General features: G+C 45.1%; 3 protein-coding genes across 3 annotated transcripts in view; 2 read left to right on the top strand and 1 right to left on the bottom strand.

The window, feature by feature from the left end:
- The window catches only part of PABPC1L (poly(A) binding protein cytoplasmic 1 like), a gene marked incomplete at both ends in the record, with an annotated part of 25,056 nt that extends 13,871 nt beyond the window's left edge, over nucleotides 1–11,185 (top strand). Inside the window, 6 exon segments of the mRNA XM_080716549.1 lie at nucleotides 1,190–1,280; nucleotides 2,329–2,466; nucleotides 6,251–6,357; nucleotides 8,259–8,352; nucleotides 10,361–10,491; nucleotides 11,117–11,185. Of these exon segments, the coding sequence (XP_080572675.1) occupies nucleotides 1,190–1,280; nucleotides 2,329–2,466; nucleotides 6,251–6,357; nucleotides 8,259–8,352; nucleotides 10,361–10,491; nucleotides 11,117–11,185 (630 nt within the window).
- A 4,080-nt stretch (nucleotides 11,186–15,265) lies between these two features.
- TOMM34 (translocase of outer mitochondrial membrane 34) lies at nucleotides 15,266–31,149 on the bottom strand (the record flags this gene model as incomplete). Its single annotated transcript, XM_080716501.1, has 7 exons — nucleotides 15,266–15,370; nucleotides 15,569–15,695; nucleotides 17,052–17,199; nucleotides 20,171–20,340; nucleotides 24,376–24,528; nucleotides 26,730–26,829; nucleotides 31,023–31,149. The coding sequence occupies 7 exons, from the start codon at nucleotides 31,147–31,149 to the stop codon at nucleotides 15,266–15,268; spliced, it is 930 nt and encodes a 309-aa protein (XP_080572627.1).
- Nucleotides 31,150–33,946: 2,797 nt separating this feature from the next.
- On the top strand, nucleotides 33,947–140,797 carry STK4 (serine/threonine kinase 4; the record flags this gene model as incomplete). The annotated part of the gene is made up of 11 exons (XM_080716768.1): nucleotides 33,947–33,981; nucleotides 42,017–42,097; nucleotides 52,177–52,305; nucleotides 56,887–57,001; nucleotides 64,369–64,533; nucleotides 73,403–73,570; nucleotides 77,229–77,366; nucleotides 80,024–80,152; nucleotides 81,204–81,390; nucleotides 101,295–101,452; nucleotides 140,639–140,797. 11 exons carry the CDS (start codon nucleotides 33,947–33,949, stop codon nucleotides 140,795–140,797), a joined length of 1,464 nt encoding a protein of 487 aa, XP_080572894.1.
- Nucleotides 140,798–143,503: the final 2,706 nt, after the last annotated feature.

Genomic DNA, 143,503 nt, shown 5'->3' with positions numbered 1-143,503 from the left:
TTTATTTATTTATTTATTTATTTATTTTAGCACTGGAAATTGAACCCAGAGGCATCCTACTACAGACCTAGGCCCCAGCCCCATTTTATTTTTATTATTTTATTTTATTTTTGGTGGTACTGGGGTTCCTGGAAGCCCTTCTACCTCCAGCTACACTCCCATGGGCTACACTCCCAGACCTGTTTTTATACTTTTTTATGTGGAAACAGGGTCTCTTAAGCCAGCGTGGCTGGCTTCGAACCTGCGCAATCCTCCTGTCTCTGCCTCCCAAGAGTGGGGATTACAAGCGTGCGCCACCACGCCCGGCTGCCCCATTTTATTTTTAATTTTGAGAAACAAGGTCTCACTAAGTTGCTGAGGGCCTCACCAGATTGTTGAAGCTGCCCTCAAACCCTCGATCCTCCTGTCTCGGTCTCCTAAGTACTGGGAGGACAGGGGTGAACCACCAGGCCCAGCTTATATGCGCCAATATCTATTATTACTCCCAGAGAGGCAGAGAACATGTGGCATTTCTCCACTCAGATGGTGTTTTTTGTTTGTTTTTGTGGCATGCCTTCAATGCCTCCTGCGCTGTAAGTGTTGTGAGGAACATGGTTTGGGAAGGGAAAAAAGATGGCAGAAAAAAGGCAGAAAGATGTAAGGCCCCGAAGGCTCCTGGGTTAGCAAGTCCCTGACTTTTTATAACTTGCTTGAGCAGGCGCAGATTGGAGTAAGATGTGCCACCGTTTTTATCTAGATGCTTGCACTAGGTCTGATAAGGACCAAGGATTGAAATTGGAGATCTTAGCCCGGTGCGGTGGCGCACGCTCGTCATCCCAGCACTTGGGAGGCTGAGACAGGAGGATCGCACAGGTTCGAAGCCAGCCTCGGCTACTTAGTGAGGCTCTCAGCAACTTAGTGAGACCCTGTTTCCAAACAAAATATAAAATAGGTGTGGGAGTTGGAATGTAGCCTGGAGGTAGAAAGCCCCTGGGTTCCATCCCCAGTACAGCAAAGGAAAAAAAAATATATTGGAGATCTGGCCCCAAAGGTTCAGGGTCAGGAGACTTGCTGAGAGGGCAGGAAGGAGCCTCCAGGGCAGCTCTGTGGCCTTCGCAGCTGTCCCTGGGCCTTCAGCACAGTGGTGCTCCTTCAGCGGCTCCCCTCCCCTGCCGCAAAGCCTCTTACTCCGAGCCCTCTTCTCCCACAGCCTCCAGCCCAGGCTGCATACTATGGCTCTGCCTCCGTGGCCCCCATCCAGCCCACCCCCAGGTGGACAGCCCAGCCACACAGACCTTCGTGTGAGTGACCCAGCCCTCCTCCCCTCTGCCCGGCCTGGGGGTGGGCCCTAGAGGCATCATGGAACCCGGGTCAGGCCTGGCTGTGCCATTACCCGGGGTGGCTCGCTTCACCCCCCCCCCCCCAGCCTGTTTCTTCTTGTCAGGGTGTTGGCTTGAGTGAGATGTGTGCGGAGCCCCGTTTGCGCAGTGGCCAGCCCACAAATGACAGGCGGGGTGGCAATGATTAGTCATCGTCAAAGGCTTCTCTGACTTGTGGCTGAAAATTCTTGCAAAGCCGAGAAAATGAAACTTCTCTGGCTATTTGCTCATAAATGGCCTTTTTTTTTCTTTTCTTTGTGGTACTGGGGATGGAACCCAGAGGCCTTCTACCTCTGAGCTACTCCCCCAGCTCTATTTTTTATTCTTTATTTTGAAACAGAGTCTCACTAAGTTGCGGAGGGCCTCATTAAGTAGCTGAGGCTTGCTATGAACCTGCGATCCTCCTGTCTCAGCCTCCCAAGTACTAGGATTACAAGTATGCAACACCACACCCAGTTCCACAAATGGCCCAAGAGTCGAGTTCGTATTCACTTACACTGTCTTGGAAGCCCGGTTTGTAACACATGCCTGTAATCTCAGTACTTGAGAGGCTGAGACAGGAGGATTGCAAGTTCAAGGCCAGCCTCAGCTACTTAGGTCCTGTTTCGAAATTAAAAAACAAAACAAAACTTGGGAGTAGCTCAGAGGTAGAATGTCCTTGAGTTCAATCCCCAGTACTCCCCTACACACACACACACACACACACACACACACACACACACACAGAGTCTTGGGGGGACTAAGGTGTGTGATCGTGGGACTTTTGCATCTTGGGGACCCTAGTAGACAGAGCTGGCTTCATCATTGCAAACTTTTCTACCCCTCCCTGGTGTTTTGGGACCACGGGAAGTCACTCACCTCCCTGCTGTGAGTTCCTAGTTCCTCTCCCCAAACCTAGAAACTTGAGGGCATGGCGTGCCACGCTGGTCATACCTGGCCCCCAACTTTCCATTTTTCTCTGCACCCCAAGCCATCTACCCTCCGGCTGCCTCCGTGGTCCGGCCACTAGGCATGCCTCGGCGCCCCCGGGCTCACATGGACACCTCCAGCAGTGTTGGGCAGGTCTCCGGCCACCTGCCTCACCCAGCGTCCCACACCCAGAGAGTGGGTGAGTATGGGCGGGGCCAGGAGGGAGCGGGGTGCGAGGAGGGTGGGGCAAGGTCTTGGCGCTGGCTTGGTCCTGGAGCCAGGCCAGCTCTGCAGTGAGCTGGCCCTCTTGGTGAGCGAGGCCGACTTGGGAGGCTGTGTCTGTAGTAGAAGTTAGCTTGGCCTTGAGCTCCTGGGACTCCCACACTTCGTCACCCTTTACCACCACCATCTCTGATCACTTGATCTTTCAAAAAGGGATAAAATAGTATGGCCACTTTGTTGTGAGGGTTAGTGAGAGCATACATTTGGGCCCCGAGCCTTAGGAAGCACTGTGGCCCACGGGCGAGGCTGTGGACTGCCATGGACAGGCAGGTGGGCACGGAGGTCCCTGGGTTCAGCAGGTGTCCCCATGGCTGCTAGCGCGGCACTGGGGACTCTGCATAAATCAGCTGGACTTGGTACTGTACGTACGTGGCTGTCAGGCCCTGACACCCAAGTTTCTTTTTTCTTTTTATCATAGTTAAGTATATATAATAAGAAATTTACTTCTTAACCTTTTTCTTTTTCCTTTTTTTTTTTTTTTTTTGTGGTACCGGGGATGGAACCCGGGTTATTCGACCTACACACCCAGCCCTCCCTATTTTTTATTCTTTTTTATTTTTTATTTTTTGGTGGTACTGGGAATGGAACCCTTCTACCTCCAGGCTACACTCCCAGACCTATTTTTATATTTTTATTTGGAAACAGGGTCTCTTAAGCCAGCAAGGGGCTTCGAACCTGCACGATCCTCCTGTCTCTGCTTCCCAAGCGCGGGGATGACAAGCGTGCGCCACCATGCCCGGCTTATTTATTTTGAAACAGCATCTCACTGAGTTTCAAAGGGCCTCACTAAGTAGCAGCTGAGGCTGTCCACTAACCACGATCCTCCTGTCTTAGCCTCCCAAATGCTGGGATTATAAGCTTGAGCCACCACGCTCAGCTTCCTTTTTTTTTCTTTTGGTGGTCCTGGGGATTGAACCTAGGGCTATTTTTCCCTAAGCTACATCCTCAACCCTATTTTGCTTTAGTTATTTTGAAACGAGATCTTGCAAAGTTACCAATACTGGCCTTGAATCTGTGATCCTCTTGTCTTAGCCGCCCAAGTATGGGGGTCACAGTTACCACTTTAGCCGTGTGTGTGTGTGTGTGTGTGTGTGTGTGTGTGTGTGTGTGTGTGTGTCTGTGTCTTGGTTACTGAGGATTGAGCCCAGGGGCATTCTACCCCTGAAATACACACCCAGCCCTTTCCAATCTTTGTCTTGAAACAGTATCTCCCTAGGTTGCTGAAAGTCTGGCCATGTTCCTGGGGCTGTCCCCAAACCTGCCATCCTCCTGTCTCAGCCTCCCAGGCACCAGGATAAGGGGTGTGTGCCACCATGCCCAGCTCACCACTTGACCATTTTCAGTTCAGTTCATTTACGCCGTTGTGCAGCCATTGGCCACCATCCAGCTCCTGAGTTCTTTTTTTCTTGCAGAATTAAAATTTGTACCCATTAAGCCATGGCTCCTTATTTCCCTCTCCCCACTGCCCCCGGGCCTTGGCAACCCCCATTCTACTTGTGAATGTAGCTATTCAGGTATCATTCAAGTGGCATCATTAGATTTATTTGTTCTTTTGGACCGGCTCATTCCACTGCGCAGTGTCTGCGGGGCTCTTTTATGCTGTAGCGTGTCTTAGAGCCCCCTCGCCTCTGCAGACACCACGCTTTGCTTATCTGTTTACCTGCCAGCGGACACTCGGGCTGTTGCTACCTGTTGGCTACTGCGAATAACGCTATTGTGCACCTGGTGTACAACTGTGTCTTTGAGACCCTGCTTTTACTTCTTTTGTGTATATATACCCAAAGTAGAATTGCTGGGTGATATGATAGTTCTATTAATTTTTTGAAAAATTTCATTCTTTTTCCTTTTTTTGGTAGTGTTGGTTGAACCCAGGGGTGTTTTACATCTGGGCTACAACCCCAGCCCTTTTTATCTGTATTTATTTATTTATTTATTTTTTGTGGTACTGGGGATAGAACCCAGGGGCATTCTACTGCTGAGCTATACCTAGAGCCCCCCCCCCCTTTTTTTTTTTTTTGCGGTACTGGGGATGGAACTCAGGGAGCATTCTACCTTCAAGCTACACACCCAGGCCTATTTTTTATTCTTTATTTTGAAGCAGGGCCTCACTAAGTAGCCAAGGCTGGCTTTGAACCTGCAATCCTCCTGTCTCAGCCTCCCAAGTACTAGGATTACAAGCGTGCACCACCATGCCCGGCTCTTTTTTGTTGTTGTTGGTACTGGGGTTCCTGGAAACCCTTCTACTTCTGGGCTACACTCCCAGACCTATTTTTATACAATTTTATTTGGAAACAGGGTCTCTTAAGCCAGCATGCGCGGCTGGCTTTGAACCTGCGCGATCCTCCTCTCTCCACCTCCCAAGCGCGGGGATTACAAGCGTGCGCCACCACGCCCGGCTGCCCAGCTCTTTTTTAATTTTTAATTTTTTAATTTTTAATTTTTAATTTTTTAATTTTTGTGGTACTGGGGTTGGAACCCAGGGGCCTTCTGCCTCTGGACTACACTCCCAGACATATTTTATATTTTATTTTATTTTTGTTTTTTTGCTGTACTGGGGATGAAACCCAGGGGCATTCTACTGCTGAGCTACTCCTCCAGCCCTATTTTTTTATCCATCCTTTCTTTCTTCTTTCTTTCTTCCTCTTCCTTTCTTTCTCTTTCTTTCTTTTTTTCTTTCTTTCTTTGTGGTACTGGGGTGGAACACAGGGGCTTTTATAACTCTAGGCTACACTCCCAGACCTATTTTATGATTTATTTGAAAAGCAGGGTCTCACTAAGTTGCTGAGAGCCCCACTCAGTAGCTGAGGCTGGCTTCGAACCTGTGTGATCCTCCTGTCTCAGCCACCCAAGTGTGGGGATTACAAGCGTGCACCACCACGCTGGGCTATTCTTTATTTTGAAACAGAGTCTTACTAAGTTGTGAAGAGCCTAAGTAGCTGAGGCTGGCCATAAACCCAAATCCTGTCTCAGCCTCCCAAATGCTGGGATTACAAGCATGTGCCACCACGCCCAGACTATATATCTATATCTATATATCTATATCTATATATCTATATATATATATAATTTTTTTTTTGGTGGTGGTGGTACTGGGGTTCCTGGAAGCCCTTCTACCTCTGGGCTACACTCCCAGACCTATTATATATTTTTATTTGGAAACAGGGTCTCTTAAGCCAGTGCGGCTGGCTTCCAACCTGTGTGATCCTCCTGTCTCCGCCTCCCAAGTGCAGGGATTACAAGCGTGCGCCACCACACCCGGCCAGCTTTTATATTTTATTTGGAAACAAGGCCTCACTAAATAGCTGAGGCTGGCTTTAAACCTGCACAATCCTCCTGTCTCAGCCTCCCAAGTACTGGGATTACAACTCTGTGCCACCACACCCAGTTTTCTTTTTTAGTTTTTTATGTTGAAACAGGGTCTCACTAAGTTGCTAAGGCTGGTCTTGAACCTGTGGTCCTCCTGTCTGTCTCCCAAGCACTGAGATTTTACTGTTTTTCTATAGTGGCTATACCTATTACATTCCTACTAACAGTGTACAAGTGTTTTAATTTCTTTGTCCTAACTAATACATATTATGCTTGGAATACATATGTGCACGTGTATATGCGTATGAATATACATACATACATACATACATATACATATACATACATACATATACATATATATATATATCTTAAATCCCATTTGTTTTTTTCAGTCAACATTGGTACCCAGACCACAGGATCCAGTGGAACGGGATGCTCTACGCCAGGCCAGCCTCTCCTGACATATAAATGTTCCTCGGCTGTACACAATGCTCATGGGGTAAGGCTGGCCCAGCTGCCCTTTAGTCTGGGATTTGGGAGTCCTAGCTCAGACCCTTGGCTAAGGTGTTGGCTCTCTGAGTCTTTTCTTGGCTTGTAAAGTTTCATTTACTAATGTGTGCAATCAATAAGAGATCACCTTTAAAAACAGAAGGGGGAGCTGGGCACGGGGGCACATGCCTGTAATTTTGGTTCTTGGGAGGCTGAGACAGGAGGATCGCAGGTTTGAAGGGAGCCTCCGCAACTTAGTAAGACTCTCAGAAACCTAGTAAGATCCTATTTCAAAATAAAAAAAAATAGGGTTGGAGTTGTATCTCAAAGATAGAATTCTCCCAAGTTCATCATTAGGACCACAGAAAAAGGGGAGGGGAAGGAGGATGAGGGTCATATTTTGTATACTTATTATGATTTTCTTTGCCTGGATTATTATCAAAATTAATTTGGATTTCTACAGTATTTCTGTTTAACAACAAGGAAAGGTGTTCTAAAAATATGCTGTTTTTTTTTTTTTCAATACTAGGGATGGAACCGAGGGATGCTCTACCCATGAGCTATATCCCCAGTCCTTATTATTATTATTTTTTTTAAATTCGAGACAGGGGCCGGGCGTGGTGGCGCACGCTTGTAATCCCCGTGCTTGGGAGGCTGAGACAGGAGGATCACACGGGTTCGAAGCCAGCCTCAGCTACTTAGTGAGGCTCTCAGCAACTTAGTGAGACCCTGTTTCCAAATAAAATATAAAAAAGGTCTGGGAGTGTAGCCCGGAGGTAGAAAGCCTCTGGGTTCCACTCCCAGTACCACCAAAATAAATAAATAAATAAATAAATAAATAAATAAAATAAATTTGAGACAGAGATTTGCTAAGTTCCCAAGGCCGACCTCAAACTTATGATCCTCCCTCCTGTCTGTCTCCCAAGTCTCTGAGATTTTAGGTGTAAATTGTGTTTCTCTACCCCCAAGAAAGGTGTCAAAATCAGCACTGTCATATCCTGCCTAGAATTCCAATGTGCCTTGTTTGAACTACTTTTTGCAAAATAAACCAGAGTAGTCTTTTTTTTTTTTTTTTTTTTTTGGTGGTACTGGGGGTGGAACCCAGAGGCTTTCTATCTCTGGGCTATATTCCCAGATCTATTTTATGTTTTATTTGGAAACAGGGTCTCACTAAGTTGCTAAGAGCCTCACTAAGTAGCTGAGGCTGGCTTCGAACCTGTGAGATCCTCCTGTCTCAGCCTCCCAAGCGCGAGGATTACAAGCGTGCGCCACCACGCCCGGCTAGAGTAGTCTTTAATAGCAAAAATGCTTTTAAAGTTCCAAAATGTGAAAGGGTAAGAAATAGCGGGGCGTGGTGGTGCATGCTTGCAATCCCAGCACCTGGGAGGCTGAGATAGGATCATGGTTCGTGGACAGCCTCAGCTACTTAGTGAGGCCCTTTGCAATTCAGTGAGACTGTGTTTCAAAAATAAAGAATAAAAAAAATAGCCGGGTGTGGTAGCACACACTTGTAATCCCCGCGCTTGGGAGGCTGAGACAGGAGGATCACATAGGTTCATAGCCAGCCTCAGCTACTTAGTGAGGCTCTCAGCAACTTAGAGGGCCATGTGCCCATAAAGCTGCCTGTTCGACAGGATGCCTCATTTGGCAGGTCCGTGATTAGTGACGCATGCTTTCATTTGGAATATTCATTAGGGGCTGTTAGGGGTCCCTAGCACATCTAAGCCAGAAGTGAGCAGTCTTCTGAGTCACAAGCTGTTTTTAGGGTCTGTCCCACCTGACCCCCTAGACCTTATCCCCTGCTCCCTTCTTCCTAGAGCTTCCTAGAGGCCTGTGTCTAGCTGACAGGTAAGCATTTCGGGGCCTTTCCCATCCCTGGGGTTAAGGATGCATCCCTGGCACTGTGCGCAGGTCCCAGAGCCCACTGTGCGGATCCCCGGCCAGGAGCCCCTGACCGCATCCTTGCTGGCCGCAGCGCCCCTGCACGAGCAGAAGCAGATGATTGGTGAGTGACAGGAGCTCCTGCACTGGGGCAGCAACAAGGGTCGGGAGCTGGCTGGCCTGATGGGAACACCCTGAGAGGTCAGGGTACCACCTCGTCACAGAGCTGCTGGGTGGCCTCCCCCAGGCTGCTACTACTCTGAGACCTTGTTCTCGTCTCCAAGAACTGGCCAGACTGATAGTCGACATTTTATTCAGTTCTGTTGTTCTATGACTCTGACCTAGATGGGAGACACCCTAGATGTAGGGAGATGAGGACCAGGGGGTAGAGCCAGGGGTGTGGTCTTGGGTTTCTGCTGGAGAATGGGAGAGAGGCGTTTCTGTTGTCAAATTTCATCTGTCTCCTGGTGCCCGCTGTAGGGAGGTGGGTCATTTGAGTCCTGAGTAAGTACAAACGGTTCCCACTGGACTCTGAATTCCCTGTGCAGTTCATCTGTGTTGAACCCATGACAGGCCCTGCTAAACGACGCCACTATGAGAGCTGGGAGTGGTGGCACATGTTGGTAATCCCAGTACTGGGGAGGCCGAGACAGAAGGATTGCAGGGTCAGGGTCGGCTTCAGTAATTTAGCAAGATCCTGTATCCAAATAAAAAAATAAAATAGCTCTGGGGGTGGGGTAGCTTGGAGGAAAAATGCCCCTGGGTTCAATCCCCAGGACCAAAAAAAAAAAAAAAAAAAAAAAAGGCACCATTGAGAATGAACAAACAGCCTTGCTTCCTGGCTGGGAGGTTCTTTATAGCCACCCAAACCCCCAGCCAGAGCCTGCACTGAAGGTCCTCAAGGCCACCATGCCATTGTTTACTTGGCTTATTTAAAATAGTAGGGTTTTAGCCAGGCGTGGTGGCGCACGCTTGTAATCCCTGCACTTGGGAGGCTGAGACAGGAGGATCGCACAAGTTCAAAGCCAGCCTCAGCTACTTAGTGAGGCTCTCAGCAACTTAGTGAGACTCTGTTTCCAAATTAAAAATATAAAATAGGTCTGGGAGTATAGCCCGGAGGTAGAAAGCCTCTGGGTTCCACCCCCAGTACCACCAAAAAAAAAAAAAAAAAAAAAAAAAAAAGTAGGGTTTTTCCAGTTCATATCCCATCTCACCAACAAAGAAAAATCTCTAATGGAGGTAGAAGGCTCTGTTAGCGGTTGTCTGTAAGGATAGGCACTATCCTTCTATGCCCAGGCAATGGCCTGGTCCTGGCTGGGTCGACACCAACAGTGGGCTGTGTCACTAGACATACCTCACGGTGGGGCGATTCTATCCTTTGCTTCCTAGCGCCTCGCCTCAAATGTCTCACGCTGCGCATTACCCTGCCCTGAATTTCATTGTGTCTAGTTAGAACTATAACAAGAGCAGTATTCAAAATTAACTTGTGTCAGACCTCGTACTAAAATGACTTCGCATATATTATCAGATTTAACTCTTTGAACTGACCCACAGGGTGATGTGTGCCTGGAATACCGGTGCTTGAGATGCTGAGATAGGAGAATCGCAGGTTCGAAGCCAGGCTCAGCAACTTAGACCCTGTTTCCAAATTAAAAATAAAGCCAGGCATGGAGGCACAAGCCTATAATCCCAGTACTTGAGAGCCTGAGACAGGAGGATCACAGGTTCGAGGAGACTCAGCAACCTAGTGAGGCTCTTTTTCAAAATAAAAATAGGGCTGGAGGTGTAGCTTGGAGGTAGAATGCTCTTGGGCTCAATCCCTAGCACAGCCGAAACAAAACAAATAATAGAGCGATGGTGTAGCTTAGAGATCGAATGTCCCTGGGTTCAGCACCACATCCCCACATAACACTTCCACCGCTATTACCAACCCAGGGTGGGATTTGCTGTTCGCACTTTAGAGTTGGGACGAGTTCCCCTCCCACTTGGTAAGGCAGCGTAACACACAACCTGGAAGGAGCAGTGGGGTGAGCAGGCAGATGTCCTCCCTGTCCCACTCCACGATACCACTCCTGGGATGCCGGGGTCTGAGCCAGGTGTGTGCATCAGCCATCAGGGGTTGTTCCACACAGGGGAGCGTCTCTACCCCCTTGTCCATGCTGTCCATGCCCAGCTGGCTGGCAAGATCACGGGCATGCTGCTGGAGATTGATAACTCGGAGCTGCTGCTCATGCTGGAGTCTCCAGAGTCGCTCCATGCCAAGGTAGGCGAAGCTTGGTCGGCAGGATAGCTAAGAACAAGGGCTGTCCCGGAAACATGAGGGCAGATGAAGTCCATCTTCTAGTCATCGTTACTGGAAGGGCCTGCTGAATGTTGGAGTAGGAGGGGCCTTAATTAAGGGTGTGCTATCTCAGCCCCTCCCTCCGCAGACCGGTTCCACGTAGCACCATATAGGGAACAATGTTCTGGCAGAGTATAAAGGTTAAGATTTAGGTGCACGCCTGTGATCCCAGTCCTTGGGAGGCTGAGACAGGAGGGTTGCAGGTTCGAAGCCAGCCTCAGCAATTCAGTGAGGCTGTCAGCAACTTAGTGAGACCGTTTCCAGATAAAAAGTAAAATAGGGCTGGGGGTGTAGCTTGCAGGTAGAATGCCCCTGGGTTCCATCTCCAGAACCACACAGACGAAAAAGAAGGTTAAAATGTTTCTGGTGTCCAGCAGGGCACCTCTATCTTGTGACCGTGGGGCTTGGGATCCTGCAAGCAGCAGTGGATGAGGGCGCCACACATCCTGCATCTATCAGGCTGGGGTGGGGGAGGTTGTGGCTCTCCTGGGGGCCCTGCGGGGCCAGCGTGCTAAGTCCCTCCCACTCCCGCTCGTGTGTCCCACAGATGGAAGAGGCGGTGGCGGTGTTACAGGCACACCGGGCGGTGGAGCAGCCGAAGGTGTGCCTGCACTGAGATCAGGTGGGTGGTGGGAGCAGCGGCGGCGGCAGCCGGCCCCGGAGAAGCTGTGGAGACCCGCAGAGGCTTTCAGAAGGCTTCTCAGAACCACCCTGTGTTGCCGTCTTTGTCGGAAGCACGGAGGGGCTGAGAGCGGCGTAAACGGCCCCGCCTGGCTCCATTCTGCGTGGCTCAAGGCCCGGCCTGGGCATCTACCTTAGAAACACTTTTTTTTTTCTTTTATCCCCAGAGAATGGAAATCATCGCTCCCATGGCTGTCGAGAGGACAGCATTTCCTGCTCTTGGCTCTAAAGCCCCGTGAACTCTAACTTATTTCTCGATTCTCTCTCTCTGTATGTGGCATGAAGGCTGCTTGTTTAGCTGGCCATTTACCTTTTGTTTTGTGTATTAAAAGTGCTGCAAAATCTCCCTTGCCTCCCAAGAGGCTTTCTGGTGGCAAGAGGGAGGCGAGGACAAAAGAGTAGACACGACGGGCTGGGGCTTTGGCTGTGAGAAACCAAACTCCAAAGAGCACCGAGGTCCACAGAGAGGGTGCCTGTACTCAACAGAACTGCCCAGAACCGAGCGGACTATACCGGTGATAGCCCCGAGCTGGAAACACCAGCCCTCCCAGAGTGGCAGGTGGTCACAGGGTATCATCACACAGTGGGCTGAGAAGATGGACTCAGCTACAGGCACCCACATCTGAAATGTGTGGTTTCTGGACCCCTGGCCTGAGCGGCTTGCAGGGGAGGCCAGAAGTGAGCAACTGGCCAGGTGTGGTAGCAGACATCTGTAATCCCAGTACTTTGGAGGTTGAGACAGGAGGATCGCAGCTTCAAAGTCAGCCTCAGCAATTTGACGAGACCCTGTTTCAAAATAATAAAATGGGCCGGGACCGATGCTCAGAGGTAGAATGCCCCTGGGTTTGATCCCTAGAGCCAAAAAGGAAAAACAAAGTAAGCGATGGTTTCCACATCTTGGGCTGGCTGAGGGTGTACAATCTAATTAAGAAACCTTATAGAAATGTGTTAGGGTGCTTTCAAAGGTCAGGGGTACCAGCCCCTCATCAAGTCTGTACAACGCAGCACACTGGTGCTGCTACAGTCAGCCGAGTCCTCGGGGCTGCACTGACTTTACCTCAGTTTCTTTGTTCTCCGCAATGTTCTTTCCTTTTTTATTTTTTTTTTTTTTGAGAGTCTTGCTATGTTATCCAAGCTGGCATTGAACTTGGGATGCTGCTGCTTCTGCTATCTCAAGCTTTCTCTGCTCCTCAAACCTCCATCCTTTTCTCCCCAAATGCTGAATGCTGGCGTTTCTTCAGGCCTGAGCCCCAGCCCCCCCTTTTTTGTGGTTATGGGGATGGAACCCAGGGGCGGTCTACCTCTGAGCTATACTCTCAGCCCTATTATTTTGAAACAGGGTCTCATTTAGTTGCAGAGGGCCTCGCTAAGTAGCTGAGGCTGTCGGCGAACTGCGATCCTCCTGTCTCAGCCTCCCAAGTCCTGGGATTTCGAGCCTGCGCCACCACGCCTACTTCCCCCAGCCCTTTTCTGCTCATTAGCTAACTTATTTTCAGTCTGTGGCTACTCTAGGGTATCTTCTTCAGCCCAGCCCACCCTTAGCTCCTGGGCCACACAGATCCCAGGTCCTGCTTGCCCTCACTCGTGGTATCTCATTGATAACTCCAACGAGCGTCTTAACCACCCTGGGGCTGGTCCCTCCCCTAGTTCTCTAGCTCTTGGTTCCAGTCTTTCAGTAAATGGCTCCACCCTCATTCAGTTGCAAAAGTGCAAACCTCCATTGCTCCTCTACTCCCTGGTGAAACCTGCCCCTCTACACCCACTCCCACCCCAGTCCAGCCTGTGGCTCCACCCTGCACCGGCGAGGGCTGCCTCGCCGTCTCCTGTTGTGCGATCCAGGGCCTTCCTCAGAACGCAGAGCTTGGCTCATCCTGCTGGGCGGAGTGGTGCACGCTTGTCACCCCAGTACCTGGGAGGCTGAGACAAGAGGATCTTGGGTTTGCAGCCAGCCTCAGGAACTTAGGGAGGCCCTCTGCAACTTAGTGAAACTGTTTCAAAATGGAGAGCAAGAGGGCTGGGGGTATGTACAGTGTGGAGGCAGAATGCCTCAATCCTCAGTCTCTGTCACACACACACCCACCCTTCAGTAGCTCCCCATTATGTTAGTGTAAGGGCAAAACCATACGATCTGGCTCCCACACAGGGGTGTGCAGGAGACCCTGCAATTCCATGTAATGACCTTCTCTTGGGGTTTGGAGTAGAATTCAATTACGGCCATGAAGAAAACCACACTGACAGCTGCACGTCCCTTTCCTAGAAATGCTAACCTTTGACAAGCAGAAATTGAATCCTGTCGCCTCTCTGGAGATGACAGGTGGTGACAGACCGGCCATGAGGGTAAGGAAGCCGATCGCACTACTCTTTGTGTTTGCTGGAATCTTTTAAGTAAACCTCCTCAGCTGCCAAAGCCATGGGCTGGCATTCTGGATACGCCAGAGCCTGAGAGCACAGTGCCAGTTGTCACCAGTGTCACTATCCCTGCCTCAGATGAGGTGAAGCCAGGCCTGGCCAGGAGGAGCAAGCCCAGGGCTGTGGCTTCCTGCCCTGGTAAGGCGCCCTGCCCCACCCCGCCCTGGGATTTGTCTGGCTCTGAACATGCACGTGAGCCTACAGGTCTGAGATGACTCAGACAGCGGAAGACTGCTCCCGAGCAGTTGCCCCTGCCCCCGGCACGGCTGATTTTGCTTTAGCACCTCTGTTGGAGAGCCAGGGTCAGTGTAAGCTTTGTTCTGCTTTGTACAGTCATCCAACATCTACTTCATTCAAGTGAGAACGACTTCACTAGACACAGCCAGGAAGGCAGGGGGCCCTAAACCTGCCAGATCCTAACGTGCTCAGCACGTCCCTGTGCGTGCCGTGAACACAGGCTGAGCCCCCAGGGCCTCCCCCATGCTGCTCGTCTCGTCTCCACTGTCTGCCCCTCCCTCTTCCCCTCTCGCTCACCTTCCACGGGAGGCAGGCAAGACGCTGCGGACGCCTTCGCGATGCTTCAGCGGGCTGCAGCTTTACCGGGGCGACTGGCTTAACGTCTGGCTTCCCACTAGACTGCCACTGTGCCTGCTCTGTCTCCCTGGCACCATATATAGTACCTGGCCTGCAGACCTAGTACACCTGCTCAGCAATGGATGAAAGCTCGAGAGCAGCAGCTCTGACCGTTATCACCACAAAGTTCCCGACGCAAAACTAAAAAATGTAAATCCAAGTGTGACCTTTAAGAAAGCCTTTAATGCAACAGCTTAAAACACATAGGTCAACAAAGTCAGAGTCAGTTCAAATAACTTCAACATATTACAAAGAACCACGAAGCCTGGAGGGGCCACTGCTGGGGGCGGGGGGAGCAAATTCCTGCTCGGCCTGGAGGACACTGACCTCAAGGGCTCCCCCAGCCCAGGAGGAGCGGCCACAACCACTGGGCACTCAAGACAGCTCAGGTGCCTCCACAGAGGGGACAGCAGCGCAGAGTCAGGGACAGAGCCGTCCAGGGGTCAGGGCTCTGCCCGCCCGCCAGAGGGGCTGGGCAAAAGGCACTGGGGCTCGGACACAACACTGTGTCAAGGACAGGGCGGGACCAGCCCTGGAGAACCAGCTCAGCAGGCCACTTTGGGAGTAGGTGGGCTGGGGTCTCGGCTCACCCGCCCGACCCTGCCAGGAGCTGTCTACCTGCAGGGCGGGTGAGCTCCGTGGGCAGCACTCGGGCTGCGGCACTCTGGGCAGGGGCACGGCATGCTCTGCTGACGAGGACCTGTTGCGGATACGCTAGCTGTCTGAGGCAGGGCTGGGGGCAAGGGCTCTAGCAAGGATCTTTCTGGTGAAACGATGTCTGTGCTTGACTACACTGGACTTAATTTGAGTAAGCAAAGCCCATGGGGGTGGAAGGCCACTGGCTCTCCGAGTGGCTAAGGAGGGTACTTCAGAGCTCCCTCTGGGGCATGCTGGGTTATGGGGCAGACACGGATGAGGAGCCCCTCACTTCTCTGGGAAGGTCAGGCAGAGGGTTCCTGCTGCCCTTTGGGTTTTATTGCAGGTTCTGGTTAACTTCCTGCTGTAACTTCTGCGCAGGGCCGTTCCTGGGCTCGATTTGTAGGAGGCTGCTGATGTCTGCCAGGCTGGATTTATAGTCCTAGTGGGGGAGAGAAGAGTGTGGGGAAGGGCTGGATGAGGGGAGGCGCAGCAATGTTCTCAAGCCCCAGGCTGTACCTGCCCTGGTTGCCCTGGGCCTGGAAGGCGAGCTGGCGGGCTCTGCCTCACCTCAAGCGCACCCCAAAGGCTGGCACCGGCGCAGACCGCTGAAGCTATGGCCTCTCAGCCAGACCTTTACCTTGAGTGCCTTGTGGGCTTGAGCCCGTCTGTAAAAGGCCTTCACGTTCTTGCCATCCAGCTTGAGGGCTTCTGTGCAGTCCTTCACTGCCTCCTTGTACTGTTTCAGGACCAGATAGCAGAGCGCTCTGAGGGAAAAGACCAGAGCAGGGCTCGGTCACTGCTGCTGCCCCCAAAGACAACCAGAAGTTGTGTACCAAGATGTTTTGGGGAATTTGTCAAAATGATCCTAAGGCTCAGCTGGAAGAATAAACATGGGAGACTAGCCAGGGATGCTCTGATTAAGATGATGAGGGAGCCAAGCGTGGTGGCGCACGTTAGTAATCCCCGCGCTTGGGAGGCTAAGACAGGAGGATCGCACAGGTTCAGAGCCAGCCTCAGCTACTGAGTGAGGCTCTCAGCAACTTAGTGAGACCCTGTTTCCGAATAAAGTATAAAATAGGTCTGGGAGTATAGACCGGTAGTAGAAAAGCCCTTGGGTTCCACCCCCAGTACCAAAAAAAAAAAAAAAAAAAAAAAAAAAAAAAAGCAGAAGGCCAGCTCTACAAGATGTTACAAAGCAAGAGAAATTCAGTGTGGCAGATGTATCTGTTTAAAAAACAGTATTTAAACAAAACAAAGCCTTCTAGATGTGATGAGAATCCAGGAGAATGGGTTAATGGGTGTGTCTGACGGCATAAAGAGCAAAGAAAACCCGGAGAGCGGAGTTAATGCGGGGCACCGGCCTCCCACGGCCACTGGTCTAACCTATGCGCCTGCACTGCATCTCCTTCTGTTCCAGGCCAGGAGCCGCCATTCCACTCCCTGGGTTTTGTTGTTGTTATTTTTGTGATACTGGGGATGGAACCCAGGGGCAATACTACCCCCAGCCCTATTTTCTTCTTCTTCTTCTTCTTCTTTTTTTGTACTGGGGATTGAACCCAGAGGCTTTCTACATCTAAGCTACATCCCCAGCCTGATTTTATATTTTATTTAGAAACAGGGCCTCACTACATTGCTAAGAGCCTCGCTAAGTTGCCAAGACTGGCTTTGAACCTCGATCCTCCTGTCTCAGCCTCTCAAGTACTGGGATTACAAGTGTGTGCCACCGTGCCTAGCTGAGAGTACCAATATTTTTAACAGGGAGGCTGAGAGTCTTGGAGAAGTCAAGGGGTGGCAAAAGGCAGAGACTGGCTCTAAGGCTGTGTTTGTACACAAGCACACGGCTCTGACTTATATATTGCACACTTATCCAGGGTGGTTAATGAAGCCAGGAAGATGAGTGAACGAAGCCCAGGCTGTCCCTTGGCACCCCTTAGTTACCCCTTTAACGGGGCAAATGCCGTCGGCAATGCTTGGCTCACAGGGTCTGATGAATGTGACTGTACATTTCGAGCTGTAACATGACTATATGCTAGAACTGAAGACCCCACCACAGTCAGGAGACTACGGAACACAACATCCAACGTTCCGAGCGCCCCGGGCCAGCACGGGGTAGAAGATACCTGTTGCTGTACGTGGCCGATTCCAGGTTACTAAACAAGAGGCTTTCACTGTACTTCTCAATAGCTTTCTTATGGTTGCCCTTCTTTACAAGCTCATTGCCTTCTTCCTTCAGAACTTTGGCTCTCTCCACATCCCCAGCAGAAGGCACTAGATACAAATTCAGAAGAGGAAAAAAAAAACACCAGGGAGCAGGTGCCAAGTGAGACCAATGAGATCTCTTCAGTATCGTCTCTTCCAAGATGCCTCCAACCCGCGCCCCCCAGACTGCCAGCACCGCTGCAAACCATCCTCCCTGATCGACGAATTCCCCCAATTAGTGGCTTGTGGGAAGTTAAGCAATTTTTAGTTCACAAGAGGCTGGAGACTCCTGTTAAAACATTAATAACATGTTTTAATGAGCCGGCGGCAGCTGGGACAGCTTGTGTGACTCCGATTCCTCACAATTACAGCAGGGCAACACCTGTGCTACTAAGGGCCACTCCCCGGATCCGAGAGGACAACACACAAGGGAGTAGCTATGAGCTTAAAGCAGGAAAGTAAGTATTAATAAGCAAGCAGCTAGTAGAGAAAGGGTGTAGCTTCCAGGCTTTCAGAATGGAGGAGAGCCCGCTTTCTTCTTTTGGCCTCAGCTGGCACATCCTCCCTCATGCACAGCTCTGCTCTGGCCATGGGGGGAGGGGTGAAACCTGAGCCGCTGGCCCTGGTGGTCAAGACCCTTTGCTGCTGGGTCCCTGTTAACTGTTTCAGCAGCCATTCAAAATCATCTGCATTTTAATCTTTAAAAACTATCTGTAGCTGGGCGTGGTGGTGCACGCGTAATTCCAGCGCTTGGGAGGCTGAGACAGGAGGATCACATAGATTCGAAGCCAGCCTCGGCTATTTAGTGATGCTCACAGCAACTTAGTGAGACCCTGTTTTAAAATAAAATATAAAAATAGGTCAGGGGTATAGCCCGGAGGTAGAGGCCCCTGGGTTCCATCTCCAGGACCATGAAAAACAAAAAAACTATCTGTATAAAATACTGAATTTATTTATTTATTGATTGATTGTACTGGGGATGGAACCCAGGGGCATTCTTCCTCCTAGCTACACCCCCAGCCCTATTTTTTTATCCTTTTTTTTTTTTTGAAACAGGGTCTCACTGAGTTTAGGAAGGCCTCACTAAGTAGCTGAGCCTGGCTGCAAACTGTGATCCTCCTGTCTCAGCCTCCCAAATGCTGGGATTACAAGCATGCACCAACTCGCCCGGTTTTAAAATACTGAATATTTATAGTAAGAGTAAAATTATAGAAATAAAAACACCAGAACTCATCTCTCTGCTTAAGAAACAACACTACTAGGATCTCTGAGTTATTGTGGGTCTGTCCCCAACTCAGTCCACTCCTGGAGGAAACTGTTAACCCAAACTCTGGAGAGCTGCTTTCCCTTTTTATTTTTTAAAAGTATAGTTTATACTATAGTCTCCACAAACCACTTGTTTAAGAACTACATAGAGAAGAATAAATAATTCTACACATCCCTTTAACCAGGCCCCTTCCCGACACCGTGTTCCTGAGTCCTGCAGGTGGCTGGTTCACTCATCCACAGTGCGGCCACACCGCAGCGGATCTGTCCATTATTTTTCTGTGTGTATGGTACTAGAGATAGAACCCAGGGACATTCTACCTGAGCTATAGCCTCAGACATATTTTATCTATTTTATTTTGAAACTGGATCTCACTAAGCTACCGAGGGCCTCACTAAGCTGCAGAGGGCCTCACTAAGTTGCTGAGGCTGGCTGCAAACCTGTGATCCTCCTGTCTCAGCCTACCACATATTGAGATTACAGGTTTGCACCATTGTGTCTGACTTGTCTGCTCTTTTATTTGTAGAGATTTAGGATATTTCTAGTTTTGCTTTTTCTCCTTTCTTTTTTTTGTGGCACTGAGAATTGAATCCAGAGGCACTCTACCTCTGAGCTATATCCCCAGCCCGATTTTATTTCTTATTTGAAAATAGGGTCTCACCAAGTTGCCAATGCTGGCTTTGAACCTACGATTCCCCTGTCTCAGGCTCCCAAGTACTAGGATTACAAGCATGTGCCACCATGCCCTAGTTTTATTTTTCTCTAGAATAAACATTCTGCTATGGTCATTTCCGCATGCCTTGTGCATGTGTGTGCGAATTTCTCTAGGAGACCCATGGGCTGCGAGGCACGCCTGGGCTCTGCAACACACTACTCCCTGCAATTATACCTTTTCCCATTGTTCGCCTCATGCACCGTGTCCCCCCACTGTCTCTGCTAAGGATTTTGTTCCTTCCCACCTGATTACCTTGCCCTTAAGATCCAGCCCAAGCCTCATCCCCATCTCCACACCTCCACCTCCTCTGTGAGCCTGACTCCAGCAGACACACTTAAGCCAGCTCCTAATCTGAACTTCCCAAACACTATAAACACTTCCCAAACACTCACCCCTCCTCCCTAAAACTTAAAATACTCGGTGGGCTGGTGGCGCATGCTCGTAACCCCAGTACTTGGGAGGCTGGAGACAGGAGGACTGCAAATTCACTGCCAACCTCAGCTACTTAGTGAGGACCTCCACAATGTACCAAGATCCTGTTTCAAAATAAAGAATTAAAAAATCAGCCAGGTGTGGTGGCGTATGCTTGTAATCCCAGCATTCAGCCCCGGCTACTCGAGGCCCTTTGCAACTCAGCAGAGAGCAGGGGCAGCAGTGAGCACTGGAGTCCAGCGGTCCTGCCCTGAAAGCTGGGCAGCCTTGCCGGAACTCTCCCAACTTCTCAGCTGTGCGAGCCAACAGATTCCCTTTAATGTTCTACCATGTTGAGTTTTCTATCACAAACACTCTAAGTGATGCATCCTAAATGCTGCCAGAAGAAGGGGAGCACAGACACACTGACCCAGGCTGGCTGCAGTGACACCATGGTCCGTAATCCTCACAGGTGGAAGGCGGGCTGTCTCATCACCTCCTGGACCAGCGCAGGAGACACTGAGAAGGCGGTTTGTTCTGACTTTGTTTCTAAGATTATGTTTTGTAACTCAGCTCCTGGAGGCCAACTTTTATAGGATGACTAAAACAAGGTCCTGAGCCTATCTGGGCAGCATGGTCCAGCTCACCTCTGCTCTTTGCAGTCGTGGTGTCTTTGGATTTGCTTGTGGCCGTCTCTTGGTGGTTCTCTGGAGGCAAGGAATTCCACCGCCTCTGGGCTGAGACAGGCACCATGGGGATAGAGGGCAGCTTCAGGCGCCACTCGGGCCCAAGGGAGTCCATGAGCGCTCGGGTCATCCTGGAAGGAAAGAGAGGCTTACAGGGAGGTTTCCAGCCAGTTCCAGAAGACAGCCCTCCTCTCATACACCCAAGGGAGGGAAGCCCTTTCAGAAGAGTCAGTGTCATTCTGCTCCTGGTCTGAACCAGCCTCTGACATGCGGCAGCAGAGGAATGGGAGTCTGCCACCCAGACACCTTCTCAGATCAGCCACTGCCACACGCCTTCCCTTGAACTTGGTCACACTATGTTAACTTTAAAGGGTGATCTGTTGTTTGATAAGGATGCTTAAGCTTTTCCCTCAAAAGATTACATATTCCCCAAGAAAGGATTTTCTTTTCTTTGCAGTACTGAGGGTTGAACCCAGGGACAGTCTACCTTTAGCTACACCCCCAGACTATTTTTTATTCTTTTATTTTTTATTTTATTTTTTTGCGGTACTGGGGATGGAACCCAGGGGAATTCTACCTCTGAACTACACCCCCAGCCCTATTTTTTTATTCTTTATTTGGAAACAGGGTCTCACTGTGTTGCAAAGGGCCTAAGTAGCTGAGACCCTCCTTGAACCACAATCCTCCTGACTCAGCCTCCCAAATGCTGGGATTATAAACATGGGTGCGCCATCACGCCTGGCTTTTTAAATTTTGAAACAAGGTCTCACTAAGTTGCAGAGTGCCTCACAAAGTAGCTGAGGCTGTCTGCGAACATGCAATCCTCCTGTCTCAGCCTCCCGAGTACTGGGACTACAAGTGTGCACCACCACACACTAGACAGGAATTTTTTTTTTTTTTTGGTGTTACTGGGGGTGGAACCCAGAGGCCTTCTACCTCCGGGCTACACTCCCAGACCTTTTTTTATATTTTATTTGGAAACAGGGTCTCACTAAGTTGCTGAAAGCCTCACTAAGTAGCTGAGGTTGGCTTCGAACCTGTGCCCTCCTGTCTCAGCCTCCCAAGCACGGGGATTACAAGCGTGCGCCACCATGCCCGGCTTAGACAGGAATTTTTTAAACTGTTTTGGCTGCATTATATTTCCCCAATGAATCTTGTACCAAGCTACACAAACACCTGACATCTGATAATGCTCAGTTTTTTTAAAAATGCAAATCCTAAGTTACTCTTTCATCTTAAATCCCTCCGTGATTGCCATTTCCCTTGGCCAACATGGCCTGTGAGATCTGGCCCCCTCCTTCCCTCCTCTCCACTTTTATTGTATACCACATTCCCTCCAGTTCTTTATGTTCATAATTTTTCCTCTACTTAGAACAAGTTCTTCTACTTCCAACTCCCACCTTCTCAGTCTAGCTAGACCCATCTCCAGCACGCAGTACCCCAAGGTCCAGTCAGTATGCACCAGCGGAGTGAGTACAGCCAAATCCATTCGTGCTATTACAAGCACAAGCCTTCACTGCATGGACAGGAAGAGAGACTGATACTACCACACACCCGTAACCTCCGCCTAGGCCCCACAGCTGTTTTCGCGGTTACTGCTGCAATTTCAAACCTGTTCCCTAGCCTGCCTCCCCCATCCCCTTCCTGGTAATAGGAGGCCTCTACCACCGAGCTATATCCCCATCCCTTGTTATTTTTTGTTTTGAGACAGAGTCTAGGTTACCAAGGCTGGACTCACACTTTTTCTCTCTGGCTCTGCTGCCCACAGAGCTGAGATTATAGACATGCACCACCATGGCAGGCCCGTTCTCTTTTTTCAGAGCAAACTTCTTCATACTCCAAATACAAATCTCCATGCGTGGGTGCTCAATCTGTCCCAATTCTCTCCTGCCACAGTAGAGATGACAGGGCCAGCCCTCCACCTCTGGGTTCCATTTCCTCTGTCTCTCAGACTCACCCAGGCAGCGTCTCTCTCTTACACCTGTACCTTTCTCTCTACAGACGCCAACCATCTGCAGTTAAGCCATTCAAACCTCGCTGCTCACTTAATAGCACCCTCGTGGGCACACCTCTACCACCGCAGCTATACTCCTCAGCTTCCTCTTCAGCCAGACGTCCCGAACTCACCGCCACCTGGCTTCTAGCCACGCCGAGTGGCCTCATGTTAAGCCCTCAGCCTACTTGCGCTTGTGGAACATCTGACATTAATGATGTCTCCATTCCTTCTCGAAATAGTCCTTCCCTTGGAACTCTCTACACCCCACAGCTCCTCTCTAAGTCCTTCAAATGCTAGAGTCTCTAGAGCGCCAGCCTCCCCTCTATCCACCGCTGCGGTATTCTTTTTCCTCCTGTAGCTCAATCGAACTCTGTGCTGATGATCCTCAAATCTCTGTGTCTTGCCGACGCTTCTCCTTTGCTCCTGACCCAGGTAAATACCAACCGCCTTCCTTCTATCGCAGTCTCCACATTTACCTTCAATGCAACATGCCAATGACGTTGATATCTTCCTTTCTTCCCTCTCACCGCCCCCTCCTCACTCTAAGCTTGCTGATGTCCTTCCTGTGGGCCCTGAATTGTCCCCCCACCCTCCCACCTCTCCCTTCCTACGCTGCTTCCTTCATGCCGTCCTGCAACATGGCATCAATGAGCTTTTCTCTAAAATACAGCTCATGTTGCTCCACAACTAAAGACTTTCTCAGGATGCCCCACGTGCTCAAGATTAAACCCAAGTCCTGGATAGCAGGTCCCGTGTGACCTGGCCTCCCAGCTCAGCCCAAGCTGAGCTCTCACCTGCAGCTCCTGTGGGCTGGAGGTCATCCTTCCTCACCTTGCATGCTGCCCTTCTGCTGGCCCCCGCCTGCACCTCTGCGGAGCATTCAGCCCTGCTTCACTTCCCTGAAAAGGCCTGGCTGGCTGGGTACCTCTCTGTCCCTACGCCTGGCGCTCCTCCTACCGCAGTACTTAACACACTGCACTAAGGTTGCCTTACTGACCCGTCTTCTCCCAGAGACCCGGAGCTCTATGAGGACAGGAAGGGGTACATCTCAGTCAGCAGCCCAGGTCCTAGTGCAAAGTCGTACATACCTGATAGATTTTGTTGAATGACAGAAATTAAAAGGAAGCAAAGAGAAAGAAAAAGGATGTTGACAAAAGTCAAGCAAGAGATAAAACACTAAACATATACTATGAAGTCAAAGGTTTTAGTTTAGTGTTTGGGTTTCTAGTAGCTGATGCAAAGACAGCAAACTTAATCAAATATACCTATGATGGTATCTATGAGATAAAAACCAATCATGCCTCAGGAAACCAGAAAGAAATTTCACCTGGGGGCCTAACGGAGGGGGTCACAGTATAATATCCTGAGCCACATCTGTTGTGGCTTGAATCTGGATGAACCCCAAACCTCATGCAACCACGTTCAGAGGTGAAATACATGAATCATGAGGGCTTAATACATCTGATGGATTAATTATTTGAATGGCTTTACTGGGTAGTGACTGTAGGCAGGTGGGCATGTTTGAAGGAGGTAGGTCACCGGGGGTTGGCCGAGGGCACTCTCTCTAGCCCTGGTTCCTTCCTCCTCCCCTCCGCTTCCCCGCTGTCAGGAGCTAAGCAGCTTTCTTCTGTCATGCCCAGAACACCAGGATGTTTCTGCCTTGCAGCCAGAAGACTATGGACTGAACCTCGGAAACCATGAGCCAATTGAAAACCTTTCCTCCTCCAAGTTGATCTTGTCAGGTGTTTTGGTTGCAGTGATGCAAAGTCAACAAAACACCACAGAAGTCATCTCCACAGGCTGAGCCCTGGTGGCCTGTGCATGCGTCTTGCTCTCTCAGTAGAGTTGGCTCTTTGAAGAGAAGTGAGTTTATTCTGGCTCCCCCCACGGACCTAGCATAATACCTTAAAGCAAGCTCAATACACATTACTGTGATGAACTTGCATACTTAGGAACAAATTAATCAGCCAATCTCTTAATTCTGAGTCCTTAAATACCTGCTCAATACAACAGCAGATTCTCCTTACATACTTTCCCCACATGCTCATTAGGAGCTTCTAATCTAGCTAGAGGGACCTTGCTGCCCAGAATGCAACCAAAGCAATGGCCCTGAGACAGTCAAGGAAGACAGGGATTTCCAGGAAGAAATCCTGTGGTGCATGGGGCTCACCTGTTGATGCCCTCTAGGGCTGACGTTACACTGTTATCAATCTGCAGTACAGTCTTGTAGTCGACATAGGCCAGGGAGTACTTCTCCAGGGCCTCATAGGCAGATGCTCGCCGTAGCAGGGGCTTTATGCTGAAGGGAACCAAAGCCAGTGCTCTAGAACAGAAAAAAAAAAAAATTATATATATACATTATATATATATATATATATATATATATATATATAATCTGCCTTCTGTGCCAGCAGGGGTCCTGCACAGTCTCTTCCTGAGGGACGCTCTGTAGCATTCAGTATACTGGAGGTAATCTTTGGTCTAGAGTCACTGCTAAAGTTGCCTAACCTTAAAACAGGGACTCTTCACCTTGAACTGAGGGAGGAAAAGAGGACAGAGAACCACTAATATTATGAAATTTGTGTGCACATAAATCATTTTTCATATTATCAATCCCCTCAAAACAAAGAACAAGCGCATCTAGATTTTACACTACCATGCATTTGTAGACTGTAGCCAGTGGAAGAAACAGACAAGCTTTGGAGTCAGCGGAGGCAGTGTCTGGATTCCACCCCTATCCCTAACCACTTGACCCATGTGATCCCTCTACTGTTCCCATCGTCCGCAACTCAATTCTGGTCTGGGAAGAACAATAAACACCCCACAGATGAGTTGTGAGCACTCAAAAAGGAAAATCGACCAAGAGAACGCTCATCTTTCTGCTCTCTCCTGCCTGCCACCTGGGCTCGAACGAAGGCAGTGTCACAGGATATCGAATCCAGGAACACATTCAGAGGGCATGTGCTAGTTAGCAATGATGACAGAAGGCAACATTATACTGGCTAAAAGCAGGGGTACGAAAAACTGTTCAGTGTCCTCTACAACTAGCCACAGACAGAGAACCATTTCCTCCTTTCTCTTTGCTCCCTTAGAGACAATTTATTCACCACTATCCTTTCTTATTTCTCTCTCTCCCTCTTAGCCACACCCACATCCACCAAAGAAAAACACCTGGGCAGGTGAGTCACTGAGCCGCAACTCTCTCTCATGTCAGCCCCGAGTCTCCCAAAGGCCTCAAGGCCTATACTTGCCCACCCGCTTCCCTTTCAACCCACAGATAAAACTCCCAAAACATGAGCCAGGCATGGTGGCGCACACTTCTAATCCCAGCGCTTGGGAGGCGGAGACAGGAGGATCATGCAAGTTCGAAGCCAGCCTCAGCTACTCAGTGAGGCTCTCAGCAACTTAGTGAGACCCTGTTTTCAAATAAAATATAAAATAGCTTCACAAAAGAAGAAATTCAAATGGCCAATAAATGCATGAAAAAATGCTCAACATCACTGGCAATCAGAGAGATGCAAATCAAAACTACCCTGAGATTTCACCTAACTCCAACTAGAATGGCCATCATTCAAAACACAAACAACAACAGATGCTGGCGAGGATGTGGAGAAGTGGGAACTCTAAGACATTGTTGGTGGGATTGCAAATTAGTGCAACCACTTTGGAAAACAGTATGGAGAATCCTCAGAAGAATGGGAACAAATCTACCATTTGAACCAGCAATACCACTGTTGGGTATCTACCCAAAAGAAAAGAAACCAAACTACCAAACTAATGCATGTGTATCTATGTTCATAGCTGCACAATTCACCATAGCCAAACTATGGAACCAGCCAAGATGTCCATCAACAGATGAATGGATTACAAAACTGTGGGATATGTACACAATGGAATTTTACTCAGCCATCAAAAAAAAACTCAATTACATCATTTTCAGGGAAATGGATGGAACTGGAGGACATTATGCTAAGTGAGATTAGTCAGGCACAAAAAATAAGAAATCAGATGCTTTCCCTAATATGTGAGAGTTAGGGAGAAAAGAGGAGCAAACAAGTCAACCTAAAGGAGGAGAAATGAGGGGGGAAGAGGAAAATCTCTAAAGCTCACAATGTACTTAAACATATCGAAGTCAATCACTAAGCCAAGCAAGGGAGGGAGGGACGGGGAGGGAATGGGGTGGGATTTGGGTAGGGGTTAAATCAGCGATGAGTACATGTTTGTACACACAAGTTTTTTACCCCAATAAGTTGTATGAATATAATGCACCAATAAAAAAAATAAATAAAATAAAATAAAATAAAATAGGCCTGGGAGTATAGCCTGGAGTAGAAAAGCCCCTGGGTTCCACCCCTAATACCACACACACACACCCCTCCCCAAACACGTCAGGGGCCATAGGACCACGCAGAGCCTCTCATTTCCAGTGACTGGTGGGATCCTGACAAAGAAGTGAGCTGGATAAGCCTAGCCTTCTTTCTTCCAAGACTTGCGAGCATCCCAAGGCAAGCCCAGGCCACTTACGAAGTGCAATCTTTGATGCAGTCCGTGCAGTTTCCATCCTTTAAGTGGCACGCTGCTCGGTTGGAGTAGAGAACGCTTTCCTCCTCGGGGTCTGGAGAACCTGCCAGGTGGTGGTAGGGACAGTGACAAGATCATCAGCTTGAGGACCGTGGCCTCGGGCCCCGGGGGGCCTTTCATGCCACACTCGGGCTTGGGGAATGGCAGCAGAGCTGACTGTGACCTGATCAGGTTCGTTCACCTGATGGGCTGACGTGTTCGACATTCTCACAGGAGAGCAGAGACAGAACGTTCTGCTAGACAGGAACCCAGCAGCTCCTCCTTCGTCCACTCCAGTACTGAACTTGGCACCAGGCAAAAGATAAACATGAGCTGGGCTTGTCATCCCAGCATTTGAAAGGCTAAGATCGGAGGATCTTAGTTTGCAGACAGCCTCAGCTACTTAGTGAGGCCCTTTGCAACTCAGTGAGACTCAGTTTCAAAGTAAAGAATAAAAAATAGGGCTGGAGGGTATTGCTCGGAGGTAGACTGCCCATGGGTTCCATCCCCAGTACTGGGGAAAAAAAAATCTGATTTCTGATTCAAAGAAATCCATGCTGTTTATAATTTCTGTAATTTGATTATAGAAAGCATGTAAGCCCAATAGAGAAAAAAAAAAAGAACACTGACAGGGAAGTGATAAGGGAGCTGGGTCTGCCAGGACAGCTGATTACTCAATCAGAAGGACTGAAGGACTCAAGCTACCCAGCGGGGAGGAGATACTGGTCCCCTCTCTAACGGTCATCTTTACTCACAGGAATCACAGACGTTCATGTCCCTCACTGGGGCCACAATAATGTTCATACTTAAACATAATTTTCAGCCATTTCATACCCACTGGCATAGGCCATATAAACAAACAACCCCCCCCCAAATAAAAACACTGAAAATTACTGTTGATCCAGTAACTCCATTCCTAGGTTTAACTCCAAAGAACCCCAAACAGGCTCTTTTGGAAAAATTTGAAACATACATAAGCCATAAAAAAATCAGTACCCACCACTATATTTAGCATGATTACATTCATTTCTAACCTCTTTTATTTTGACATGGCTAAAGTTCCACTCATCCTTATCACGTTGCTCCAGAGGCCAGCGCGATCCCAAAGCTGGTAAATTCTCCAGCACTGTCTACTTTTATTCTGCTTTCACAGGTAAGAAATAATGTCACGTTATTTCTAGAAGAGCATGTCCTAAGCATCATATTGCCCAAGCTTCTGCAGCCTGCTTCTTTCACTAAGTATTGTGATACCATGTGGATATTTGATATCTTTCATGCAGAACCAACAATAACAAACATAAAAAATTAATAGCCCATTTTTTCCTCTTATTTTTCTAGGCCCTGGGAAAGAAAGTACAGAGATAAGTAAAAGATACCCTTGCACCGGGCGTGATGGTGCACGCTTGTAATCCCCGCACTTGGGAGGCAGAGACAGGAGGATCGCGCAGGTTCGAAGCCAGCCGCGCTGGCGTAAGAGACCCTGTTTCAAAAATATAAAATAGGTCTGGGAGTGTAGCCCGGAGGTAGAAGGGCTTCCAGGTACCCCAGTACCACCAAAAAATAAATAAATAAATAAATAAATAAATAAATATGCCCTTGCATTTAGAGAGCAAGTACAAGTACTCAAAACCTGCTATTGGCCAAGCGTGGTCATTAATCCTCTAATCCCAGGCAAGGGATTACATGAGAGGCTGAGGCAGGAGGATCACAGTTTGAGCAACTTAGCAACACCCTGCCTTAAAAAAATGGCTGGGGACTTAGCTCGGTAGTTTCAATCCCCAGTACCATAAAAACAAACACCTGTAATCTATTTTAAGTCACCAGAGCATAATTGCTCTGTTGTTTCTGAGCAACAGTAGTGGTGTGCTGGAAAAGGTATCACAACCTACAATCCAGGGCTGGGGATATAGCTCAGTAGTAGAGTGCTTCCTAGCATGTGTGAGGCCCTCAGTCCAATCTTAGTGTTGCAAAAAAAAAAAAAGCTAAGGAAAACCTGCAATTCAGCCTGTGATCCCGTGCAAGTCATTCAACCCCTCTGCTTATGAGTGCTCTCCAGCCACACGAAGGTATCATTTCACAGACTTGCTACAAAGCTCTATTGCATCAGGGTGCTTCCTACGCTCCTTTCAAGATCATGAAAACTGGTCAGAGAAATCGGACATGTGTCCACAAATCACACAAAAAAAATCAGTAACTGGACTGGAACCAAACTCTGGTCCCTGCTAAGTTTTAAACAGCCGGCCAGTTCTTCTTGAGTCCCAGAATACGCCCACACAGAAGCATAACTTTTCCAGGCCGGCTGGGGTGATATGAAAGAAAAAGACAGAAACATCAGTATCTTGGATTTCTCAGCAACTTCCTCAAGTGAGACCAACACGAAGAGGTAAACCTAACGAGGTTTCTGCGGGCAGAGAGAGAAGTGGGCACGTAGCTTGAAACTGCAGAAAGTTGAACAGAAAAACCTGAAATCGAGTTGGGCGTGGGGGCACACGCTTGTAAACTCAGCATTTGGGAGGCTGAGACAGGAGGATCATGGTTCCAAGACAGCCTCAGCTACTTAGGGAGGCCCTCTGCAACTCAGTGAGACCCTGTCTCAAAATAAGAGAATAAAATATAGGGCTGGGGGGTGTACCTCAGAGGTAGAATGCCCTGGGTCTCACCCCCAGTACCGCCAAAAAAAAAAAAAAAAAAAAGCCTGAAATCTGGGGATTTGGGAACAATAGCTAATCTTTTTTTTCTCTCTCTCAGAACTGGGGATTGAACCCAGAGGCATTCTACTTCCAAGTTACACTCCCAGCCCTATTTTTATTCTTTATTTTGAAACAGGGTATACCAAGTTGCAGAGGGCCTCATTAATTAGCTGACGCTGGCCGCATACAAGTGGTCCTACTGTCTCTGCCTCCCAAGTCGAGGGATTACAAGCGTGCGCCACCACGTCCCAGCTTCTTAGCTAAATATTCTCTATTCAAATTCCATTTCTAACATGTTTTCACTGTGTTATCCTAGAGTAAGTAATTCTTCTGGATTCCTCATCTACAGGTGTCTTATCCACACATCATAATGAAGATAAACAAGACGTGTTCATACACTACAGCGTATGGTAAAGCAGTCAACAAAAGCTAGCCAAGAAAATAAGAGGAGGAAGGCAAAAAGATTTAGGTACTAGACAGTGACTTACAGAACATAAAAGCCAAGGCTTTTCTCAAAAGTCAAAGCAATGGGGGCTCCTAGATATTATCTACAAAAAGAGACTTCCACCAAACGTCCCTGTGTGGTTGAGCTGGAGGCTGGGAGATGTGGTAAGAATATGCTACTCTATTTAAATCTCTCCAGGGGCTTCCCATCAGGCAGTGAGATCCAAACTCCTTACCAGGGCTTACAACAGCTACACAATAGGTTCTGCCTACACTAACTTTGCCTTCTGAACGTACCTGGGCTTACTCTGCCCAGGGGCCTTTCTAATGGCTGTTCCCTCCACTTGGTGTGCTCAGCACCCAAAACTTTGTGCGCTGGGCTTTTCATTTAAACTTCAACTCAAATATACTTCCCTGGGAAGAAGTCCTCGACCTTCCGCTCTAAAGAAGAGCCCCAGTCAAGTTGGTTAAATCACCATTTTTTTTCCCCCCAGAGCTGTGGTTATTTCACGTCTTATTTATTAGCTTAAGAACCTCCCCAAGAAGGTTCAATCCTTAAAAGGCTCTGTCTTGATATAGTCGGTATATACCAGGTGCTCAACAATTACTTATTAAAATATGAAGCCGGGCGCGGTGGCGCACGCTTGTAATCCCAATACGTGGGAAGCTGGGACAGGAGGATCACAGGTTCGAGGGCAGCCTCACCAACTAGTGAGCCACTCATCGGCCTAGCGAGACGCAATTTTAAACTAAAAATAAAAATAAATAGGGCTGGGGGTTTAGCTCGGAGGTAGAACAGCCCTGGATTCAATCCGCAGTAGCTAACACACACACACACGTCGTAGGGAAAGAGGGCTCAGCTATATCCTCGGGGATCAGAATGAGGCCACAATTAACTAGGGATGGACACCAAGAAGGCAGTTATAAAGCAGTAGCAAAGAAAGGACCCAGGAAGTTTCTCGTCGGATGCCCCAGCCGGGAAGGGGCGGAGAACATGGTGGGAGGGCCTTGGGACTGCCGGCGGGGAGAAAGCAAGCCCAGAGGCCGGGGAAGAGCGAGGCCCGGGCGGTGATGGTGGGCGGCTGGAGGACGCAGGCTTGGAGGAGACATGGGCGGCTCGTACCTCGCGCCTGCAGCAGCCGCAGCGCGCGGCCGTAGAGCGCGGAGGCCTCGGCATACTGGCCGTTGCGGAAGCTCTGGTTGCCGGCAGCGCGGAGCTCCTCCACCGAGTCTGGGAGCTTGGGGGCCATCCCGGAGCCGGCGGGCAAATGCGAGCCGCTTCGTTTGCTCCCGGAGTCGCGCGGAAGAGCGTCCGGGCGGAAGCACCGGCCGCGTGCGCTTGGGTCCGCCCGCTGATCCGTCCTCCAGGGGGCGCGGCGCGCGTGCGCAGTGCAGAACCTCTGCGCGCCAGGGGGGCTGGAGCTGCGCGGGGCGCTCGGGATGCCCTACGCTAGGAGCGGTGGATGAGACCGTGAAGGAGGCCGGGTCCCTGTCCTCAGCGCACTTATGTTTTGGAGGGGCCCTACAGCCAACTAAATGATGAGCAAGCGAAGACGCTAATTTCATAATGTGATCAGTGATATAAGAAAAATAAAGCCGGGTCATGTCATAGAAAGCGACCGTCTGGAGCTTATTTTAGATGGGGGAGCGCAGAAAGGCCTCTCTGAGCGCGTGGGTTGAGAGCTAAGATTTGGGGAATGCTGTTCCAGACAAAGGAATAGCAAGTGTAGAGGCCTTAAGGTTAGAAAGTACCTGGCACCTCCTGGACTGTAGATACTGGTTTAGTAACGCACAGAGAGATTGAGGGATGATGACCTTTCATTGAAGGTTACTCTCCAGCCTCAGCTGATACCACTCTCTGTCCTGCGCAGTATGCCATTTTTAAACTCATGGCTAACTGCACATACTAAGTGCTCGCACACCCACTCAATCGTGTGTGTGTGTGTGTGTGTGTGTGTGTGTGTGTGTACAAGGTATTACTAGGGATTGAACCTAGGGTGTTCTATCTCTGAGCTACACCACCAGCTGGATTTTTTTTTTTTTTTTTTAAATTCTGAAACAGGACCTTGCTAAGTTGCCGAGGGCCTTGCTAAATTGTGGAGGCTGGTCTCAAACCTCAGACCTTTCTGTCTCAGCCTCCCTGATATTGGGATTACAAGCCTGGCAAGCTCTTTCTCTTTTGCTTGTTATCATCTTCTGGAATTCCTTTCCAAATGCTTTTCCTCTTACCTAACCCTGAATCAACTTACAATATTCAACTTAAAGATCTATTTCCTTTCCTTATCCCCTCCTTCCCATTAGTCCCTAGGTTTATCCCTAATTTATCAGTTTATAGTTTTCCTTAAAGACTATGAGGTCTCTAAAGCAGGAATATGTCTTCTTTATCTTTGTCTCTCCCATACCTAATAGGGTCTGGTGCCCGGCATGAATATTTGTGGCTCCACAAAATTCACATATTGAATTTTTTTCTAGCCCCCAAGGCGATGTTATTAGGTCAGACCTTTAGGAGGCAATTAGGTTGTGGAAGCAGAGCCCTCATGAATGGATTCAGTGTCCTTATAACAGAGCCCCTCTAATGGCTTCTACCACATGAGATTACAGTAAGAAAAAGCCACCTAAGGACCAGAAAGGGGTCCCTCACCACACATCACATCTGCTGGTGCCTTGATCTTGGGCTTCCTGGCTTGAACTGAGAAATAGACTTCTGTTGCTTATATGCTACCTATTTATGGTATTTTGAAATGGCATGCTAGAGTAAAACAATCTGAGGCAAAAATCATTCATAACTGTAAATTGATGAACTAAGATGCTATCTACACTTCTGTCCCAAAGTTTCCTGGGATAGAAAGTCGATATATAAAATATTGGTTGAAGCCGGGCGTGGTGGCGCACGCTTGTAATACCCGCGCTTGGGAGGCGGAGACAGGAGGATCGCGCAGGTTCGAAGCCAGCTGCGCTGGCGTAAGAGACCCTGTTTCAAAAATATAAAATAGGTCTGGGAGCGTAGCCCGGAGGTAGAAGGGCTTCCAGGAACCCCAGTACCACCACCAAAAAAAAAAAAAAAAAAAAAAAAAAAAAAATTGGTTGAGTCTGGCTCAACCAAGTGAAACGGAAGATATGTCCTGATTTGAACACATTTCTACTTGCCAGTATTCTCTCAACCAAGGGGAGCAGAGATAGTGTTTAAAGAGATTATCAGTTTAACTCTGGCAAGAGGTGTTTAAATGAAAAAAATATAATTACTTGTCCAATAATGCCTATATGCAGTAGTGTACTAAAAACGCTAGAGTTGTTACACCTATTCCCTCCTCAGTAGAACTGAATACATAGTAAATGTGGCCTTGATAAAGATGGTTAGCTTTGGAGATACGGAATCTTAATACTGAAGCCACCTGCCTGCTGCCAGGCATGGTGGCACACGAACTCTGATCCCAGCTACTTTGGGTGCAGAGAATGGCAGCATCCAAAGAGGATGGCAAATCAGAGCCAGCCTGGGAAATTTAGACCCTGCCCTCCCCCCAAAAAACAGTTGGGGGTGTAGCTCAGTGGTAGAGCACTCCTGAGTTCTCGCCCCAGTATCGGAAACAAACCAATACAATCCAAATGTCTGGCAGCTCCCGAATGGATAAATAACAACATGCAAACTATAAAGCCTGTGACTGCCTGAGGCTCGCTATTTAAATTTAAGTTTAAAGTGTTTCTTACTCACACTACGCACACGTGGCTAGAGGCTACCATTTTGGGCAGCAGACACAGATGTGACCAATAAGGAAAACCCGGAGGCGGAGGCGCGTTCCCAGCCCTGGGCCGAGGGCGCCAGGCGCACCCAAGCTTCCTGGGCTGGGCGGTTCCGGGTCCACGCCCCGCGGCGTCACGTGACCCGTAGCGTCGTCACGTGATGCCGGCCGCCCCTCTGCGGCCCCGCCCCTCGCGCGCCGCTTCCGGTAGGGGCGGAAAGCGGAAGTGTGGGAGGGTCTGAGGGGCGGGCTCGGGGAGGTCCGGGGAGGATGGATCTGTGAGCGGGTCTGGGCGGCCGCGGGCAGCGCCATGGAGACGGTGCAGCTGAGGAATCCGCCGCGCCGGTGAGGGGCCGCCGGCTAAGATAAAGGGCGCCGGGGCAGGGACAGGCGGGAACTGGCCGAGCGGGGACACCCGTGTGGGGGGCCCCGGGAGGGGAGGGTCCTGCGGGGCTGGCGACCCGGCTGATGGGGCACCTGCTAGGTGAGGGGGATGTCTGGCGGGTCCCGCAGAGCGAAGCAGCGGCGGAGAGGGATAAACGTGGGGCCGGTTAGAGGAGCACTCGCTGTGGAGGACTCTCCCGTGAACGTAGGGACGAGTTAGGGTCAGCACCTGCTGAGGCCCGGGGTCCCTCAAAGGAAGTCCTTCCCACCCCGGACTCGCGGAGGTTGAGGGGGGAGGCAGTGCTGAGGCTAGTTGAGAACCTGCGAGGGGTCTCTAAAGGCCATGATGGAGGGAGAACTAGCAGAGAGGTAGTTGGGTGGAATATCTAAGTCCTAAGTCCCACTTGAGGGGTGCAGTGGGAGGGAGGATCTGTCGGGAGAAAGAGCTTTGCCTCCGAAGCTGAAGTCGTGTGACGGAAAAGTCCGGGGTCTAGCACCGGAGAGGTTCTCGGAGGACGTTCTTGGCGCTGTCCTCAGTCAAGAATGATGGTGGCATCTTTATTACTGATGTCCAGAGTGTCTTCCTCGTTTTCTTCACCTCCTTTTCAGCTCTTCAAAACCCAACATCGGGAGGTAAATTAGGAAATAGGGTATTTTTAGGATGGGCAGGCTAAAGTCCAGAAGAGTTCAAACACACGGACCCGGGCAGATGGTACTTTTCAGGCTTCTCTTGTTTTCGTGACTCTCAGTTGCAGATCCTAGTGGTACCTGGAATTGTTGTGGGTTAAGATGAGAGAGATGGTTGATGTTAGAAAGCCTGAACTGGATTGGTTGCCTGTCCTGGAGCTCCCCTGTGGATCCCCGGTCTTGTGTCACTCTTGCCATATGTAGCCAAAAGTAGAGTGGAGAGTAAGGGGGTGCTGCTTCTGGGAGGTGCAGTGTAGTTAACTTCTGTTTCACAGAGAAGGCATCTGACTTCCTGCAGCAGAAGGAGCACTAAAGTAGGAAGTGTTCGGTGTGTGGGAGTGCTGGGCAGCTGAGGTGAAGGGAGGGCTTGTCAGCCTGGACCACACTCTTGGGGGTTGTTTGACGAGTACAAGACAGTGTAGGAAGGCAAATTGCTTATTGGGATGGGCTTATGATTCACCTAGTCTAGTGTGCTGAGACTGTAATGGCAGTAATTATTATACTTATAGGGCACCTATAGGGTGCCAGGCACCCTTCTCCGATGTTTCCTGTTGAACCGTATGGAATTGTTGATATTTGACTCTTTTTGAACTGTCAAAATGGTAGTTTGAGATGGTTTAACTTACTGACTCAGTGGATTCTTGCAGCAGTCATCTAAGGTGGATATCCCTATATCTAGGTTCTATAGATGATAAAACTGAGCCTCAGAGAGGCTAGTGATTTGCTGGACGTCTTCTCATAATAAGAGGCGGAGGTGGGATTTACTGTTAACAAGCTTTTACCTGCCCCGCTTGGATGCCCCTCTGGAAGTGCAGGGTTTCACAGGTCACCATGTACATTAGCAGATATTTTCTACAGCACTATAATGATGTAATTATGAATATACATAGGTCAGGGGTTTTTTTTTTCTCCCCCTGAAATACATTTTTTCTCCTTGGTCTCTTTCTCTTTGGCTTTGTTTAATTAAAAAAGAAGGCCAGGAGTTCGCGTTTTGTCTCTCCTTTTGCCTTGTGTTGTGTAATCTTGGGTAAAGGAATACACCTTTTTGCTTTTTGATGTGCATTCACGTCTCTTCTGTTTGTTTGTTGCAGTGCGGGGGATTGAACCCAGGGCTTCCCACGTGTTAGGCAAGCACTCTACCACTGAGTGTCAGCCCCGGTTCTTTGCGGTAATGGGGGTTCAGAGCAGGGTCACTCTGCCACGGAGCTACATCCCTGTCCCTTTTTAGTTTTCATGTTGAGATGGGGGTCTCACAAAGTTGCCAGGGCTGCCTCAAACTTGCTATTCTCATGTTTTAGCCTCCCAAGTACTGGGACTCCAGGCGTGCACCATTGTGCCCGGCCATCCCCTGCTCTTATTTATTTATTATTATTTTTGAGGTGTCTCACCAAGTTGTCCAGGCTGGCCTTGAACTTTTGATCCTCCTTAACCTCCTAATTAGCTGGGATTACAGGTGCTGGGCCCATTCTTAGATCTTTTGAATTAAAAAAGAAACTGTAATAAAAGTGGAACATTGCAGGGCCGAGGCTTTGAATGACCCGTGCTCTCTGCTCATCTTAATTAGTGGGTTGCCTAATTTTCAGCAGGTGAATTTATTATTGTTCGTATTAGTCTGGCAGGACTGTCATAACAGCATCACATCTGGATGATTTAAACAATAGGAAATTATTTTCTCACAGTCTGGAGGCTGTAAGTCTGGCATCAAAATGGGAAGGTTGTTTCTTTTGAGGCCTGTCTCTTTGGCTTGTGGATAACTGTCTTCTCTGTGTTTTCACAAGGTCTTTTCTCTGTACCTGTGTCCTGATCTTCTTTTCTTATAAGGATACCAGTGGTATTGGATTAGGGCCCACCCATCTAATCTCATTTTATCTTAATTACCTCTTTAAAATACAGTCACCTTCTGAGGTACTGGGAGTTAGTATTTCCAAAATATGAATTGGGTTGGCAGCCAGAAATTTTATCATTAAAAAATTTTCAGCTGGGCATGGTGGCCCATGCTTGTAATTCCCGTGATTGGGAGGCAGAGACAGGAGGATCTCGCAGGTTTGAAGCCAGCCTTGCTGGCTTAAGACCCTGTTTCCAAATTTAAAAAAAAACTAAAATAGGCCTGGGAGTGTAGCCTGGAGGTAGAAGGTGTCCAGGAACCCCAGTACCACCAAAAAAAAAAAAAAAATTTTTTTTTCAGTGGAGCATATTGGCGCACACTTGTAATTCCAGCATTTGGGAGGCTGAGACCAGAGGATCACAGTTCACGGACGGCCTTAGCTACTTATTGAGGCCCTTTGCAACTCAGTGAGATCCTGTTTCAAAATAAAGAATAGAAAATAGGGCTGCAGGTGTAGCTGAGAGGTAGAATGCCCTTGGGTTCCATCCCCAGTACCACACACACAAAAATCAGTTGGGCATGGTGGCACACACCTGTAATCCTAGTATTTGGGAAGGTGAGACAGGAGGATTGTGATTTTGAGGACAGCCTCAGTAAGTAGGGAGACTCTCATTAACCTAGCAAGGACATGTTTCAAAATAAAAATAAGGCCGGGCTTGGTGGCGCATGCTTGTAATCCCCGCGCTTGGGAGGTGGAGACAGGAGGATCGCGCAGGTTCAAAGCCAGCCGTGCTGGCTTAAGAGACCCTGTTTCCAAATAAAAATATAAAAAATAGGTCTGGAAGTGTAGCCCGGAGGTAGAAGGGCTTCCAGGAACCCCAGTACTACCAAAATAAATAAATAAATAAATAAATAAATAAATAAATAAGGACAGGAGAGTGTAGCTTGGAGATAGAATGCACCTGGATTCCATCTCTGGTACCACACAAACACACAGACAAAAATTCAGTTTATGTTTGTTGTAACTTCAAATTCTGTTTGAAAAGAGTATACATAAATAAAATGAGCCTTTCAGGCGTCTCGAGGTGGGAGAAAGAGGTTTGAGATTTAGCCAGACCTGTGAGTAACCACTTCATAAACATCATTATTTTTTTGTCTGGAGAGATAGATGTGTCTTTTCAGAGATTCAGATGTGTTTCCAACATCTCAGCACAGGAAGTGCTCTTTGTGTTCATGAGTTTGACGTTTGTTTATGACTAAGTGAATGATGATAGATTGGGATCTTACACGAGAGCTTTCAAAAGTGAGTTGCCGTGAGGCAGTGATGTGGTGGAAGGCACAGAATGCATTCTTGGGATGCTGGCCATCGTGTGGCCATCTGACTTAGGAGAGGAGCATCTGCCAGTATTTGGTTCATGGAGTTGGTATCAAGCAAGTGCTGAAACTGCTTAGGTCCTAGGGAAGTCCCAGCCCAGAGCTGTATTGTCAGTGTCAGGCTGTGTGTGTGTGTGTGTGTGTGTGTGTTACTGGGGATCAAACTCAGGGACATTCTGAGCTACACCTAAGCTCTTTTTTTATTTTTCATGTTGAAACAGATTCTTACTAAATTGCCAATGGCCTCACTAAATTGCTGAGGCTGGCCATGAACTGGTCATCCTCCTGTCTTAGCCTCCAAAGTACTAGGATTACAGGCCACCGCGTCTAGCTTCATATTGTTTTATTTTTATTATTTATTTATTTTTGTGGTGCTGGGGATGGAACCCAGAGGCTTTCTACCTCCGGGCTATACTCCCAGACCTATTTTGTATTTTATTTGGAAACAGGGTCTCACTAAGTAGCTGAGGCTGGCTTCAGAGAACCTGCGTAATCCTCCTGTCTCAGCCTCCCAAGTACTGGAATTACAAGCGTGTCCTGTCACACCCAGCCTTCATGTTGTTTTAAATAACCTCAGATCAAAAACAAACAAATTAAATTGTTTTAAAGCAATATCTGAGCAGTTGTGTGAGGTTTGTCTGTTAAAGTTTTATCAGAATCCTGCAACTGTCTCTTATGCCAGAGCAGTTTCCTTTGTTACTCTGTGGTCTCTATAGCAGCCCAAACAGTAAGTTTTGCTTTTTGTAAACCACAAGCATCAGCACTTCAAAGAGATGCATTTGATCTTTTATATAAGCTGTGTATAAAACTTTATACTTGATAAATGAGGTATTGTCCATTTGTCTGTTTGTTTATTTCTGGTACTGGGGGTTGAACCCAGGGCCTTGCATATGCTAGGCAAGCATTCTATCACTGAGCTGTGTCCCAGTTCTTTTTTTTTTTTTTTTTTTTTTTTGTGGTACTGGGGATGGAACCCAGAGGCATTCTACTCCTGAGCTGCTCCCCTAGCCCTCTTTTTTAGTCTTTATTTTTTGAAACAGAGTCTCACTGAGGCTGGCCATGAACTGTGATTCTCCTGTCTCAGCCTCCCAAATGCTAGGATTATAAGTGTGCACCGCCATACTTGGCTGTCCTAGCTTTTTTTTGTGTGTGTGGTCCTGGGGGTGGGACCCAGGGGCTTTCTACCTCTGGGCTATACTCCTAGACCTACTTTATACTTTATTTGGAAACAGGGTCTCAAAGTTGCTGAGAGCCCAAGTAGCTGAGGCTGGCTTTGAACCTGTGCAATCATCCACTCTCAGCCTCCCCAGCGCTGGGATTACAAGTGTGCTCCACCACTCCAGGCTGTCCCAGCTCTTTTTTTTTTTTTTGGTGGTGGTACTGGGGTTCCTGGAAGCCCTTCTTCCTCCGGGCTACACTCCCAGACCTATTTTATATTTTTGAAACAGGGTCTCTTACGCCAGCGCGGCTGGCTTCGAACCTGCGCGATCCTCCTGTCTCCGCCTCCCAAGTGCGGGGATTATAAGCGTGCGCCACCACGCCCGGCTTTGTCCCAGCTCTTTTTTAAAATAAGAAAAAATTTATCTTGAAACAGCATCTGGCTGAGTTTCGCAGGCTTACCTCAAACTTGCTGTCCTCCTGCCTCAGCCTCCCCAGTGGCTGGGATTATAGGCATGCTTGGTCTCTTCATTTTTTTTTATTTTTTATTTTTTGGTGGTACTGGGGTTCCTGGAAGCCCTTCTACCTCCGGGCTACACTCCCAGACCTATTTTTACATTTTTATTTGGAAACAGGGTCTCCTAAGCCAGCGCGCGCGGCTGGCTTCAAACCTGCGCAATCCTCCTGTCTCTGCCTCCCAAGCGCGGGGATTACAAGCGTGCGCCACCACGCCCGGCTCTTCATTTTTATTTTATTTTATATAGCTCTAGTTCAGAGCTTTACCAAAAAACCCTGGCATGTAAAATGTTCATTTGAATTTCTGGGTTCATGAAAATTTCAGTTTTGAAGTTTAAGAGGAGTTTCACTTCACCCATTAAGCTCTGAAGCTGGGAGTTTTTATTATATCATTGGAATTTAACTTTTAGGATCTTCTGAATTTGCAAAGGTCAGTGCGGTCATTGTGTTTTGTTGATCTTCCAGATAAGGCAGGAGGATTTTTAGCAGTTCTCTGTTTCTCTAGTTTAGTGCCTGATATTTATAAAATTCTCAGGATTGTCCTTTGGAGGTCAGTGTTTACATACCCTTGATGTGTGGGTGTTTTAATCTGATTTTTCTGTTTTCTACAGGAAGTTATACATTTGTGTGTGCATGTTTGTATATGTGTATTTTTAAATTCGAGGCTGTTCTGTAAGAATTGTTATTGTGTACCTAGTTTAAACTCTTTATAAGAACTCTCCAGTGTGACTACTTCCATATTTCACCATTTCCTGAGCTCTCTTTTCTTTGTTGTCCTTTGTAATTTCAGGAAGCCATTGTGTAGACAACACACACACATACACACACACACACACTACTTAAGCTCTTTCTTTACGCCTGTTAAGATTTTTTGGAAGACTCAGCTTTTAAAATATTGTTAATTTCTAACCTCCCGTATTTGTCATCATTGTCTAGCATAGTCGGTAAAATCTAAACAGCCTGGAAATTATGAATAGAAATGTACCTTTGGTTTTGGGGATTAGTCAAAGGCACAGGGCTGTTTTACAGGAAGGTCTTTGTGGGACCGAAACTCCCAACTGGCAAGCTCTTTTTCACTTTTGCTTAGGTCTAAATGTGAATTTCCTACTTTCTGTGATACCTGTGAAATGACGTGTCTTGACAAAAATTACCAAAACCTTGCTAATTGGTGTCTTAATACATAGTTAAGCTGACATTAAACATCTTATCTGAAGAAATGGCTGTCTTTTTTTTCCCTGGAGATCTATCCCAAGGATGTTCTACCACTGAACTACACTCCCAGCTATATGTAATATTTTGTTTTTTGAAACAGGGTCTCAGCTGGGCGTGGTGGCTCGTGCCTGCAATCCCAGGATTTGGGAGGCTCAGGAGGCTGGGAGGCTCATGGATGGTCTCAGCAATTTAGCAAGACTCCGAGCAACCTAGGGAAGCCTTGTTTTAAAACAAACAATAAAAAAAGGGCTGAGAGTTTAGCTCAGAGGTAGAATGCCCCTGGGTTCAATCCCTGGTACCACAGGGGGAAAGGGCAAGAGGAGAAACAGGATCTCACTAAGTTGCTCTGGCTAGTCTTGAACCTGTGATCCTCCTGTCTCAGCCTCTGAAGGACTGGGATTACAGATGTGTGCCGCCATGCCCGGCTGGCTATGTCATTTTAATTTATGGGATATAAAGATTTAAACAGATTCTAAAGGTATAGCTAAAGCTTGAATCTACTGTATAATATGTTAACCATATGACAATTCATTTTCTGTTTAAAATTTCCAACTGTGGGAAACTAGGGACCTCATTGTCGGACAGCTTTATTGTTAGAAGAGTCTTCTACATGTTTAATTGATATCTTACTCCTGGCTTCATCTTCTGGCCCTGATTTAGCTCATTAGGTAACCCAGAAGTTGAATGCTCCCACAGAACAGTCTTTCAGTGTCTCTCTTTGCATATAGCTGGGCATGGTGGCACGTACCTATAGTCCCAGTACTGGGGAGGCTGAGGCAGGAGAATCACAGGTTCAAGGCCAGGCTCAGAAACTTAGTAAGACCCTGCTTCAAAAATTTTAAAAAGAGTAGAAGTATAGCTCAGAGGTAGAATGCCCCTGGGTTCTCTCCCCAGGACCAAAAAAAAAAAGTCTCTTTGTAGCTGGTTGTGGCATCTGAGACAGTCGGATCGCAGGTTTGAAACCAGCCTCAGCGACTTAGCAAGGCTCTCAGAAACTTTGTGAGACCCTGTATCCAAATTAAAAAATAGGGTTGGTGGTATAGCATGGCCTTAGAATGCCCCTGGGTTCTCTGCCCACACACATAAACGGAAAGTCTGGTTTTTGTTGTCATTTCTACAAGTGAAGACTTTGTAGAGAAATTCCTAGAAGGCTAACTGTGAATGAATGATGTATGTCATGACTTAGTTACTAAGGTTTAAAACTTATTTTGTCTTCATTTGCAGGCAGCTTAAAAAGTTGGATGAAGATAGCTTGACCAAACAACCAGAAGAAGTGTTCGATGTCTTAGAGAAACTCGGAGAAGGGTGAGTGGAGAGAGAGTAAAGGTGGCCAGTGGGTGCCAGCCTTTCTCCTGTTTTGATACCTGAGGATATCAGCCTTAATCATGGCAGTTCTCCAACCCGTTGGCAGGACCCTGGGTGGGGTGGGGAGTAGTGTCTGCTCAAGTGTCCTTCCTCACGTAACTCTGACCACCACTAGGGACAGATTTAACGTTCACCAGTCTTTACTCGGGACATCTGTTGTTTTTCTCTTGTAGAATCTGTGCCTTGTATGATCTAGTTAACAGATATAGCACTAGATCAAAATTTATTATAATTAAAAAAAACCAGACATATGAGCCGGGTATAGTGGCGTATGCCTGTAATCCCAGTACTTGGGAGGGTGAGACAGGAAGGTCAAGGTTTTGATACTGGGGATTGAACTCAGGGGCATTCTACCTCTGAGCTACAATCCCAGTTCTTTTTCATTTTTTATTTTGAAACAAGGTCCCACTAAATTGTGGAAGGCCTTACTAAGTTGCTGAGGCTGGCCGTGAACCTGTGATCCTCCTTTCTCAGCCTCCCAAGTACTGGAATTATAAGTGCGTGCCACCACACATGACTGATTTAAAAATTTTTTTTTTTTGGTGGTACTGGGGTTCCTGGAAGCCCTTCTAAGACCTATTTTATATTACACTATTTTATATTACACTCCCAGACCTATTTTATATTTTTGAAACAGGGTCTCTTACGCCAGCGCGGCTGGCTTCGAACCTGCGCGATCCTCCTGTCTCTGCCTCCCAAGTGCAGGGATTATAAGCGTGCGGCACCATGCCCGGCGCTTTAACTTTTTAAAAAATATCCATTTTTAAAAAAAAATTTTGTGGTGCCGGGGGTTGAGCCCAAGGGCATATTACCTCTAAGCTAAACCCCCAGCCCTATTTTTATTTTTTATTTTGTGAAGTAGGGTCTCATGAAGTTGAGGAAGGCCTCACTAAGTTGCTGAGGCTGGCCTTGAACCTCTGATCCTCCTGTCTCTGTACTGGTATTATAGATTATAAGTATATGCCACCATGCCTGGCTAGGAGTATCTTTTCTTAAGTTTTTGTTAACTTTTGAAGATGTAATAAATTCATGTGATTAAAAATTCTAAACAATAGCCAGGTGTGGTGGCGCACGCTTGAAATCCCTGCCCTTGGGAGGCAGAGACTGGAGGATTGCGCAGGTTCAGAGCCAGCCTCGCTGGCTTAAGAGACCCTGTTTCCAAATAAAAATAGATATATAAAAAAATAGGTCTCTGGGAGTGTAGCCCAGAGGTAGAAGGGTTTCCAGGAACCCCAGTACCACCAAAAAAAAAAAAAAAATCAAAACAATATAAACTTTGCCTCTATATTTCAGTTACTTGTAAGTGCCATTATAGCAGTTTCTTATATTTATTTCAGAGATAGCTTATGCATATGTAAGTAAGGTTGTGTGTGTGTGTGTGTGTGTGTGTGTGTGGATTTTTTTATCCTTTAGTACTGCTATTTCAAGAAAAGACCTGGATTAACTTTACTTTTTTCTTATGGTACTAGGGATTGGACCCAGGAGCATATTTTTTTCTGAGCTCCACCCCTAGCCCTTTTTACTTCTTATTTTGAAATGGTCTTGAGAGTTGCTGAAGCTGCCTCCAACTCGCAAGCCTCCTGCCTCAGCCTCCCCAGTTACAGGTGTGTGCTCCCCACCTGGCTTGGCGTTAACTTTTTTTTTTTTTCTTTTTGTGGCACTGGGAATTGGACCCAGAGACATTCTACCTCCGAGCCGTGCCCTCATACTGATTTGTTTTCTTATTTGGAACCAGAGTCTCACTAGGTTCCTCAGAGCCTCACTAGATTGCTGAGGTTGTCCTCAAACCTGTGATCCTCCTGCCAAAAATGTCTTCTGATAGCTGGGCATGGTGGTCACGTTTGCAATCTCAGTACTTGGGAGGCTGAGACAGGAGCTTCGTAGGTTTCAGGACAGCCTCAGCAAGTAGAAAGACTCATCAGTCAACCTAGTAAGGCTTTTTTTTGGTGGTACTGGGAGTGGAACCCAGGGGCTTTTCTACCTCCAGGATACAATCCCAGACCTGTTTCTTATACTGTGTTTGGAAATAGGGTCTCACTAAGTTGCTGAGATCCTCACTAAGTAGCTGAGGCTGGCTTTGAACCTGTGCGATCCTCTTGTCTCAGCCTCCCAAGCACTAGGATTACAAGCGTGCGCCACCACGCCTGGCTAGTAAGGCCATTTTTTTTCTTTTCTTTTGGTGGTACTGGGGTTCTTGGAAGCCCTTCTACCTCTGGGCTACACTCCCAGACCTATTTTTACATTTTTATTTGGAAACAGGGTCTCTTAAGCCAGCACGGCTGGCTTTGAACCAGCACAATCCTCCTGTCTCCACCTCCCGAGCGCGGGGATTACAAGCGTGCACCACCACGCCCGGCTAGTAAGGCCATTTTAAAATAAAAAATAAAATAGGGCTGAGATGTAGCTTGGAGGTAGAACACCCTCAGGTTCACACCCCAGTACCACATACACACACAGAGGACTCTGAAGACTTCAGTTGACTGGCATCACTGAAGGTCTGGGGAGGCGGCAGTCCTCTCTCTCTCTCCCTCTCGATTCATTTTGAGCTTTAGCTTGGCATTTTTGCTGTTTTTCTCAAGTCAGTGTATCTATGGCCCTTATTCTAACAATGCTCATAGGTTCTAGTTGGAATGAGGTAAAGACTGGCAGGCATGATTGTCTATGTTACTAACTCGTTTTTTTCACTTTTTTTTTTTTTTTTTTGGGTACTGGGGGTAGAACCCAGGGGCTTTCTACCTCTGGTCTACACTTCCAGATCCAGTTTTTTTTTTTTTTTTTTTTTAATTTGGAAACAGGGTCTCACTAAGTTGCTGAGAGCCTCACTAAGTAGCTGAGGCTGGCTTCGAACCCGTGCCATCCTCAGCCTCCTGATTTTTTTCACTTTTAATATGTGTGTTATAGCAGTAAGAGCAAAACTTCTTGCTGTACTGTTCATTGAGCTTAATATTTTTGAGTCTCAAAATCCTCATCTATAAAGTGGGTTGATAATAATAGTATCTACTTCATAGAGGTGTGGCAACTATTACATGAAATAACAGGGGTTAATACCTAGTGGTTGTCCTATGGTAAGTGCTCAATAAGTCACAGTTACCGTTGTCAACTAAAACGTCTTTCAGACCTCTTCATGTCAGATCAAAGTTAAATCTTAGCCTGGCTTGGTGGTGTGCCCTGCAATCCCAGTACTTGGGAGGCTGAGCCAAGAGGATCACAGGTTCGAGGACAGCCTCAGCGATGTAGTGAAACTCTCAGCAACCTTGTGAGACACTGTTTCCAAATAAAAAATTAAAAGGGCTGGGAATGTTGCTAGAGGTAGGATGCCCCTGGGTTCAATCCTTAGTACTGTGAATGGGGTGGGGTGAGGGATTGGAAGAAGGAAAAAAGAAAGATATTAAGTGTTTTTTTATTTTAAAAAAATTAACTTTTTTTACATCAATAATAAAAATCTGGTGACAAACATAAAACCAAATGCTATGTAGTCTTTACTCCTTTTAAAATTACAAATATTTTCACAAAATATTTTAACTCACAGGAGTTAAAAACATTTGAAAGTGATATGCTTTGTGAAATAGACTATCTACATTTATTGCAAATTATATTAGACTAAAATGGAGGGAAAATAAAAATATTTTTGCAGGAAAGTAGACAGGCAAAAAGAACTATATGTAAAAGTTTCAAAAAAGGTTAAGTCTTGAATTTATTTAGACGTTCTTTTAGGTGATTGTGTTTGCATTGAATCTAGGGAATGTCAAGAGAACATAATATAAGGAAGAACTAAGCTAATTACGATTTTTAAAATCATGTTTTAGGTTTATAGGTGTCTTCAGCTAGGAACGTGGAAATCTTCCTATAACAATATCACCAGAGAGAAAACAAAGCTCCAAAGCTTTCGTGTCTTTCACGCCATCACTTTATTGTTTTTTTTTTTTTTTTTTTTTTTTTTTGGTGGTACTGGAAGCCCTTCTACCTCTGGGCTACACTCCCAGACCTATTTTATATTTTTATTTGGAAACAGGGTCTCCTAAGCCAGCGCGATCCTCCTGTCTCTGCCTCTCAAGCGCGGGGATTACAAGCGTGCGCCACCACGCCCGGCTACTTTTTTGTTCTTTTAAATAACAGATGCTTGGGTTTCTGTTACACGCGAGCAGACTTCACTGACTAGCAAGACCCTGAAGGAAGACCTTAACTGCACTTCTTTTCTAAACACAAAATGCCATGCTAATCTGAAAGTTTTCTGGAGAATGAATGGATTGTGAACTCTGACTTAAAGAACCGTAGGGCTCGAGGCTGCAGGCCTGCTGTGTTTTGAGGCAGTCACGTGGATCTGCGGCGGGTAGAGCTGGAGCTGGAGCCGCAGACCAGGATGAGTGGGGTTGAATTGGCGCTACCACCGTTCCCTCTGTTACACAACGCTTTATGCACTGACTCATTTAAGTGTGTGTGTGTGTGTGTGTGTGTGTGTGTGTGTGTGTATTGAACCCAGGGGCATTCTACCTTTGAACTATACCCCCAGCCTTATTTTTAAATTTTTTTTGAATCAGCGTCCCGCTAGGCTGATGAGAGCCTCACTACTTGCTGAGGCTGCCCTCGAACCCGTGATCATCCTTTCTTAGCCTCCCAAGTACTGGGATTACAATCCTGCGCCACCACACTCAGCTGCAGTTTTATCACAGGATAACAAAAGTATCATGGTTTCCTAGCTAGTGAGTTATATTGATTAAAAATACAAAAAGACTGGTACTTGTTTAGGCTGGATTCAGATACTGTATTACTCCTGTTTTTCTACATTGAGCCTTGCCATGTGTGAAGTACCTGTTTCACTCTATTTGTTTTCTGCCAGTTAAAATGTATTGTCATTTAGTTGTGTTGTCAGAAGGGATCAGATGTGTGTGTGTGTGTGTGTGTGTGTGTGTGTGTGTGTGTGTGTGTGTGTGTTGTTGCTGGGCATTGAACCCTAGAGCATTCTACCCCAAAGCTATATCCCAGCCTGTTTTCTTAGGTTTTATTTTGAAATGGGGTCTTGCTAGGGTGCTGAGGGTCTCACTGAATTGCTGAGGCTGGCCTTGAACCTGGGGTTCTTCTGTCTCAGCCTCCCAGTTACTGGGATTACAAATGTGTGCCACCATGCCAGCTAAGAATCAGATCTTATGGAACTCTCCTTAAAATGAGCATGATTGCCGAAGTTCTTTCTCTTCCGTTAAATGTAGTGTGTGGAATGGTGAGTCTTAGTTGTTCATAGGAGCTGCTGGAGTTGTGTTTGCCATCGGGGCGTCTAGCGAGCCTGGTACAGTGGGCCATGCCTCTCATTCCAGCGGCTCGGAAGGCTGCGGCAGGAGGGTTCAGTCTGAGGCCACCCTGTGGTCCTTACAAGAGCCTCCCTCAAGGTTGAATTTAAAAAGGGCTGGGATGCAGCTCAGAGGTAGGATGCTCCTGGGTTCAATCCCTAGTAAGGTAAATAAAACAAAAGGCACGGGGAGGTTTGACGCTTTGATCGTGATTGCTGAGTAGTGAGTACATGCAGAGATCTCTCCATTTCTAGTAAATAGAAATCCATTCTCGTGGACATTTATTGTAAATATCCTTGTTGTAAAATATTATTTATTTATTTATTTATTTATTTATTTATTTATTTATTTATTTTTGCAGTACTGGGGATTGAGCCCTGGGGCATTCTACCTCTAAGCTATAACCCCAGCCCTATTTTTTATTCTTTATTTTGAAACAAGGTCTCACTAAGTTGCAGAGGGGCTAAGTAGCTGAAGCTTTCCTCAAACCTGAGCTCCTCTAGTCTCAGTTTCCCAAGTACTGGGATTACAAGCCGGTGTCACCATGCCCGGCTGTAAAAATATTTATATAGCCAGGCATGGTGGCTCACGCTTATAATCCCAGCGCTTGGGAGGCTGAGACAGGAGGATCGCACAGGTTCGAAGCCAGCCTCAGCTACTGAGTGAGGCTCTTGGCAATTTAGTGAGACCTTGTTTCAAAATAAAGTAAAAAATAGGTCTGGAAGCATAGCCCTGAGGTAGAAAAGCCCCTGGGTTCCACCCCCAGTACCACAAAAAAAGAAAATATTTATATAATCTAGGTGTATTGGTGCATTCTTGTAATCCCGGTACTAGGGAGGCTGAGACAGGAGGATCACAGGTTCAGAGCTAGTCTCAGCAATTTCATGAAGCCCTCTGCAACTTGGTGAGATGTTGTTTCAAAATAAAAGAATAAATAGGGCTGGAGTATAGCTCAGAAGTAGAATGTTCCTGGATTCCATCCCCAATACTACAAAAAAGGTTTAAATATATATATCCTTTATAATAAGGATGCAAGGGCAGCTAAGGAGCAGGGATAGAAAGGAATCTACCATAAGCGGAAGGCAGAGCGTGCCTCCCTTGTCAGGAGATAGCAGCTGGGCTCCCTGCGTGAAGCTGTGGGCTGATGCTAGCTTCTCAATCTGAGCTAAAGCTGAATACATTTGCCTGGTCACTATTAGAAAGTGTCATTTGCTTCTGGCCTGTGGACAAAGCAGGGGTGCTGGTCTGACAATAGGAACTGGGACTGTATTGCGTTCAGATATGGTGTTTTGAATAGCAAGATCCCCAAAATCCTAACGTAAGACCCAGTGCAAATTGTGTACCCCAGGAGGGCTGAGGGAACTGAGAAACCACCTCGCCGAGCACCACGCAGAGGAAAGTCATTCAGGATAAAAGGAAGTCCGTACCAAAAATCCACTTCCAGGGACAGTCAGCAGACCTAACAAATGGGACTCCATACCCAAGAAAATAGAAGTGAAGGAACAAGCTGAAAAGAGATTTTAATATACTTGAATTCAGTTTTCAGAATTGAAAAAGAGGGAAAACATCCTTGAAAGAACATCAGGGGGTTAACCTAAACAGTTAGCTCAATGAGCAGCTAAACGTTGGGAGTCTTTTATTTATTTATTTTTGTGTGTGTGTGGTACTGGGGATTGAACCCAGGGGCATTCTACCTCTGAGCTACACCCCCAGCCCTATTTTTTACTCTTTATTTTGAAACAGGGTCTCACTGAGTTGCAGAGGGCCTCACTAAGTAGCTGAGGCTGGCTGCAAATCTGGATCCTCCTGTCTCTGCCTCCCAAATGCTTGGATTACAAGTGTGTGCCACCATGCCCAGCTAAGAGTTGGGAATCTTGACCATAAAAATTACAATAATTGAAGTGTTATTTGTTTGTTTGTTTTTTGTTATTTGTTTTTGGTGGTACTGGGGTTCCTGGAAACCCTTCTACCTCCGGGCTACACTCCCAGACCTATTTTATACTTTTTTAATGTGGAAACTGTCTCTTAAGCCAGCGAGGCTGGCTTCAAACCTGTGCCGTCCTCCTGTCTCAGCCTCCCAAGCGCGGGGATTACAAGCACTGCGCCACCACGCCCAGCTATAATTTAAGTTTCAAAAGCCCAGTAAGCCAGGCATGGTGGTGCATGCTTGTAATCCCAGTACTTGAGGCAGAGACAAGAGGATCACAGATTTGTGGCCAGCCTCAGCTACTCAGTGAGGCACTCTGCCAACTCAGTGAGACCCTGTTTCCAAATAAAGAATAAAAAATAGAGTTGGGGCTGTAGCTCAGAGGTAAAATGCCCCTGGGTTCCATCCCCAGCACTGTAAAACAAGCAAACAAGCCCAGTAATTGGGTCAAGAATACTCTAAATAAGCTAAAGAAAATTTATTAATTGAAAGATAGAAATAAAAACTATCCTAAATGAGACTAATCAAAAGCTGTGCGACAGAAGCACAGTGTTGGGAACCAAGAAGGCAGTGTCAATGAGAAGTTCCAACATGGACTCAATAGAAATTTCCCAAAGATGTATTAGGAGAGCTGGATGAATAAAGAGAAGCTGAGAAGTTTCCGTACTGGAGATACACGGGCTGCAGGTGCTTATGAAGTGCCAAACAAACTTCTCCTTATGGTACATTGTAGAATGATAAGAGTGTCGACATCTTAAAGCTCTGGAGAGATTACCTATGAAGAATGGTGACCCATGAGGCTTCTCAGCAGCAACAGACGCTGGGAAGCTGCAGAATGAGAGCCGAGCGACGGCCCTTGTCAAAGCGGGTTCTAGGGCTGGGGATGTGGCGCAGTGGTGGAGCGTTTGCCTCGCATGTGTAAGGCCCAGGGTTTGCTCCTCAGCACCAGGGTAGGAGAAGGAGGAGAAGAAGAATTATTATTCGACATCTCTCAAAACTCTCATCCTAGAGTGAAGCTGAAATAGACATTTTCAGAGATATAGGCTCTAGTAGATCAAGAATACCTCTGGATGGGAATAAAAGAATACTGAACTAACAGTGGCTAACTTGTAAGAGCATTTAATAACTGAACAATATGTTTTGGATTCCAGAATTGGTTAATTGACTTGATAGTGGTTTGGGTCTGGGCAATTAAAGTTTCATGATGTTTGCATTAGTTCTAAAAGTGGGATCCCTCACATGACACTAACCGAAGCAGGAAGAGAAGTGGTAGATGGAAATGGGCCTTGTCCTGTCCCCATCTCTTACCTGGGAAGAAAACCTTTCCTAGGAACCCTTCAGCAGAACTCCATAAATATCACTGGCTAGAACTAGGCCACAGGCTGGCTACTAGTTCAGTCACTGGCAGGCAGGAAAAGGAATGTTGTGACCAGCCAGGCTGCCAAGATTTATTCCCAGGGTTGTTTCAGCAGAGAAGGGTCTGGCCTTCCACATGTGGTCAGCAGTTGCCTTTCTGTGGCAGGAAGTTATTGAATACCATATTTAAGCATCATTAACCTAGTTTTGCAAATAGAAGGGTTTTGGTAGAACTTTTATATGTTCTGCATAATTTTTTTTTTAATTTGATGTTGCTTTGACACTGCATTTATTCTCAAGCATCTTTTTGGCAACAAGTGTCGTGTTAGTTTAACATATTAGGCAGCACCGTTATTTTGGCTTTTCCCTGCCAGGACAGCATGTAGGAACAGGTGTGTTTGGGAAATATGGAGACAGTTTGCTCATTATCACGTTACTATGCGCGTCTAGGATTCCAGTGGAAAAACCCACATCAGATTGGCCCGTCGCAGCTGTCTTGTAAGGACGTCTGTGTCAGTGTCGTTATGAGCAAATTGAGGCACTGCAAGCTAGTGTTGTGGTTTTTTTTTTTTTTTTGGTGGTACTGGGGGTGCAACCCAGGGGCCTTCTACCTCCGGGCTACACTCCCAGACCTATTTTATATTTTATTTGGAAACAGGGTCTCACTAAGTTGCTGAGAGCCTCACTAAGTAGCTGAGGCTGGCTTCGAACCCGTGCGATCCTCCTGTCTCAGCCTCCCAAGCATGGGGATTACAAGCGTGTGCCACCACGCCCGGCTATAATTTTTAATTAATGATTATTCATAAATTTAGATATAAAGTTTTTTTGGCTTTTTGGGTACTGAAGGTTGAACCCTTTGTTCAATCTCTGAGCTATACCCCCAGCCCTATTTTTATTTTATTTTATTTTTTTATTTTGAAACTGGGTCTCTGTAAATTGCTGAGGCTAGCATTGAACCTTCAGTCTTCCCATTTCAGCCTCCCAAATACTGAGATTACATGTGTGTGCCACCACATAGATATGAAGTTTTTTGTTTGTTTGTTTTTGTTTTTTGGTGGTACTGGGGTTCCTGGAAACCCTCTACCTCCGGGCTATACTCCTAGACCTATTATATGTGGTGTGTGTGTGTGTGTGTGTGTGTGTGTGTGTGTGTGTGTGTGTAATTTTTTTTAATTTGGAAGCAGAGTCTCTTAAGCCAGTGCGGCTGGCATTGAACCTGCGCGATCCTCCTGTCTCCGCCTCCCAAGTGCAGGGATTACAAGCGTGCACCACCACGCCGGGTGATATGAAGTTTTTAAGTTGCCATGTTTTATCTAAACCAAAGTATTCCAGCTATGTCAGTTTTGCAAATGTTGCTAGCACTAAGAGGTATAACTGTGAGTAGCTTTTGTGCACCACTTCTTAGCTCTTAGCTTGCTTTGATTTTGTCATTTTTCTCCTTCCCTCAATTATAGATCCTATGGCAGTGTATACAAAGCTATTCACAAAGAGACTGGTCAGATTGTTGCTATCAAACAAGTTCCCGTGGAATCAGACCTGCAGGAGATAATCAAAGAAATCTCTATAATGCAGCAATGTGACAGGTAAAAGCGCATGGGGCTCCTTTGGAGAGAATGTGGGTTTGTGTTTGCTGTGGTTTTATTTAGAGTTTGACACCTAGGGATTCATTTACTTAGATGTTTTTGCAGAAAGGAGTAGAATCACTGTATCATTATGTATGTTCTTTTCCAAAAAAAAAAAAAATGATAAAAAAGTGTGTATGTTTTTGTAGCTAACCAGTTTTTTTTTTCCTTTTTGTTGTATTGAGGATTAAACCCAGGGGCACTCTACCTCTGAGCTATACACCTTGTCCTATTTTATTTTATTTTTATTTTATTTTTAGTGGTACTGAAGGTGGAACCCAGGGTCTTTTCTACCTCTGGGCTCTACTCCCAGACCTATTTTATATTTTATTTGGAAACAGGGTCTCAGTATGTTGCTGAGGCTGGCTTTGAACCTGTGCGATCCTCCTGTCTCAGCCTCCCTAGCGCTAGGAGTAAGCATGTGCCACCACTCCCAGCTTTTATGTTTTGAAACAGTCTTACCAGGTTGCTGAGAGCCTTGGTAAATTGCTGAGGCTGGCTCTGAATTTGTGATCCTCTTGTCTCAGCCTCCTAAGTGCTGGGATTGCAGGCGTGCACTATTACGCCTGACTTGTAGCTGGTTTCTGCATCTTTTCTTCTTGTCTTTCTCTTCCTCCCCCTCCTCCCTCAGTAAGCCCATTTAGAAACTAGGAAGAGGAGTTAGAAGGTGGTGCTGGCTTTTTTTTTTTTTCTTTTTTGATAATCATCTCTTTACTTCCTATGGTGAGAATGTTTCTACAGAGACTGCTAAGACAGGATAAATCAAATGCTTTTTAGCTCTCGAAACCATACAATATTAGATTAGCCTATAAAAAGAGAATGCTTATTTATATGTTAGTGTTCCTTACCTCACCTTAAAAAATGTATTCAAGCTGAGAGTCGTTAAGTATTTTATTTTTGAGGAACTAAGACTTGTCAAATGCTGTAAGCAGGAAGTCAGGCTAAAAGGCAACCACAGCAAAACACGTGGTTTGTGCTCAAATTCCGTGACAACCTGGGTTAGTCACTGTGATGGAGCAGTCTCTGCAACACGGATTATTTTTATTTTTATTTAATTTATTATTTATTTTGTGTGTGTGTGGTACTGGGAATTGAATCCAAGGGTATTCTGCCTCTAAGCTATGCCCCCAGCTCTATTTTATTTTTTTTTCTTGTGTGTGTGTGTGTGTGTGTGTGTGTGTGTGTGACACTGGGGATTGAACCTAGGGACATTCTACCTCTGAGCTACACCCCAAGCCCCATTTTGTTTTATTTTATTTTTCTTGGTGGTACTGGGGCTTTTCTACCTCTGGGCTATACTCTCAGATCTATTTTATACTTTATTTGGAAACAGGGTCTCACTAAGTTGCTGAGAGCCTCACTGAGTAGCTGAGGCTGGCTTCGAACCTGTGCGATCCTCCTGTCTCAGCCTCCCAAGTGCGGGGATGACAAGCGTGCGCCACCACGCCCGGTAGCCCTATTTTATTTTTATTTTGAAACAGGGTCTCACTAGGTTAATGAGAATCTCACTATTTGCTGAGGCTGTTCAAACCTGCAATCTTCCTGTCTCAGCCTCCCAAGTACTGAGATGACGAGCGTGTGCCACAAAACCCAGCTTATTTTTTATTTCAAAACAAGGTCTCCCTAAGTTACCGAGGTTGACCGCAAACTTGTGATCCTCCTGTCTCAGCCTCCTGAGTGCGAGTATCATAGGCATGCACACCACACCTTATGTTTTTAATATACTTCTACTGGTGCGTTGTAGTTTCACATCATACTGAGGTATAGAGTGGCGGGCACAGACATGCACACAAGGCTTGGTGTGTTTCTCTCCGGACCCCGGCCCTGCAGCACTGGTTAGATTTCAAAGAAACAGAAGGGCAGTGCTAAGTTTGAAGTGGTGGGTGAAAAGGTTTTGAATCTGAGGCTACGTTTGTCATTTTTGGTCCGATAACGTAGTGCCGCCTGTTTGTAATGCCTCATCGTTAGAGCCTGTGTGGCTGCCCGCCGACCCGGAGCTCTGCACGGGAGCCTTGTGTCCTCAGACCTCAAGCGGCCACTCATCTTCTCTCTCCCTTCCTTTTCTCCTTTCTGTTTTTGTGGTTACTCTCTACGAGATAAACCCCCCATTTTCTTGATTGAATTGGCCAGATTAAGTTAGCAGTTTTTCTTTTTGTCGTATGAGATCCATTTTGGGAGCTCACTCCAGTTGGCAAATTGGGACCTTTTCCAAACAGGATATCGCAACGTTCCTAATTAGAGATATTTTGAAGATCCCCCTCTGTGCTAAGCACTCTAAGGGGTACAAAGAGAGACAGGACAGAGTCCTTCTGCTCCGGGAGTCTGCGGACTAATTGGACAGGCCAGGCAGACGTATGTCCAGGGAATCTAGGCGACAGTACGAGGCTGTAGAGAACATGTCGCTGCAGGAGTGCCTGGGCGCGACGCCTCCGAGAGGCCATCACTAGAACTAGGACGGGAGCTGATGGAAGGGAGCTCGCAGGGGCTCGGACCTTGGAGACTAGTCGCTCATGTCTTCCTTGATGGAACCCAGACGCATTCTACCTCCAAGCTACACCCCCAGCCCTATTTTTCAGTCCTTTTTAAGTTTGGAACAAATCTCACCGAGTTGTGAAGGGCCTCTCTAAGTAGAGGCTGAGGCTCTCCAGGAATCACAGTCCTCCAGTCTCTGCCTCCCAAACACTGGCATTACAAGCATGCACCACCACGCCCAGCTGGGATGTTTGACTTTTCTGTGAAATTTCTAATTTGTTATCTTTTCATCTTGAGACCTAAAATTTCAGATTTGATCCTGAATATTTTTTCTTTTTTTTTTGTTGTCGTTTTTATGGTACTGGGGATGGAACTCGGGCATCCTACCTTTGAGCTACACCCTCAGCCCTATTTTTTATTCTTTATTTTGAAACGGGGTCTCACTGAGTTGCAAGAGCCTCACTAAGTAGCTGAGGCCATCCGTGAACCTGGATCCTCCTGTGTCTGTCTCCCAAATGCTGGAATTACAAGCGTGTGCCACCACGCCTGGGTAGAATATCTTATCTTTATAATAGATTGTAGTGTGATTTTTTTAAAATTGTTTTTGTTATCACGAAGTTCTAAGAATTCTTAGAAAAAAAGAAGGAAATACGTTACTCTTTTGGGGGACACCTTCCTCTTTTATGGGAGAAGCTATTTTTATCTTATTTTCTCTTCTTGACTTTTAAAAATAAACCGTTATACTTCTATTCCAGAGGGGAAAAAAAAGAAAAAAAAAAAAAGCCGAGCATGACAGTGCACGCTTATAATCCCCGTGCTTGGGAGGCCGAGACAGGAGGATTGTGCGGGTTCAAAGCCAGCCTCAGCTGGTTTAAGTGACCCTGTTTCCAAATAAAATGTTAAATAGGTCTGGGAGTATAGCCTGGAGGCAGAATGCCCCTGGGTTTCATCCCCAGTACCACCAAAAAAAAAAAAAAAAAGAAAGAAAGAAAGAAAGAAAGAAAGAAAGAAAGAAAGAAAAAAAAGGAAGAAAAAGCTGGGCATAGTAACACATGCCTGTAATCCTAGTACTTGGGAATTTAAGACAGGAGTGTTTCAGGTTTGAGACCAGCTTCAATAACTTAGTGAGACCCTGTTTCAACATAAGAAATAAAAAGGGCTGGGGGTGTAGCCTGGAGAATATTCCTGGGCTCAATCTCCAAAAACAAAGTACTTAAAAAAAGACATGGTGGCACCTAACTGTAATCCCAGCACTTGAGAGGCTGGACAGGAGGAGCGCAGATTCAGAGCCAGCCTCAGCGACGTTGCAAGACCCTTGACAATTTAGTGAGACTTTGATTTGAAAGAAAACATGAACGTGGGGGCTGAGGGGTGTAGCTTCGAGATGGAATGTCCCTGGGCTCAATCCCCACTGACATGTGCACTCGCACGCGTGCGTGCGCGCGCGCACACACACACACACACACACACACACACGGAAATAAAATAACTTTTTCCTTTGGAGAAATCATCTTTGTTAAATACTCTTTCAGCTATATATCTTTCCGTGTCTCTTCGTGGAGTTTTACTGTGTTCACTCTTTTGTAGCCTGTTTTTTTTTTGTAAATATGATATTATTATTATTATTATTATTATTATTATTATCATCATCATCAAATGTTCCTTTGTAACATTTCTCATGAATTCATGATGTTCATTATATGGTTATGTTATTGTTTTTTAAATTTCCTCATGTTGGATGGACATTTAAATGGAATGTAAATTTTCACTTTTATTAGCGGTTTTGTGTTGGTAACTCTTTCTTTCTGAAATATGTCTACATTTCTGTTCTGATGATATGTTCTCAGAAATGCTGGCTACAGTACCCAACTCATTTTCTGTGCTTCTCCTACTTACTGCTCTTGGAAATGCCATTCCATTTACTTTCTTATCAAGAGATTGCTCATTTCAGCCTCAGCTTGGAATAATTGATCTTGCGAGGTGAGAAATTAGTTTTTGTATCTTTAACAGAAGGAACGAATAGAGATGTTCAAAGACCGTTCCACTAATTTGCCCCATTTCTCTCCTCAGCCCTCATGTAGTCAAATATTATGGCAGCTATTTTAAGAACACAGACTTGTGGATTGTTATGGAGTACTGTGGGGCTGGCTCTGTCTCTGACATCATTCGATTACGAAATAAAACGGTAAGTTTGCCTTCTGGAAGAGCGCTCCGGGCCGGACTTGTGCCATCGTTTCTTCAGTCTGTTACGCATGTGCTGCTTCTGCCAGGTCTGGAGAGAGGACTGGCGGATTTCCCCTTGCCATGGTGCATTCCCCTTCTTTATTCTTTTTTTTTTTTTTTTTGGTGGTACTGGAGGAGGAAACCAGGGGCAAACCTCTGGGCTATACTCCCAGACCTAATTTGTACTTTATTTGGCAATAGGGTCTCACTAAGTTGCCGAGCCTGGCTTTGAACCTGTGCGATCCTCCTGTCTCCGCCTCCCAAGTCCTGGGATTACAAGCTTGCACCACCACGCCCGGCTTTTTTTTTTTTTTTTTTTATGTGGTACTGGGGGTGGAACACAGGGACAGTCTACCGCCTACCTACACTCCTAGCCCTATTTTTTATTCTTTATTTTGAAACAAAATCTCACTAAGTTGTGGAGGGCCTCACTAAGTAGCTGAGGCTGTCCACAAACTTGGGTCCTCCTGTCTCGGCCTCCCAAGTACTGAGATGACAAGTGTGCGTCACCACGCCCGGCTCCTTCCTTATTCCTTAACCTCCTTAGGGACCCTTTTGATGCCACTTTGATCCAGTGACTCTTAGCATGCTTTGTTTACTTCTTATGAGGGGGATGACTGTCGTCTTGGTTTGGGATTGAATTTATTTATTTACTTAATTTATTTTTGTGGTTCTGGGGAATGAACTCAGGGGCAGTCTACCTCCAAGCTATATCCCCAGCCTGATTTTTTATTCTTTATTTTGAAACAGGGTCTCAATAAGTTTTCAAGGGCTTCATTAAGTGGCTAAGGCTAGCCTCAAACCCGGATATTCTTGTCTCACTGGGATTACAAGTGTGTGCCACCACGCCCAGCTTAGATTGAATTATTTATTTATTTATTTATTTATTTTTGTAGGTCTGGGGATGGAATCCAGGGGCATTTGACCTCTGAGCTACACCCCCTGCCCTATTTTTTATTCTTTATTTTGAAACCGGGTCTCACTGAGTTGCAAAGGGCCTCACTAAGTAGCTGAGGCTGTCCGCGAACCGCGATCCTCTGGTCTCAGCCTCCCAAATGCTGGGATTACAAACATGCGCCACCAGGCCTGGCTTGGATTGAATTAATTAATTAATTAATTTTTTAATTTATTTTGTGTGTGTGTGGTACTGGGGGTGGAACCCAGAGGCTTTCTACCTCCGGGCTACACTCCCAGACCTTTTTTTATATTTTATTTGGAAACAGGTTCTCACTAAGTTGCTGAGAGCCTCACTAAGTAGCTGAGGCTGGCTTCGAACCCGTGCGATCCTCCTGTTTCAGCCTCCCAAACGCAGGGATTACAAGTGTGCGCCACCACGCCCAGCTTGGATTGAATTTTAATCCAATTTGTTCAGTTTTGAATTTGGATTTCTCCTTGTACCTAGTATGTTCATATTTTTTAAATTAATTAATTAATTAATTAATTTATTGTGGTACTAGGGATGGAACCCAGGGGCATTCTACTTCCACACTACACCCCAGCCCAAGTTTTTATTCTTTATTTTGAAACAGGGCTTCACTGAGTTGCAAAGGGCCTCACTAAGTAGTAGCTGAGGCTGTTCGCAAACCATGATCCTCCTGTCTCAGCCTCCCAAATGCTGGGATTACAAATGTGCGCCACCACGCCCGGCTTTTGTATGTTCACATTTCTATTAATTAGAGAACAGTCCCATTATGAATGATTACTTGCTATTGCTGTGATTGCTGGAATAAGATCTAAGGTCATTGAGTTGAGGGAAGGAAGTGGCGTAAACTGTTTATTTATTCAGCAAATATTCCTAGAACTCTGCTTCAGGCCTTAAGGATCCGGAATAAGTTAAACACACAATCCTTCTCTCACAGTATCACGTTTTCCAGGAGGGCACAAAAAGCAAAGGAAAGGTAACTAGAAGAGAAATGCAGATGGTGCTAAACTGAGGGAAGGGAAGGAGGCAGCGGTGGCCCGTGGACGAGAGTGTTGGGCTGCTGGGGAGCAGCAGAGGGTTGGAGAGGCCACTCAGAAAAGGGAAAACGAGGAGGTAAAAGCTCCGGAAGGCACAGTCCAAGTGGGACTAATGCGCGCAGAGGCCGCAGCCGGGTGCGTCTGACGGGCCGTGTGTAGGGAAGGCCCTGGAGACTAGACGGCAACAGGCACAGGCCGAGGGGAGGCCGAGGACGGGCTTGATTAGGCTGGGCATTGTTTATACAGCATGAGAATGAGTTTGAATTTTGTTCTCAATACATTAGGAAGCCTGCTGGTTTCTCAGCAAGTAAGTGAGCATTTTATTTTTTTTTTATTTTTATTTTTTTTGCAGTACTGGGCATGGAATCCAGAAGCATTCGACTTCTGAGCTACACCCCCAGCCCTATTTTTAGTCTTTATTTTGAAACAGGGTCTCAAGAGTTGCTAAGGGCCTCACTAAGTAGTAGCTGAGGCTCTCTGCCAACCGCGATCCTCCTGTCTCAGCCTCCTAAATGCGGGGATTACAAGCATGAGCCACCACTCCCAGTTAGCATCTGATTTATTTAAAAAGAAAACTTTATTTAGAAAGATTATTTAGGCTGGGCGTGGTGGCGCACGCTTGTAATCCTCGCGCTTGGGAGGCAGAGACAGGAGGATCGCGCAGGTTCAAGGCCAGCCACACTAGCTTCAGAGACCCTGTTTCCAAATAAAAAAATATAAAGTAGGTCTGGGAGTGTAGCCTGGAGGTAGAAGGGCTTCCAGGAACCCCAGTACTATCAAAAAAAAAAAAAAAAAAGATTATTTAGAAAGATAACTCTGGCTTTTGTATTGATTGTGAGTGGATAGGAGTAAAAGCAGGGAAAAGTTTAACAATGTGTGTGTGTGTGTGTGTGTGTGTGTGTGTGTGTGTGTGTGTGTGTAAGAAAACTAGGAGCCGGGTATGGTGGTGCACGTTTGTAATCCCAGCGTTTGGGAGGCTGAGACAGGAGGATCCAGCTTTGTGGCCAGCCTCAGCTACTTAGTGAGACCCTCTGAAACTTAGACCTTGTTTCAAAAATAAAGAATAAAATAGGGCTGGGGGTGTAGCTGGGAGGTAGAATGCCCCTGAGTTCAATCCCTGGTGCCACACACAAAAAAAAAAAGAAGAAGAAAGAAAGAAAAATAGGAATAATAATACACATGTAATGTATTTACAAAGTTGTGAAAATTAAATATATAGAAGTGTGGCTGGGCGTGGTGGCGCACGCTTGTAATCCCCGCGCTTGGAAGGCTGAGACAGGAGGATCGCATGGGTTCGAAGCCAGCCTCAGCTACTTAGTGAGGCTCTCAGCAACTTAGTGAGACCCTGTTTCCAAATAAAATATAAAAAAGGTCTGGGAGTATAGCCCGGAGGTAGAAAGCCTCTGGGTTCCACCCTTAGTACCACCAAAATAAATAAATAAATAAATATATAGAAGTGTGTTATAAATAATGGGGTACTATCCAAATGACAAGGACTGGGCAGCTTTGAAACTCAGTCATAATTTTTGGTTATCAATACAACTATCTTTTTTCTTAGATTTTGTTATTCAGACTTAATATATTTTCTTAAATAACAAGTTCTAAGCTAGGTGTTGTGGCGCAGGCTTGTCATCCCAGTACTTGGGAGGCTGAGACAGGAGGATCTCAGGTTCACGGCCAGCCTCAGCTACTTAGTGAGGCCCTCTGCAACTTAGTGAGACCCTGTTTCAAAGTAAAGAATAAAAATTAAGGCTGGGAGTATAGTTCAGAGGTAGAATGCCTCTGGGTTCAATCAACAGTATCACAAAAAACAAAAACAAATAAGTTCTTTAGTTAGAAATAGTATCCTACCATAGGATCATTTAAAGAAATCTCAAAGCTTAGGTAACTTATTGACTTGAAAAATGAGTCCCAGGGCTTCTTACATGTAGCATTAAGTGTTCTGTTTCAGGCATTTTCAAACATTCTAAAATTACCTTCAATGGTGCTTTGGGCATTTATTGATAATCTTAATATTAATTCATTATAGTTAAATAATTTTAACTATGAAATGCGGGTTTTTAGTTATTACCCAGTAGTTGGCCCAGTGTTATAAACTCTAAACTCGCGCACCGTAGCCGCCAGCCACCTGTGATGATCGAGGACTTGAAGTGTGGCTCGTCTGATATGAGACGTACGCTAATATGTAATATGTGTGTAAAATGCACACCAACATCTAAATGATTACCAACACCCCCAGATCTTCAGTTTTTTTTTTTTAAAAAACGTTGATCACGTGGTGAAATAATATTTTGGGTAAAAACAAGTAAAATATGTTGTAAAAATTAATTTTAATTGCTTATTTTTTAAGTGTGGCTATTAGAAACTTAAAATTATATTTTGTGGCTTCCTTTATATTTCTGTAGGGCAAATGCTGCATTAACTGATTAATTAGCTTTGCTGTGGTTAGAATAAGGAGTCAGGATGGGGTGTGGTGGCATGTGGTTGTGATCCCGGTACTTGGGAGATTGACAGGAGTTTCGCAGGTTTGAGGCCAGCTCCGCAACTTAGGGAGACCCTGTTTCAAAATTTAAAAAGGATCTGAGAGTATAGTTCAGAGGCAGAATACCCTGGACTCAATCCTTAGTACTACAGAGGGAAAAAAGGAACAAGGAGTCAGTAAGTCAGGTCACGAGCTCTGTTCTCTTCAGTCAAGAGAGACACCCTAAACTCTAGCCTGTAACCCTGCTAATAATGTTTGTTTGGACTTTAGTGAAAACTGTCATTTATTAGCTCTGTGGCCTTTGGCACAAGTTACTTAACGTGTCTGTACCTCAGCTTCATTATTTGTAAAATGGTGATAATAGTACGTCTACCTCATTTAGTTGTTATAAAGATTAAATGAGCCGGGCGTGGCGGCGCACGCTTGTCATCCCCGTGCTTGGGAGGCAGAGACAGGAGGATCGCGCAGGTTCGAAGCCAGCCGCCCGCGCTGGCTTAGGAGACCCTGTTTCCAAATAAAACTGTAAAAATAGGTCTGGGAGTGGAGCCCGGAGGTAGAAGGGCTTCCAGGAACCCCAGTACCACCAAAAAAAAAAAAAAAAAAAAAAAAAACCCGATTAAATGAGCTGGCAAAAGCAGTGCCTAGCATATAGTTAGAAATGGTTGCCTATTTTAATATTATTAGCATAGTCCCTGACTCATTACAGGGGCTTGTTAAATTTGATTGGTTGGTTGATTGATTGATTGATTGTGTAGTGAATATTAAACCATGATTAACCATTAAACCCAATATCACTTGTTTCTTTTCTTCTTTCTCTGGGATTGAGCCAGAGGCCTTGCACATCTAGGCTAGCGTATCACTTGGTTTTTATGACAGTCTTAACGGTGGCATTCCTGTTTTGTATATTGAGAAATTGATACTAAGAGAAGCTCAGTGACTTGCTGAAGCCACTTTGCACTGGAGGGTGGAGATGAGGATAAGGCTGGGTCTCTAGTCTCCAGTCTCACCCTTCTGCCACAGCGCCCTTCTAAACGTGAGCTGCTCGTCATGCGGGCCCGCGAGAGCCTGCTGATAGATTTTGTTTAGGACTTGGTGTAGATCGGAGTGCAGTAAGCCGTGGTCTGATCAGATATTCTGTGCCAGTCTCCACCACTCTTGATTTCATTTAGCCATCACTGTTCAGCAGTTATTTTCTCAGTGCCCGCCCACTGTGTCCTTAGTGGTTTTCTTGGTGCTAGGGCCACGAAAATAACACTTATTATCCCAGTACTTGGGAGGCTGAAACAGGACAATTGCGGTTTGTGGACAGTCTCAGCTACTTCGTGAGGCCTTTTGCAACTTAGTGAGATCGTGTTTCAAAATAAACATTAAAAATTAGGGCTTGGGGTGTAGCCCAGAGGTAGAAAGCCCCTGGGTCTCATCCCCAGTTCCACAAAAATAAACAAACATACAAAGCAGACATATTTAAGGGAGCTTAGGTTTCTAATAGGAAAGACACCATACAAATAGATATACAAATAATGCATAATATGTCAGATGGCTATAGGTTGTACCGACAAGGCTGATCTAGGGCTGGAGTGGGGACGGTCTCTGCTTCTGTGACAGGGCGGCCTTTGGGCAGAGCCAGTGGAGTAAGGAAGCAAACGGTGTAGATGCTGGGATCACCAGTGCTGTAGGCAACGCACAGCGGGTGGAAGAGCTGAGGGGGGGGAGCGCGCTGGGAGTGCTGAGGAGCAGCCAGGAAGCCACCTGGCTGGGAAGACAGGGGAGGACGGAGTGATAGGCGGTGCCATTGCAGAGCAGCTGGGGACCACGTTATGTCAGGCCGTGGTGCAGTCAGCGGCTTTTTGCTTTGTTTTTGTGATACTGGAGATGGAACCCAGGGGCTTTATGCATGTTAGCCAAGTGCTCTACCACTGAGTTATGTACCCAGACAGTTTTTTAATTTTATTTTGAGCCGGGCATGGTGGCGCACGCTTGTAATCCCCGCGCTTGGGAGGCTGAGACAGGAGGATCACACGGGTTTGAAGCCAGCCTCAGCTACTTGGTGAGGCTCTCAGCAACTTAGTGAGACCCTGTTTCCAAATAAAATATAAAAAAAAGGTCTGGGAGTATATCCTGGAGGTAGAAAGCTGCTGGGTTCCACTCCCAGTACCATCAAAATAAATAAATAAATAAATAAATAAAATAAATTTTATTTTGAGACAGGGTCTAAGTTGCTCAGGGTAGCCTTGAACCTGTGATCCTTCTGCATCAGCTCCTGAGTAGCTGGGATTACAGGTGTGCACCACAATGCCCCGTAGGGCTTTTGAGTTGATTTCAGAAGCTATTGGCAGGTTTTGAGCAGGTTTGGCTTACATCTTTAAAGGTTTGTTGTGGCTGCTGTGTGGGAAATTATTTATAGAGCCAAGGGCCGAAGCAGTGAAACCTGTGAAGAGGTTATTGGATCGTGTAGGCAGGTCATAATGATGACTTGGACCACAGTGATTGCAGAGGAAATATTTGGATCTGTTTTGGAGATAGAGAAGTTTGAAGGATGACCTGAAGTTTTGAATGAGGTTGCCTTTTACTGGGAGGAGGGAGTGCTGGGGGCAGGTAGCTGGGTGGGGAGAGGGACAGGGCTAGGGCGTTGGTAGCGATAAAGGATTTTATCTTGACATGTTCCCTGTGATGCTTGTTAGGGTTTCATTTAGAGACGTTAGGGGCAGATACATGCACCCGATGTCTGGGGAGGTGTTTTGGTCACTTGACCACTTGGAACACGGCCAGCATATAGATGGTATTATAAGTAGTCAAATGTGCTCATAGATTGAATAAGGAAAGGAGTTTAATTTTTTTCCTTTTCCCAATGTTTGATATAAACAACTTGAACTCATTTTTTTTTCCAGTTAACAGAAGATGAAATAGCTACAATATTACAGTCAACTCTTAAAGGACTAGAATACCTTCATTTTATGAGAAAAATACACCGAGATATCAAGGCAGGAAATATTTTGTTAAATACAGAAGGACACGCAAAACTTGCAGATTTTGGAGTAGCAGGTCAACTTACAGTAAGTAAAAATATTATGTTTTTTCAGCTCTCTCCTAAGGAAGCAATTTCTTTTACTTGCTTTAAAAAATAATACTTTAAAAAAAAAAAAACTTTATTTAGCCTGGCGTGGTAACGCACGCTTGGAATCCCCGCGCTTGGGAGGAGGAGACAGGAGGATTGCGCAGGTTCGAAGCCAGCCTCTCTGGCTTAAGAGACCCTGTTTCCAAAAAATAAAAAATAGGTCTAGGAGTATAGCCCAGAGGTAGAAGGGCTTCCAGGAACCCCAGTACCACAAAAAAAAAGCAAAAAAAAAAAAACTTTATTTAGCCGGGCATGGTAACGCACACTTGGAATCCCTGCGCTTGGGAGGCGGAGGCAGGAGGATTGTGCAGGTTCAAAGCCAGCCTTGCTGGCTTAAGAGACCCTGTTTCCACATAAAATATAAAAAATAGGTCTGGGAATGTAGCCCGCAGGTAGAAGGGTTTCATCCCCAGTACCACCAAACCAAACAAAACAAAACAAAAAAACCTTTCTTTAGCCAGGCACTGTGGTACACCCCTGTAATCCAAGCACTTGGGAGGCTGAGACAGGAGGGTCACAAGTTCAAGGGCAGCCTCAGCAATTTAGCAAGACCCTCAGCAACTTTGTAGACCCCGTTTCAAAATAAAAAATACAAAGGGTTGGTGATTTAGCTCAGAGATAAAGTGGCCTGAGTCGAGTCCTCAATACTAAAAACAAGCCTGGCACAGTGGCGCACGCTTGTAATCTCAGCATTCGGGAGGCTGAGACAGGAGGATCGTGGTTCACTGACAGCCTCAGCTGCTTAGTGAGGCCTTTTGCAACTCAGTGAGACCCTGTTTCAAAATAAAGAATACAAAATAGGGAGGGGGTGTAGCTTGGAGGTAGAATGCCCCCTGGGTTCCATCCCCAGTACTGCCTAAATAAATAAATATATACCAAACAGACAAATAACCCCTTGATTTCTTGATTTGCTGGATGCAGTGGCACTTTCCTGTAATCCCAGCTACTTGGAAGACTGAGGTAGGAAGATCACAGGCTGATGTGAGCAACGTATTGAGACCTAGTGTCGAAATTAAGTGGAAATGAAGACAAACGACAAAAAACCAAGGGCTGGGATATAACTCAGTGATTCAGTACTTACATAGCATGGATGAAGCCACAGTCTCCATCTCCAGTGTGGACAGGGTGGTGCTTAATTGTGTTAATGAAAATTGTATAATCTACCAGTAGGTTCAAAAGTATTAATAAAATACTTTGGATCCTTTCTGGGTTTCAGGTCATATAGTTTAATATTGTGTGTGTGTGTGTGTGTGTGTGTGACTGAAGATCGAATACCTTTGAGTTTTGAGCTCTACCCCACCCCGATTTGAGTTCTTATTTGGAAACAGGGTCTCCCTGGGTTGATGGGAAGAGTGTGGCTACTTGCTGAGGCTGTCCTCAAACGTTCTATCCTGTCTCAGCATCCCAAGTACTAGGATTACAGGCACATGCCTCTGTGCCCATGTGTTGCTTAAAGGATGAGTTGTTTGTTTGTTTTCCTTGGTCTTCATTAAAATAAAGCGAGACTGGCATAAGTGGATCAGGCTGGGTTGTTTTTCTTGGAAAACTTCCACCGCTCAGTTTAGGTTTCTCTCTATTTTCATTGACAACCTTCTGTGAAGTGATGGTGATTATTTCTACATTTAGCATAAAAATGCCCAAACAGTGTTCCTGATTCTCGATGTTACCTGCACTCTGCTGTCTAGAAATCCGCAGTTTCCTCTAAGGAATATGGCTCCAGCCTAAGCCAGGGGGAGGGCAGGGGCAGCCCACATTTGCTTGATCTGAGAGGAGGGTCCAGGGCTCTGTCCTGTCAACATTCTCACGGCTGGAATCCAGAACAACTGGCCACACCCACACAGCGCAGATGAAGATTTATTTGCTTGTAGTTCTGCAGATTTGCCGGGCGTGGTGGCGCACGCTTGTAATCCCTGCGCTTGGGAGGCAGAGACAGGAGGGTCATGCAGGTTCGAAGCCAGCCGCGCACACTGCCTTAGGAGACCCTGTTTCCAAATAAAAAAGTATACAAAATAGGTCTGGGAGTGTAGCCCGGAGGTAGAAGGGCTTCCAGGAACCCCAGTTACCACCAAAAAACAAAACAAAAAAAAAAACACCCATATTTCTGCAGATTTTAGAGTTTCAGTCCATGTCAGGCTGGGTTTGCAGAGCTCAGAATTGTGGTGGGAAGCAGAGAGAGAGAGCAAGGCTTTGCTCTCAACACAAATGCCAAAGCAAGAGAAAGAGAACAGGGGAGGAGGAACCTTAAATAATCTCTAAAACTAATCTCAGCAACCAAGTTTGGTTTCCAGCACTGCTGCCTTGAGTCCCTTGAGGGCTAGGGGACATTCTGATCCAAACCACGGCAGGTCGTAACTGCTTCTAGGCCTTTGGTCCAGTCTCCCTGTTTGACGTCTGCGTTCACCGCTCCTCTCTATACCTCGTGCCACCAGGTTCTAAGCTTGTTGGAGGGATTGGTGGTGAAATCAGGTCATTCCCAGTGTTCCCGGAATCTGACGGAAGATTCCATTAGTAGCCTATTCAGTTAGTTACCACTTGGCCATCTGCATCCCAGCCCACAACAGTGTGTGTGTGTGTGTGTGTGTGTGTGTGTGTGTGTGTGTGTGTGTGTTTTCTGGGTTTTTTTTGGTTGTTCTTGTGGATTTATTCATTAAAAAAAATCTCTTAGTGTCTCTTTAGTGGGTTTGAGGAGGGAATAAAAATAAAATATTAGGAGCTGGGCGTGGTGGCACACGCTTGTAATCCCAGCATTCGGGAGGCTGAGACCAGAGGATCGCAGTTCACAGACAGCCTCAGCTACTTAGTGAGGCCCTCCGCAACTTAGTGAGACCCAGTTTCAAAAATAAAGAATAAAAAAAATAGGGCAGAGTGTAGCTCGAAAGTCAAATGCCCCTGGGTTCCATCCCCAAACTCAACCAAAAAAAAAGAAAAAAAAAAAGATATTAGTCGTTCCCTCTGTTATCTTTACTTAGAAATCTATACTATTTCCTGCCGGGGTCCAGCCCTAGCATGAGTCGAGGTTCGTGTGTTGGTGATAGAGGAGCCGAGGTCGAATGAGAGAAGAATTGCCGCACGAGATCAATCTTCTCCATTTTATTCAGGATTTGTTACAACTTTTATACTTTCTTTTTTGGCAGAAAGGCAAGGGCATAGCCATGCACGCAGGATCTCCAAGGGCAGGAAAAGTTTTATTTTTTATAGAGTTTAGGGTAAGGGTGTCAGACTTTTTTTTTTTTTTTGTGGTACTAGGGGTGGAACCCAGAGGCTTTCTACCTCTGGGCTATACTCCCAGACCTATTTTATATTTTATTTGTAAACAGGGTCTCACTAAGTTGCTGAGAGCCTCACTCAGTAGCTGAGGCTGGCTTCGAACCCGTACGATCCTCCTGTCAGCCTCTCAAGCGCGGGGATTACAAGCGTGCGCCACCACGCCCAGCAGGGTGTCCGACATTTAAGCTATCATAGTATACTTTGTCTCACCTCACAAGGCTGACTCAAACCCAGTCTTAGACAGTGGCTCATACTAAGGTCAGTTTGAACTTAATGTTTGGCCCAATAACTTTATCCTTGGTAAAAAAATCTTTGCTGCCTGAGTCTCTCACAAGCCGCTGCCCATCAGTTTTAGTTATAATGTTTATACATAAAATTCCAATTACACATATTAATCCAAATAATCCTAAAATAATTTTTTGAAGAAAGGAATGCTAGACATACTTCATGGGGGACCTACGCTGTGCGGATCCCCTGATCGAGCTTTCTCAAGGTCTGCATGAGATGCTGTAGCAATTTCCGATGTCAATGTGGGTATTTCTTTGTGTGGATATACATGGTCTAAGTCATTTCCTAGCCAGGCATGGTGGCGCACGCTTGTAATCCCCGCACTAGGGAGGTGGAGACAGGAGGATCGCGCAGGTTCAAAGCCAGCCTTGCTGGCTTAAGAGACTCTGTTTCCAAATAAAAAATATAAAATAGGTCTGGGAGTGTAGCCTGGAGGTAGAAGGGTTCCATCCCCAGTACCACCAAAAATAAAAATAAAAATATAAAAAAAACCCTCATTTTCTATAGTTGTTTATAGTTTTCCCACGATCACACACATAAACTCTGTAAGACATCTTGAAACTAAATTTGTCAGCATTTCCTTGGGTATTTCTTAGGCTGATTTCTTTAGAGTGGAATCTGGATCAGAAAACACATGACAGGCTAAGCCGCTTGATATGTCTTGCTCTCGTGCTTCTAGAAGGGAACAATTTCTGCTTCCAGTTGCTCTTTATTAATGTGCCATTTCTCTTACATTTGCCAGTATTAGATGGACAATAAGTTGTATCTTCCTTGTCATTATCAAAGCAATTAAATGCTTTTTACATTTGGTTATTTATTTATTTATTTATTTATTTATTTATTTATTTATTTTGCAGTACTGGAGATGGAACCCAGGGACATTCTACCTCCGAGCTACACCCCCTGCCCTATTTTTTATTCTTTATTTTGAAACAGGGTCTCACTGATTTACAAAGGGCCTCACTAAGTAGCTGAGGCTGTCCGCAAACCGCGATCCTCCTGATTCAGCCTCCTGAATGCTGGGATTACAAATGTGCACCACCATGCCCGGCTTGAGTTTTTTTTTTAAATATAGAAGTTTCTAGATTTTATGTAGAAAAAAGGTCTACCTTTTTTATCTTAGAGTTTCTATTATTAATGCTTAAGCGTTTTTTTTTTTTTTTCTTTTTAGGTGCAATGGCACATGCCTGCAATTTCAGTATTTGGTTTGGGATGCTGAGACGGGAAGCACAGATTTGAGGCCAGGCTAAACTTACACCCTGTTTCAAAATAATAAATAAAATAAGGCTGTGTTGTATCTCAGAGGTAGAACTGCTCAGGGTTCAGTCCCCAGTACCACACATATAAAAATCATCCTTTTCTGCTTGGACATTAAATGACTATTCATCTGTATTTTCTTTTAATGCTGTTGTAGGTTTTTTTTTTTTAATATTGAAAGTTTCAGCTTATTTGAACTAATTTTGGTGAACATATGAACATGGTGGTGCACTTCTGTAATCCCAGCCTCTTGGGGCTGATTGTAGCAGAAGGATTGCAAGTTCAAGGCCAGCCTCAGCAAAATACCGAGGCCCCATGTGAGTGTAGCTCAGTGATAGAATGCTTGCCTAGCATGTGTGAGGTCCTGGCTTCAACCTCTTCTCACAAAGAGAGAAAAAACTAGGAATCTAAATGTAGAGTGTCATAAGTGAGTAGTCAGATATTCAGTGCTTTTTTTCATAATCTATTCTTGTGATTTGAAATGACATTTTAGTGTGTGTTTGCGCGCACGCGTGTGCGCACCTCAATTTAGTCTGGCTAAATTGATGAGGCTGCCCTCAAACCTGCCATCTTCCTGTCTCAGCCTCCCAAGTACTGGGTTCATGCTTGTAATCCCAGCGCATGGGAGGCTGAGACAGGAGAATCACACAGGTTTGAAGCCAGCCTCAGCTACTGAGTGAGGCTCTCAGCAACTTAGTGAGACCCTGTTTCCAAATAAAATATAAAAAAGGTCCGGAATATAGCTTGGTACCACGACAAAAAAAAAAAAAAGGTGTGTGCCACCATGCCTGACTGACTCTGTGTGTGTGTGGTGTGTGTGTTTCTGGAGATTGAACCCAGAGGCATTTTACCTCTGAGCCACACTTCCAGCCCTGTTTTCTTTCTTTGTTTCTTTCATTATTATTATTATTATTATTATTATTATTATTAATTTTATTAGTACTGGGAATGGAACCAGGGGCTTTCCAGGCTACACCCCCAGACCTTTTTTTTTTTTTAATGCAATACTGGGGATGGAACCCAGGGGCATTTTACCTCTTAGCGACACCCCTAGTGCTATTTTTTTAATTCTTTATTTTGAAACAGGGTTTCCCTGAGTTGCAAGGGGCCTCACTAAGTAGTAGCTGAGGCTATCCTCGAACCATGATCCTCCTGTCTCAGCCTCCCAAATAATGAGATTTCAAGCATGTGCCACTACATGGATTCCCCCAGACCTATTTTGTTTTATTTGGAAACAAGGTTTCACTAAGTTGCTGAAAGCCTCATTAAATAGCTGAGACTGGCTTCAAACCTGGGCAATCCTGTCTCAGCCTCCCAAATACTGGGATTACAAGTGTGCATCACCACGCCTGGCTTTATTCTTTATTTTGAAACAGGGCTTCACTAAATTGTTGAGGTTGAGGCTGGCTACAAACCTATGATTCTTCTGTCTCAAGTACTGAGACTACAAGCCTGTTCTACCACACCTGGCCCCCTAATCATGTCTTATATAGCCAAGAGAATAGAATGTGTTGTATATATATATGATGTATATGGCTGTAGACTGTTTCTGTGCTTAGTATTTTCTCTTGTGTTACTGTTGTACAATTGTAGTTTTACAATAGAGATCTAGTTGGGATTAATATCTACTCATGACATAATTTCAAGAAAATGTCTGGCTATCCATGTATCTATTTCTTTTTTTTTTTTTTTTTTTTTTTTTTTTGGTGGTACTGGGGTTCCTGGAAGCCCTTCTACCTCCGGGCTATACTCCCAGACCTATTTTATATTTTTGAAACAGGGTCTCTTACGCCAGCACGGCTGGCTTCGAACCTGCGTGATCCTCCTATCTCCGCCTCCCAAGCGCGGGGATTACAAGCGTGCGCCACCACGCCCAGCCATGTATCTATTTCTAATTGGAATAATCTAGTGAAAGCAACTTGGACTACCACTATTTGAAAACACCCTTGCAAATTTGAAGTTTCAGAGCTAAGGAAATGACTAAGCAGTAAGTTGGTTCCTGTGTTATTTTTTACATAGGCCTGACAGAATGAGATTAATTCAGAAGTTTTACCTACATCATTTGCTCCTGATTAAATGCATAACCCTAAGAGAAGGAACATGGGTGATTTTGGTCGGAAATCCTTTTATATAACTTTACTTCTGTTTTAAAAATCCTCCTGTAAGCCAGCATGGTGGCAGGCCTGTAATCCCAGTACTTTGGGAGCCTGGCAGAGGATCACAAGTTCGAGGCCAGTCTCAGCAATTTACCAAGACCCTCAGGAAGTTTGTGAGGCACTGTTCAAAATAAATATTATAATAGGACTGGAGCCTAGCTCAAAAGTAGAACATCCCTGGGTTCAATTTCTGGCACCCCCCCCCCGAAAAAAAAAACCCCGCAAACTCTAGTTTCTAAAATATAGGAATTATAGAAAGGTTCTCTTTCAGTAGGGCTGTATGGCTCTCTGCTGTAATGAGTAGTATATTCGTATATTCTTTAAGCTACAAACTAAACCTTTTTGTGTGTGTGTGGTACTGGGAATGGAACCTAGGGGCATTCCACCTCCGAGCTACACCCCCAGCCCTACTTTTTATTCTTTATTTTGAAACAGGGTCTCACTGAGTTACAAAGGGCCTCACTCAGTAGCTGAGGCTGTCTGTGAACCATGCTCTTCCTGTTTCAGCCTTCCGAACGCTGGGATTACAGGCGTGGGAGGCTGGCTTCGAACCTGCATGGTTCTCCTGTCTCCGCCTCCCAAGCACAGGGATTACAAGCATGTGCCACCACGCCTGGCTTATATATTATTTTTATATGTAAACTTTTAAACATTTTTCTGATTGCATGGTAATGCATGCTCATATAAACTAAACCATCAGAATGTTACAAAAGTGTACAGGATAGAAAGTAAAAGTCCTTAGCGACTCTGCCCTCTTGATCTCTTGATGTAACTGTTGCTAATAGATTGCTATTTATTACTCCAGATTTCTCTTTCGCTATGCTATAACATTTTTTATTATTAATGGTCATTTTTGTGATTATCATATGTATTTTCCTTTATAAAAGCAGGGCTATATTTTATATAATTTTACAACTTTTTTTTTTGCTTCACACTGTAGCACATATTTTCTTTGCCAGACAAAGGTATATACTTTTTTTTTTTTGGTGGTGGTACTGGGGATGGAACCCAGAGGCTTTCTATCTCTAGACTACGTTCCCAACCTATTTTATACTTTATTTGGAAACAGGGTCTCACTAAGTTGCTGAGAGCCTCACTAAGTAGCTGAGGCTGGCTTTGAACCTGTGGGATCCTCCTGTCTCAGCTTCCCAAGTGCAGGGATTATAAACCTGCGCCACCACGCTCGGCTCAGTGGATATCTTTTTTTTTTTTTTTTAATCTTTTTAATGTATTTCAGTATAGGGATATTTATTGTTGTGGTGGTGGTAGTACTTAGGGTTGAATCCAAGTGTGTTCTACCTCTGAGCTATACTCCCAGCCCTATTTTAGTTTTTATTTTGAAACAGGGTCTTACTAGGTTTTTGAGGGCCTAAGTTGCTGAGGTGGCCATGAACCTATGTTCTTCCTGTTCCAGCCTCCCAAGTACCAGAATTACAGGCGTGTGCCACCATGCCTGGCATCTTTTTATGTTTCTTCCTCATCTAAATTTCTTTTCTTTTCTTTTTTCTTTTCAGTACTGAAGGTTGAACCCAGGGGCATATTACCTCTGTGCTATATCCCCAGCCCAATTTTATTCTTTATTTTGAAACAGGGTCTCACTAAGCTGCGGAGGGCCTTACTAAGTAGCTGAGGCTTGCCACGAACCGGGATCTTCCTGTTTCAGCCTCCCAAGTACTGGAATTAGAAGCGTGCGCCACCACACACCCGGCTAACTTTCTTTTGTGATTCGTTTGATAGTTTTATATATATTTTAAGTTTAAGGCATTTTTTTGTTTCGGAAAAGTTTCTTCTCAGTAGTTTTAATGCTTATAGTGTTGGTTTCTCTCCTTTCTATTTTAGGATACCATGGCCAAGCGGAATACAGTGATAGGAACACCCTTCTGGATGGCTCCAGAAGTAATTCAGGAAATTGGGTATAATTGTGTGGCAGACATCTGGTCTCTGGGGATAACTGCCATCGAAATGGCTGAAGGAAAGCCGCCATATGCCGATATACATCCGATGAGGGTAAGGAAGTGGGCGGGGGGGTTGATCATCATTGGAAAGTTAGTTGAAGCTAGGCACGGTGGCACATGCCTGTAATCCCAGTACCTAGTTTCTAAACTAGAAAGGAGGAACACAAATTCAAGGCGAGCCTTCGCAACTTAGTAAGCCCTTATTTCAAAATAAAAACAAAAGGGGCTGGGGGTTTAGCTCACTTATATAGTACCACTAGGTTCAATTCCCAGCCCTGCCCTCCCCCAAACAACAACTGAAAAGAAAAAGAAAGTGACTTGGGTGGCTTACTTGGTTAGGTTCCAGATCATACGTTAACCATCTGCGTCTGACTGTTAAGTGTTGCTGTAAATGGTACACTTCCACTCACTAACTTAGTGTGATCCGCCCCGGTCCGCTCCAGAAGCTGAGCATTGACAGCTGCCCTGCAGAATATAGACCACAGAAGTGCTTAGTGTGACTTGTATAATTACATATAATTTTAATAGTTTAGACTCCTACATTTGAACACAATAATATCAACTGGAGTTGAGTAGAGCTTGCCTCATCTACGTAGGAACTTGATAAACTACACTGCATTTAAATCCCAGTATTTCAAAGAGTATGACTATTACTTACTGACTTGCCAATAAAGGGAAAACCACAGTTTGTGAAAAATAAAACTTTTTGCAATCTAAAAACCTTAGCTGGGCGTGACGATGCACGCTTGTCATCCCAGTCCTGGGGGGGCTGAGACAGGAGACTCACAGGTTCGCAGCCAGCCTCAGCTTCTTAGTGAGGCCTTCTACAACTCAGTGAGACCCTGTTTAAAAATAAAGAATAAAAAACAGGGCCGGGGGTATAGCCCAGAGGTAAATTGCCTCTGGATTCCATCCCCAGTACTGCAAAAAAAAAAAAAAAAAAAAAATCTAATAATATACCCACAACGTCCTCCACTCCTTCCTCTTCTGCCCCCAGAAGAGAGGGGTGCCTATCTTGTGGGCACACGAATAGCGCCTTTCTACTTTACGGAAATGAACTTGCCATTCATTCAGCCTCCATGATTCCTGTTGTGTCTCTAAATATAACACATCAATTATTAGAGTGTTTTCTCTAATATTTATGTTTGTTTATTTGTTTATTTATTTGGCACTGGAAATTGAACCCAAGGGCCTGCCACCTCTGAGCTATACCTCTGGCTCAATTTTATTTTATTTTGAAATAGAATCTCACTAAGTTGTTAAGGCTGGCCCTGAACCTTCAGTCCTCCTGCCTCAGCCTCCCAAGTACTGAAATTACAGGCATGTACCACCACACCTGTCTTCTAATGCTTTTTAAAAAATTCCTGTTCCTAACACCCAGCCTGGTTGTTTATTGTCTTTTTTCCTGCCTGCTCCCTGTAGCTGTTTAATCTTTTTTTTTTTCTTATGAAAAAAAGTCTGAATTTGTAAATTCTGGTGTGTTGAACTCCAGACTCTTCATCTGGAGGGTCTGTTCTCTCCTTCTCTCCACACCCCATCTCCTTTCATCGCGTCTCCACTGAAACGCGCTGTGTTGGCAGCCACTGCCAGGACCCACCTGGCCGCGCTTTTGTAAGAGCCCGCCTCGCCCTCTCAGGGTGCCACGGCTCACTTCCTTCCTCCCCAAGCCATTTCTTCCTTTTCTCTGATTAGGTTCTCTTGAGTCGTAGAATTATTTATTTATTTGCTTATTTATTTAATTGTGGTACTAGGAATTGAACCCAGAGGCATTCTTCCTATGAGCTACACTCCCAGCCCTATTTTATTTTTAGCTTAAAAACAGGGGCCGGGCGTGGTGGCGCACCCTTGTAATCCCTGCGCTTGGGAGGTGGAGACAGGAGGAGTGGGAGTGTAGATCTGGGAGTGTAGCCTGGAGGTAGAAGGGTTTCCAGGAACCCCAGTACCACCAAAAAAAAAACAAACAAACAAACAAACAAAAATCCCCCAACACACACACACACACACACACACACACACACACACACACACACCCCTAGCTTGCTAAATTGCTGAGGCTGGTCTTAGACCTGCCACTCTCCTGTGTCAGCCTCCTAAGTACCAGAATTACAGGCATGTGGTACCATGCCTGACTTGACGGTGTTTCCAAAAGCATTCATGTGCCTGAAGATAAGCTCCCCTCTCTTAGGGGGCAGAAGAGAAGAGAAGAGGACTTACTGGTCATATTTTCACATGTAAGGAACACAGTTATGCTTACTCGGGAGGGTTCCCCCCCCCCCCCAAACGGTGGCTCTTTCTTTATTGGAAACCTCAATAAATAATAGTCATATTTTTTGTTTGTTTTTGTGGTACTAGGGATGGAATCCAGGGCTTTCTACCTCTGGGCTACACTCTCACTCTCAGACCTATTTTTTATATTTTATTTGAAAACAGTGTCTCACTAAGTTGCCAAGAACATTACCAAGTAGCTGAGACTGGCTTCCTGCGCAATCCTCCTGTCTCAGCCTTCCAAGTTACTGGGATTACAAGTATGCACCACCATGACCAGCAATAATCATATATATATATATATATATATATATATATATATATATATAATAATTATTATTATTATTGCTGGTGTACTGGAGTTCCTGGAAGCCCTTCTACCTCCGGGCTACACTCCCAGACCTTTTTTTACATTTTTATTTTGGAAACAGGGTCTCCTAAGCCAGCGCGCGCGGCTGGCTTCGAACCTGCGCGATCCTCCTGTCTCTGCCTCCCAAGCGCGGGGATGACAAGCGTGGGCCACCACACCCGGCAATAGTCATATATTTTGAAATAGAATCTAATTGCAACGTAGTGGGCCAGCTCTTGTTTTCATTTCTTTCAAGTATGTTGATTTCGCTTCGCTCGGATGTTAATGACTCCCTGGTTGATTTGGGGACTTCTGGTTGAAGATCTTACTGCAAACACTGCTGACATTCAAAGGTAGTCTGACTTTGAAAAAGAAGGGAGCCCTGCATGATAGCGTTCACAGGTTCAAAGCCAGCCTAGCAACTTAGCGAGACCTTGTTTCAAAACAAAAAATATATAAAGAAGAGATAAAATGCTTCTGGGTTCAATCCTCAGTAACCACCCCCCCCAAAAAAAAAAATCTGACAGTTTTTGGGCTTATGTTATCTTTAGGATAAAGATACTAAAAAATGTTGCCTTTCTACTTTGAAAGGCAGCATAATGCACTTAGAGGAAGGGAGGAAGGAAAGAGCCCTGATCGATACTGTGAGGCTTAAGGGCTTTGACTGTGTATGAAGAGCCAGGCGTGCTGGCACAGGCTTGTATTTCAGTACTTAGGGGGCTGAGACAGGAGGATTTCAGGTTCCAGGGTAGCCTCAGTAACTTAGCGACACCCTGTTTCAAAAATAAAATAAAACAGGGCTAAAGGTAGAGTGTCTCTGGGTTCCATCCCCAGTGCCACCAAACACATAACAAAACAACTGCACATGAGACGGGGAAAGGCCGGGAAAGAAACCTTTCAGGTTCTTCCGTTGCTGGACTTCGAGATGCTTAGGCTTGGAGGTTCTGAGACCGTGGTTGGAATTTGGAAGGGCCTTTCCAGTGGAAAAGAGAAAAATCATTTTACCAAGCTTCACCTATATTTCCAGTCATATTTTTATTAGAGCATCATTCCTATTTTTTATCTTGTGTCTTTGTTTGTTTGCTTGCTTAACTAGGCGATCTTCATGATTCCGACAAACCCTCCTCCTACATTCCGGAAGCCGGAGCTGTGGTCAGATAATTTCACGGATTTCGTGAAGCAGTGTCTGGTGAAGAGCCCCGAGCAGAGGGCCACGGCCACGCAGCTCCTGCAGGTACGGGTGGCCCCGGCGCAGCGCCCCTCCGTTTCACTCCCAGGCTGACCCCAAAACGCTGTTAGCCACAGCGCGGAGGTAGTAAGGAAGTGTAAGACATTCTGAGCCTTACGGAGGTTTGGCTCTCTTAGAGTTAAAAAGAATCTTAACTCACTGAACAAAACAACGAGAGCGCGGACTGAGAGCGCGAGCGCTGCCGCGTGCCGGGCGCTCCTCACGTCGTGCCACTCGGTCCTCGCGTGGATGCCGGGAAGGGCGGCCGTCATCTCAGTTCATAGGAGAGAAACTGCGGGCGTAGAGAGAGAGCTCACTCAGTCACTCAGCTCGTAGCCAGCCGTGGCGGCGCACACCTGTAATCCAGGACCTGGGAGGCCGAGACGGGAGCCCCCAGGTTTCTAGGGCAGCCTCCGCAAAATAGCAAGGCTCTCAGCAACCTAGCAAGACCATGTTTGTTTCAAAAAAGTAAATAAACCAAAAATAAAAAGAAAACAAAAAATAAATTTAAAAAGAAAACTAAAACAAAAACAAGAAAAGGCTGGGAGTGTACCTGCCTCATATTTGAAAGATGAAGCGCTGTATGTGTGACTTTGAACTCGCTTTACCCATACTGAAAATGGTATAGTATGGATTTGCTAAGCATCTGCGAATTGGGTTCAGCCAGGGTCTTTCAACCATTTTAGACCCAATGCCCCCTCCCCTTTTTTTTTGCAGCTCTGGGATGGAGCCCAGGGGCATTTGACCTCCGAGCTACACTACCCTTCCCTATTTTCTATTCTTTATTTTGAAACCGAGCCTCACTGAGTTGCAGAGGGCCTCACTAGGTAGCTGAGGCTGCCCGCGGACCACGATCCTCTGGTCTCAGCCTCCCAAATGCTGGGATGACAAGCGTGCGCCACCACGCCGGCTCCAATGCCCCCCTTTGACAACCTATATATAATTTCTCATGATTTTTCTGGAATGAAATTCATAGGTGAAATTATTTATGCCATAATTTAAAAAGAATCAATATTATCTGTGCTATAATAGAGAAATAAAAAGGTAATGATTTATAATAAAACAATATGTGTGTCAGCGTAGAATTGCTCCCGTTTGGCTCAACTTACAGAAATACCTATAGAGGTACCTGTCACTCACATCATGGATGAGCGTAGATTCAAGAGCAGTAAAGTCAGAAACTATTCCACTCAACAAGTGCAAGAAAATGAATGGGTAGGACACGAGCATAAAACTGATGTGAAGTGGTGAGGCCAGACTTACCTGTATCTGATAAGGGAAGGAGGGAAAGGACCTCGTGCTGTCCAGGTAGAGACAGTGAGGCAATCGGATATTCTTGCTAATGACTTAGGTTTCGTTTCTGAGTGTGTTGCCAAGCCAAATTCTTTTCCTGCCTGGGTGGGGTACCAACAGAGTTGTGTGGAAAAGCATCTGCTGTGTTGGAATCCCACCACCTCGAGGCATCTTTTCAACTTGGGTGTATTTGTGAAGGCCATAGAGACCGTATACTTTGATGGGTGCTGGGGAACAGAGCGCGGATTGCTGAGGGGAGAAGCACAGGGTGCCGTCAGAGTTAGTGTGTCAAACCACAGGCAACCCCTCAGAAGATCCCCACGTGTAACTGTTGTGGCATAGGTTTCTTAATATTGTACTGTAAACATAAGCAACAAAAACACAAGATGGTATTAATATTAACAACTTTAAAGCAGTTTTTAATGAAGGAAATCCGGCCCTGTTCTTGGGTTTCAAGCACCTTTGCTGATTGGTATTTGGGTCTGTATTTGTAGCACTGTGTTCAGTTTAGTAATTTTGCAACAATTGCACTTTTGTGCTAAAGTCCTTTTTACTTAATATGTAGTTGGAGATTCTAGAGTACATTGAATAAAAAGAGTAGTGGGGATGAGTGAATTATGCATTAACTTCCAAACAGTGTCTTCTCCATAGCCGGGCGCGGTGGCGCACGCTTGCCATCCCAGCATTCGGGAGGCTGAGACCGGAGGATCGCGGTTCGCGGCCAGCCTCAGCTACTTAGGCCCTCTGCAATTCAGTGAGACCGTATTTCAAAATAAAGAATAAAAAAATAGGGCAGGGGATATAGCTTGGAGGTCAAATGCCCCTGGGCTTCATCCCCAGACCCAGAAAAAAAAAAAAAAAATCAACCACCCAGTGTCTTTATTTAAGCCCCTCAAGTGGATTCCACATCACTTGACATTTTTCATATCTCTTGAAAAAAAAAATGTAGTAATTGTTAAAGTGTACTGCGTACCCTGAGACATTTGAACGATGCGCAGAATGTGCCGCGTTTCTTGTCGTGCAAAATGCCTCAAACGTCACAGGATTGCTTGTTCCGTGCATCCCATTCCGTGCCAGATGTGCTCTCCAAACGGTGTGACGATAGTGGGTGCCAAACACATTTACAACACCCCCCTAAGGAGCGGCGCCGCACCACTGAGAGTCTCTAGATTGACTGAGCAGGATAAAAAAGATGGGCAAAGTCTGGGTGTACATCTGCCTACCCAGTTATAAAAGGAGCATGATGTAATAAAAGGAAAGACTAATCAGTTGATTGATTCACCAGAGATGATCAGGTACAACTGTGTGCTAGGTAGTGCAGGGGCCCTGTCACTATGAGCGTCTCCACCGTCTCTACTCTCCTGTTTAAGCACCCGTTCGTCAAGAGTGCCAAAGGAGTGTCAATTCTGCGGGACTTAATTAACGAGGCCATGGATGTGAAGCTGAAACGCCAGGAAGCCCAGCAGCGGGAGGTGGACCAGGAAGACGAAGAGAACTCGGTGAGTGGCAGGAGGACGTTGCTGTGGCTCAGGGGTTAGTGCTCGTCAGTTCCTGATTGTCGGGATCGGTGACTTGGGTGGGCGATGTCGGACAGCCCGGAGCCGTAGATCTTCTTCTTTTTTTTTTTTTTGGTGGTACTGGGGTTCCTGGAAGCCCTTCTACCTCCGGGCTACACTCCCAGACCTATTTTTACATTTTTCTATTTGGAAACAGGGTCTCCTAAGCCAGCGCATGCGCCTGGCTTCGAACCTGCACCATCCTCCTGTCTCTGCCTCCCAAGCGCGGGGATGACAAGCGTGCCCACCACGCCCGGCTTCGTAGATCTGGCAGGACTGTGTCCTGACCCGGACCAAGGCTGTGAGAGGAGGCTTGCTGAATCTGTCCTTGTTCTCTCCCTACTGCTTCCTAAAATGTGTGTGTGGTGTGTGTACTGGGGACTGAACCCGGGGGCATTCTACCTTCGAGCTACAGCCCCAGCCCTTTTTATTTATTTATTTTTATTTTTTTTGAAACAGGGTCTCACTAGGTTGCTCAGAGCCTCGTTGTGTTGCTGAGGCTGTCCCCAAACTGCAGTCATCCTGTCCCAGCCTCCCAAGTACTAGGATTACGCATTTAAATTCTAATATTTGGCCCCCGTATCTTTTATTCAATTTAGATTTTTCTTTTGAGAGAATGCTCAGGTTTTGAGAGTTGGTTTTTCTAAACCATTTGGGTAGTCTAGGATTCATGCTTAAGATAAAGTTTTTATACGTACAGATTCCTTCACAGCCCTGAGATTTCAAGGGTGCTCTTGTCAGCTCCTTAGATCTGTGTTGCAAGACTCCAATAGGGGAGAGGAAGAGATCCTTGGGATGATAAATGTGCTATCAAGTGGGTAAATTCCTCATCATCTGGGGTTAAATAAGAGTACTTTCAATTCTACAAGGTGAGTTTAGGACTTGAAGAAGTGTCAGATTCAGAATTAGTTGCACCAAGATGGGTAATAATAATTCAGAAAACCCAGCCTTTTGATCAGGTTAGTCCCATTTTGAGCTTTTTGTCCTTTCCCAGGAAGAAGATGAAATGGATTCGGGCACGATGGTTCGCGCGGTGGGAGACGAGATGGGCACCGTCCGAGTCGCCAGCACGGCCAGCGATGGGAGCAACACGATGATTGAGCATGACGACACCTTGCCGTCACAGCTGGGCACCATGGTGATCAATGCTGAGGACGAGGAAGAGGAAGGGACCATGAAAAGTAAGGCTCTGCCGAAACCCACGGCACGTGCGCTGCAGGGCCCCGTGTGCGGGCTCGGCCCAGTCCTGTCCGTTCCATGGCTGTGGAGGTTTTACGTTGGACGGCTCTGGGGCGGGAGCTCTGGGAGGCGGAATCTGGCACATGAAAGCGGAGGCAAGAAAGTACCAACAGCGAGAAGGAATTTTGCTTTTGAACCCAAGTAGCCATTCTATCACGGACTGTTGTCCTTGAAGGTTCCTCTGGGGAGGCGAGCACATACCTTATGATGCATTAGCCACTAAAATGTAATGAAATCCTGACCTGCTCATCATGCATATCTTCATTCCATTTTCATGATAGTTTGCGTGCCTAATTCAGTTGACCAACACTCAGTCAATTAAAGATGACCGTGCAGTTGAAAAGTTGTTTCACATCCCGTGCAGAGAACCCACCTCTGCTCTTTGATGTGGTTAATCTTTTTGCTTATGACTAAAGCACACTGCTCTGTGTTCCGCCATGCTCTCCTCCGATCTTCAGCTCTTGGCCTTCCCCTTGTTCTGGGCATCACAGACCAGCTCACAGAGGAAAGAGAAATGAAAATCAGTGGGTGGGGCAGGTACAGTTTAGTCTAAACTTTTTTTTTTGTACTGGGGATTGAACCCAGGGGCATTCCACCTCTGAGCTATACCACCCAGCTCTATTTTATTTTTTTAATTTTGAAACAGGGTCTTGCTAGGTTGATGAGAGTCTCAGTACTTGCTGACGCTGTCCTTGAACCTGCAATTCTCCTATCTCAGCCTCCCAGCGTAAACTTTGCATAGGTATAAAGTATTAAGTTTTCTATGATCTTTTTATCATCTTTTTTTCCCTTTTTAAAATGTAAAAGCCTTTCTTCTAAACTAGGGATCTACAAACCATGGTCATTGGGACAATCTGCCAGGCATAGTGGCACATGTCTGTAATTCCAGGACTTGAGAGTCTGAGACAGGAGGATTACAGGTTCAAGACCAGCCTCAGCATTTAACTAGACTCTCAGCAACCTAGTGAGAATTTGTTTCAAAACAAACAAACAAAAAAAAGGGTTGGGAGTGTAGCTTGGAGGTAGAATGCCTCTGGGTTCAATCTGGGTGCCACAAAAAACAAAAATACAAATATGGGCCAAATCTGGCCCTGGGCCCACTTTTGGTAAAGTTTTATTGAAACACAGCCATGCCCATTCATTTATGTGTTGTCTGTGGCTGCCTTTGTGCCACAAAGGCAGAGTTGAGTAGGTGTGAGAGAGCATTGCCCCCAAAGCCTGAAATCTTTGCTATCTGGCCCTTTTAAGACAGAAAAAGCTATCTAGCCCCTGTTCTAGACCCTCTGCTTTGTGACTGAACGATTTATTCAGGGAATTTTTCCTCAGTGCCTTCTGTTTTTCAAACACTTTGCTAGGTGCTGAAGACAACAGGGATTGAAGAAGCAGTCTGCCCTGAAGGAACTCACTTCATAGAGGAAAGACCATTGGTTACAATTTAGGGTCTGAAGTGAGTTCTAGCACAGAGCTAATCTGAGGTCATCATCAAAGCAGGGGGAAGAGAACTTAACTTGGACTGGGGTTTACCAAAAAAGTCCCTGGAGGGCAAAGGAGGAAGGCTGGCAGCACATGGGAGGACAGAGATACTCCAGCCACAGGAGCAGATAGGAGACCCCAGGCAGAGGGCTAAGGTCAGGGGCTGCAGGTGGCTGGTATGGTTGCAGGGGAAGGTTCTCCGGTATGCCCTTTAATTTTATAGTTTTCTTTTAGGTTATGATCTCTCTTTTTAAAATCAGCTTCTGTGTTTTCAAAGGGAAAGTATTTTCTTTCTGTTTTGGGGCCCAGACTCATGGCTACTTGGTTTCTGGTCAGAATTGCGTTGATGATGGGATGGTCCCTTTGGAGGCTGTGTGAATTGACGTGACCTTGCTGGAATGCAGCTGCAGCGAGAGTTTCAAATGTTTGGCTCAGTAAATTTACTTTAAGGAATCTGGTCCAAGAAAATAACTATAGATGTAGAAACATTATATTCAAGAATGTCTCCAAACATGTTACTTATAGTTGTAAAAAAGAAAATCTGGATTAAATATTCAGTAGCGGATGATTGGTCAAATAAATTGTGATAAATCCATAGGATAATACTGTAATACTGTTTCCTTTGACAAATTTTTTTTTTTTTTTTTTTTTTGGTGGTACTGGGGTTCCTGGAAGCCCTTCTACCTCTGGGCTACACTCCCAGACATATTTTATACTTTTTTTATTTGGAAACAGGGTCTCATAAGCCACCTCGACTGGCTTTGAACCTGAGCGACCCTCCTGTCTCCGCCTCCCAAGCGCGGGGATTACAAGCGTGCGCCACCACGCCCAGTTAAAAATTTTGTTTTTAAGAACACAAAGTGAACTGGAGAAGTTCTTGTACAGTGAGAAAAGGAATCAAACTTATTGCATGACTACAGTCTTATAAATGTAAAAAGATTAATATATGAATTGAGAAAAGAAAAAGGAAGGGGGAAAAAAGCTAGAGGGAAATAAATATTGAAAGTGGCTGATCTGTAGCACACAACTCCCGTTAACTGAGGAGGCCGAGGCAGAAGGATCACAAGTTTGAGGCCAGCCTGGGTAATTTAGTGAGAATTTTCTCAAAACGAAATTTAAAAAGAGCTGGAGCGTAACTCGTCGTTTTCCGGCATCTTCTCTAACAGTTGACATTGCCAGGCCTCTTGCCGTTCTTGAGAGGTGCAGATGTTCACTTTCATAAAATATTTAAGACATATAAAACAAATAGAGAATACAGTAGTCTTTATGTGTACGTAAGAAATTAAAACCTTACAGAAGAAGTGTTTACTCTGTGTCCCTTTTTTGGTTGTGTTCCTCCCCTGACTTTACCGCAAGTGAAACTGTTCTGTAGCTCTTCCTCTTGGGTTTATTTATTCTGTTTTTCTAGCCTTTTTTTTTTCTTTTTTTCTTTTTTTTCGGTACTGGGGATGGAACCCAGGGGCATTATACCTCCAAGTTACACTCCCAGCCCTAGGTTTTAGTCTTTTTATTTTGAAACAGGGTCTCACTGAGTTGCGAAGGGCCTCGCTAAGTAGCTGAGGCTGTCCGTGAACTGTGATCCTCCTGTCTCAGCCTCCCGAATGCTGGGTTTATTAGCACGCACCACCATGCCCGGCTAGCCTTTTGGTTTCTTTAAACCTTAACGTACTACCTTAAAACAGTGCCCCGTAACTGTTGGTATGTGATGTTGATGTGTATGGATTATTTTTGTCAGTTATATTTTTAATTTCGTTGTGTTTAGAACAGGAGGGGAGGCTTCTAGGACTCCAGTCTTCTTTTTGTTTTTTTGGTACTGAGGATTGAACCCAGAGTCATTCTACCTCTGAGCTGCAACCTATTTTATTTTTATTTTGAAATAAGTTCTCACTGAGTTGCTGAGGGCTTTGCTAAGTTGCTGAGACTGGCCTCCAGCCTGTGATCCTCCGGTCTCAGCCTCCCAAGAACTGGGATTATAGACGTGAGTCACCAGTTCAGTCTTTATTGTCTGTAGAAATCATGTGTTCTGTATTTTATGAGGAAATGGCTTCAGAGAGGTTGTTACTTGTTCGTGGTTGCATGGCTATGACGGTATGGACCTGGGAGTTGGAAGCAGTCCAGAGTCTGCTTTTTTCAGTCCACTGGACTTCTCATTTATTTTGGTTGCCTACACTTATGTTCATAGATATTAGATTCATAGTGTAAACTAATCAAAATTAATGGTAACTCTGGGGCTATCTTCCAGTGAGATTCCGGGGATGTCCTTTTGATTTTGATACAATTATTTATTAAATACATTATTTATTTTACTCAGGATAAGTGTTATAACTACTAATAACAATTATTAGTGATTAGGCACTTACTATATACCAGGTACTGTGCTTAGTCCTTTATAAACAGTTCACAAAATTAATCCTCATAGCCAAGCTCGTGTGGTCAGTATAACCACGCCCCACTTTATAGCCATTGAAGCTGAGTTGCAAAGAGATTAAGTGATTTGCTTGTGATTACATAATGAGTAGTAGAAGAGATTTCAGCCCAGATATTCTCAACCAATACATTGCTCCCCGCAGAGCCCCGCTGACTGAGTGGTGGGGACCAGGACTCAGGCGATGCTACAAGGCTTGTTGGTAAGTCTTAGCCTGTAGCAGTAGCAGTATCTTTGCCAGTTCTTCCAGTAACTGACTACGCGTGTCCACAGGATTTCCAGAAGGAAAGGGCAGGTGGTTTTCAAAGGGGTGTGCCTCTGGCAAGCTAATGCTGTTTGATGTATGAGAGAATGTTTTGGATTCAGATATGTAAATAAACTATAAGGAGTCAGATTGCAGTTGAAAAGAAGGGACTAAGTGCGGTGAGATTTGATGTCGTCTAAGCCGTTTTAGGACACCTGTTAAGAACCATGTAAGTAAACTGTGGCCAGCACTACTCTGAAAACCTGGGGGTAAAATAGCCTGGAGATGGAGATTTAGGAAGGCCTCTTCTATTTATCTAGATATGTTTTTCTGTCTCTTGCTTTTTATTTTAAACAGTGCAGGGGTGCAGGGGAATCAAATCCGGGGCCTTGTACATGTTAGGCAAGTTCTCTACCGTGTGTGTTTGTGTGTGTGTGTGTATATGTGTGTGTGTGTGTGTGTGTGTGTGTGTGTGTGTGTGTGTGTGTGTTACTGGAGATTGAACTCTGGGGTGATCTACTGCTGAGCTACATCTATTTTATTTAGGCCTTGCTAAGAGGTAGAGCCTGGCCTTGAACCTGCGATCCTCCTGTTTCAGCCTCTCAAGTACTGGGTCACAGTTATGCACCACATTGCCCTCCAAGAATACTGTGCAGGGAGAAGACTGGAGAGGGCTTGTCCTTGTTAGGACCATGCGTTCTCCGAGCCAGCAGAGGGCGCTCTGGAACAGGTTGTGAGTTTAAGTTCTTCCCATCCCAGTTCACAAATTCCCTGATAGACTTTATTCTAAAGCAAGACCTTTGCTTATTCATTTAAAAATATATTTTAAGTAACCACAGCAACACTGGTTCAGCGTCCTTATTTAGTTAAGAAGTTGGATACCTCATACTTGATCAAGTCCAGTTTCAAGATTGAAGCCAGCCAGAGCATCTCAGAAGTGACTGTCCTCTTCCTGGCTCCTTGGTGCACCTTTAGCAGAGTCGGCACCTTTCCTGCAGCTGGAGACCAGGCGTGTCATTTTGAAACTGTCACCAGCTTAAATAGCCCTAACCAAGTAATTGAATAAATATTAAAACTAAAGCTAATAATCTGTATACAAAATTGGTTTGGGAAAAGTCATTTTAGTATAAAAATAAATATTAATAATGACATTTACAGCCTTTGTTGCCTGGTCTCTTCAGGATGGGGTGGTGGAGGTTGACCCAGGGCCTTGTGCGTGCTCATCCTCTTATTTTTTGCTACTTGAAATTTATGTCACCACTCTCCCGTATAACTTGTGTGTGTGTGTGTGTGTGTGTGTGTGTGTGTGTGTGTGTGTGTGGTACTGGGGATGGAACCCAGGGGCGTTTCTACCTCTGAGCGAAACTCCCAGCCCTATTTTTTTTAATTCTTTATTTTGAAACAGGCTCTCACTGAGTTGCAAAGGGCCTCACTAAAGTAGCAGAAGCTAGCTGCCGACCCATATCCTCCTGTCTCAGCCTCCCAAATGCTGGGATTACATGCGTGCACCACCATGCCCGGCCTGTGTAACTTTTAAGTGTATCAGCTATTGTAAAATGCCACCAGGATTTTGACTTAATTATGTTGAATACATAAACTAATTAGGCAAATTTGCCATCTCTTTGATGTTTTCTTCCTATTTGTGAATATGGTTTCTCTTTCAAACCTTTTTTTCTTTCTTTCTTTCTTTTTTTTTTTTTTTTTTTTTTGCAGGTCTGGTGATGGAGCACAGGGACATTTGACCTCTGAGCTCCCCCCTGCCCTATTTTTTATTTTATTTATTTATTTAATTTTTTGGTGGTACTGGGGTTGGAACCCAGGGGCTTTCTACCTCCAGGCTATCCTCCCAGACCTATTTTATATTTTGATTTGGAAACAGGGTCTCACTAAGTTGCTGAGAGCCTCACTAAGTAGCTGAGGCTGGCTTCAAACCTGTGTCATCCTCCTGTCTCAGCTGCCCAAGCACAGGGATTACAAATGTATCCACCACACCCAGCCTTTATTCTTTATTTTGAAACAGGGTCTTACTAAGTTTCAGACGGCCTCACTAAGTAGCTGAAGTTGTCCTCTGGTCTCAGCCTCCCAAATGCTGGGATTACAAGCTGTGCCACCACGCCCAGCTTTACAAACACCTTTTGAGGACCTATTACTTGGGACTAAACCCTGGAGCATTCTTCCTCAAAGCTATATTCCCAGCTCTTTTTATCAGGGTCTTGCTGAATTGCTGAGGCTAGCCTTGAACCTGCAATCCTCCTGCCTAGCCTCTCAAGTACTGGAGTTATAGGTGTGGGCCACCAAACCTGCCTCAACACCTTCTTAACGAAAGCTAATTTTTCCTGTATTCTCTTGATCATTACCAAATCAAGTGTAATAACTAGAGCTAAAATGAGGATGTTTAGTTCTAAACTAGAGGGAAAAAGAATCTAAGCATTTATTTTTATTTATTTATTTATTTATTTATTTATTTATTTATTTATTTATTTATTGGTGGTACTGGGGTTCCTGGAAGCCCTTCTACCTCTGGGCTACACTCCCAGACCTATTTTATATTTTTATTTGAAAACAGGGTCTCTTAATACAGTGCGGCTGGCTTCAAACCTGCGCGATCCTCCTGTCTCCACCTCCCAGGCGCGGGGATTACAAGTGTGCGCCACCAGCTCGGCAGAATCTAAGCTTTTAAAAGCATTATTAAAAATATTCTATAGGCCGGGCGTGGTGGCTCACGCTTGTAATTCCCCCGCTTGGGAAGTGGAGATAGGAGGATCGCGCAGGTTTGAAGCTAGCTGCACTGGGTTAAGAAACCCTGTTTCCAAATAAAAACACATAAAAATAGGTCTGGGAGTGTAGCCGGAGGTAGAAGGGTTTCCAAGAACCCCAGTACCACCAAAAAAAAAAAAAAAAAAAAATATATATATATATATATATATATGTATTTGAAATATATATTTGAAAGCAAATATATATTAATATATATTTGAAAGCAAAAAGAATTTGTTGTTTTTAGAGGCAAAGATTATCAACAAAGAAATTTTGGAGCAACTGAGATAGCTTGTAATATAGCTTGTAATGCACAGATGGGTAGTTGGCAGTTGGCAGATAAGTGCTTTTGCCCCCATGAGAAGACGACAGGGCAGAGGAGGTCGTGCAGCAGTTGAGTGCGGCGGCGGAAGGCGCAGTGGTTCTCCCTCGGGGACTCAGCGGCTCTGAGCCACTGGTCTGGTCCTCACTGCGTTTCTGTGGTGTGTGCACAGCGGCCGATCCCCGCTCCTCGTGGGCTCCCAGGAGACAGCGTGGACTCATGGCAGGGCTGTCCCGACTCAAGCCTTTCCAGGCCAACCCTGTGAACTGAATGGAGCGAGTAGACGCCTTCTCCTTCACACTTGCCCTTAGTTCATAAAACTCTAATTTGCCCCAGCATTCGGGAGGCTGAGACAGGAGGATCGTGGTTAACAGACAGCCTCAGCTACTTAGTGAGGCCCTCTGCAACTTCATGAGACCCTGTTTCAAAATAAAAAATAGGGCTGGGGGTGTAGCTCGGGGGTAGAATGCCCCTGGGTTCAGTCCCCAGTACCGCAAACAAAACAAACAAAACCTAATTTGCCCCTTCAAGTAACAGTCATGTTAATCTCTTTGAAATAGAATTTTAAAACACAGCGGCATAAGCTAGGGCAGCTCAGAAATATGATTTCGATACATTACTGTGATGTATTATGGGTAAAAACATGTATTCATAGTTCCCCTGAAAAGGCCCAAGTCTCATGAAGGCCCTATTGTTGCTGGGCTCTGTGGTTTAAAGCCAGAGGCCAGGCTCTTGTTGAAATGATTTTATTTCAACACTGTCCATTAGATACACATGTCAGAGCTGCAGAAGGGAGACATTCTTGACTCACCGCCCATTTTCTCTTCAACTTGTTTGAAGGAGGTTGTTACAATGTCGCCTCCCTTGTGTGTTATCTTTCTTGTTCTCTGACTTGAATTTTAGCATTTGTAAATGTGGTAATTAGGACAAAAGGCACTGCTGGTATTTGAACACTTCTTTTTATCACAGTAGCCTTATTGTTCGATTTCTGGTTGCTTCAAGGTTTAAAAAGCTACCGTGGGAGAGTCTTAAGTGTCTGTGCCTGCTGCTCACAGTCGACCTTATACAACAGCCTCAGACTGCATATTAGTACAGATATATATATATATATATATGCTAAAACTTAAAACATTAATGTGGTGAAACCGTATTTCTGAGTAAGGGCAAGAGAAAAGAGGAGTAATGGAATGAGCGTTGATTTTTGGAATCAGAGTCCTCGGCTTGAAACTTGGTTCAGAGTTGTGTGAGATTGTGTCCTCGGGCATGTTACTCCCTTTTTTGACCCTTAGTTTCTTATTCTGAAAAAATGGAGTTTTGTTAAGATGATTCAAGATATATGTGTGTGTGTGTGTGTGTGTGTGTGTGTGTGTGTGTGTGTGTGTGAGACTAATGTATAAATGCTAAAATAGGCTAGGTAGTATAATAAGTGAGTCATATCAGACTAGCTTTTCATTGTACCTAAATTTTTCTTCAATCAGAATGAGTTCTTCTGCTGCTTCTGCTTCTTCTGCTTTCCTCCTCCTCCTCCCCTCTTCTCCTCCTCCTCCTCCTCTCCTCTTCCTCCTCCTCTCCTTCTCCTCCTCCTCTCCTCCTCCTCCTCCTCTCCTCCTCCTCTCCTCCTCCTCCTCCTCCTCCTCCTCCTCCTCCTCCTCCTCCTCCTTCTTTTGGTATTGAGGGTTGAACCCAGGCTCATTCTACTTCCGAGCTATACACCCAGCTCTGTTATTTTTTTTATTTGAAACAGGGTCTTGCTAGGTTGCTGAGGCTGGTCTTGAACCTGTAATCCTCTTGCTCAGCTTCCCAAGTACTGGGATTATAGGCATGTGCCATCATGCCCTAGACAGACTACTTTTTCTTAATCCTCATTCCTTTTCTCTTGGTAATTATGTGTTTAGTCTTTACTCTTGGTGTTATGGTATTTCGTAAATGTCACCTCAAGTATGTCTGAGTGCTGGCATGAAAATGGTTGAGCTAAAGGAAGTTCACTTATCCAATTTAATGTTTTACAAATGTGAGAGAGAGAGAGAGAGAGAGAGAGAGCGAGAGAGAGCGAGAGAGTGAGCGAGTGAGAGCGAGAGAGAGAGAGAGAGCGAGAGAGAGCGAGAGAGAGCGAGAGAGAGTGAGCGAGAGAGAGCGAGAGAGAGCGAGAGAGAGTGAGAGAGTGAGCGAGAGAGAGCGAGAGAGAGCGAGAGAGAGCGAGAGAGAGCGAGAGAGAGCGAGAGAGAGCGAGCGAGAGAGAGCGAGAGAGAGCGAGCGAGAGCGAGAGAGAGCGAGAGAGAGCGAGAGCGAGAGAGAGAGTGAGCGAGAGAGAGCGAGAGAGAGCGAGCGAGAGCGAGAGAGAGAGCGAGAGAGAGCGAGCGAGAGCGAGAGAGAGAGAGAGAGAGAGCGAGAGAGAGAGAGAGCGAGAGAGAGCGAGAGAGAGTGAGCGAGAGCGAGAGAGAGCGAGAGAGAGCGAGAGAGAGCGAGAGAGCGAGCGAGCGCGAGCACTTAATTCCTTGGCAATAAGATGATAGGAGAATCTGTTAAATAGCTCAACATGCAAGATGATAGATTTTAAAGAAGACCAGACTTTGGATCCCCACGAGTCTTCTTTTGTAAAGTTTCAAACACTTACCTCAATACTGTGGAATTTGTGACTGACTGGCTTTTTCCCATCCCTGAAAGATACCTCCGTTCATGTGCGTTTTATCAGCAGCTCCCTCGGGTGAGGCTTGCAATAGAAGAGCCGCATCTTGATACTTAGACTTTTCTCACAGTTTCTAGAATAACTCAAGGTCATTCTGCCAGAATGGAGACTAAACCTAAGTATGCAGTCAAGGTCATTCTACCAGAGTGGAGATTAAATCCTAATTGTGCAGTTTTTTCTTATTGTGTCCAGATGTTGGGCTGACTTTTATCTTGGAAACCATTAGCATTCTTACTTTTGTTGGGATAAGCCAAAAAGCACAGACTCTTGGTGCCTGAAAATTCTTTCAGAACACCCCGCCAGACCACATATTAGGATATAAAAGCACCAGATCTCAGCGTGACTTGGGTGAAGAGCTCAAGGCCTATATTTCTTAAAATATGAGGTATTCCAGTGTAGTTATATTGGTAAAGAGAAAAGCCAAGAATAGCCATCAGGGAGATAAATTTTCCCAGAGAGGGCAGTAGCATAATAGCAACAAAGAACAAAGAAAAGTGGATCCCAAGGAGATACTTTGACTATTTTGTCTAAGAGGGAGGTAAATCAGTCTTAATCAGCGGGTGGAATGCATTTCTCTTGTGCTAAAACTGTTCTGACCTGCTTATTCTTGTTCAGAAAGAAAACGGAGGAGTATTTTCAAGTATCAATTTAAATGGATCAAGAGAGGAAAAGTAGGTGATTTTTTTTTAAGTGTGTCTACTCTCAGAAATATCAGCTTATAATTGGTATTTTAAAAAAATAAACATTTAAGCCAGATTGCACCTGCCTGTAATCCCAGCAACTTGAGAGACTGAAGTAGGAGGATCTCAAGTTCAAGGCCAGCCTGGGCAATTCAGCGAGATCTTGTTTCAAAATAAAAAAATAAAAATAAAATGTTGAGGTTGTAGCTCAGTGGTAGAGGGCCCTGAGTTCAAGACTCAGTACCACAGCAATTAATTAATTAGCTAATTAAAAAATAATAAACATTTAATGCCAACCAAGAAAAATTTACTAGGTAGTCAGTGTATATCAGTGCTGTCTAGTGTATGAAAACCAAAATGACATATTTACTGCTGACCAGGAACTTACAGATTACATTGGTCATTACAGATTACATTGGTCATTATCACTAATATTTATGGCACAACTACCATATTATAACTGTTCATTTTTGTGTGCATAGTGCTGGGGATTGGACATAGGGGCATTCTACCTCTGAGCTACACCCCCAGCCCTATTTTTTTTTTTTGGTGGTACTGGGGTAGAACTCAGGCTTTCTACCTCTGGGCTATACTCTCATACTCTTTTTATATTTTATTTGGAAACAGGGTCTCACTAAGTTGCTGAAAGCCTCACTAAGTAGCTGAGGCTGGCTTTGAACTCGTGTGATCCTCTTGTCTCAGCCTCCCAAGCGTGGGGATTTCAAGCGTGCGCCACCACATCCGGCTCCCCCAGCCCTATTTTATTTTATTTATTTATTTGTTTTTTGCGGGTCTGGGGATGGAACCCAGGGGCATTTGACCTCCGAGCTACACCCCCTGCCCTATTTTTTATTCTTTATTTTAAAACCGGGTCTCACTGAGTTGCAGAGGACCTCACTAAGTAGTTGAGGCTGCGAACCACGATCCTCCAGGTCTCAGCCTCCTGAATGCTGGGATTACAAGCGTGCGCCACCACGCCCGGCCTATTTTATTTTTTAAATATGGAAATAGGGTCTTGCTAAGTTGCTGACAACCTCACTGAGTTTGCTGAGGCTAGCTTCAAACCTGCAATCCTTCTGTCTCAGCCTCCCAAGTACTGGGATTACAGGTGTGTGCCACTACCATACCTGGTAATAACTGTTCTTTCTAATTCTTGTTATCTGTATGCTGGACGATGAATCCAGGAGCATTCTACCTCTAAATTACACCTCCAGCCCTTTTTACTTTTTATTTTAAAACAAGATATTCCTAAGTTACTGAGGCTGGCCTCAAACCTGTGATCCTCTTGTCTTAGCCTCTGAAGTACTGGGATTATAAGTGTGTGCCCAGCTCCTTTCTAATTCTTTAAATGTATAGAACGTGACCCTGGGCATTTCACAGAGTGGTATTTGACAGCGAAACAGCTTAGTTAGGAAGAAAGGACCTCTTCATATGAAAGTAACAAAATAGTAGGCCGGATGCTGGGTCAGTGGTACAAAAAAGCGTTCAAGGAGGAAGGCAGGAGGATATTTCATGCAGGTGCAGTCAGAAAAATAGAAATAGTACTGAATATTCAGTTAAGCTGAAGCAAATGGCAGTGTTGATTGAGTTTTAAAGGACTTTGAATTCCAAAGTAAGGAATTTGATCTAGTTGATAAAAGCCTATACAGAGACACTTTGATTAGGGAAGTGGGGTGGTCTGAAGACGGTAAAAGGTGCACTCAGGAAATTCTTGCAGTAACCATGGTACAGATCATTCTCACTTGTGAACCTTTTGCATCTTTTAAGATACGAGGTTGTCCCTCCTGCTCTAGTTAGTCACACTGAAATTTGGATTTAGGTCTCCGTGACCACACATAGTACAGCCTCCCAGGTTGAAGACAACTAGAGCCCAATGCCCGGAAATCCAGTCCGTTCACCAAGAGGCAGTAACCCAAACGGCTTCACTTAGAAATCCTTCCGGTCTCCAGGGCGTCTTGTAACTTAGGATTCCAGTAATTCTTAGTGGTTTCAAAGAACACTCAAAAGAATATGTATGGTCCCACACAGCAACTTGGATAATAACTTGTATAAATAAATGCATTGATACACGTAAAGCCCTTGGGCGCCCAGTAACAAAACCAAAACCACACACGCTACAGTGTCAGATTCAAACAGCAAAAACCTGTGACAAGAAGGCTGCATTGTTGTTATCCAAGCCCAGCAGAAAACACGAGGGGATTACTGCAATTTTTTCTTATATTTATGCATATGACAGAGAAGAAAGTGTAAGCACTTGTTCAATTCCCTACTTTGAACAGAATTAGTTGCCATGTAGGTTAAAATGAGTTTTTGTAGAAATTAAGGAAAGAAAAGTTTGACCAGTGTGGTGTACCTAGTGACAGTCTAAAAAATGAGTGAAATGGAAGGTTATAAAACTTCATGTATAATAAATGGTCATCACAGAGGGAAAGTGCACTTCAGCCTTTGGCCCAGCTCCTTCCTAGTTATGAGTGTCCTGACATTGTGCATAGGTATACAAGCCCAGGAGTAAGAGCGAACGCCAGAGCACAGGGGTCTTGTTGCTTTTGGTTTTTTTAGTTCACTTCCTTAGAATTAGTTATTCCAGTTTTCCTTCCTTCCTTCCTCCCTTCCTTCCTTTTTCTTTTCTCTCTCTTCTCTCTTTCTTTCTTTCTTTCTTTCTTTCTTTCTTTCTTTCTTTCTTTCTTTCTTTCTTTCTGCTGTACTGGGGATGGAACCCAGGGACATTCTACCTTCCAGCTACACCTCTAGCCCTATTTTTTATTCTTTATTTTGAACAAGGTCTCACTGAGTTGCAAAGGGCCTCACTCAGTAGCTGAGGCTGTCCGCAAACTGCGATCCTCCTGTCTCAGCCTCCCAAATGCTGGGATTACAAGCGTGCGCCACCATGCCTGGCAAGTTTTCCTGCCTGCCTGCCTGCCTGCTTGCTTTCTTGTACTGAAAGTGAACCCAGAAGCATTCTACCTCTGAGCTACATTTATTTTTTTTTGGTGGTACTGGGAGTGGAACACAGAGGCTTTCTACCTCCGGGATATACTCCCGGACCTTTTTTTTTTTAATATATTTTATTTGGAAACAGGATCTCACTAGGTTGTTGAAAGCCTCACTAAGCAGCTGAGGCTGGCTTCGAACCTGTGCGATCCTCCTGTCTCAGCCTCCCAAGCGCGGGGATTACAAGCGTGTGCCACCACGCCCTCCGTTCTGAGCTACATTTTAAACCCTATTTTATTTTATTTTATTTTATTTTTGGTGGTACTGGGAGTGGAACCCAGGGGCTTTCTACCTCTGGGCTATACTCCCAGACCTATTTAATACTTTATTTGGAAACAGGGTCTCACTAAGTTGCTGGGAGCCTCACAGTAGCTGAGGTTGGCTTTGAACCTGTGCGATCCTCCTGTCTCAGCCTCCCAAGTGCTGGGATTATAATTGTGCGCCACCACACCCAGCCTTATTTTTACTTTAAAACAGGGTCTCACCAAGTTGTTGAGGCTGGCCTTGAACCTACAGTCCTTTTATCTCAGTCTTCTAAGTACTGAGATTATAGGCATGTGCCACCATACCTGTTTCCAGTGGTTTTTAATATATTCAGAGATGTGCAGCCATCCCCACAATATAATTTTTAAGCTTTATTATTTTAATTGCAGTGTAGTTCGTATATCATAAAATTTGACATATTATTATTGTTGTTATTGGTGGTACTGGGGTTCCTGGAGGCCCTTCTACCTTCGGGCTACACTCCCAGACCTATTTCATACTTTTTTATTTTTGGAAACAGGGTCTTTTAAGCCTGTGCGGTTGGCTTCTAACCTGCGCAATCCTCCTGTCTCCGCCTCCCATGTGCGGGGATTGCAAGTGTGCGCCACTGCGCCCGGCAAAATTTGACATTTTAAAGCATACAGGTCAGTGGATTTTTAGTATATTAACAAGGCTGTGACCATAACTATACTGAATTTCAGATCTTTGATTATCCCCAAAAGAAACTCTAATGCTGTTAGCAGTCACTTCCCACTCCCGCTTCCGATAATTTACTACTTTCTGTCTCTATGGATTAGCCTGTCGTGGACGTTATGTGCAGATGGAACCATGACATGGCGCTTTTTATGTCTGTTTTTGCATTCTTTTTCAGGGCTTATCCATGTTGTAGTATATATCAGTATTTCAGTGTTTTATTGCTAAATAACACCCTACAGTGCAGATGGGCCATATTTTACCAATCAGCCAACATTTGGATTGTTTGATCCCTCTGTTTTTACGTGTCATTTTTTTTTAAAGAAAAGTAAATAGCAGGTGTAGGGTGCTTATGAATTCACTCCTTTGCCTGTGAGCCTAGACAGATGATCTCTTTAGCTTGATAGGTAAAATCACCAGTCTTAGTGTGCTGTTCATGTATTTGCTGCATCAAATAAAAGAATCCGAGCGAAAGATGGCTGTTTTCAAGGCTGGCTCCCTCGGCTTAGCTCCTTTTCCCTTCAGCTTCAGGTTTCTTGTATCATCGTTTAACCAAACTTCTGCAAAAACAGCTCAAGTTGAAACAGAGCTAAGCAGCCAGCTGAAGCCCTGGGGACTGCGTGGCTTGAATCAGTCGGATGGTTTTCTTTTGCTTTTGAGCACTGGCAGGCTGCTGTCCAGCACCCGGTCTTCTAGCTGGAGGACATCAAAAGCAAAGCTCAGAGATAAGGCTCCTGGGAAAATTCCATTTCTCCATGCTTTCTGCACTCAGTTCAATGGCAGCGCTCACGTGTGAAGAAGAAAAGTGCATTTTGGAGCTGGGCATGGTGATACACGCCTATGATCCCAGTGTTCAGCCAGCCGAAACTGGAGGATCGCAGGTTCAAGGGCAGCCTCAGCAACTTAGTGAGCCCCTGTTTCAAAATAAGAAATTAAATAAGCCCGGTACTTGGGAGGCTGAGACTGGAAGATCGCGGTTTGAGGACAGCTTCAGCAAATAGTGAGATTCATCAACCTAGTGACACCCTGTTTCGAAAGAAAATAAAAAAGCCTGGGGTTGTAGCTTGGAGGTAGAATGCCCCTACGTTCAATCCCCAGGAACACACACACACACACACACACACACACACACACACACACACAGGCTGCAAGTGTAGCCTGGAGGTAGAATGCCCCCCAAGTTCAATCCCGAATACCTCTCTAAAAAAGTGCATTTTGTTTTTAGAAAATTATAGTATAGTCTAGAGACCTGATGGTTGACATTCTGATGCTGTCCTTGCTGGTTACTAGCTCTGAACTCGGGGGCAGAATGCTCGCCTATAAGATGGCGATACTAGACGCCCCTCAGAAGGCGCTGCGAGGACTGAGTGAAGTAGTGCCTCATAAGCGCGAGTCCTCAGCAGACTGGTAGAAAGCCCGGGACGCAGAACGCGCTTCGCAAATGCTAGTTAAATTTGAGCCTGCGTTCCCAAAGGATGGGCCCCTTTCTGTAGTTGCAGGGCGGTGTTGGGAGTGGTGGGGCGGGGAGAGAGGCAGGAAGGTGCGAACTGAGATGAGTCACATACAATGAGAAAGAAACGTTGCTTATTTAATTCAGGATTCTGTAGATTGACAGTTAAGTTGCATCCAGCTGCTCTGTCGTGTGGTCAGCTGGTCCATAGCAGCTGGGGCTGGCTGATGTAAGAGGCCTCAGCTGAGACATCTGTTGAGTAGGGCCTTGCACGTGGCATCGTACTACCTAGTAATCTCAGTGGTCTGTTTATGTCGTAGCACAGTACACAAGAATTGTAAAGTCTGTGCTTGTGAAATGTTTGCTGTCATCTAAGAGCCCATTGCAAGCTAGGTGGCCAGCTGGCTAGAGTGTGACTTAAGGACCAGGGTATCAGGAGGAAATGACTGTCACCATTAAAAAAAAAACACCAATCTCAGTACTAATTGTGATAGGAATACAGATGTGTCCACTGACCAGACTGTCGATACCAGTCTATAAAACAGGCTGAGAAGCCGGGTGTAGTGGTGCACACTTGTAATCCCAACATTTGGGAGGCTGAGAAGGAGGATCGCGGTTCGAGGACAGCCTTTGCAACTCAGTGAGACCCTCTTTCAAAATTTAAAAAAAAGAATAATAAGTAGGGCTGCGGGGTCTAGCTCAGAGGTAGAATAACCCTGGTTCCATTCCCAGTCCCGCAGGGTGGGGGGGAGACAGACTGAGAACGGATGCTGTGAGTAACCACAGCGTCCTGAAGGAAGCCTTGTCACAATCGGAATGCTCTCTTCATATAAATGTGGCCCCTCTGCGAAGCATCCTCGCATGTAAGGGAAGGTCAGATGGTGCAGCAGTGAACTTCTGGAGTCACTTGGTAAGGGCTGCTTTTTTTTTTTTCTTTCTTTCTTTTTTTCAGTACTGGGGATGGAACTCAGGGGCATTCTATCTCCGAGCTACAACCTCTGCCCTATTATTTTATTTTATTTTTTTTATTTTGAAACAGTGTCTCACTAAGTTGTGGAGGGCCTCACTAAGTAGCTGAGGCTTTCCGTGAGCCGTCATCCTCCAGTCTCAGCCTCCCAAATGCTGGGATTACAAGCGTGCGCCACCGCACCTGGCAAATAGTGATACTTCTAAAAAGAGCTTTCTTTCTGTTTTCTCCCAAACCTCCTTCACTCTTAGATTATTGCTCTGAGCCCATGCTTAGAGTATTCTGAAATTTGCCAGTGGAGATCCTCAAGGGCCTCCTATACCCTTTCGATACATGCCCCTAAGTTTTGAGTCCTTGTTCCCTTTCTTAGCACAAAAAGATTTTCTAGGTCCATGCCATAATTTCTTTCTCCTAGACCTGGGAACAGCCATTTCTCTTAAGAAGCCTACTTCCTTTCGGCAGAGGATGGTGTTTGGAGCCCAAGAGCTGAATGCTAGGTGTGCTCACAGGCGCAGGGCGTCCTTGCTCCAAGGCCTTTTAATGAAGAAAGCTGAGGAACATCTTTTTTTAAAAATCACAACTTCAGAGCCAGGTGTGGTGGTGCATGCCTGTAATCCCAGTACTTTGGAGGCTGAGATAGGAGGATTGCAGGTTTGAGGACAGTCTCAGCAAATAGTAAGGCTCTCATCAACCTAGCAAGACCCTGTTTCAAATTAAAATAAAATAGGGCTGGGGGTGTGGCACAAAAGTAAAGTGCTCCTGGGTTTAATCCTAGTACCACACACAGACACACACACACACACACACACACACACACACACACACACACATCACAAGTTTGTATTAAGACGTCCAGTTCAAATACACCGCTGCAGGGTTCCTCTGGGCCTCCTGCTTTGCATTTTGAGCCTAGTGCCAGGTGCCCTTCATAGGGAAGGTGCGTGTGCGCCGCGTGCGAGTGCAACGCCACACCTTGCCAACGGAGAGTGGGATTCAGCTCTTGAGTTTCTGCCCGTCTGAAATGTAAGAAATGGTATCTCTAAGAGTTTTGAGTTTCTCTTAGGAGCAAGCCAATGCACTTGCATTTTCCCATGTAAGGACCAATTTGATATCTTTGTGCGTGTACTATCTTTCCAAGTCTTTAATCTATTTTTCTACCCGTTTTTATCTTTTTTCCTTTATTCAAAACTTATTTTTATATCGGGAGCTTATCCTATAATATATATTCTTAAGATTTTCTTTTAAAAATATTTTTTAAAATGTATGGTCTTAATTATAAATATTTTCTTCCTGATTATAACTTGTTTTTTGGTTGCTTTGTGGTGCATGTGTGCTTTATTAATTTTCTCAAGTTTGTGATATTTTCCTTGCATAAAAGGTTTTTGTCTGTTTTTTATTGCATCTGGATTTTTGTTTCCACATAGGTTTTAAATGCATTTGCACATTTTCTTCTAATATTTATGATTCCTATTTTTACAGTTAGATTTCTCATCTATTTGGAATTTTCTTGAATTAAGGTGTGAGATATAGATTCACAGTGATGCTTTTCCAAATAGCTACCCGGTTGTTTGGAGATTTGACTTTTTGTTTTGTTAGTGGACGTGCTATCTTGTTCAGTTGGTGGGTGTATCTAGTTAGAAGATTTTGTATAAAAGTATACTTAGCTGGGCGTGGTGGCGCACGCTTGTAATCTCAGCATTCAGGAGGCTGAGACCGGAGGATCGCGATTCACGGACAGCCTCAGCTACTACTTAGTGAGGCCCTCTGCAACTCAGTGAGACCCTTTTTCAAAATAAAGAATAAAAAATAGGGCAGGGGGTGTAGCTCAGAGGTCGAATGCCCCTGGGTCTCATCCCCAGATCCGCAAAAAAAAAAAAAAAGTCTACCACATTCTAAACATTCAGTTTGAGTCCTGTTAAGGTCGCCTGGCTTTACAAGGTTCTCTGAACGCTCCGTTCACCTGGAAGCAGGTGGATCTGGCATTGGCCACAGTTGAACTTGGCAGCGGTGATGGTGAAGAAGGTGACAGGTGCCCGAGAGGCAGGCAGGGTGCAGCTGCCTCGAGGCTGGACCAGGCAAGGGTCTGAGGTCAGTAAGACCAGGTGGGCCAGGGTGCTGTGCTGGAGGAGAGCACTTGTCCATCTTCTAGACACCTCCGCATCCACTGCCTAGGGCCCTCAACCGTCTGGTCCTTCTTCCTGGTTGCTGAGAGATCAGACTGTATAAACCCACATGTTTGTGGAAAGCCCTGGAGAAAAACATACTGACCCCAGGCACAAGAACACATCAGTGTGTGAAGTAGGTGTATTAAACTAGATAGAACTTGAACTCGTCAGGTAAAATTACTCTTTGTGCCACTTTCACTAGTAACTTTTGAAGTATAGCTTAGAGGTAGAATGCCCTGCATTAATCGCTGGCACCACAAAAAAAGTTTTAGAAAAAATTAAGAGAGACGCTAGTGATATCTTTGTAAATATATATGTATGTATATGTGGGACCTTGTATTCTCTTAAAGTTTATGAGAAAATTGTGGGGAGGGAAGGGAGGACTGGGAGGACTGAGCCCCGGCAGTCTACCCCCAGCCTTTTGTAGTTTTCTTTATGAAACAGGGTCTTGTAGGTTTGTTTCACTTTGTTTCTGAGGCTGACCTCAAACCTTTGATCCTCCTATCTCAGCCTCCCAGGTACTGGGGTTATAGGCGTGTGCCACCGTGCCTGGCTGAGAAATATTTTGAATGAGTATTTGTACATTCTTTGCATTAGATTCTCAAAGAAGTCCTTACTAACAGAAAGATCCATTGTTCCAGATACTATATCCCATCTGAAGATCTATTTACTAAACTCACCTAAAATATAAAGTATTCCTTTTCACCTTTTATTTTTCTTGTGTTTCAGGAAGGGATGAGACCTTGCAGCCTGCAAAACCATCTTTCCTTGAATACTTTGAACAAAAAGAAAAGGAAAACCAGATCAACAGCTTCGGCAAGAGCGTACCTGGCCCATTGAAAACCTCTTCAGATTGGAAAGTACCACAGGACGGAGACTACGAGTTTGTGAGTGCTGGAATTGAGTGGCTATGCCTTCTGGGGGAAGTGATCTGAAACATCACACACCTCTCTGTTCTTTCACTGAAGGAGCCTGAGCACTGGACCATTTGCCTGTGCCGTCTGAGTCTCCTTCTCTGGCCGAAACAGCCTCACAAGCTGGAGACAGCATCCTTACTGACATTTGTGCAATTCCTGGGTCCCTAACTAATGGCATCTTTTTTACCTTAAAAATCCTTTACTAGCCGGGCGTGGTGGCGCACGCTTGTAATCCCCGCGCTTGGGAGGCTGAGACAGGAGGATGGGGCAGGTTCAAAGCCAGCCTCAACTGGCTTAAGAGACCCTGTTTCCACATAAAATATAAAATAGGTCTGGGAGTGTAGCCCAGAGGTAGAAGGGTTCCCAGGAACCCCAGTACCACAAAAAAAAAAAAAAAAAAAAAAAATCCTTTACTCATTTCCTTTTTTTTTTTTTTTTTTTTTGGTGCAGTTTGAAATTGGTTTTTTGGGGTTTTTTTTTTGGTGGTACTGGGGGTGGAACCCAGAGGTTTCTACCTCTGGATTACACTCCCAGACCCATTTTATATATATTTTTGGAAACAGGGTCTCACTAAGTTGCTGAGAGCCTCACTAAGTAGCTGAGGCTGGCTTCGAACCTGTGCGATCCTCCTGTCTCGGCCTCCCAAGCGCGGGGATTACAAGCGTGCGCCGCCACGCCCGGCTGAAATTGTTAATTTTTGGTAAAAGAAATACTCAGTCCATCAAATGAAGGTACCACTGTATTTAATAGTTTATCTGAGTTTGTGATTTTATATTTAAGAACTAGATTGGGGGGCAGTCAACACTGGTTTGCTAACCATTCGCCTAATATTAGCCTGAGAGGTTTATTCTGGATCTTTTCAAGAAATGAATATTAAATTATTCCAAAGTTTCTTGTAAAAAACTGGGTGTAGTTTTCCCTGTTCTGGAAACATTCTCTTTCAGCCACAGACCTTTATTAATGTTCACAGGGACTTAATGAGTTAGAGGCAATAGAAACTTGAAGGTGGGGACGGAAACTATGGAGTTCATATTCTTTTGTGAATATTTCTAGAAAATATTTCTGCTCTTGGAAATTTTTTACTTTTTTGCACTCTTAAATTCTGAAATTGCTGTTTAGCTGTCATAATTCCATCCTTGTTTATGAAGCGCTTAGCTGGGCCATTGGACCTGACCTCTGGAGCCTTTCAGTCTTGGCTTCCACCCTCCTACTGACTGGCCTGGAGGAAGTGATGCCACTCGCCTAACTTCACTTGTACGTCTATAACATGTCATGGTTCATATGTGTAAGGAGAGAGATGTTTTGAGGCCCAGAATGGCTCATGAGTTTTATGTGACTTCCTAGCCACTGGACCCATACTAGAGGCCAGGTTTGCTTGCTTATCACCCGTTTGCTATTCCTTCCTCACTTTGTGGGGTTATTTATTTATGTATTTATTTATTGGTACTGGGGGTTGAACCCAGGAGCATTCTACCTCTGAGCTATACCCCCAGCCCTATATTTCATATTTATTTTGAAATAGGGTCTCATTCGGTTGTCAAGAGTCTCACGAGTAGCTGAGGCCATCCTTGAACCTGCGATCCTCCTGTCTCAGCCTCCCAAGTGCCAGAATGTCGGGCGCGCCACCGCAACCGCTTAGTCATGGTTTATTGAGTGTCATTTGTGTTCATTGCTGCTTTAGAGACATAGAAGGAAAGAGACCAGCCCCAAACCATCCTTCATGGAGGTTCATTTTAGAAGGATTTAGTGTGCCAGATCGCAGTATCGTCTTACAGAAAATATAGAGCAAACAAGAGAGTGTGTGTGTGTGTGTGTGTGTGTGTAGCTTTGTAAAATAGAGTATTGGAGAAATTCCTCCTTGGTAAGAGAACTGTGGTCTAGTTTTCTGTTTTCTTTCTTTTTTAAGTATTATATAAGTTGGTGATCCATTGCTGTATTATTCTTAGATTGGTAGTTCCAGTTTATGAAGAGTTCATCTCTCCTTGCCACCGTTTTTCATACTCAGATCGCTGGCCGAGAGCTTGTTTTGATGGGCAGACATTAAAAGGAGTGTGCATGCATCTTCAGAGAGCTCTGTATTTTGGAAGTAGATGACTGGAGAGGAAGGCCATGCAGGCAGCGAGCAGGTGATCGAGTTGCTCGGCCCTCTCCCGAGATGACTTCAGACCCACAGGACACAGACTGGCAGCATTCGCCCCAGGCCTTTTGGTGTGTTCTGTAGTGTCCAAAAATTCTTAATCAGTTGCTGGTATTTAAAACTTGGGAGAAATTTTATATAAAATGTTGGCTCTCCAGCTAATTTTGAAAACTTGGAAGATCCATCCACAGTTGGCCTCCATTGTTGGGGAGTGGTTGTCCGGAGCTAAGTCCCGGCTCCCTCTTTGGCCCTCACTTCTGCACGTTATCTGTCCTGCTTCATCCAATTGCATGAACTCTCTGGCTGGTCTGGCACGTAGAGGCATTTGGTATTGGTACTGTTGTTTTAAATAATTGATCTAGATGTATGTATACCCGAGCTAATGCATCCTAACATAAAATTCTCTATTTTACCATTAGAATTTAAAGAAAATTCAATTTTTAAATTCTCTTTTAAGAGTATTTCAAACTAAAAAATGAAAGAAAATTGAAGTGGGGTATACATGAGCTATTACATCTAAAAGTACTAAAGTCATCAATCTAGTTGAAACCCTGCTTCAAAATTAAAATAAGACAGGGCTAGGGATATCTCTCAGAGATAGAGTGCCCCATTCAATCCCTAGTGCCCCCCACCCACAGTACCAAAGACCAAATGAAAACTGCCCCTGATGCCTTGATATTCTTGATATATAGCTCTTTCCTTAATTCTAAAGCAATGATTTAAAATCATCATCTAAAGGAGTTATCCTCAAAGTGATCCCCAGACCAGTAGGTTTATCATCACTTGGAAACACGTGACTGATGCAGGCCGAGAGACTTGTGCATCGTCTCAGGCCATCCGTGCCTGAGATGTACTGAACCAGAATCCCTAGGAGTGTATTAGACCTGCCCTCTGGCGACTCTACCAGTGGAAGTCTAGGTTTTTAGAGTGTAGTATATCTTCATACAAGCATCTTCTTTCTTTCCTATTAGGGCATCTAGAAGTCCAGAGGTAAGAGCTGGGCATGCTGGCACACACCTGGAATTCCAGTAATTGGGAGACTGGGACAAGGGGGACGATAGGTTCACGACCAGCCTCAGCAACTTAGTGAGACCCTGTTTTAAAATGTAATAAACAAACAAACAAATAGGGCTAAGGGTGTAGCTTGGAGATAAAATGCCTAGGGGTTAAATCCCCAATATCAAAAGAAAAGAAAATAAATTCAAGGTAAGGATGTATTCATGTTTTATTCACATTACATGATTTTAATTTCTTTTAGACTTCACTTTTGAGTCTCATACGCTTATCAGAGGCATCAGAGAAATAATGCCTAAAATACAGAACATGTATGTACATCTGTAAATCACATTTGGAAAAGAAAGAGCTGTTCTGTTGAGTGAAGGAAGTTCTGAATTCTCTTTCTAAGCTTTAAAGAAGGGGCTGTCAGACTGGCTGACTTGTTGTCCCTCCATAGTCTCAGAGACTTTCTGATTCTAGACAAGCAGTATTTAATTATGAGAAAGACCCTCTCTTTTCTCCTGTGAAGGCAGTTGCTATTTTAAAATGAACTTTTTACTGAAAATGGCAATTAGGAAATAACTTAATTAGGAGTGGCAGAATTTGATACTGACCAAAAAAAAAAAAAAACCTTCATATTTTCATCTGAAACTGAATACATGTCCCATTTCTAAAACTGGATTTTCTTGTTTGCCAAGTTGAAAAAAAAGAATCCAATTCCTTTTAGTGTTTAAGATATGTAGTGATTAAAGTGAAAAGAGGGTGCTTGAAAATGCAATATTCTCTAAATTGCTATTTCATATTCTCAAAGCAGATTGCATTTTGGGGAAAGATTTTGAGAATTCAGGCCTTCTCATTTTGCCATTCCTAATGCCACAAAAAGCCATAAACTTAAATCCAATTTAGTTCATGCATCTTTCAAAAACACACTGTAATATTTTAGCTTAAGATGATTCATATGCCAGCCAAAGTGAACCAGACAGACAAGGCCAGCGTCCCCATGGAGTTTATGTTGAGTAAGTAATCCAGTAAATACATCACTTTAGGGCAGAATGGCTGCTTTAGAAAAACATAGTAAAGAAGTGGTGAGAGGCCCATGGAGAGACGGGGCATTCTGCCAAGACAGACGTGAAGAGGGGGCAAGCCAAGAGAAGTCAGTGGGAGGAGCACAGAGAAATCCTCGGGGCCCAATATGATAAGGAAGGAAGGAAGGAAATCCATCATGACTAGAGCCGAGCACACATAGGACAGAAGTCTAAATGTAAACATGGCAGTAACCACAATAAATATGAGTGCATTAAAACCACCTGTTAAAAGACTGAAGCCGAAGCCGCGCTTCGCACGCTTGTGATCCCAGTACTTGGGAGGCTGAGTCAGGAGGATTGCAAGTTCATGACCAGCCTCAGCTACTTAGTAAGGCCCTTCACAACTTAGATCTTGTTTCAAAATAAAGAGTAAAAAATATGGCTGGGGATGTAGATTGGTACCCCCACCCTCCCCACACACACACACTCAAATCAGCTGGGCATGTTGGCACATGCCTGTAATTCTGGTACTTGGGAGGCTGAGACAGGACAATCGCAGTTTCTAGAACAGCATTAGCAATATAGGGAGATTTTCAGCAACTTAGCAAGACCCTATTTCAAAACAAAAAGATATAATTAGGGTGGGGTGTAGCTCAGAGGTGGAATGCCCCGGAATCAATTCCCAGTGCCACCAAAAAGAGAGAGAGAGACAGAGACTGACTGACTTTGGCTCTTGGATAAAAACAGAAGTCAAAATCCAGCTAAATGCTTTTTTAGAGATATAACTTAAAATATCACTGAAAATTTTAAAACAGAGGGGTAGAAAAAGATATACTAAGCAAATATGCATTAAAAGTAAAATAGACCAGGTCTTGAGATTTTGAGACAGGAGAATAGCAGGTTTGAGGCCAATGCAAAGTAACTTGTTTCAAAATAATATAAGGGCCAAGTGTGGTGGTGCACACTTGTAATCCCAGTGCTTGGGAGGCTTTGACCGGAAAATTGCAGGTTCATGGCCAGCCTCAGCTACTTAGCGAGACCCTCCACAACTTAGTGAGACGCTGTTTCAAAATAAAGAATAAAAAATAGGGCTGGAGGTATAACTTGGAGGTAGAATGCCCCTGAGTTCAACACCCAGTACTGTAAAAATAAAATGGGGGGTAGGAGTGTGGCTCAGAGGTAAAACACCCCTGAGTTCAACCCCTGAGTACCAAAGAAATAAATATAAAACAGAATTTAGGGCAAAAGAATATTATATAGACAGGAAACATTTTATAGTGCTCAAAGGTGTATTCCTCCAGAAGGTGTAAGTCATGTAGGAAGCATATATATTTACCCCAAACTGAGAGACCTACAAGGAGCAATGGGAGAACTGAAATGATAGTTGAAGACTTAAATATTCTCTCAGAAATTGACATTTCAGGCTGAGGAGGGAGGTAGTGGAAAAGCATATCTTCAGCATATGTGAGTCCCTGGATTCAACCCCAAGAGAGAAGGGGGTGGAGATTGATTAATTTTTTTTTTTTTTTGCGGGTCTGAAAATGGAACCCAGGGACATTCGACCTCCGGGCTACACCCTCTGCCCTATGTTTTATTCTTTATTTTGAAACCGAGTGTCACTGAGTTGCGGAGGGCCTCACTAAGTAGCTGAGGCTGGCCGTGAACCGCGATCCTCCAGTCTCAGCCTCCCGAGTGCTGGGATTACAAGCGTGGGCCACCGCGCCCGGCTTGATTAACATTTCAATTAGACAGTTTTCACTTCCAATTAGACAGAACCCAAAACAAACACAGTTAACAAGTAAAACAGAAAATAGAAATACTTTTCAAATAAACAGACTTGAAAAACATATCTGGAGGTGGAACATGGTGGCACCTGCCTATAATCCCAGTACTTGAGAGGCTGAGACAGGAGGATCGCAGGTTCTAGGCCGACCTTCAAAACTTAGCAAGCTCCTCAGCTAGTTAGACCCTGTTTCAAAATAAAAATAAAAAGGCCTTGGCGTGTATCTTAGAGGTAGAGTGCTCCTGGGCTCAGTCCCCGGTATTGGCTGGGGAAAATAAAAAAGAAAATTCACAAAATTTGACTGTATTTTAAGTGTTTTAAGAGAAATACCTACTCAGTATAAAAGGTGTATAGACCACATTGACTAGCTATAATTTAAAAAACTAGAAGTTAGTAAGAAAATAGCCACACCCAATTTATTCTACTTAGAAATTTAAAAATATATCTCTAAATAATTCTTGCTTTAACAATGAAATCAAAATAGACATTATAAACTGCTTAGAAATCAATTATAAGAACCTTACAAAATTCAGATTCCTGTAATTCAGAACTTGCAGGATGTAGTAAAAAATGATGCTCAGAAAGATTTATCATCTTAAATGTGTTTTATCTTTAGGTTGCTAAAAGACTATAAGTAAGCGAAAAATAGGATAAAGATAAAAGATTTTAATGAAATAAAAAGCAAACAAAAAAGTTAGGACACTCCATAGCTGGTCTGATGAAAGGACATGACAGGTAATCCCAGGATGGAGGAGGCTGAGACAGGAGGATCGCAGGTTCATGGCCAGCCTCGGCTACTTAGTGAGGCCTCCACAACTTAGCGAGACTCTGTTTCAAAATAACAAATAGGGCTGGGGCTGTAGCTCGGAGGTAGAATGTCCCTGGATTCTCAACCCCCAGTACCACAAAAACAAACAAACCAGGAAAACATGACAGTGGGTGGATTTAATTAAGTTGAAAAGATTACGCAGATAGTCACACAGCAGAGGTTTGAGCTGAAGCCCATCCTCCTAACCATCCATACCATGTGGCCTTTCTTTAGTCTCTTCTGGTAAATTGTGTTCATAACGACTTATAAGAAGTGCTCTGGGAGCCGGATAGAGTCAGAGCCTCAGAGCCTCAGGGACGCATCCAGAAGGCTCCCTTGAAAGGCAGGAGCCGGGGGAGAGGGCAGTGTCTGAGGAACGGGGTCTGGATCATGGAGGTGCGGGGCACCCAAGCAGGGAGCGGGGGCTCAGGAGAGACCTTCGGGTGAAGGGAATCAGTGCCTAGCGTAGCCCCACTCGCCCCTGGAAATATTTAGTACTTTTAGATTTTTCCCTTGGTATATGAGAGGAGTTAAAAATAGAATCCTAATGCAGCAGAGAGAGCTAATACCCCTCTGAAGTTGTGTAATAATGGGCCCATCAGAATATTAAACCACCAAACTTAATTCAAAATTAATTTGATGAAAGTAGCAGAACCTGAACAAGATTGATTGTTCGGATTCCCTGGGTAATAATGAGCCACTCAGATGGCTTTTTGAGGTAGGGAAGGATACATTTCGGACTTTTCCCAACGAGGCTGACAATGCCCTATAATGTCTTAAGACTTGATCTTGACCACTCTCTTCTAGATCCAGGCTGCAAATCAGATTGCATTTGAGATTTCTTTGGGTTTTTATAAGGAAGTTTTACTGAATTGTCAGAGCACAGTCAATTATTCTTTATTGGATTTTTTTTGTGTTTACTATATACTTTAAAATTAGACATTTTCTGGGAGATGAGAGTTTCTACTATTTTATTTATAACTTAAAATTATGATTGATTTGGTACCAGAGATGTTTTATTGACTTTTGCTTATGTTAACACTTTCATGGATACATCTTCAAGTTTTCTGTGAACCCAGCTATCTACAACTTGAAACTTTATCTGCCATTTATTGAGAGGGGGGGAAAAAAAAACTTCCAAAGCACTGTCTTTGAATTTACTGTTTTTAAAAAAAAATCAGTTCATGCCGGGCGTGATGGCGCACGCTTGTAATCCCAGCCCTTGGGAGGCTGAGACAGGAGGATCACGCAGGTTCGAAGCCAGCCTCAGCTACTTAGTGAGGCTCTTGGCAACTTAGTGAGACCCTGTTTCTAATAAAATATAAAATTAGGTCTGGGAGTGTAGCCCGGAGGTTCCACCCCCAGTACCACCAAACAAAACAAAACAAAACAAAACATCAGTTCTTATCCTTAAATAACCTAGCCTCCATTGTAAGATAAAATCTGAAGTTCCCATCACTGAGCTGCAGTAGCCATCAACTTAGAACTACTCATGTGTCGTCGCGCCCTCCCCTCCACCATTGCCCACGCTCACCTCTTGTTTTGAACTAAATCAAAGCTAAGCAATGTCATTTCTATATAATTTCATATATGTCTATAAAAGAGCAAAGACTCCTTTAAAATATAACTGTATCTCTATGTCTTTAAAAATTAAGAATAAAAAGCCGGGCGTGGTGGCGCACGCTTGTAATCCCAGCATTTGGGAGGTTGAGACAGGAGGCTCGCGGTTTGCAGACAGCCTCGGCTACTCAGTGAGGCCCTCTGCAACTCAATGCTCCTGGGTTCCATCCCCAATACTGAAAAAAAAAAAAAAAGAATAATAATTAATGTCATAGAATGAGTTTTCCCCAGTTTTAATTTTTGTACATTTTGTTTGAATTGGAATCCAGAAGATTTGTACATTGTACTTGGTTGACACCTTTTAAATTGCTGTTAATTTATAGGCGCCCACCCTACATACCTTGTTTTTGGTTGTTGTTGTTGTTGTTGTTTGCAGTACCGGGGATAGAACCCAGGGGCATTGTACCTCCAAGTTACACCCCCAGCCCTATTTTTTAGTCTTTTTTTTTTTTGTGGTACTGAGGATGGAACCTTTCTACCTCTGGGCTACACTCCCAGACCTATTTTATATTTTTATTTGGAAACAGGGTCTCTTAAGCCAGCGAGACTGGCTGGCTTCGAACCAGCGTGATCCTCCTGTCTCCGCCTCCCAAGCGCGGGGATTACAAGCGTGCGCCACCATGCCTGGCTCTTTCTTATTCTTGCAACAAGGTCTCACTGAGTTGCGAAGGGCCTCACTAAGAAGTAGCTGAGGCTGTCCACGAACTGGGATCCTCCGGGCTCTGTCTCCTGAATGCTGGGATTACATGCATGCGCCACCATGCCCAGCCCCCTACGTACTTTGTGAGGCTCTCGAAGAGACCAGTCATTATTCCCTAAAGTTTCCAAATATTCTAGATACTGCTGATTGCATCTAAGGAATACTGTTTAATATGTCCCCTAAATTTCTTGTAACTTAGCAGTTGAGTCTAGAACAACAGGAGTTCTCAGAATCCCTTCACCCTTATCGACATTACTGGGATCCAGGGGGTGTGACTCAGTGGTCAGGCACTTGCATGAGGGCCTGCTTCAATTCTCAGCACCTCACCAAAAAAAAAGAAAGAAAGAAAGAAAGAAAAAGAATAATTGAGCCGGATGTGGTGGTACACACTTGTAATTCTAGTACTTGAGAGGCAGAAATAGGAGTATCACAGGTTCGTGGCCAGCCTCAGCTACTTGTGAAGCTCACTGAAATTTAGTGAGACCTTGTTTCTAAATAAAGAATAACAGGGTGTGGTGGTGCACGCTTGTAATCCCAGTACTTGGGAGGCTGAGACAGGAGGATTCCAGGTTTGAAGCCAGCCTCGACAACTTAGCAAGGCCCTTGGCAACTTAGTGAGACTGTTTCCAAATAAGAAATAAAATCAGGCTGGAGGTTTAACTTAGAGGTAGAATGCATCTGGGTCAATCCCTAGTGCCACAAAAATAAAGAATAAAAAATTGGGCTGCAGGTGGACCTCAGATAGAATGCCCTTGGGTTCAGTCCCTCAGTCCCCAGTAGCGCACACACACATTCATATTCATTCATTCTCTCTCTCTCTCTCTCTCTCTCTCTCTCTCTCTCTCTCTCTCTCTCTCTCTCCAAATAAGTCTTAGAAATTAAAAATTAGAGCTCAGTGTAGTAGCTTACATCTGTACTCCCAGTACTCGGGAGGCTGAGACAGGAAGATCACAGGTCTGAGGACAGACAGACAGCCTCAGCAAGTAGTGAGACTCATCTACCTAGTGAGATACTACTTCAGAATAGAAATTAAAAAATAGAGCTGGGGGTATAACTTGGAGGTAGAATGCCCCTGGGTTCAATCCCCAGTACCACACACAAACAAAAAAAGAATTAAAACTTACAATTTTTAAAGTATTCATTAATTCATTAAAGATAATAAACGAATTATATGTTAATATAAAACTTTTATGACAAAAATAACTACATTTCCCAAAACTAAAGCAGATGAGAAGAACGGTGGTGTCTGCATTTCTCCAGATCTGTGTGGCTCAGTAGCAGACAGCTGGGTCGCCAGCCACATCTGCTTTCGCATTTAGTCTTTCACAGAGAGCGTTTTGGGTGAAGTACATGCAGAGTCTGTCCTGGCAAAGATGTGTGGTTGGAAAAAGGAGACAAATTTTAACAGCCTTTTCAGATAATTGTGGGTATTTTTCATTGAACTTATATCGAATCTCAACAGTGGCGGTTTCTTAAAGTTGCAGCATGGAATCTGAAACCCTATCGGCGAGCTTTTCTTAGGCCGCATATTAAAATTCATTGGTTTGTCATGGTTTTGTTTTTTGGTACTGGGTATTGAACCCAGGGGCATTCTACCTTCCATGTACCACCGCCCCAGCCCTATTCTTTATTCTTTATTTTGAAGCAGGTTCTCACTAAATTGCAGAGGGCCTCACTAAGTGGCTGAGGATGGCTATGAACCTGAGATCCTCCTGTCTCAGCCTACCGAGTACTGAGATTACAAGCGTGCGCCACCGCTCCTGGCTTGTCATACAGTTTTGAATGGAACATTTACGCATACGTGATTTTTACCGTCATGCCTTGGCCATTTGGAAAGCACTGGTTCGGTGAGTTCCACAGGTCTTCCAAATGTTGGCACATTTCATTATACAATATATTAATAATTAGATTTCTTGAAATTATGATCAGTCTCATTGTCCAAGTGTAGGGAAGCTGTTAAGCTCACAGTGGTGGAGTCCAACTTTCCCAGAATTCTAAGACATGTTTGAAAGTTTGAATTTTTTATCATTGGCAGCAAATACTCTCAGCTGTTTTCCTTGAAGTGACAGATTTACTTTTTTTCATTTTTGAGAAAATGTCTGCCAACTACCTAAGCCTGAATAACTGGTTTGTTAGTATTTCCTTCAAGTAAAAATGCTCTTCCATGAAAAAGCAGCTGCTCGAATTAGTAAATTGCATAAGTGCCTCAGGAGGCCCATCAGGGACCAGCGAGACAGAAGCTCTTTGTGCGGACCTTCCATTCCATCATGGGCACTGTGAAAAGACATGAACTTTAATAAAATTAATATGTTTTGGTACTTGATCAAGGATAGTCTTAGGGTGTGTTTTTTTTTTTTAACTGTAGCCTGTAGTTGTGAAGAATACAGTCACTGCTAACACTGAGGCCACTTCTTTGCTTCCTAACTAAGGCTAGCAGTTCTAAGGTTAGCCGTTCTTCCGCTGTTCTTGTTACTGTTTTGTGTGGGTTTTGTTTTGTTTTGTTTTATTTGACAGTACCGGGGATTGGACCATGGGTACTCTAACCCTGAGCTACATTCCCAGCCCTTTTTATTTTTTATTTTGAGATAAGGTATTCGTAAGTTGCCCAGGCTGGCCTTGAATTTGGAATCCTCCTGCTGGCCCCTGAGTCACTGTAATTGTAGGCAGGTGCTACGCACCTGCGTAAGGCTAGTATATCTACCCACCGTTGCTTGAGTGCTATAGGTACAAACGTTAACACAATAGAAAAGACAAATAGTGTCTTAGGATTAATGTAAAAATAACTTGATCTTATAGATCAAGAGAGTATCAGGGGTTCTCCAGGTGTCCACAGGCTATCATTTGAGAACTACTGAGGCAGAAGCTTGATCAATTCCAGGCCCAGTTTGGGGCAAAGATATTTAGTAGGTTATAGGTACATTCCCATTCGGAGGCTCGCAATGTCTGGATATGCGGTTGTCTCTCTCACACGATTGTTGAAAGCCGTGGAAGGTTCCATCTCAGTAGTGGATATAAAATGATCACTTGGGTGTTTCTTCTCTATTTGAAAACTGAATGTGCGTGCATAGGTGTTACTGGGGAATAAACCCAGGGATTGTTCTACCTCTGAACTACATCCTCAGCCCTATTTTATTATTTTTTATTTTGAAACAGTATCTTGCTAAGTTTCCCAGGCTGGCCTCGAATTTGTGATCCTCCTGTTTCAGCTTCCCAAGTACTGGGATTACAGGCACCCATCACTGCACCTGGTTTGAAGTGCTTTTAAAATAAGCATTTCATTAATTATGTAGATACTCTTGGATATAATGTATTTAGAAAAAAACAGGATATGTACTTGTTTTTCCCTTTCATTTACCATTTTTTCAAAATACTGAGTTGGCGCTGGGCATGGTGGCACATGCTTGGGAGGCTGAGACAGGAGGATCGCACAGCCTCCTCCTGGCTTGAAGCCAGCCTCAGCAACTTTGTGAGACCCTGTTTCCAAATAAAGTATAAAATAGGTCTGGGAGTGTAGCCTGGAGGTAGAAAGCCCCTGGGTTTCACCCCAGTACCAAAAAAAAAAAAAAAAAAAAAAAAAAAAAAAGAGTTAGCTTTGTACCAATCTCCAAAGATTTTTTTTGTGTGTCATTTTGATTTCATACATTTAAAAATATTTGGTGTGTTTCGATACTTTCAACTTTCTTTAATATTTTTAAGTTGTTCCATCTTAATAGCACTGCAGGGATTTTTTTAAAAAAACATCTGGCTTATTGAGGTATGACATACATACTTGCCAGTAGTTTGTGAAAGCTTTCTAGTATGATATTCTCATATGACATGGTAGTCTATTCTGGGCTCATCTTGGCCATTTTTTTCACCACACCTGGAAACAGCTGCTTTTTGGAGGAACGCCAGCTCCTTTAGGGGGCCAGTACTTAGAGAACACAGCCTGGTATAAGGTGCTCATCGCAGTGAGGGCGTTTCTATCTAGGCGTCTCAGCGGACAAACCAGGGTGTATGTTTATTGCAGACTCGTGAGTTCTTACACTGTTTGCAGTACAGACTGACTACTGCTGGTGCAGTATGAAGCACTTTGATCCCACATTGCCGTCCCTTTCCTCCAGCAGTGCCAGTATTTGCTCCACATCCCATCATAAGCAGGTCAGCCCCAGAGTCACAGTGCCAGCACTTCCGCCAGCGATTTCTGAAAACAGTTGTGTTACCTTTCTCTTGTCCCTAGAGAACACCCCACAGCAAGGCAGAGTCGCATTATTGTATATGTTGAAGCCACTTGGAAGACTCTCTCTGTGGTTGTGCCACACACGCACTCTGCAGATTGGTTGTTTAATTTTGTTAGTTTTAGGTTTTCCTATTTTATTTTTTTACTTTATAATTATATAAGCTATATGGTTCCAAAAGCAAATTCATGAAACAAAAGTTATTCAGATTTGATTTATCCTTATCTGCTCTACCGTTTTCTTCCTCTTTTTTTATGTTTAGACCACACACACTCTCTACACACGTGTGTGTGATTATATTTGGGTAGCAGTAGCATACTTTTCTCTACTTTTGTTTTCACTTAACAATTTATCCTTGGAATCACTCAGGAGCAATATGTAGAGATAGTTGTCATTCCTCTTTTCCTGATGCATAGTATTCTGTTGAGAGCATGTACTATCGTTTATTCTAGTCCTCTGCTGATATACTTTCAGGTCGTTTGCAGTGGTTTTAAAGTTAGTTTAGAAACCTTTTCTTGAATAGAGAACAGTTGCTTTTTATAGTTAACCTTTGGTTTTTAATATTTATGCCTTTAGGCTTTCAGTTTTGAAAAGCAAGTGACATAAGTCTGTTTAGCTTTTTTATTTTTAAAGCAAGGAGTGGATTTATTCAGTTATCTCGCTGCTGCAATCTGGTGCTATTTATATCAACCATCCTTTAAGACAGTGTCACAGGGAAGTGAGCAGTCAACCTCCAGGCAAACATCAATAGCAGCCCCAGGTGTCACGAGCTGCCAGGTTAGGAGCAGCAGGTGAAGCGTCCCTGGAGGCGTGGAATTCCTAGTTGCTTTCATTGGAACCTGATATTTTTAAAGTTTGAATCTCATCACAACCAAGGCCAGACTTTGTTCAGTGAATTTATTTGCTATAATTTGAAGTCAGGAAAAATAAAAACAACTGTAAATATGGTATTGTTTTTCATCAAGAAGATTCTTTTCATCAAGATGGTGGGAAAATGTTTTAAAATGTAAATTAGTTACTCCTGTAGAAGACAAAGCTTTAAAGTTTCAACTGAGGTCAGGGTAAATTATTTTATTACTGGATCCAAAGCCATGACTCTGAATTGTGGTCTCACTCACCTAGACACACATTCACTCTTCTTTCTTTGAGCTGTTAGATACCGTAATCTTCCATCTCAGCATCGCCTCTTGTTTCTTACATGAGCTCCCGATAGTCCCGAAATCAATATTCTTGGGACACAGTGTCGAGGCGACAAGGAAGAAGATTCATGTCAACTTCCTCACATCACTGCCATCCAGAGAAAGTCTGTTTAAACTCTGAAAGTAGCATTTGCTTACGTTGCCTCTCAAAAGAAAAACAAAACGGGGAACTTTTTTCATTATGTAAGATGTGTCCTTTACGGCATTTCCCTCTCCCAACATGACCGCTCTACTCAGATGAAACACAATACTGTCGAGTGTCTTCTGTCTCTGACAAGGTCACTGGGAGCACGGTCGTTCTTGAAGGGAAGGCAGCTTTGCTTTCCCTTCTCTATTTCACCGTCAGAGTTTGTGAAACTGAGCTCGTGTTTCTGAGATAGCAGGTTCACAGTGGAGGGAAGATGAGGCAGTGAGAGGTTGATTCAGAGCTGAGAAGGCTGGCTGATGATACTTTATTGCTGAGAAAAAGACACAGCTCAGGGTACTGATTACACATTCAAGTTTGTTTTATTGAAAAAAGTGTTAGATTCCACGTTTCTTTAGAAGATTCTATAAAACTGCAGTTGGGTCTCTTTATGTTGAAGTAGATTTTGTCTGCCAAAGTAACTGCTCTCAGTCAGGCGTGGTGGTACACACATGTAATCCCAGTACTAGGGAGGCCGCGACAGGAGGATCGTGGGTTCAAGGACAGCTTTAGCAATTGAGCACGACTTTCAGCAGCTTATAGAGACCCTGTTTAAAAACAAAAAAATAAAATAGGGGTAAGGACGTAGCTTGTAGGTAGAATGTCCTTGGGTTCAATCCCCAGAACCAGCTAAACACAAACAGCAACAACTACAAAATGAAAACAGCTACAAAACAGAGCGACTGGTATTTTAGTTATGAGGGAGAATGCCTGGTCCTTGGATCGCTACAGTCAGTCTTTTCAGGCTCAAACCCTGGCTTTGCCATTATTGGAGAACTGTAGGCCAGTTTCTTCTCTCTGAGCTTCATTTTAGTTTGTAAAATTCATTTAGTTTGTAACACTAGAACCTGTAGGCTGGCTCTTGTGTTGGTGTTTGAGTTGAATGGGGTAATGCACATCAAGTTCCTCGCGACACCGTAGGCATCCCATAAGTGCCAGCTTCCCCTCCGTTCTCTTCCTTGAATCATTGTCCATGGAGAACGTTTGAGTCACCTGCCGCGACTTCCACTGTAACACCAGAGGGGCCTGATTTGAAAACAAAGGAGTTAGACTATCACCAGCTGAAAATTGATTGCCAGGATAGTATTGGTGTTATTTCTGGGGCTCCCCAGTGTTTTCATCCCTCCCTCCCTTCCTCTGACATCTCTGTTCGATAGTTTTCCTTTCTGCCCACCTTCCAGATCTTGAAGCTCTCAAAGTACTTTTCTGCAGCAACACACTTTGGCCAGTAGGTGTCGCCCTTTCCCTTCCCTGTGCACAGTTCTCCTGCCCCAGGGGGCAGTGTGAAATGGGTGATGAAATTAATTCACCAGCTTAGCAGTTGGACACTGTGTGAAGCGAGTTTCCTTGAAAATGGAGCTGCCTCATGACACAGACCAGTAAAATAAGCATCGGATTCCACCAGAAGAGGGGAAGGCCTTGGCCTGGGCTGGGCCCTCCTGTGTGAGGTCAGGTTTGTGGTTCATGAATCGAGCATAGTACCACTTGTCCTGCTTTCCCCACAGGGTTGGGGGCAGGATCAGATGAAATGTAGGGTTTTTTTTTTTTTTTCTTCAAGCAAGTTTACTTTCAGAACTGTGGTAGAATTCTGGCTGGGTGTAGTGGTGCACGCTTGTAATCCCAGTACTTGGGAGGCTGAGACAGAGGGATCTCAGGTTGGAGGCCAGTCTTAGCTACTTAGTGAGGCCCTCCTCCACTTAGTGAGCCTCTGTTTCAAAAAATAAATAATAAAAAATAGGGCTGGTGGTATAGCTCAGAGGTGGAATGCCCCTGGGTTCAATCCCCAGTACTGAAAGAAGAGAAAGAACTCTAGTAGGATTCTGTTAGCAGAGAATTACAAGGCTGTTTATGTTTGTTTTGGGCTCGTGTATTACTCATTTTCTTGTTTCACATTTAATTTACCTGTGTAAAAATTATTATTAGTTCTTTGAATAATGACAGATAATTCAGAGACAGGGAAGGCTAAGGGAGCAGTTAAGTGCATACTTTTGGTACGCTTCTATTGGCTGATGATAGTGATGTTATTATCACTTGCTATATACACTTAATATGGTCTAAGAAACATTTATATTTTGTTATTTTAGTTAATGGTCCTTATAGTGTTACTCTGAGGAAACAAGTTTTCTAAGCCAAGTGTGGCAGTGCACGCTTGTAATTCCAGTACTTGGGGGGCTGAGATGGGAGGATTGCAGATCTGAGGACAGGCTCAGCAAATGGAGAGGCTCTCATCAACCCAGTGAGACCCTATTTCAAAATAAAAATAAAATAGGGCTGGGGGGGTGTGGCTCAGAGAATGCCCTTGGCTCAATCCCCAGTACCACAAAGGAAGGAAGGAAGGAAGGAAGGAAGGAAGGAAGGAAGGAAGGGAGGGAGGAAGGGAAAGGAAAGGGAGAGAGAAAACCAGCCGGGCAATAGTGGTACATGCCTGTAATCCCAATACTTAGGAGACTGAGACAGGAGGATTGCAGTTTCAAGGACAACCTTAGCAAGTAGTGAGACTCTCATCAACCTAGTGAGATGCTGTTTCTTTCTTTCTTTTTATTTTTTTGGTGCATTGTAGTCTTACATCATAATGTGGACCACGTTGACAGTGGCATATATTCACACAGTACTTGGTCTCGCCCCCGCCGACCCCGTTTCTCTCCCTCCCAATACTGAGTGTCCGGGTGAACAATATTATATTCACCTGTACACACATCGTTTCAGGTGGCATTTCCACTAATGAACCTCAGCCTTCCTCCTTCCCGGCTCCACTGAAGTTCTCCTTCAATATCCGGAGCCCCTCTGGTATCCCAAGTACTCCCTAGCTCGAGCATATTAAAGAAAACAGATGGCCCTTCTCTTTCTGTGCGTGGCCGATCTCACTTAACATAATGTTCTGCAGGTCTTTCCATCTTTTTACGAATGATATAATCTTGTTCTTTATTGAGGAGTAGAATCCCATTGTGTGTATTTCCCATAATTTTGTGATCCATTCTTCTTTGATGGGCATCTAGGTTGGTTCCATAGTTTGGCTATTGTGAATCGTGCTGCTATGAACGTGGGTATGCATATGTTACTGTAGTTCTCTGATTTTAACCCCTTTGGAAAGATACCCAGGAGTGGTATAACCAGATCGTATGGTGGATCCATTCCCAGTTTTCTGAGGAATCTCCACACTAATCTCCATAGTGGCTGAACTAGTTTGTAGAGGTCTTTTGCATCTTTGGTTAGGTATTTTATTGGCTTTGAGGTTATTGTAAATGGAATTGTTTTCTGTATTTCATTCTTTGTGGATTTGTTGTTGGCATATAGAACTAGCTTGTACTTCCACCAACAGTGTCTAAGAGTTCCTATTTCCACGCATCCTCACCAACATTTGTTGTTATTTGATTTTTTTATGCTTGCCACTCTGATTGGGGTTAGATGGAATCTCAGCGTAGTTTTGATTTGCATCTCCCTCATGGCTAATGATGTTGAACATTTTTTCATGTGTCTATTGGCCATTTGTATCTCCTCTTTTGAGAAATGTCTATTCAATTCAATTGCCCATTTCTTGATCGGGTTATTTGTTTTGCTAGTGTAAAGGTTTTTTAACTCTTTGTATATTCTGGATATTAGCCTTCTATCAGAGGGATTGCTGATAAAGATCTCCCATTCTATAGGCTTTCTCTTTAGATTTTTTTTTTTTTTTTTTTGGTGGTACTGGGGTTCCTGGAAGCCCTTGTACCTCCGGGCTACACTCCCAGACCTATTTTTTACATTTTCATTTTGGAAACAGGGTCTCCTAAGCCAGCGCGCGTGGCTGGCTTTGAACCTGCACGATCCCTCACGTCTCTGCCTCCCAAGCGCGGGGATGACAAGCGTGTGCCACCACGCCCGGCTTTCTCTTTAGATTCTTGATGATTTCCTCTGATTAGCAGGAACTTTTTAGCTTGATGCCATCCCACTTGTTAATTCTTGTCTTAATTTCCTGTGCTTTGGAGGTCTTGTTGAGGAAGGTACTAGCTGTGCCTGTATGTTGCAGTGTTGAACCTGTGCCCTCCTCTAATGGCTTCACAGTCTCTAGGATCCATCTCAGTTGATTCCTGTACAGGATGAGAGGTAAGCATTTAGTTTCATTTTTCTACAAATGGATAGCCAGTTCTCCCAGCACCATTTGTTTAAAAGGCTGTCTTTTCTCCAGCTTATAGAATTTGGCCCCTTTGTCAAAGATCAGTTGACTATAAGTGTGTGGGTTTGTTTCTGTATCTTCTATTCCATTGGTCTGTGTGCCTGTTTTTGTGCCAATACCATGCTGTTTTAATTACTGTAGCTCTGTAGTATAATTTGAAGTCAGGAATTGTGGTGCCTCCTGCATGGTTGCTGAGAATTGCTTTGGTTATTCTGGATCTTTTGTTTCTCCATATGAAATTCATGACTGATTTTTCTAGGTCTATGAAGAATGTTCTTGGTATTTTGATAGGAACTGCATTGAATCTGTAGATCACTTTTGGCAGAATGGCCATTTTGATATTTATTCTGCCTATCCATGAACAAGGGAGATCTTTCCATCTTCTAAGGTTTTCTTCAATTTCTTTCTTTAATGTTTTATAGTTTTCATTGTAGAGGTCTTTTGCATCTTTGGTTAGGTATTTTATTGGCTTTGAGGTTATTGTAAATGGAATTGTTTTCTGTATTTCATTCTTTGTGGATTCGTTGTTGGCATATAGAAAAGCTACTGATTTCTTTAGATTGATTTTGTATCCTGCTACTTTGCTGAATTGGTTAATCAGCTTTAGTAGTCTTTTGGTTGAATTTTTTGGGTCTTCTAGATACAGGATTATGTCATCTGTAAACAAAGGTAATTTTAATTCTTCTTTTTTCTATTTGAATTCTGTTGATATCCTTCTCTTGTCTTATTGCTCTGGCAAGAGTCTCAAGGACTATATTGAAAAGGAGTAGTGATAGTGGGCATCCTTGTCTTCATCCTGATTTTAGAGGGAATTAGCAAGACTGTTTGGAAAAAAAATAAAAATAGTTGTTGAGGTGTAGCTTGGAGGTAGAATGCCCCTGGGTTCAATCCCTAGTACCAGAGAGAGAGGGAGAGAGGGAGAGAGAGGGAGAGAAAAGACAAGACCAAGGTAGAGTTTCTTATCCTTTTTTTATGTTTGAGGAACAGAAGTCCAGAGATTTTTTTTTTTTTTTTGTAGTACTGGGGGTGGAACCCAGGGGCTTCTATTTCCGGGGTACTCCCAGACTTATTTTATATTTTATTTGGAAACAGGGTCTCACTAAGTTCCCGAGAGCCTCACTAAGTAGCTGAGGCTGGCTTCGAACCTGTGCGATCCTCCTGTCTCAGCCTCCCAAGTCCTGGGATTACAAGCGTGTGCCACCATGCCAGCCTCAGAGATGTTTTTAAAGACAGCTTTCCTTGTCTCTATTGACTCTTGAATGTTTTCCACATGAAGGTAACAACAAGCAGCACCTGGCAGCGCACGCCAGTAATCCCAGTACTAGGAAGGCCGTGACAGGAGAATCGCAGGTTCAAGGTCAACCTCAGTAATTTAGTGAGACCCTGTTTCAAAATAAAAAATTAAAAGGGCTAGGGATGTAACTCAGAGGCCTTGGATTCAACCAAGTAGGTAGGAGACAACAGCAAACAATGCTATACACGTCAGAGGTTCTTACAATGTTACAAGCCAGGAATCATTTGTAAATAATATGTGGTGCAGACTGGAGTCACAAGGAGATTGGGTTTAGGCTTGTATGGCAATTTCGTGACATTAGAAGAATATTTATCATTGATTCAAAATGTTTTGTTTGTGCTTATTCAGAACACAGTGCAGACCGGCAAGTTTTGCATTTTATTGTTTAGGTACATAATTCCCATGTTGGAACAATTTAATTTTTACCCTCTTTTGTTATTCTTGTTTGCTTTGGAACCATAGGTTTTGCGATAATTATGTTATTGTCAGAAAATGTCATGCTAAGTAAAAAGACATTATTATTTCAAGAGCATTTTTGGTTCTGGCCAGATATGACCTTTGTGAGAACAAAGGTGTCTCCTGTGCAGGACTGTGGCCGCCTGTCACTCCTGCGCGGCCACTTCACCTGAGCTGGCCTTCTCATTCTTTCTTATCTGCTGTCTGACCATTTGGGCTTTTCTGTTAATTTTCTTTTTTACACCAGTAATAGATATATTTTCACAATCTTCATTGTGGTTGTTCATTTTCTTGTCTTATTTATGTTTAATAGGTAGAGATACTTGCTGCCTTAGTTGCTGAGGCTACGCTTGCACCTATGATGATCTCCTGTCTCAGCCTCCCAAGTACTGGGATTACAGGCGTGCACCACCACACCCAGCTACACCTTCTGTCTTAAAACTAAGTTGTAGCCGGATGTGGTGGCGCATATGTGTAACACCAGTACTTGAGAGGCTGAGACAGGAAGATCGCAGGTTCATGACCAGCCTCAGCAATTTAGCAAGCTCCTGTTTCAAAATGAAAAATAAAAATAGAGCTGGAGGTGTCGCTCAGAGGACTGTTTCTGGGTTCAATCCTCAGTACCAAAACAACAACAAGAAAACACACACACACACACACACACACACACACACACACAACCCTAGGTTGTAGAATTTGGGATGAAAATATCAGTCGTTGAATGCTGGTTTTGTGTGGGTCCCTGCAAATGTCCTGTCCCACTGCTTCTCACACTGTCTTCTCATGTAAGGTACCCAGTCTTTCTTATTCCTGTTCATCTGGCAGTGAGGCTAGAGAGGGGACATGTCTCAGCATCGAATCAGTAAATGATGGGGCTAGGCCTGAAATCCAGAGTTTCTGATGTCAAGACCAGTACTTTCCTTGGACGAGCACACACACTTGTGCAGGAAGTTTTACGTCTGTGCTGGCGGCAAGCATGTGTCCGCTCAGACGCCGTGTGCGTTCTTCCTGTGCTGTGCCCACGCTCGGTGAACCGCCACAACACCGGTGTCCAGACCCAGTTGCTCAGCTGCCGTTTGAGCCTGGTGCGCGTTCTTTCTAGGTTTTGACTTGTAACATCCTGCTCTCTGTGTTCAGGAACGTGTTACTTGGCCTATACATTTGACAGATGTGGGATGTAGGGCTTTTTCTCCCTTCTTTGGTGAGACTTGAAGAGATAACATGGAGTGGTTCTGCACTTTGGGAGTCCCCTCAACTGAAGTTGGATGAAGCATATTAAACATTTAGCAAAGTACCTGCTTTCCTACTCTATGGTTAATATCTGGGTTCCTTTCAGAGTGGCGGCTCACATATAGTTAAAGAGAACAGTAGCCGGGCGTGGTGGCGCACGCTTGTAATCCCCACGCTTGGGAGGCAGAGACAGGAGGATCGCGCAGGTTCGAAGCCAGCCGCGCGCGCTGGCTTAGGAGACCCTGTTTCCAAATAAAAATGTTAAAATAGGTCTGGGAGTGTAGCCCGGAGGTAGAAGGGCTTCCAGGAACCCCAGTACCACCAAAAAGAGAGAGAGAGAGAGAGAGAGAGAGAGAGAGAGAGAGAGAGAGAGAGAGAAAACAGTAAATCAGGAATTTGGTCTTATCTCTGACAATGATGAGTTTTCTGTCCTTAATCAGACCATCTGACCTTTGTAGGGCTCTGTTTCTTCATCTGTTAAAAGTGAGATTAAAAAGTCTTCAAGGGCCCTCAATTTTCTTGGTCTTTCCTTGCTCATCTTTATTATTTTTTTATTTTTTGGTGGTACTGGGGTTTCTGGAAGCCCTTCTACCTCCGGGCTACACTCCCAGACCTATTTTTACATTTTTTTTTTATTTTGGAAACAGGGTCTCCTAAGCCAGCACGCGTGGCTGGCTTCGAACCTGCGCGATCCTCCTGTCTCTGCCTCCCAAGCGCGGGGATTACAAGCGTGCGCCACCACGCCCGGCTGCTTGCTCATCTTTAAAATGGGAGCTGGGCGTAGTAGCGCACACTTGTAATCCCAGTGCTTGGGAGGCTGAGACAGAGGATCACAGGTTAATGGCTGGCCTCAGCTACTTATCGAGGCCTTCTGCAACTTAGTGAGACACAATTACCAAATAAAGAATAAAAAATAGGGCTTTGGGTATAGCTCAGAGGTAGAATGCCCCTGGGTTCAATCCCCAATACTGTAAAAAAAAAAAAATTAAATTGGAGCTAATACATATTTGTCATGGAGTTACAGGAACCTGAAAGAGATAAGCCCGTGTAATGCAGGTCAAGTTTGCTAGGTATTTCTAAGGTTTCCCCTGTCCTTTTAAAATGCAAGGATAGGTTTTGTCATTGAGAACAACATGGATGCAAAGATGGCTGCTGGAGAGAGGGCAGGCTTAGGCCCACTTTTTGTCCCCACCACTCATGTCCTGTTGCTCTTGGGGAAAATCATGATAAAAACTCTTCTAGATTTGTGTAGCCTTCAGGCATGTATGCATCGAGTATGAGTTTAAAATATTTTCAGGGAGGGGTGCTTAAGATGAAGTAAAGACAGGAAATGTTCTCTCCCTCCCGAGTGCTCCTGTTCTCAGATAGGGCAGGACCAAGCATGAGGTTATTTTTACACATCAGGAAGAAATTTTCCATTCCAGATTCAAGTAGAGTTTCTCCACTCTTGGAAGTGATGCTGAGGCTGTAATTATAAACTACAACTGCCCTAGGAGTAATTTAAAACAGTTCCTGGGATGAATTCAGACCTTGCAATAAAAATATATACAGCAGGCATGGTGTCACAAGGGTGTAATCCAGCATTTGGGAGGCTGAGACAGGAGGATCGTGGTTCGCAAACAGCCTCAGCTACTTAGTGAAACCCTCTGCAACTCAGTGAGACCCTGTTTCAAAATAAAGAATAAAAAAAAAGGGCTGGGGATGTAGCTCGGAGGTAGAATGTCCCTGGGTTCTACCCCCAGTACCACAAAATAAAAATAAAAATAAACCATATACAATCTGTCACATAATCTGCGGCCACTCTTCCTGTGCCAGCCTGGTTGGGGAGAGTAACAGGTACCCCACAGTTCATGGCGGGCTGTTGGACGGTGGTTCCATGCGTTCAGCACCTGAGAACAGTGGCTGAGTTCATGGTCTCTGATCAGCGTATGAGTTGCGGGCTCAGTTCTGAGCGAGCTACACGACGCGCAGGACTTCGGCATCTCCTTTCTCCACCTCTCCTCCCATCTGAGTTGTGGGTTTTGTTTTGTTTTTGCTTTATAGAAAGTGACGATCAACAGGAAAGCCTAGCCTAGTCCTCATTCCCCGGCTCCTAGCCTTTGCTCTGTCACTCCCGCTCTGTTTTCTTCTTCTAACTCTCTCCGTTTCTCCTGTGGGCCTGGACTGTCGAATGACTGCAGCCTCAAGGGAGTTTTGTGACGGCCTTAAGATGACCAGGTTTGGTCCAGTCCTGAGAATCTGGGACGAGCATCAGTGAACTCTTGCAGCTACTCGAATGTGCTCGAAAGATGAGTACTGAGTCTGCAAGTAAAGGGATCCCGCGGGGCTGCTTGTCCTGTGGCCGCTGTGGATGCCTCCAGCCCAGGGTGTGCGGGGCCGGTCTGGCTGTCGTCTCTACCATTTGAATTACTGAGCAGTTGGAACTCGCTAGTTCACCACAAGTCTCACCACCTCCTGGTGTGGTTTTATAGCTGTCACATTGAGCTCATTTCTGTTGCCTGTACCAACCTCTAAAAACATTTATTTTTGTGACCTCTGATATAACTGATCCCCAATTCATGAACATTTTAGGTCACCGCCAGCTTTGTAACATTAATTCTTTTAATGGATATCTTTATTTTGTCCTTTAGAAATTAGCTCATGTAAATAAAATGATCTGGTATAACTATTTATAAATTCAAAATTGTGATACATGTAGTCAAATTTCCTTATTTTTTTTTTGGGTGTGTGAATTGCCAGTTTGTATTATTTATCTAATTTTCAGTGGGATTCTTATTTTTCTTATTGATTTTCAAATTGTCAGATAAAATTATGAACTTTTTAACATGAGATAAAGATCTTTTCTCAAAATTTTAAAGCTTTGTTTATGTATAGTGTCTGTTCAGATATTTTTTATTTTCATATGTTTATGAAAGTTTTTCAAAAGATATAAAAATATTAACCCTTTGTTTTTGTTTTGGTTAGTTTTTCTTTTTCACTATTTTTTAAATCAAGGAGTGGATTTTGTCTTGGTGTAAAAAGTAAGTTCGCAGTCCACTTTTTTTTTTTTTTTTTTTTGCGCTACTGGGGATGGAACCCAGGGGCATTCTACCTCTGAGTTACACCCCCAGCTCTATTTTTTATTCTTTATTTTGAAATAGGGTTTCACTTGAGTTGCAAAGGTCCTCACTAAGTAGTAGCTGAGACTGTCTTCAAACTGTGATCCTCCTGTCTCAGCCTCCCAAATACTACGATTACAAGCGTTATAAGCATGCGCCACCATGCCTGGCTAACAGTTCATTTTTGTTTTCCTAAACAGGTGTCTACTTTTGCTAACAGTGAGTTACCAATTCTTGATGGCTTCTGTATCTAAAAGTGGCTTTTTTTTTTTTACAGGTAGAAAGCTTCCATTTCCGACTCTTCAATAATTTTGTGCTTTTAAAGCCTCTAGAAAGGAACTGTGAACAGAGTACTGTATTGGTTTTGGCATAGACTTAATGCATCTCAAATAGGCTGATTCTATGAAATTTGATCCAGAGTCCTTGTGCGTCTTGATGCCTTTCTGCCAAGCAAAATTGATTCTTTCTAACCAAAAGGCTTTATGATGGACTGAAAAAAAAAAAAAAAAGCAGCAGCAGCAAGGAAGGCCTCGTTGAGGGGCCGGTTGCAGATTATATACTTTGGCATCAAGTACAATGCTTTTGGTTTTTTTCCTAAGTTTGTTTCTTCCTCTTCTCCAGTTGCCAGTGGTCTGTGCCTCTTGTTGCTTGGGAACTTTTGGAGGGCAAATTCAGCTCCTTTCTGTCCGAGTCCTAGTTCTTATCTTTAAGTGTTTGTATTTTTTCCTGGCAGTTTAAGTGGATATCTGGGGCCCTTCTTTGATAATTATTTCTGGCGTTCTCATATTGTGGCATTTCTCTGTGGGTTGCATTTATTGTGCTGGTTTATTTTCAACCACCAGTGATGCCTGGCTCTGTGATACAGATTCTGCTTATAGCTTCAGTTAGAAGTGCTTTTACTTCCTGTGGTTTGACAATTTACCTAAGTATCTCAGTACATCAGTACTCTCCTCCCAAATTATTACAGTGCCTTTTACAATAAATTTTATCCCTGAGACTTGCTTTTAGTCAAGCTTGTAGCAGGGAGACAGATTCTGCCATTATGGATGGGGGGGGCTCTGTTAGGGTTCATAGCCATCTCCCTCACCTGCTAGGCACCGTTTCTAACCCTCAATTTCCTTATCCTCAGACAGAGATAAAATCACTCCTAGGGCTCTTATCTCAGGAGATAATGTGCTTAAATCAGTTTAGGGGTCCCTGGCCTGCAGCAAACACTTTGTGTTATTTTCTTCTTTTTATTTTTATTTTTTTGTTTTGATTTTGGTTTGCTCTTCTAGGATGTTGCAATGTTTCCCCCTACTTAATTGTAAAAAGATTATGTGTCCATTGTAGAAAGCTTAAAGATTGAACAAAAGTTTATGAAGAAAAATGTGTCCTATAATTCTACCAACCCTTGCACTAATTTGCATTTTAACCTGTTTCCTTCCAGTTTTTTGTGTTTATATATTATTTTACACAGCTGAGATCATCTGCATGTATATCTTGTGTGTGTGTGTGTGTACTGGGGATAGAACCCCAGAGACATTCCACCTCCAGGCTACACCCCAGCCCTATTTTTTATTCTCTATTTTAAAACAGGGTCTCACTAAGTTGCAAAGGGCCTAACTAAGTCTCTGAGGCTGCCCACAAACTGGGATCCTCCTGTTTCAGCCTTCCAAACACTGCAATTACGAGTGTGCGCCACCACGCCCTGCTTCTTGCCTGTATATCTTGATTTCTTCACTTATCTTGAACATTTTCTTATTGATCAAATCCGTTTGGATGATCACTTTATGGTAACATGCTAATGGCCTGTCATATTATAGGATTTTGATGGACTTATCGTTATCTTTATTTGACTCTTCGTGTTGGAGTTGGGATGACTGCATGTGACGTTTACTAAGCCAGGCTCTCCTCTCCCTGGGAGAGGCTTCGGGCTGAGGCTTCATACCCGCTTCCGTTGCTGGCCTGTCAAATGCAGTGTGTGAAGTACGCTAGGGCTTCCGCCATCAGCCTGTGCGCCCCAGCACCTTCCCACCGCCATGCTCGACAGTCGCCATGCTCGTTTGCTTTTTATTTAACCCTCTTTCTTGTTCTACTGCTGTGCTAGAAGGAAGAATGGCGACTATGAGTAGTGTGTAGGCCTCTGGCCGACTGTGCCCTGTGAAGACCCAGGATCTGGCCAGGATAAACACCAGTTGCAAGTTAATGGATCTTTACTGAGGCAGTCTTGCTGAGCCATTTCTGGTGGGAAGACTGTCCTGAATTGTTCTTGTCAGGACACATTATTTTTATTTCGACTTCTTATTTTTCCTGTAAACCTAGGTTTAAAGTATGTTGAGACTGAATTCATTTGTACTTTGGAATATAATAAGGTCTTGTACTCTTTACTTTCAGAAAACCAGCTCCAGCCAAGAACAACAGTCTGAAAAAGACATATGTATCCAAATGGCCAGGGGAGCCTGCTGTGTAGATAGCTTTCTGAGTAACCACATGGCTAATGAATGTCCTCTTTGTTTCGGAACCAGCAGTAGCCTGGTTCTGCTGCTGAGTCGCGCTCGCTCACGCGCACGTGGTTTTGAGCACCGTTATTGAAATGGCAGCGCGAGGAAGACTTGGATGCTTATAGTTTGTGACCCCAGGAGGTTGCTTTGAACAGTATCAGTCTGTGTGAGCCCAACACTGTTATTCCCTTTTTTTGGTTTGGTTTTGAGACTGTGGCTGCTTGGCAGCCTTCTTCAAAGTTCACTTTTATGGCCTTATTCTCTAGTGTTAAAATATAGTATCACTTTTATCTCAACTACATAGTGAGCCAAAGAGCTGGCTCAGAAATGGACCCTAAGAGCTGCAAACAAGCCTCTGGGCGCCTTGGGCCCTCATGAGGCCTGTCCAGGTCACTTCCCAGGGCTCACAGGAAGTGCAGGCGACAGGTGGGCATGTCTTCAGTTCCCAGAAGCCGCAATGATCCTGCACTCTCATTCAGAGTGAGAGCCGGAGGGAATTCAGAGGGGCCCTCCGGGCACGTGGGGTCCCGCTCCTGCTGCATCTCCACCAGGGCCATTCACCTCTGTCCACCTCTGGTCGTTCCCGAGGAGGGGAGCATCCCACAGACTGGGAGTTAGTCTCTGGCATTGTTTAAAAGCTCAGTCTGAAGATAACTGCATCCTGAAATTTCAGCCAAAATTTGTCTCCAGGGAACTTTCAGCTGTGAAGTTTTGGTCATTTCTCACAGACTTTACAGGTTAGCTGCGATTATCTGGATTTTCCATTTTACAGATGGAGAAAGGCGCAGTCTCTTTCCCTAACCACTTGGTAATATGGTGACTCAGCTGGAGTAGAACTCGCCAGCCTCATGCTCACTTGGTTACCACTGCAAGCAGCTAAATCCCAATGTCCTCCTGCTCAGCATGGGGGCTTTTGGCGTCTGCACCTCATTCTCTCTCTGTTTAACTGAGTTCATGGGTGTGAAAGCACCCTCCGGCAGATGTGGCCGGATTCCTTTAAAAGTACAGGCTCTGGACTCAGACAGAAGCAGACTCAGTTGTAGTCCCCACTCCTAGCTGCCTCTAACCTCGGGCAAACTGGATTATGTAATTCTTCAAACCTCAAACTCCCCATCTGCAGAATCAAGCTAGTAATTTTAATTGTAGGATTCAGTGGAGATCAAATGAAACTAATACATGAGTAAGCACTTAATATGTGACTAGCTGAAATGAATAGTTAACACACATTCAAAATAATTCTGGCCTTTATACTGCTCCTGCTATCATTCCTACAATCACCAGCAGGCTTCTTAAGTCCTGCCTCTGGCTCTGCTTGCTCGCCCAGCCCTTCTCTGTAAGACTCCCCCGGTGTTCACGTTCCCTGACTATGAAAATAGCAACTGGCATCACAGGAAGGGCTGAGGCTGTGATGGAGGCACACGGTGTGCTGGGCCCCGTGGCCCCTCTCTCCTGGGAAGAAGAAGCCTCAGGGTTAGTCTGGTCCTTGGCCACTGGCCAGAGCTGCGCGGTGAGCGTTACCCTTTTCCCTCCTTTCCTGCCTTTCCTCACTCAGCAGTACCATAGTGTTCTCTTCCCACAGTTGAGTTTCACCCTCGGTGGCTCTGTCATTTACGCTCTTGTTTTGAACAGTCTAGTTCATCCTACTTTGTCCTTGTCTACATTTCTTAGTCCTCCATCTTGCTTCAGCTTAGTCTAGGTTTCTTTCCTGTGATAAAGGAGTACCCAGAACATGCAGAAGAAGGCACACTCGGGACTCAGGCAACGGAAGGAGACGACAAACACTCTCTCCCTGTTCTTAAAGAAATACCGTCAGGTCAAAAGCAGTAATAACTCTATGCTTGTGCAGTTGACGATCACAACCCTTAAGGGAGAAAACAGTGCATGAAAATGAGAATTTAACGAGTGAGTTAGCAGAGAACGTTCTGTGACCGCGTGAAGGTCACGTGTGCGTGGGCCTGACCTCGCCTGTGATGTGTCCAGGGCGTGGCGGTGTCACCGTGGCCCCTCCCCGCTCATTACGGAGTCCGGGTGTGAGGCAGACCCCGACTGGAGGCAGTTTTCTTTCTTCAAGGTGCGTTCCCATTTTAGAAACCATTGGATGCGCATTTTAAAGATGGGCTCCTGCCAGAGAAGCTACGCGTTTTCAGCCTTGAGCTTCAGTGAGCTTGCTGCTGGGAACACAGTGACCATACTTTCTGAACTGAGAAACTAGGACACACGGTCTTTATAAAGCATTTTCTTCTGGTTTGTGAATTTATGCACATTTGAGAAGTATTACCGTGGCATAAATTAAGTCACATCTGATTATGTCAATTAAATACTTGTGGAAAAGAATAGGACTTACCCAAAATATCTAGGGCATATACATATTAATGCTTTTATAGAATAAGAATTAAATCCATCTTTTTCAGACAGTCTTAAACTAGAAAAACGGGGGAAAAAAGATAAAACTCCCTACTTAAAACTTACTTGGTGCTGGTAGAACTGAAAATCATATACATACATACATACGCACAGACACCCTCGATCACCACCTGACTTATGGTTTTAGCTCTCCAGGGAGTTTGGGTCATTGCAGAACGATCCTGCCGTGCCTCGCAGCCAGAGCTTGGTGTCTGTGTTGGTTGCAGAATTCTGCAGCCCCACTCCAGAGCTCACTCGAGAGGATCCACCGAGGGGGTATTTAGGTTGTGATTCTCTGCCTCTTCATTACAGGGCTGTGCCCTGTAATAGGGCATATGGAGTTGTATACATTGCCACAAAGTGAATACTATTTACCTGTAAGTTTTTCCACTTTAAGAAAGCCGAAATTGAAGCCAGGCGTGGTGGCGCACGCTTGTAATCCCAGCATTCGGGAGGCTGAGACCAGAGGATCGCGGTTCGCAGACAGCCTCAGCTACTGAGTGAGGCTCTGTGCAACCTAGTGAGACCCTGTTTCAAAATAAAGAATAAAAACTAGAGCAGGGGGTGTAGCTCGGAGGTCGAATGCCCCTGGGTTCCATCTCCACACCCGCAAAAGAAAAAGAAAGCCAAAATTGTAGGAAAAATATATACATACAAACACACACGCACACACACATGTATATATACATGTAGGGCCTACAAAATAGCTCACTGAAGGGATTTTATTTTTATTCTTGTGTGTGTATGTGTCTGAACTGGGGATGGAACGCAGGAGTGTCTCTGAGCTACACTCCCAGCCCTGTTTTACTTTTTTGTTTGGAAGCAGGGTCTCACCAGGATGCTGAGAGTTTTGCTGCGTGGCTGCGATCCCTCCTCCTGTCTCACCCTCCCAAGTTCTGAGAGCACAGTGCTCTTTGTACCCTTTATTAGTTTTCTTTTGTTCTTGTATATTTAAAGTTGGGTGCTGTTCAGTCTGAAGATACCTTTTAAGATTATACTTATCAAGTAAAGTAAGATCAGTTTGCACTTGAACTTTCAGGTTTTGCTTGGGATTCTTTGGGCTCCTACTATTTGGCAGGAAAAGAGAGAAACAGCAGCTTGGCCCTTTTAGCTGTGTTGGAAATTTCCAGCCCCCAAAAAAGTGCGCAGAGGCGCATAGCTTGAAGGGATTCCTCTGTGATTAGCCAGGTCTTTTCCTGAATTATTAAGCTACATTAAAACAGCGGCTTGGTGTACTTCCTGTCTTAGGTTTGCATCTCTTCTGAAAGATTACTATCCCTACACGTGATGATACTTTTGATGTCTCCTTAGTGTTTTCAGATACCAGGAGCATCGCGCTCCACTCTGTTCCCGTTCTCTGGCCTCTTTAGGCATTCGTGGCTATTCTAGGTTTGATGTGTGTTTTCCAGCTTCCTGAAGGTTTTCCTCTCACACTTTAGCTTCCTTAAGTGTGAAATTTAGACACTTATCTAGAGCTACTCTTAAAATAGACTTTTTCTTACAGAGCTGTCATAAGCAGCCAGGACTAGAGCAGATCCTTATGTCCGTTTGTTTCCTTACAGCGGTTGCCACATAAGGACGCCAAGCGAGCTGTTCATTTTGATTTTGGAAGGTCGGAGTCAATTTTGAGTAATTGACATAACCTTATTTAATGAACCCGTACTGTCCTCTTAGGCTTACGTATCGATTACATACTTTTATAGCTCCTGAAAGGCCCAGCGTTTCCTAATTGCTGTAGGAACCCAGTAAGAAGTTGAAGTCATTTTCAAGTAAAGGCTTAAAGATGAAGGGTATGTTTCTTTTAAAATATTTATGGAGAACACTTTTCTGCTAGCCTGACTCTGAGAATATATTAGATATAATCTCTACTCTTAAATGGCTCCCGCTTTAGGAGAAGAAAAGGTGTACGGGGAGAGAGCGGCTGGACCCCGAGCCGCTCTGTGAGGTTGCGTGGCCATCCCCTATGCAGGAGGCGTGTGGTGGGGCTCGGCGGTGTGGGAAAGCACGGACCTGGGTTTTGAGGAGTTGCTGGTAATATTGACATTTGAACTTATAAGCCTTTTCATTTCTTTAACCTAGTTTTATTAGTTATCTATATCTCAATGCGAAAGTTACTAGATTAACAGAATTTGCCCCTTTGGAAGGGTGGGTACTGGGGATTGAATCCCAGGACATTCTACCTCCAGCCCATACTCTCATTCCTTTTTATTTTTTATTTTGAAACAAGGTCTTTCTAAGTTGCTGAGACTTACTTTGAACCTGTGATCCCTTTGGCTTACATCCCCCCCCCTTTTTTTTTTTGGTGGTACTGGGGGTGGAACCCAGAGGATTTCTACCTCCGGGCTATATTCCCAGACCTATTTTGTATTTTATTTGGAAACAGGGTCTCACTAAGTTGCTGAGGCTGGCTTCGAACCTGCGTGATCCTCCTGTCTCAGCCTCCCAAGCGTTGGGATTACAAGCGTGCGCCACCACGCCCGGCTACATCCCATTTTTTAATGACATCCTGAGCCCAGGCGTGGTAGCACACACCTGTAACCCTAATAATACTTGGGAGGCTGAGATGGGAGGATTTCAGGTTTGGGCCCAGCCTTAGCAATTTAGCGAGGCCCTCAGCAACTTAGCAAAACCCTGTTTCAAAATAAAAATAAAATAGGAGGCTGGTGTGTAGTTCAGAGATAGAATGCCCCTGGGTTCAATCTCTAGTACCACCACAAAAAAAAAAAAAAGAAAAAGAAAAAACCTAACATCCAGACCTTCCCTAGTACTGCTTATTTCGTGGACTGTTGTGAAGATTCCGTGCGATGCTGTATCCACAGTGCCTGCACAGAGTACTAAACTAAAAGTCGCTCTGATCACTCTTGCCACCATTGGCCCTCAGTAGCGCCTCAGACTGTATCTTGCTTTCATGACATAACTACCTCACTCCTCCACTGGAGGTGTGGAGGGAGTCTGTGTGTCTCCGGCCCCCGCCAGCCCCATCCTGTCGTCTGCGGGCCAAGTGCAGGTGCCTGGCAGCCGCCACTGGCGGCATCTTTACAGCTGAAGGCACAGCGCTAGATCGCAGCAGTGCAAACCCGCAGGGCTTGTCTTAGCCCGTTTCCAGCTTCCGTCGCAGAGCGCCACAGGCAGGGTAGCTTATAAAGAACAGAGATCTCTTTGGCTCGGGGTGGCCAAAGCCCACCACTGAGAAGCCCAGAAGCGTGCCAGCGGCATCTAGAGAACACCTCCACGCCGTGCGTGTCATAACTTGGTCAAAGGCAAAGCGAGCACAGCACAGATCAGACCGCTCGTCCTCCCCAGCACAGCCCCCCCGCCCCCAGGCGACAGCATGGGGCCCTCGGGGCCGTCACAAGGGCAGCTGAGCTGCAGAGTGGATTCTGGAGGGACATCGAAGCCGTAGCAGGGGTCCGTTATTCTTTTGTCTTTGGGGCCATGCAAGTTTCTTACTGTGGAGTCAAGATAGTAGGAAAATATCTGGGTTTGATCAAAACTGTATTAGCAAGAACAGAAACAAAACAGGCTCATTGTTATTTTCAGAGTAAGAATAGGATATTCTTACTCGTGCCAGAATAGAATAAATTCTAGCCTATGAAAGTACTACTTCAAAAATCAACTTGGAGCCAGATGTGGTACATTCCTATAACCCCAGTACTTGGGAGGCTGAGACAGGAGGATTGCAGTTTCGAGACCAGCCTCAGCTACCTAGCAAGACCCTGTTTCTAAACAAAACATGTATAAAAGGGGGAAGGATTGTGGGGTGCTGGAGGTGGCGCTCAGAGGTAGAATCTCCCTGGTTCCATTCCCAATACCACACACACACACAAAAAAATCAGTTTTGCCATATAAATTTTCTTCGTGTGTGTGGTACTGGGGATGGAACTCAGGGACATTCTACCTCTGAGTTCTTCCCCCAGCCTGATTTTTTTCCCCCCTTATTTTGAAACAGGTTCTCACTAGTTGCAGAGGGCCTCACAAGTTGCTGAGGCTGGCTGCAGACCTGCAATCCTCCTGTCTCAGCCTCCCAAGTACTGGGAATCCAAGCATGCGCCACCATGCTTAGCATTGTCATACACATTTAAGAATTATTTTCAGTTAATCTCAAATAACAGTTTGCAAGTAATAAACTTTATAGTAAAAATGTCCTCATTACTTAAAGAAAAATACCACTTACTCTTTGTGTTTATGTTTCTGCCATATATCAAACTCTAGTCTGTGCCTGTGCACTAGCACACACGCACCCATGCACACGTGGTTGGTACCGCACCATCTTAGGTGTGAAGCTTGGCACACAGTCCTTGGATTGAGCCTGGCCTCTTAAGAGACCGATGTCAGAGCTCTGTCATTGCAGAGCCAGACTCCGTGTTTAACCCTCATAATCCGCATTTCATGCCAGTCTTCTTAGGTAGTCATATTTCCTTTGGTTGGAGTTCTGGTTAACGGGAATTTCAGGCCTTGATTCGAAGTGATTGTAAACTCAGATTGGGGTTGAAGCAGTCATTAACTGATTATCATTTTGCTGCTTTTCCTGCTGGAGAAGCATTAGATTTTATAGGAGACTGATGGAAGCATAGTCAGGCATGACTGTAATCTGAATCAGGAATCTCTCATTAAAATTCTCACAGATTTTATTTAAGGAGTGTGTCCTTTTTAAATTGGCCGTGTGCTTACGTAATCCACATACATCGTGATTTGGTTGTTAGCTTCCTTGACCCTCTCCTTGGCCGCCTTCTTCCTCATCTCTTGAGAGGCTGCCACATCACCTGAGAATGACATCTGCCTAGAGTCAGCTCTCTTGCTCCTGGCTAGAGAAGTTCACTCCAAGACAGGGCAGGTGCCCTCGGTGCAGCTAAGTCATCGCCCTCGGTGCCTTCTGACTGATCTTGGTGTGTTTTCACTGGCTTCCCCATGGCGGGGGTCAAAAGCATGGAACGGCATATTGGTGCCTTCCCCATCAAGCAGCTAAGGCCCAAGGGTATATTCTTTCCTTGTTCTTAGCCCTTGACAGGATCAGTCTGACTTGCCCATCCAGAAGGGATGATGTGTTTCCCGTTTGTGACTCTGGAGGCACTAGGTCGCTGAGAGTCTCACTACTTGCTGAGGCTGTCCTAGAACCTGCGATCCTACCGTGTCAGCCTCCCAAGTCCTGGGATTACAGGTGTGGACCACCATGCCCAGCTTAGAGAGGCTATTTAAATACTAGGGAATGCTAAATGATGAATTTCCCTTACTGACAGCGTGAGCTGCTAACCTGGCTGGTTTGAGGATTTATTCCTTCAGAATGCTGGCCATAGCAAAACCATAAAGCCACAGTTATCTTACTGTGAGAGCTATTGGAAGTTTATGTCACCAAGAACCAGGAAGGTGAAATGCTATGCTTGGCGCCATAAAATCATTATCTGAACTTGTTTTTCAGAAAAATCCATATCTGGATGGTGTGACCAAGTCTTCAGCAGTTCCTGGCGAGCTGTGTTGATAGGGCAAGTGTAACTTAAGCACCTAAGGCCTTAGGACAGCCGTGAATCAGACTGAAGGTAGCTGAGATGGAGCAAGAGCGTTGGTCGTCCCCAGATCAGAACTAATGGCAACCGAGCTGCCTAGAAACCAGACACCGGGCAGAAGCTTTGGACCATAGACAAGCAGCAGCGAGGGATTTTGCTAACAGAAAAATAAGAAGGAAGATGTAGAATCATGCTTATCAAATTTGAGAATTTATAAGAAATACCTGAGCCCGGTGTGGTGGCACACATTTGTAATCCCATTATTTGGGAGGCTGAGACAGGAGGATTGCAGGTTCGCAGCCAGCCTGAGCAACTTAGCGAGACCCTGTTTCAAAATAAAGAATAAAAATAGGGCTGGAGGTGCAGCTCAGAAGTAGAATGTCCCTGGTTCTATCCCCAGTTCCACCAAAGGAGGAGAAGGAGGAAGAGAAAGGGGGAAGGAGGAAAGGAAATCCTGAATAGCATCTTTATATTTATTTTATTTTATTTTATTTTATTTTGCGGGTCTGGGGATGGAACCCAGGGGCAGTCAACCTCCAAGCTACATCCCCTGCTCTATTTTTTATTCTTTATTTTGAAACAGGGTCTCACTAAGTTGCGGGGGGGCCTCACTAAGTAACTGGGGCTGTCTGCCAACCACAGTCCTCTGGTCTCAGCCTCCGGAATGCTGGGATTACAGGGGCGTGGCCACCACGCCAGGCTCTGAACAGCATCTTTAAAATGCAAAATTTTATGCCTCCCTCCAGGGAATCTAAGTAGCTCTATGTTGGCGCTCAGGACTCTGTGTGGTCCTGATCCATGGACCACCACACATGGGGAAACACTGAGTCTCTAAGACCTGTAAGACCATCTAGTCAACCGTCTGCTACCTTTGGGGAAACTGAGGCCTGTGGGGAAGAAAGGACTTGCCAGAGTTGCAGAGCAAGTTGGAAGGCCTGTGCCGTTTTAATGACTGACTTTACTTTTATTCTTTATCCTAATGGATGAATAACAAGACAGTCTTCCCTCCCAGCTCCCAGCCCCCTGCTTCACTAACACAGTTCACTTTCCTTCTTTCTTTTTTTTTTTGTGTGGTGCTGGGGATTGAACCCAGGGGCATTCTACCTCTGAGCTGCACCCCCAGCTCTACTTTATTTCTTAATTGGAAACAAGATCTTGCTGAGTTGCTGAGAGCCTCGCACCTGTAATCCCGGTACTTGGGAGGTTGAGACACGAAGATTGCAAATTTGAAGCCAGTCTCAGCAACTCAGTGATACCCTATTTCAAAATAAAAAATAAAATAAAAAGGTCTTGGGGTATAGCTCAAAGGTAGAATGCCCTTGGATTCAGTTCTTAATAAAAAAAAAAATACTGCCTAACGTGAGAATAATTCGCCTATTGTGTTTATTGTTACTCATCGCATCTCGGTAGTAAAAGATAAGCTTGGCAAAGGCGGTGAGCGGCAGGTTTGGTTTTGTTTCACTGAAGTAAGTCCCGTGCCAGCCTCACACAGTGCCTGACCTGTAGTAAGAATTCAACAAGTGCTTGATAAGCGGGCGGATGAAGATATTTTGTTCAACTCTAAAGAAGTGAATGGGTATTGTGACAAAATACTAACCCTCAGGCAGTAGTATCAGCACAAAGTAAAGTAGAATATTTTCTTCACGTGTTTGACTTTGCTTGAATCAGAGCTTGCAGGAACAGTTTATGGAAGATTAGAATTAACATTGATAACAGCAGTAAGTACCGCTTTGCCAGCCACATGCTGGGGGGCTCTGAGCTGTCACCTCGTGGCCTCTTCAAGCCCCGTTATAGCCCAAGGATGCAGAAGTAGGGTGGTTGATTTTTCCAGACAAGACTGAGGCCCGGGAGGGGAAATCACTTCTTCAGGGTTGCACAGCCAGTACAGATTTAGGATCTGTGATCAGGTTCTTATCTGTGAGTAACATTTCGTATTAGGTTCGGGGTGTTCTGTCTTTGGAGAAGAAATTAAAAGGGCTGAAGAGAGAGCTCAACACACTCTCTGGGGCGTTCTGGGCCAAGAACATCAACCTCCAAGGTGGTATAAAACCACAGGCTGGAAAGAAAGATTGCTTTTTTTTTTTTTCCCCCAGCTCAACTTTCCAGCATTTCCACACACTCAAGTCTTTCCACTCTCGCATTACAAAGAGCCTTTCGTCTTGAGCTGTTAGGCTTTTCTCACGTCTCAGACAACCTCCCCGAAGCCAGCCAAGGGAAATTCCTGTGGCGACAGGTCACACTAAGCCGTTCTAGGCAGGCCACTGTAGGGCTCATTCACTCCCCAGCCTGGAAGGAAGGGTGGACAGAAAGGGCTCCTTCACCCACCTTCCGCAACGCTTTCCTGGGAGGCCCCAGAAGGGGCTGAGAGATGCCGAGTTTATGAGCGTGGGCACGGCACATCTCTCGTGGGACTCGGGTGAGCCTTTGCATTTGGGAAACACTGCACCTATTAAACGACTAGCGACCAGCAGAATGCGGTGCCGGGCTGCGGATAATGTTGCCTTTCATTCTAACCCCCCGCCAGCCACGCCTGGCCTCGCCCAGACTCCACACACAGGGCAGCGGATCCCACTTAACTCTTATGCTGTACGCGAGCATCGCCGTCCCTCCTCTGCAGCTGAGGAAGGCCTAGAGAGATGTAACTACCAGCATCTCACGGCCTTTGCGAGAGGCAGAGGCATGCTTTAAGCTCAGGTTGAGTCCTGAGGCTTGTGTGTTGCTGCCTGCCCCTCTGCACAGCTGTTTGAGAGCTGGAGTGTGGAGCCACTTCCTAGCTGGGAGAGGGATGCTGGGCAGGGGACGCAGTCACCTCTTGCTTGGCCAGTTCTTCTGTAGCAGGGGATGCTCATGCACTCAGATCATTTGTTAAGAGGGTTAAATGAATCAAGGTATTAACGCACTTAGTGTTTGGCCCATAGAAAGCACCGTGTGAGTGCTAGGCATTATTACTAGTTTATACATCAGGTCTCTTTTGCTCTGGATGGAAACTTAATCTCAGAAGGTTTAGGGGAGCCGGGCGTGGTGGTGCACGCTTGTAATCCCCGCACTTGGGAGGCAGAGACAGGAGGATCGCGCAGGTTCGAAGCCAGCCGCGCGTGCTGGCTTAGGAGACCCTGTTTCCAAAATGAAAATGTAAAAAATAGGTCTGGGAGTGTAGCCCAGAGGTAGAAGGGCTTCCAGGAACCCCAGTACCACCAAAAAAAAAAGAAGGTTTAGGGGTTCACCACCCCCCGCCCCATGCAGAGGTTGTGTCTGTATACTCAAGGGTCACATGTACATGATCCGTGCATAGTACTTAGAGTGGTGCCTTCTTATATTTAATTAGATGCCTTAATTATATTGCATATAATTAGCCCCAGTGAAGGTTAGTGGTGATTAGTTTGATCGTGCCAAGGCCGTGGGAAGCAGGGGCAGGGGAGAGACCTGGCCTGTCGGCACCATAGCCCTGGGCCCAGGTGCCATCCAGAAAGAGATGGGCACTGCCCAGGCACTTTTCTCGTGGGGCAGAGAAGAACTTGGAGGCAGCCGTCATTTCACATATAGTCAGTGATTGTTTAATGCCATAGTTGTGGATATATATTTTATTAATTTACGGGCTAGAGAAGATGAAAGTCTCATTCACTGAGTTCCTGGTTAGGGCACATTAAATAAAAAAGACCAACACATAGAACCTTTCCAGGGATATGTTGTTTCAGGAAGCTTTGTGGTGTGCCACTCACTGAAACAAATTGCCACTGTCCAGTTGGTGCCCTATGCTTGGTTGACCATGGCGGCCTCCTGTCTCCCTTTCCTCTGGGGAGGCCGGGCTCCTCTGCCATCCTGCCGGGGACCTGGGCTCTGTTGTGACTGTATTTCCCACTGTCTTCTAGCTTAAGAGTTGGACAGTAGAGGACCTTCAGAAGAGGCTCTTGGCCCTTGACCCCATGATGGAGCAGGAGATTGAGGAGATCCGGCAGAAGTACCAGTCCAAGCGGCAACCTATCCTGGACGCCATTGAGGCTAAGAAGAGGCGGCAGCAAAACTTCTGAAAAGGCTGGCCTCGGAACCCCGATGCCCGCCTCGCACCTGCTGGCCTGCACTTCTGCTCTGCCATTCTCCACAGCACCTCTGTGAACTCAGGAATGCGCGCCAGTGGGAAGGGTCATGGTGCCACCGTGGCATGTGTGGGTACATCGGTCAGGTCTGTTATTTCAAAGGATTTATATTGGCGCTTTTAACTCAGAATTCTAAAACCCAGGAACAAAGACTCCTAGTGGAGTGAGAGCTGGGAAAGTTTTACATTGCCGTCTTGTTTTTCTTCTTCCAATAGCTTTTGATTGTTCTTTCTGGAAGAATTTTTAAAAATATATAAATATGCATATATATATATAAATTATAAACAGATTCCCCACTCACTGTGGTGGCATCTCTGTACAGGTACAGTTTTGAATAGCTTGCCTCTTTTTCTGTAAGAATATGGTACTGTGGAACACGAGGGCAGAGGACCCCAGGAGGCCACTAGGGTCCACGGAATCCCAGGAGCCAACCTTCCCCTTTTGCAGGGCTGCTTTAAGAATTAGGCTTGGGACGGTTCTTTGAGCAGTTTCAGGTGTGCGTGGCCATCACTGGCCTCTGGAGCGATCAGAGATGTCCAAGGAAAAGCCACGAGGATGGTGTTTGCTCTTTGGGTCCCAGGAGGAGCCTTGGCGCCCTCTTTGCAAATTGGCCTTTGCTGTTCCAATGCCTCTCATCCTTCTCCAGTCTCCCAGCTGCCTACGTCACACCACAGATACTGCCCAGTGCCTTAAGAGGAGACGTGGTCCAATGAAGGGTCAGGCCTACCAGGAGCTCTCAGCAAACAGGGATGTGGTCAGCCCACAAAGGGAAAAGGTGTTCGCAGCTCTTGTTCACGCGAAAACCCATACACAGGCATTTCGCTTTGCTTTCCTTCCAGACAGGGATAGAGGGCATTGCTTTGTGACCCGTGTACAAGTATGTGACTGTTCTTTTTTCTTTTACTGTGGTCTGGAGAGGATAAATGAATACCAGATCAAGATCTCTTCTTCTGGTCGCTCAGTTCAGACACACAGTCTGCTGGAGCTGGGAGGGACCATAGAGGTCATCTGGTCTGACCCTTCATTATGTAGACGGGAAAACTGAGGCTTTGAGGGGAAGTGACACTGCCGACATCACAACTCAAGTTAGAGAAAGAGCAGAGGGGGGGCTTGTCTCCTGGGTCTCCAGGCTGAGCAGCCCCTTCCCTAACGCAACAGACTCATGTCAGTTTTGGTTAAGTTGTCTCAGGGAACCACGCTGACAAAAGCTTGCTCTTGCCTCTTCTGTAACTTACCGAATGTGAAGAAGTTCCCAGAGAAGCCAGGTTGTGCCGCCTCAACAAGCCCATGCGCCCCGCCGCTTCTGCAGGGAGCAGAGGAGCACGCGTGCAGACCTAGGTCCGATGCACATCAGAGGTAGCGTGGCTCAACGCTGCGTGTGCTCACACAGCAAAGACCAGACAGTGAGAAAGACAGCCGCAGCGTTTGCTCCTAAGCTCTCCCCGGGAGCGAGGCCAGGTCACACTAGGAGGCTGTCATTTGGCCCCATCATTGCTTTTGTTCCCGAAGCCTGAGGATCGATGGAAAGGCAGGGAATGTTCCTGTTTCGTGAAACCAGATTCTGTTCTTTGCAATTAAAACAAGTTTTTTAAAAATGCAAGAAGCAGGTCAGTGAAGTAGTATATAGAAGATAGAGGATAATTTGAGGATCTTGCTAGAAGAGTATTTACTAACCATCTATTTTGTGCCAGGTTTTGAGCTAGGTACACTCCAAATTTCACAATAGCCCTGTGGGTTCAACACTTAATCTCCATTCCACAGATGAAAAATGCGTTTGGGGCAAAGATGCTTCCCGTGGCAATCAGCTAGTAAGGGGCAGAATCAGGATCCATAGCGTCCTGCAGTGGGACTTATAGTTACAGTCACGAGTCTGAAACGCAGTGACCACCTTTCCTTATACAGATCAGCTCTAAGTGGCGTTTTTTGGTAGGAAAGCAGCTCACCTGATGGTCAGGCTGACGGCAGGTGAGGTTTGCAGAGCAGAGCAGCCGGCACCCACCACTCCCTGTGCTCACGAGCACGTGGGCCCCAGCTTTCGTCCCTAAATACAGGACTGTGTGGTTGGCCAGGCAGGAAGAGAAAGCCCATTTCCTCCTTTCCTAAGCAAGATCCTAGTAAAGGAAAGCTTGGTTTTTCCCATGAATACTCCAGCCATGGCCCTGGATCTGCAGTTTATTTTGTTTCAAGCAGCACGGGTATATCCAACGCGCTGGCCCAGCAGTCTAGCTAAACAGAGCCGCTCGGCCGAAGTGTTTGGATCGGGCCCATTTCCTGGCAAGGCATGTTTGTTTTCTGGTGACAGTAACACGCAGGAGCAAGTCCTAGTCGTTTTTTCCGTGGAGACTGAATTCAAGCGATTTCAACTTGCTGTCACAGAGCATGAGCGTTTGTGACTCAAGCTCCCAGGGAACTCTGAGACTCGGCTTCCAAGAAGCTCTGGCCCACACCTAGTTGCATCTTTTAAAAGTCTCAAGATTCTCCAAAAATACCTTAACTGGTCTCTCATCAGTAAATATGCAACACTTTTCTATTTTTCTTCCTCATTTATCCCTTTCCCTAGTCACCAGTTGGATGGATGTTGGATGAGAATTTGAGCCCAGGGGGGGCAAGAAGAGGGTAGATGGATGTGGGGGGTGGGGG

This window comes from Muscardinus avellanarius (genome assembly GCF_963383645.1).
Source record: "Muscardinus avellanarius genome assembly, chromosome: 19".
NCBI lineage: Eukaryota > Metazoa > Chordata > Mammalia > Rodentia > Gliridae > Muscardinus > Muscardinus avellanarius.
The sequence above is the reverse complement of the archived record's forward strand: the minus strand, read 5'-3'. Positions and strand labels throughout refer to the sequence as shown.